Source organism: Sprattus sprattus, assembly GCF_963457725.1.
Source record: "Sprattus sprattus genome assembly, chromosome: 3".
Taxonomy (NCBI): domain Eukaryota; kingdom Metazoa; phylum Chordata; class Actinopteri; order Clupeiformes; family Clupeidae; genus Sprattus; species Sprattus sprattus.
In genome coordinates this window covers 37,279,863-37,392,099 of record NC_137922.1, presented here as the reverse complement: position 1 = coordinate 37,392,099, position 112,237 = coordinate 37,279,863, and the positions used below count along the sequence as shown (strand labels likewise).

The following is a 112,237-nucleotide window of genomic DNA, read 5'->3' as shown; positions in this document are numbered from 1 at the left end:
ACTGGCTGCGTAAAAATGCTGCGTGATGCTAGGGCATCTAAATCCCTAACTCTAAGGTCAAAAGGTTAAAAAATATTTAACATTCAGAAAACACTTTTCTTTACGGTGGTTGATTTGAATGGAAGTGGATATTCATGGGAAAGACCTAGAAAGTAATGCACTCGCCCTTAAAATCCGATTCAACCTTCTAAGCATGCTGAAGCAGTGGCATTCAGTCTAAAGTTGTTTGCACTGTTTTGCTGTGGGTTCCAGGTTGAACAACATGTTTCCCTGAAACGCTGTAAAATTGTGTGCCACAGGCGTGGTCTCTGGTTTGGTGGGTATGTCAGAGGTGTTACCCAGTCAGCAGCACCATGTACTATGTAAAGTAAACCCTTCCGCTTTGAAAAGGCAGAGCATACAATGGATCCAACTAATGCAAGATAAGAATAAAAAGTTGTATAAAAAATGTATTGGGGGCCATCATTGCTGCTACAGACTTTCATAAAGGTGGGCAAGAGTGGAATGAAGGATGTGCCTCCATGTTGTGATCATGTGGGTATATTCAGCATTTAAAACTCAAATTTGAATGAAAGTTCCTACCTCCATTAATGTCACCAGTGTATTAAAATTGATATTTTTCGATAACTGCTTTATTTGCACGTAGCTTCTCCCACATACATTTTTTTTGTCAGATTAAATTCTTAGAATTAACTTCATTCATCATTCAAGTTGATATTTCCTACAAGGGGGTTGTGTTACATTTAAAAAAAAAAAAAAAACAGAAATACAGGTTAAATTGCTAGTTACATTTTATTTAGCATGGAGCTTTGTTTGTGTGGTTTATAGTTTACAATGTTGTGCATATTGTCTTTTGTGTTCCCTCAGCCTTGTGACTTTCACTCTCTAACCACCAGAGGGAGATGGACTCTAATTGGTATGTATGACTGTTCAATAATCAAACAGGTTCTCAATCCTGCTTCTGGGGTCCCTCAGCACTGTAGCAGGGTTTCCATCCAACTTTTTCATTTAGATTTTTGCCATTCGAATAGTAATTCCTGAGTGGAAACACTTACAGTCTAATAAGAAATGTAATTGCTGGTTTGAAGTGGATTAACTCCCAATTCGCATAGGGTATAATGTGACTATGGTTGACAGAAAACAGTTTAATCTGCATTATATCACATTTGTTGGTTAAAGTTGTTCTGACAAGCCTAAGCTGTTCACAACTCCTCCTTTGATTAGCAGTGTGCATTTTTATTTGCATAGCACAGCAGATAGAAATGCGCTCTGACTTGCATTTTCTTTTACCGAATGCACTTCAAATATGCAAATGAGTTGGATGCAAACCAAGCTTGTGTATCTCTGTAGCAATGTCATCTGACTGAGATCACTGTGATTTGAAGTGTTGTTGATTCACTTCGTTAGGTGTGCTCTTCTAATCAGGAGTGCCAAGTTTGAGTTCAAACATGCAGCATGGAAGCCCAGGTGTAAAACTGAAAGCCTTTCCAGGAGTAGCGGGGTAGGTCTACAGTTGTATTTTTAGTCGTTTAAATAATACTTTACTTTAATCATAGCTCTGTTATGCATGCCAGTTTTTGTGAGCACAGCATATGGATGGGAGGTGGGCCTGAAGTTGTCCTCTGTTTGTGTACAAGGATGTGGGATTTGGAGTTTGATGTTTTAGCCAACAGAGGGAGCTCCACTCACACAACATCAACAGTTCAGTTCTGCATCGAGGAAAGGAATGTAGAGGCTGAGCCTCCTAAAAATGAAGACAAAACCAAAGGCCAATCCTGACTGATTCTGTTTTTTGCTCTCTACAATGTGCAGAACAGTCCCTAGCCAATGGCATTATCAAATATTCAGTGAGTTTTGTGTAATAAGAGTGTGTGTGTGTGTGTGTGTGTGTGTGTGTGTGTGTGTGTGTGTGTGTGTGTGTGTGTGTGAGACAGCATGTGTGTGTGAGAGTGTGTGAGTGTGTGTGTGAGAGAGTTTGTGTGTGTGTGTGTGTGTGTGTGAGAGAGAGTTTGTGTGTGTAAGAGAGAGTTTGTGTGTGTGTGTGTGTGTGTGAGAGCATGTGTGTGTGTGTGTGTGAGAGAGTGTGTGTGATTGAGTGTGTGTGTGTGTGTGTGTGTGTGTGTATGTGTGTGTGTGTGTTTGTGTGTGTGTGTGTGTGTGTGTGTGTGTGTTTGTGTGTGTGTGTGTGTGTGTGTGTGTGTGTGAGTGTTGTAACAGTGCAGCGGCTGTGCTACACCACACCAGGATAACCTTCTCCCTTCTCTCAGTGGGAGTATCTCTTTCAGCGGATCAATAAATGAGATGAAAAAGCGGAGAATCTAAAAGTAACTTGACCCTGAAGATCAGGAACAAAAGGGTCAAACCTCCATTAGTCCTTAGCCCTAAAAATGATGGAGGTAAGAGATGGGGAGGGAGAGAACGAGTAAGAGTAAGGATTTTATTTTGAAACATTGGAAGTGTGTTACCAATGTACACACCATCTACAAGTATACAAACTTGCAAAGGATGAAAAGACAAAATAAATAATATTCAAATCATGACAGCGGTCATTAGGTTCAGTATTTGTAATAATAAATAATAGAATTATTCATAATAAATATCTCTTCTCTTATTTTACACATTTCATTTTCACATGTACATGTTTTGTACATATACATTTTTACATGTTACAGTAAAGAAGAAACATTTGAATAATAAAACCTGATAATAAAACGTACAGAGAAACAAAAGAAAGCACACATAGAGTAAGTGGCTGAAGACTCTACTGCTCCCCCTCCTGGACACAATGAGGAAGGCTTACCGCATACTGTGAGCAAATCCTGGATACGTGTTACCTGACCAGTGATGGTTCTCTCTATATATTCAGAATTGAAATGGTGCTCAGCTTTGGCCCTGGTGTTGTAGCAACACCAAGAGTTAAGTGTGGTTAGTGCTGGTAGGTGCAGAATCCAGGAGGGCATTTATTGCTAATTTTTATTTGATAAGATACATGGGTTTGTGTGGTTTGGTGCGTATTCTCTCAGTAAATTCAAACAAGTTGCACACCCACAGACAAACACTCACACACACACCCACACACACACACACACACACTCTTTTAAAAGACCCAAAGCACCAGACACCTACTCAGGAGAGAGATTCAAATGTTCTGAGCTGAACAGATTGTTGACGAACCAAATAAAAGAGGGAGGGAGTCATGTGACAGGAAGAGGGGGTAATGAAGAGAGAGATGAAAGGAAAGAATGGGCTCTCTGGATAAGAGGTATTAAGTTTCACTAACAGACCACCCCCTGAAGTCTTTGCGGATATACATGGTGTCAGTCATTAAATTAAGACTCTTGATTGGATCAGACAGAATCAGCTAATAACCTGTTCTATGTGTGATAGAGTCGGTGATGGGACAGTAATAACTAGCCATAGCTAAAATGAACGTTGACCCACACTCTTCCTTTCATTGCTCTCTCCATCAGTAGGCCCTGCTGTTATTCTCTTGATAGGCCGATGGATACATATATGTGACAAAATAATGCAAATGAATTTCAAATAAACAAACAAGACATTCAAGCTCTGATCTAAGCTGGTGTTCGAGATGCTATTGCACTGCAAAACATAAAAACGTAATATACAGAATCAATACAATAATCTATCAAATTAGAAATTCTTCACTAGGCACTGTATGTCTAGCTAAAAATGTCTAATTTAATTTCAGTACAGGAAATAAATCTATGTGCTGATATAGTATAGTGTAGCATGCATTGTATATTAAGAAGGGTGAGTTTTAGTTATTCTACACTTTAGGAGGGCCCGATGCCACATTCAAGCCACACTGAGTATTGTATTGGCACAAGAGAAATACACGTCTTTCTTCCTAGTCAGGAATATTCCTAATCCTCTTTCTGACCAATTCATTTCTCCTATCAATTGAGGCTTGCAACAGTGGTTAGGGTACATAATAAAAGGACTCCAACTAAATGTGAGCTGGCCAGAGTTACTTAACAAGGTGACACATGGTGACATCAGAATGAAATTGGGTTACTGGGTGGGCTAGCTGTCTGGAGCATCGCAGTGAGATGCTCCGTCACACTTTAAATCACAAGACACCCTCATAAACACGGAAACACACACAGAGACACTTCCAAACACACAATCCTTTTTCTTCTATGGTATCTTCTCTATCTTTTGTTTTATGTAATCTTTGGCTTCACTCATTCTCATATTCCTCCTTCTTTAATCTGTTCAGCCCCACTCTTCCCTTCTTTCTTCCATTTCAGTCCTTTCATATACTTCAATTCTGAACCCCACCCCTTATCCCTCCGTTTCCCCCCTCTCTTTGCTTCTATCGTTCTCTCTACGTCAGTTCTCTGTCATCCTCTCCTCCGTAGAGGTAGCTGTTGGTTCCTGCTGGCTGGACGTACTCTTCCTTCTTGTCCCAGTCGGAAACCCAGCCCCCGCCACCCCCGCCGCCCCCGCCCCCATCACCATTCGTGTTGTCTGGTTGGTTCATGGCCCCGTAGCCTCCTCCTCCTGATGTCCTGTACAGTTCTTCCGTCTCGTCAGCTAACTCGTCTTCTGCCAGGATTCCCACCTTCTCGTCACACATGTCCTCAGGTTCTGCCCACGCTTGCTTCTCTCCAGAGGCAAATATTCCTGAGAATCAGACAAAGGTTAAGTAGGTAACACCTCTGTCTGATTACATTCCTGATAAGACTTCATCTTTGGCAGAAACTGGGCATACAAGTGAAACGCCATAGATGAAAGATCTGACTATAGATATGACATGAGAAAAACAACAAATAAAACAGGCTTCCCCACAGGGAAAGAAAGGTCAATAGAATATAAAGACAGTGGGAGATACACACCATAGAAGATAACACCACCATAGTGCACAAGAGAAGCGATGAGGAAAACATACTGCCATTCCTCTCGCGTCTGAGAATTGAAGTTAGAGAGATAGGAAGTAGGAAGAAAGGATGAAACAAGAAGAGTGTCTACTTTAATGAACAAGAGAAGAAATTGTTGAGATACAGCAGTCTGAGGAGATTGAAGAAAGACTATATGTGACTACAAAAGGCTGAGAAAGAGAAGCTCTGGGTTCAGATGGCATCTTACAGTCCCATTATGGCTTGGCATACAAGCGTTTCATCTCATTAAGACAGCGATGTGACGGTTGATCACAGAACTTTCACTTCAGAACGATCAAAAAGGCTTCAAACGTGTTCACAGAATTGAAAAAAAAATAATTTGATGTATTGACTGTTCCGTCCCTCACCTTGTTCTTCGTCATAGCGCCCACAATGAGTGGGCAGACCATGCCTGACAACGTGCCAACACCGTTCGAGATGCCCATGAGAATACTGGCATACCGTGGAGCGATATCCAGATGGTTAACATTAAACCCTGAATACACACATACATATTATCAGCATGAAGAGGATTTTGTTGAGCTGAACAAAGTATTATGAAATGTAATGAAATATCAGGATATGTGGCTTAGTGCCAAAACAATCACCCACAATTATCCTGGTGAATATGTTGTATTTTGTACAAAAAAATGTCTAGATGCTATCATACCTGATATTGCAAATCCACTGAAGCCTACGGCCAAAACTAGGAAGGATATTGCCACCCCTCTGGTGTGAGAGAACCCCACCACTAATAGAAAGGTGGCCTCCAGCCCGAAGCCTGAAGAACAGAGAGCAAATAAAAGAGGGGTTTTAAGAGAGGGTTTTGAATTTGTCCCTTCCATGATGGCAGTTGTTGGGTCATTCAAGGCCACAATTAACCATATCTTATAGTGTGTGGCGCTGGTTGGAAGCATCTTAAATGGGAGGTATGTGCATTTCATCCATATTATCATATTCGTACATATGTACAGTAACACATTGGCAAATAAAGGTTTAAAATGCAATTCCACCATATAATATGTTTTTTGTGCCGTCAGGTACGTATACTAATGTGGTAGACCCATCCCCTTGTACCAAAATATAGGTGCAGCATGTGGCAGACTGTCTTCATTGAATTTGCAGCAACAACCAGACCAGCGTAGTAACAGTTAAGGCTTTGTGTTCGAGGACATCCAATTCGTCCGGTAAGTGTAATGTTACATATGCTAGCAACCTATAGGGAAGATTAGCTTGCACACAAACTCCCCTCCAAGCAAAACTTAAACCGGTCCTTGACTAGCTTAGTTGTATTTTTGCGGCTACACCAGTGACGCTAGATTGTTAAATTGTTAATATCACTTCAACATGATGTTAACGAGAATGGACATGGCTCACTTTTGGAGAGGACACGTGGTCCACCGCTGGACCACTCCAATGACTGTTTAAACTCATCCAGAACCTTACATGCAAGCAGGTTCTGAATGAGTTTAAACAGGAGGTTAAATTAGCTAAATCAAACGGTCAGTGGAATTACTCACCGGAGATCCTAATGAAAGATCAAGCGAACGGTTCACGACAGTCAAGTTAAACGAGTCATTTACTAAGTTACTAAGTAAACTAAAGTAATGGTTACAAGGCGGATGCTGGGTGGCTTACCTCCCCCAGCCCCAACCTGTGAGTGTGAGTCTCATTTGAATTTGCTGATCAAGACTCATCATTCACACGGGTTTATGCCCCTTGCCCACTCTTTAGCATTTATTTGTATTTGACCGTGAGTGGGTGTGAATTTACACTTTAGTTTGCATCCAAACCCTGACAGCTGACTATAAATAGCTTGGCTTCCTGAAAAAGGAAAAAAACAGATGAGAGACAGAGCTATTCTCTGTCATCCGGCCCTTTGCTTTTATGAATTGTGTTTTCTAAGAGCACTCTCTCTCTTGCTCACGTACACAGACAAACCGGTTTGATAGATCTCTCCATTATCAGTCTCACTTTCAAGTTATGCTGAGACACCTTCACATAAGTGCCAGCTGCAAACTTACTTCTGCTAAAACAGCTTTTTTTTTCTCTAATGACTCATTCTCCTCTTCTTTTTTGTTCTAAATGTTTGTTGTCAATGTTCTATCTATGTCTTTCTCTCACCTCCACAGTTCATGAGTTTGCGGACGTTGGTGGTGGTCATGATGTTGTTGGTCCGTAGGTAGTCGGCCAGCTGGCCTCCTATGGGGACGATGATGGTCATGACCAGGTGAGGGAGGGCTGAGATCATTCCAACCTATCGGTACAGGTGACTGAGTTACAATACCACAAAGCAGCACTATTACTTCTCACAATCTGCTCTTTATTTCAGACATGATTTTTCCACCACTGGCGTTCGTACGAGCATATGAGAAAAAGAGGTGGCCATATATTATATTGCATTGCTTAGCATGATTTTGTGTGGTTTAGTGTGTCTCACCTTGCTGATCTCGAAGCCAAACACTTCTTCAAAGTATGCAGGCTGACTGATGAGCAGTAGGTAGAAGGTCCAACTCCTGCAGAAGTTGGCCACAATGATGGCATACACTGGCATGGACGTGAAGAAGTGTTTCCAGGGGGTCTTAAACTTCTGCAAGGGGGAGAGGACAAGAGGTAAACACACTCAGCTCAGGCGCACAGTGCTTAGTATCACAGATATTAGTACAAACCTACTCACACAATTTTACAAAAGTATGTGGCAAATAAATGAAAGATTATTCTTAATTCGAGATACAGCATTCTCCCAAAACAAGCTAAATCAATATTACACTCAGTGATACAAATAATTATAGGCTAAACAACTTATCAAATTACATAACTTAATTCTACCCAAAAAACTTTCACCCACCCTCTCAAATTACATAATTTAATTATAGATGTATAGAATCCATACGTAATTTATTGCCAGGAGAGGGTTTTGTAAATGTTTAAATTCATCAAAACTGCCACCACAGGTCTACAATGCTATAGATGCAGGCCACAGATAGTCGGCACTTGACATTACAGCTTTTTATGTAAAAACTGTAGTGTCTGAACAGAAAGAAAGACAGAAAAATGAAGAAAAGTATGGAATATTTATGTTTTTCATATATCTGAATTCAAGTTATTGTATGTGGATTTGGAGTTTGTGCTAATAGGAGACTTTTTCAATATAGAAATAATAGAGTGCTTAAATTTGCCAAAAAAGAATGTCAATGCTGTAAATGGTGGACATGTGGTGTAGGGTTTGCAGAATGACTTACCGATATGGAAAGACCAGAGTTTCCAATGGCCTCTTCAATGTACACCCTCTCCTCAGTGGTAATGGTGGGATGAGCAGCAGGACTCTCATAGGACACCATGATCCAGAAGATGTACCACATGATCCCAAAGGTCCCTGAAAAGCACAGGTAGAGTAGGCAGGTGTACAAGAGGTTTGAGAGGACGAATAGGGGGAGGGGTGTTGTGAAGGTACCAGGTAAAAAGGATAAAGATAGGATTAGGACTAAAAGGAGGAAAACAATGAATGGACAATGGGGATGTGTTGACAGGCTTAAGCCTACCTAAGTCGAGTAAGTTGGTAGGCCATCACTCATGAAATGGTGTAAATTTAAGGTGTTCTCTCTTAATAAGCCGCCCTGTATGCTAAATAATGCTTATTTTGTGTGTAGTATTTAAAAATCAGTTAACTTTTGTCAAGCACATATCAGGAAATACTCTAGCCACAGCACTTTTTGGAGATACAAAGAATCAAATAAAGTGGTTGTTAACTAGCTGCCCATTCCTAGAATGCTACGTGGAGTGGTATCGCTTTGGCTATGGATATTAACCTCTCAATTCTGAATGAGAGTGTTAACAGAACGTTTCTTCATATGACTCATTAATCCTCTCAGAGAGAGTGGATTTGACTCACCATACACATAGAACACTGAGGGCCAGCCAGCGTACTGCACCAGGATACCAGCCAACGGCATCGCCACCACCGCACCAGCGTAGGAACCTGAGGCACACACACACACACACACACACACACACACACACACATTTGCATCAGACACACAAACCATTTAAGCTTAGAAATAAAAGTATAAAGTTAACAAAACTGGTCACAAGGTTCAGAACTAGAAATGTAGTTTCAAGAGCCATAGCATCCTGGCTTTACAAATTATGTCAGCAGGTCTATTTTAAGATGTGAGGTAGCAGTTATCAAAACAGGACATTCATAGAGGTAATGGCATCAGTGAACAGACATCTACATCAAACAGCAGAATTACCGCAAAATGCTGTTGTTGCCAGTCTGCTTCTCTCGAGGGGAGGAGCCCATTTAGCCCAGATACCATGACACGCTGGGTAAGACACTCCCTGGAATGATAGAGCAGGAAACTTCTATCAATGCACACAAGGTAAAGTACGAGGAGCGCCCAAACACTTAGCACACGATATTGGCATGCAGTTAATAGATACTATGTCCTACTGAGCAGATATACCACACATAGTTCATTTTAAGGGATCATAGTCCACAATCTGCCCTTGTTTAATACAGGCTACCACATCATCAGTAATTCAGCATTGCACTGCACACAGGCACACGCAAAGACCTAGGTATGAAGCAGGAGGGTGACCATATGGCCGATAAAAAAACAACAGCTCTGCTGTACACCTAAGCCTGCCCTCGCGTCTCTTTTTCTCTGTGTCACTCGCACACACTTCCCCCTTTGCATCCAGCCGATCATCTCTCATATCATATTTCCTCCCCATGTCAGGTGAGCGCAGTTGGGTTTGTACCTCAACAAGGCCCTGGAATATCCTAACTATGATGACACAGCCAAAGTGGACGCGCGCTGCCGAGGGAATCAGCATGTTCAGAATGGAGGTGGAAACTACGGCAAAGCCGAACACCCTACAGAGAGGGAGAAGGTGCGGACCAAGAAATAAATATATTAGTCAGAGAAACATACAAGTAGAGGGAAGTAGAGATAGAGTAAAAATAAGTGCAAATAGATGGATAGGAAAGGTGGAACATGACAGAGCAATTTGAAGAGTGGATGAAATAAGAAAGAACGAATCCTCACCTGTTGGCAGCAAATTTCTGACAAATAAATCCGCCTGGGATTTGTGTGACGATATAACCCCAGAAGAATGAGCCGTGGATCATGCCCACAGTCTCTGGGTCCCAGTTAAACTGGGCTTTCTGAGGGGAGAGAGAATGAGAGTGTGAGGAAGGCCATAAGGAGAATGAGCCATGTATGACCGCTATCTGTATCTGTCTATTACTTGGGATTCGGTTTCACAAATCTCTGTTTTGACGACTTTGGCATAACAAAAACAGCGCTACCACATTGCCGACAGCACTACACATTAAACACGGAGTAGATAATGGTGCTATAGTGCTTGCACAAAAGAACCGTCCTCTCTCCCTCACCACGTTATATGGCTTGTCCCCCTTGTAGATGGTGTGGTTGTTGACCATGCTGACGATGGCCACCCCGAGGTTGCAGCGGATGCCGAAAGAGATGCAGAAGCCCAGGCCGCACAGGATGGCGATGATGTAGCGCCGCGGCAGGCCGAAGCACGTGCAGTCCACCACCGGTAGCTCCTTCTCCTCCACCAGCTCCGCCCGCCCCTCTGCCGACAGCTCGATGGTCTCGCCATTCTCCTGCCTCTTCTCAAGGATCCTGATGAGAGAGGGCACGAGAGGAGAGGGTTGGGGGAGAGGGGTTAGTATAGTTCACTGTTGCGAGCATGTGTTGTATGCTTAAATCTGAACGTTCTTTGAACAGTCACTGGGGAAGACATCAGACAGGAATACAATTGCCTTTCTAAAGAGCAGTGAAGTCGTTTTTACGTGAATCATCACTGGTGCAGTTAAGAAGTGTAGGAAGGGTTACAGTTTTAGAGGAGCCTTGACCCGGACAACCCACAGTTGACGTATTGAAAAATGATAAAGGTGAGTAAACCAAGGGAGTGATACAATGAACTACTATAGTAAAACAGCAACGATAACGATTAAAAAAAACTTTGACGCCAGGAATCCATTCAAACCTGAGGCCAAGTATGATTCGTGACTCATAGAAAAGACTTGACAACAACAGTTTTCACATTTTTCACTTACACAAAGAATTGCATTTTATTAAATGTCAAACAACCTCAGAAAAACCAACCATCCACTTTTGTTTTTTTTGGGGGGGGGGGGGGGGGGGGGTACTATTGGGCTGTATCTTGGCGGGTGGATGAAGCTCTTTGATGTGTACGGTGAGTGAGTGGTTGAGCATCAGTAATGGCGGTTAGCCGGCGTGTGTATAGGGGGTATTTTTAGAGTATGGGAGTGGATGCCGTGCTGTGTTTTCGAGAGCTGCACTGCGGGGGGATGAACCCTGCAGCTGATGAGTGCTCTGCATGCCTGATCAGATTGTTAAGGTTTACCTCAGGACCCCTTCCCAACTTCTGCTGGCTTATCAGACTCACATTCTCCATCTTCTCTTCCCCCCATTGTCTCTGTCAATATCTGCTATCCTTGACTCTTCTCGCCTTCTCTGTCAATTTTTTTTGCATCTGTCTAGCAGACTTTCTAGAGTCTCTCTTCCTGTCGACATCCAACCTCAAACCTTTTATTTCTTCTTTCTTTTCTTCTCTCCATTTTTCCTTGGCCCCTCTGACTCCTGCTCCGTGGCTCACTGAATATCCAGACAAACTCTCCCTGCCAGAAGCCCGTCTGGGAGCCATCAAATATGTATCGGCCTGTCAGCCAGCCAGAGCCATGCATTAGACATGAGGCCAGCGGGCCTCAACACACTCCAAGACTCAGAGCCTCACAAATATACCTTAACCCTCAACAACCGTGTCGCAGACATTCAGACTCACAGATACTTCTTATCCAAACAATACAAACAAGAAAAACTCAGACATAACTAGAAAAACAGACCCACAACAACACCCACACAATCACACCAAACCACCCACCTCATCACCACAATCCTCACAAACACATCAGAACCCTCACACCTACTACACAGGAAAACCTCAACACCAACAACCTCAAACATATGCATCATTAATCTCAACCACTGACCAAACAACTAATTTAAGCCCCACACAACCCTCAGTATTTAATATCTCACGCACCCCCTTCCCCCGAGAACAATCACACAGAGGCACTGTATAACTTAATGCTTGCCCCTGACCACTCCACAACTCATGCAGAAACACCAACCAGGTGTCTGTTTAACTGGTTTATGTTTTGGCCTTGAAATTATATTGCTTCATCCTGCTGTATTTCATTTTAACAATGTGCCATCAATTTCACCATAAATGCCTGGAAAAACCTTCTTCACTGGGAAAACACTATTTCATTTGAAAGATGATACAGTGGATTTATCTAAAGAGCTCTTTATTATAGTCGAGTTCTCTGTAGTATACGTGACTTAAATGCTAGGCATTGATTTAAACAGATGGTGAACATAAGCAATAAACTACATACCAGCTCTCTGATAACGCAGTGGTTCTTAATAAACAGTTACAAACACTGAAAGCCAGTTAAAACCTAATCGTTATGATTTTAAATTATTTGATCAAGTAAAGAGGGAAGTATAGAACAAAATAAGCTTGCATTACTATACACCTCCCCACTCCATGCTGGGGTGTTACTCTGGCTCCCTCCATGAAACTGATAAATATATCCACATGTAAATGTGATTACAATTGAGAGAGGTATTCCGAGAGACATTGGTCAACTCTTTGTCTCTATCACTATTCGATCCAGATGTTGAAAAGACTGTTCTAACATGTCATTATCAACACAGCATGTTTTAAAAGCTATATGGACATACAGTATCATGCTGAATATGTCCTAACAGACAGGCACAAATCATCACTGTTGTACATAAACACATATTTCAATAAAAGAGAAAAACTATATATTCCCTATTTAACAAAATCCTAATGTAAACATGTGAAGGGTATGGACAATCCTGCAGTAACTTCTTCATATACACGTGATGCTACCCCCACATCAGCACAATGATTCTGCAAATTCTACCACTTATTTTTTCTGTTGAAAGCCTCAAATTAAAGCCTTTGCCAAACTGGTGCAATCAAGCCATTTTAGAACTGAAGGTGAAGGTTTAATGCTGAAGGATTTCTGTTTCATAGTCTGCGTTATAGTGCTACAACTGCTGTGATCATTTCAAAGATGAATTATAACCCAAAACTGTAGTCTATGGCCAAATACAGACTACGCAACACCACACATGATGATTATGGGTCCACATACACATAATGTTGAAGAAAAAGATGGAATTCTGCATTACATGCACTAAACACACACACACACACACACACACACATTCAGATATTCACACACACGCGTACGCACACGCACGCACACACACACACACACATACACACACACACACATACACACACACACTCACAGAGGGACATGGGCACACATACACTCAGTTAATACAGTGATGTACAAAAGCAGTTAATGTGGGGGTTGCTGCTGGCTTTTTTTAAATTGATTAAATAATAATGTTCCCCTGTATATGAATTATTAATCGGCTCAACTCCTATTTCTGTTACTTGTCCCCTCCCACAGCCTTCTTTCTCACAAATCCATCACCTTCTAGAGTTGATTTGTCTCTTCATCAGCAACCTTTTGGCACTGTTACCATATGCCAACAATGTCTTTCCCAATAGACCTGTTTCTCACAAACCACAAAGCTCGCCAATGTAGTACGCTCTTATCTTAACACATCCCAACCTCCAAAGGGTCTTTTAAATGCCAGGAACCGCTGCAAACTGGGGAATATTGACAGAACTGAAGGAACTGAAAGAGGAGAGAGCCACAGAACAGACTTAACTTAAAGAGGAGAGAGATGCAGAACAGAAGAGAGAGGGAAAAGGAGAGAAGGGAAGGGAAGAGAGAGGTGGGGAATGGAGTGCTCTATGACGCTGAAGTGTTTGCTGAAACTCTGAAAGGGTTTGTTTTTTTAAAGTGTATAAATAGATAATAACTTCAGAGTATACACTGAAATGGCATCACAAATCCGCCCCCACACGGGCGCGCTCCTCCGTGCACAACCACTTCACAGGCCCAGGGCCAATTGCATGTAAAGCCTAAATCCAATGGGGCGCACACATTTTAAACCAAGGGACCACCCCTAAAGATATTGACGTAAATGTGTTCGTATACTGCGCCAATCTAGCCGTAACTCCCCACTGTTCATGCCAAAACAATGCCTTTATTGGCTTTATAGGAGTGCCAATGTTGAAGAGAACGTCTTTGTGAATAAGTAAGCAGCTGTGACTGACAGGCTATATGAAACATATTATGAACCATCTTACAATTAAACGACGATTCGACTGATCTCTCACGGAAACTACCTTTGACACGTGCACACGGAGAGGAAATAACGGTTAAGCAGGAGCCACACCCTCAAAGTTACGGTAATCCCGCGCGAGTAGGGAGGTGTCGTGCAGGGACGAGGAAGCGACCAACAACGCAGAGAGGGAGAGATTGGTGGAAGGGTTTGGATTTGCGATGACCAACAGCAGGGAGGTGGCGAGAGCTATTTCTGGAGAGGATTTATGTGTTTAGACACTCCGTCAAATCTCGAGGGTGGGGGGAATCGTGAAGTCCACATGCATAGTAGCCAACTGAAAGTCAGAAAGTCTGCATGGGGTGAGAGAAAGGAAGAAAAGAGGGAGGGAGGAAAGAAGAGGTGCGAAGGACCGAGTTTGACATTTATATACCGTCCATTCTGGCGGAGGGAGCCTAGACAAAAAAGGACCTTTGTTACAGTATAGTAATTAAAATGGTTATTGTCAGTCCATAGCTAATTAAATTGTCCTTTCCCCTCCAAGTTGGTATGGTAGACAAAATGTTTTAGAACAGTAGGCTATAGAGTTCCTCTTTAGTCATATTGTCCAACCATTAGTTTTGTTGTATTATCTTAAACATTGATTGACACACAAGCAGAGATTATATGGACGTGCAATACATATTGTGTGATATACTTTTGATCAAAGAAAATTTGATTACAGAATGAGACCTTAGCATCATTAATGCCTTGTTTCAGGGCAAAAATCGCATCGGTAGGCTATGTTCTAATAGAATTATTGAAACCTATTCAAGAGCGTCAACTAAAAGATTTGTCTGGTAAGAACTCCGCTAGTAGACAATTACAAGTCCCTGGCAAGATGGATATGAACTTAAATGGTTGCGTACAGGGTCCCTCATTGAACTAAGCTAGTGGGTGTATATTAAAATCTGCTAGGGCTGTTGATTTAACCGGAAGAGTGTTAATAGATTAAATACTATTGATATGCATGAAAAGGCCAAACCTACAGTTTAACTTGTTCAGTTTTTCATTATTTAAATTGATAAGTATTTTGCTCAAATCGCTGAAGGTAAAAATCGAACAGCTGAACAGCGTGAAGATAAGAGACAATGTGTTGTTATTTAATTTGACATTATTTTGAATGAAAGTAACAGACTCAACAAGCCCATTTTCTTTGAAGTCATGTTTTCGTCTGTGTGTTCGTGTTTCGTGTTTGTACTTTGAAATAACTGCGCTTTTTGAACCTTGAAATTAACTTTAACAAAAGCAATAGCGTAATTGACGCTAGCATGTGTAATTTAAAATCCACAATGAGGTAAATAACTGGACGGAAACGGAGGGATATCCAAACTTGGCACGCTAAGTGACGCCATGCACGGTTCTATGCTAGACGTCGTTATTAATAGCGTTCAAGTGCGTTTAATCTAGTTAGGGCAGTTGTCAGGTTTGCCTATGAATAACTTCACACACGAAAAATAAAATATAAGAATGACTTGTAAGAATATATAATGTAAATGTATAAATGTTCAATTGTTTTAACGCACACTCTGGAGCTTAATTACCGTATCTCCTGGTAATAATTAAATGATCCACGCGCGCATCATTGGTCAATTTTTATTGTTGTATAAACAATACAAGTAAACGTTTGTTTTAATGGTATCTTTATTTTCCACTCGAAGAAAGGGGTGAAGGCTTAACCACAATGATAGCTAATAGTTGGCAGCTGTTGGTCGGGTCACCTCACTTGAGGTCCACTAATCCGGGCCCTTCGGCACCTTGATCTCCGCTAGAGGTCTTTGTCGTCCGACATTCTCCTTAAGCAAATGAGAAATCCAATAAACTGAAACTTGTTTCATCAGTATGCAAACCTGTGCATTCAAACGAGTAAAACTTGAAGCGGCGGACTTGAGACTGTACGGTAAGTATCCGTTGACAGGAGGACGCTGTGATTGAGCTAACCTGAAGTACCTTTAAAGACCTGCCGCATCCAACTTCCACGGGACAAACTGACAAGATGAGGACGATTTATAATCCGCAACAATTCAAGAAAACGAAAAATAACATATTTTCCTCACCTGTATAATGTACCGAGTGTCTTGGCCGCGACTGCCTTAGCCCGATCTGGTCGGACCTCCATCCTTGTAAGTCCAGGTTCCGACCGGTGTGCTGCTGTCCAGCGCGCACTCCTATTCCTGCTCGCGCACGCGGCTCTGCCCCCCCTCTCCCCGCCCTTCACCTCGCGAACACTTGCACACAGTTAAGCCGCGCGCTGTTCCTTTCAGTTCCGCTCCCCAACAAACAAATGTTGGTCCAGAGCTGCCTTCCACCCCCCCTCTATCTCTTTCTCTCTTTTGCTTGTCCACTCATACACACATCCGCTCACTTTCTTGTTGAATAAATTAGGCTCCTATCTGTGCGTGATAGTGAACGATATGTGAAGGGACTTGCAAATTAATAAGCAATAGGAAACCGTATAGGCGATTTAATGTTGTCCTGTTACTTTGACTATTGTGCTTACTGATAAATACACTGATAATTAGCCTGGTTCATAATTATATAGGTCAAATAAGTTATTAGGAATAATGAATTTGGTGAAATAAGTTATGAGGAATACGCGGACACGTATGGGGCATTAGGATAGATAGATTGATTGATGGATAGATAGATTATCGCGTGGTGTTGGAGGTGGGTTGTCGCTGACCGTGGTCCTGAAAGCGGCTTATAGGCGCTGATAGTAAATCTACGCTGTCCACGGGTCTGTCACTTCCGCTCGCAAAGCATTGAGTCTTAACATCTATTCCTGTACCTATCCCTCACCCCACCCCGCCTCGCAACACACACGCACGCGCGCTGAGGATACTTCAAGGGGTGCACTATAGGTCCCAAAAAACTTTGACGAGAAAAATAATGGACAAATGAATATGCTGACATGCAGGTCCTGCTAGTGCAAGTACAATAACTGCATGTCTACATTTTGACTTACCGTAGTCAGATTAGAACACACTTTAGAAAAACATTTCTTAAATTTGTTTTTAAACATAACATACAATCACAAAGACAGATTGATGGCATAGCTGTGGGTAACAAAGTCTACATTTATTTTTGAAAATAAGCATTGCCACAAACTACTGAACACCCCTTTATACATCTTACTCGTTCCGTGTTCATCTTCGAAATTCACAGCAACATCATATCGCCATCTGGTGGTCAGCTGACATGGTTGCTGACCAAATAAGAAGGAGATGTTCTGTGAAGTGGACAACACCACAACAGAATATTATGCAACACTACACAACTCCACTTAATCACTATTTGCTGTATCTAGTGATAGGCCAAATCAGCAAGGCACTGCAATTGCTAAGTCAGTATGTAACTTCTGTACAGTCAACATTAGTGGTAGCAACAGCACTTAGAGTTGTAGTAAAGCTGAGTAAGTGCTTCTCCTTAAGAGCTGGTATTTATCACCAAATCTTGCTGGTTAAAATAAGTTACTGACAGGTAGTGTATGACAGATCTACTGATGGCCACAGCTCTGATGACTCAGAGGAAGCTCTTCTCTAGGTCCTGTGCTGAGATGGTCTTTAACGGGGAAGGGGGAGGGAGGGAGAGCGAGGAGAAAGTGGAGGTTGAGGGAGGAGGAGAGAGCGCCGGTGGGAGCGTGATGATGGAGGGGGTGTCAGATAGGGCACCGTAGCCCTCCCTCCCTCTTTCCCTTCCCCTTCCCCTTTCTCTCCAGCTCCCCCCTCCTCTGCCCAGGCCTCTCTCCATGTGGCTCACGCAGCCAGGGAACACAGAGGAGGAGTAGGGCTCTCGCAGGTCCAGGGTCGCATCTGAAGGGAAGCAACAGAGCCAGAAAGTGATGAAGAGGAAGAGAGAATGATGAAGGAGAACGAATCATCAGTGGAACATATGTGAGTTCAATGAAGCACTACAATAGTAAAAACACATGTGACAACATATGCACCAAGTGACCATATTTCCAAATCCTCCACCTCTCCTTTTCCTCTTTTTCTGAAGTTTACTCATTCCCTCATTCTCTTTGTGATCAAGGTTTGTTGTCACTGACCCATCCATCTGTCAGGCAGGTTATCACAGCATCAGCAGATAGGGTTTGTACTTGGGAGAGTAAATAGCATCCACAACAGTACAAATACTAAATGGGATTACTGGAATTGCTCTCATTCTGGTATTGAAATCTCAAATTTATAGTGTAAAATGTATAGTGTAATATTTATAGTGAAAAAGTCTCAAGTAGTGCATATCCATAATCGGTGTTGTAATAATGACATGTACTGAGATTCTTTTGAATGAAGAGTGCGTTACAAATAAAATGCATTATCATCGTTATTATTATTAAGTTGTGCTTAAGTGATACCCTGACACACTGTTGGTTGTATCACATGTATTCATTCACAACGATGCAATAATTTTTTGCTAAATGTGCTCCTTTCCCAATTACCTCCACACTTTAAATGTACTCAATTTGATGATTAGGGTGCACGTAATGCACATGATGCAATAAGAGCTTGGATTATGCCAAAACACCTTTGTCTCAGGGGCGTGTCATTCTTAAAGTCGGGTGATACATACAGATGGTGATAGATGTGTCTAATTTAAATAGTTCTAAGTTGACTGAGAGAACATCAGTCCATGTTTACCAGTGTTTTCCTTTATCTAGACACGAACATTAAGTGTTTGGTGTGTGAGAGTGTGTACCTGGGTCCTCTTGAAGCTCAGTATGAAGGTAGGGATGTTTGGTGTGTGAGAGTGTGTACCTGGGTCCTCTTGAAGCTCAGTATGAAGGTAGGGATGTTTGGTGTGTGAGAGTGTGTACCTGGGTCCTCTTGAAGCTCAGTATGAAGGTAGGGATGTTTGGTGTAGAACTGACTGTAGATACAATAGACCACTCCCATCAGGGCTACTGTTCCCAGAGCAGCCGCAATGAACACGCCCAGTTTGTTGTTGTCTTTGCCTGCATTGTTGGCTGTTCACACACACACACACACACACACACACACACACTTATATAAGAATCACACTGCTCTAAAACAGGATTAACCAGTATAACTTACTATTCTAAGGAATCACAGAGATCAGATTACTCAGTATATTTCATTTTCCTTTTTGCTTGTGTGTTTGCGTGTGGCTTCACACTGCTGCTATAGAGCTCCGGTTGTCTCACCCTGTCCATAACCTGGGTGGAAAGAGACTGGAGGAGGTGGTTTGGCTTCTGGTTTCACTGACAGGTCTTGGTTATGGTCATGAAGCTGACCCAGTGTCCCAGTCATACACACAGCAGCCAGCACCAACAGGCTCACAGGAAGCATACTGGGCAGGCAGAAAACACACCAGTCAACAGACTTCACCACAACACAAACACACACACCAAAATGAAATGCCTGTCTAGAGAAATACCATATATGTGTTAAAAGTAATGCAAAAAACAATCTTACTAAGAAGCACAAAGCAAATAGTAACTCCTAGTGCAAAAACACTGCAAATGGTATCCTCTAGTGGGCAAGAAACTATCAGCATTCATGCATGCCTTATGGCCATAATGTACCCCAGCCTAGATCTGAATTTCCAAACACACTAAAAGAAATATTGTTATCAATTCACACAATTTATTAGGGGTGGGAATCTGTTGGCACCTCACGATTCGATTCGATTCCGATTCCGATTCCGATTCAAAGGTCAACGATTCGATTCTTAACCGATTATCGATTCTAAATTCTATTATGAACTTTTCTGAATCGAGACAGAATCGTTTAGGAGAGAATCGATAAAAATCGAAGAATCGATTCCCCCCCCCCCCCCCCCACCCCTATTATTTATGGAAAGCGGATTAGACACACATCAAAGGGAATCGCACCGTTAATAAATCAAGGGGTTTAAAGATAATGTAAGATAATGTGCCATCATACGAAGTGTATTACACTTAAACACACTCATTGAACACCTTTAAGGTGTGACTGATTGACCCAGGAAAGCTTTACGGAAGTGTATAGTCCTTCTACTGTTCCCAATGCATATCAAATTATCTACATATCAGACAAAAGTAAACCACATTAGATATCAGAAATGAAGATTTCTAATAGTCACTTGTGACTTGTTTTCATATTTCCATTGTAAGTGTAGTCGTCTTGATTAGGCACAACCTCAATACATTGTCAAGTGCATATGCACACACAATTGAACTATAGCAAGACGGTATAACTAAAATAGTCTTGGTATGCATAAACATACATACACATGGCCATGTAAAGGCAACATAAATGTTATTTCTGTAAAGGTTAAATGTCCCTCAAAGTGCCCTTACCTTCACCTGAGCTTGCCCTGCTGTTGTTCAGGTGTGTAGGAGAGCGTTAACCCTCCGTCCTTTCTGTCTCTGTTTGAATCTCATGCACCCCTTATTCCCAGTGTGGGGACCGCAACCAAGACGACAGCAGTCCCCAGACACTCAACTCCCACAGAGCATGTTCCAAGCCAACCTCCAACTCACGCACATTCACTTTCCAGAGAGTCCTCTTAGCTAATTCACTTTCCAGCCAGTCCTCTTCGCCAATTTATTGTAAGTAAAAATCATATACAGATCAGATATAGGCACAAGGGTTTCAGGACTAGGGAGTTTATTATACATTAGCTCCAAACAAACCTGTTTCGTACATAAATAGACACATGGATTAAGCAGGGGCCCTAATGCTGGGTTCAAAGGGGTGAGATGAGCTGATCTGCATACTGAGGAGAGGACAGAAATGTATGGCTGCACAACTCAAACTGTACTGGGAGAGTGTAAAGAGTAACATGCTGGTGAAATGATGTCTTCACATTACAGTACTGACAGTGACATAGAATGTTTTTAGAGGGTCATAACCTAGAGTAACCTCTGGCAGGCTACGTTAACAGTATCTATGGTGTCTAGTTCCAAAAGACACCATAGGAAACCATTTCAACAACACACAGTCCACAGTACAATGTTTAGCAACCCCTGAACAACCAAGATATTCCTTTCACACCAGCGGGGAGTTGAGGTCATAGGTACCTCTCCTGTCTCAAGTTGGAAAAGCAAAGAAATGACCAAGACAAGACACAAAGAACAGAATAAACCAGCTAAAATTTGTGATGAAAAATCAAAGTATTTTATATTTTCTTTTAGTTATACAAAGGAAAATATGTTAAATTCCTCTTGTTTTGTTTGGGGACTCCTCTCAGTGGCCAAACCTTTTCTGGTCACATTCAAGTACTCATACCCAAAAACCTAGCCAAAGTATTAGAACAACAGGGTGCACTACAAAAACATACCGATACTTAACAACAAAAATTATGCCTTTGTGCGCATTTCACTGGGGGTGTTAAGTGGTCACCTTCCTTTGTCAATGTTCGGTTTAATTAGGCCCACAACACCTCCAGAAGATCTCATTATACTATGACTTGGCACAGGTTATCCGGAGTAAAGGCTGATTTATGCTCAGAGACGTAAGCGCAAGCGCAAGCGCAAGAGGCCGCGCAAGCCCCTTGCGCGACTTTTCACGTCTTGCGTGCGTCGGCCCCTTTTTCTAGATTTGCGTAATTTTTTACGTAAGGTCTTACGCGAGCCTCGCAGCCTGCATTCTATCAACGAATGTTACGAGATGAGGTTACTAAAATATTCTGCATGTCTACTCAGTTTTACAGTGCTTCCCAAGTAAAGGTTTGAAAAGAACTTCAAGCTTCAGACTTTCTGTTAGGGAACCTGTTATATACCTGCAGAGCAAATGTCAGGCTCATACAAAAACATTAACGTGAATTAATTGATGCTAATACCAAGCGCGGTCTCTATAGGATTTCCCATGTAATGCTAACGTATTTTCTACCACAGTAAAACATGCAATACTATGTGATTGTTTTTAAAAAACGAATCTTACGTGATGAGATTACTAAAATGTAGTCTGCATGTCTGCTGAGTTTAACAGTGCTACCAAAGCAAAGGTTTGAAAAGAACTTCAAGCTTCAGACTTTCTGTTAGGGAAACAGCTTTCTATCTGCCAAGCAGGCTCATGACAAGACGCGCAACCTTTGGTAGCATGAACTGCACTGAGTAAATTTTGCGCAACAATTAACCCCAGCGCTGAAGCAAGCAGCCACCTCTAGAGTACCAACCCAGGGTAAGGGTTGGGGGTGGGAGCATCCCCCAGGATTACGAACCTGGATTAAGGCAAGGGAATAAAATGGGGTACGAACCCCGGTCACCTTAGGCATCCAAACATATGCGACGATAGGCTTCATGTCATACAGATGAATTCACAATGCCCCCCTGTAGTATGTGAGTGCCTCAGCCATAACCACTGGCACCCTTCTTTCAGCAGCCTCAGACAACTCCTCTGAAGCTCTTCTGAGTGACGGCCTTAAAAACCAAAATCCAACAAAAGCATTGTGGTTGATTTAGCTACAAAGCCTCAAATACCCATCTCAACTGGTCTTGTGTGTGCTTGCCAACCTTGTTCCCTCGCTTCCACTGCCAGTTCCACACACTAGCTTCTTCCTTTCAATGGTTTCCTCGATCGCAGCTTAAAAGGGAATTGTAAACTCAATAAAGTAACCAATGCGCAACAGTATTAAAAAGTAGGATAAGAATCAAATGACCCGAGTGTCACAAATGACTCATCTGACACTTGGATGAGAGGAATTATGGCAGAAAGCCTAAAATGTCCCAATTTCTCACTTGGAGATCTTATGTACAATCCCACTACATATACAGTACATGACATGCATCACATCAGAATGACTGACCTCCTTGGTTGGGACAACGCAAATAAAGAGCTCAAAGTTGTGATAAAAACTGCTGATTATGTTCCCTCAACTGTGAAACAATGCAGAGGTAAAAGGACCAATGCATGGTTTGGCACATAGGACCAATGCATGGCTTGGCACATAGGACCAATGCATGGCTTGGCACATAGGACCAATGCATGGCTTGGCACATAGGACCAATGCATGGCTTGACACATAGGACCAATGCATGGCTTGACACATAGGACCAATGCATGGCTTGGCACATAGGACCAATGTATGGATTGGCACATAGGACCAATGTATGGATTGGCACCTAGGATCAATGCATGGTATGGCACAGCATGTCTTGCACGATTGAAATGCTTAAAATAAAAAAATACATATGAATTATCAAAATGTGAAGACTTACATATGTACATGATGTCCTCAATGCATGATCCCATGAATAGCATTTGAAAACAACAAATGTTACAACTTAAGCCTCTTTTTTACTTAGTTTTTAAAATAATTAAAAAAAAGACTTACTGAATAAAGTCCAGAAAACAAGTATAATGTGCATTCTTAAAGATTCAATTCAGCCACATTACAGCAACACTTTTCAGCACTTTCAGTCCAGTAGGGTTCAGTACACTTCTATCTGTTTGTTCTTTCAGCACTTGGTATTTTGACACAGTTGGCTTTTAAACCTTTGATCTCCACTAGAGATATGCAATCAAATACATTTAGAAACAATTACAACATGTAAAAAAGGTCTATAAAATCATCTGAGTTGTGAACAATGTGTCACACGTACACCAAAAGGCAGTTTAAATAAATGTTAGTTGTGTTCTACTCAACCAGGACAAATGGCTGAGATGACTTAGAGGATGACAGTAATGGCTCACAGTACTGCTTGTTCTGCATAGGACCACGTTAAAAAGGTTTTTCTTTTTTTTCTTCTACACTCGTGTTAGACAAATTTGTTCTCAATGATTTAACAATATTTTAAACCTAAAAATATTCTAGGAATAAAGCATTTTTTTTGTAAATGTGGAAGACACTGACTGATTTTGGCCATCAAATAGAGAGAAAAACAGAACCAGATCTCTCTTCTTTCATTTAATTTCTGTCCCACTGAGAGAGTCCTGCAGTGCCACCATGGAGGAGGGTGGGGATGGCCAGAGCTCAACGCTCAGATGCTGCACTGAAGCAACAGCAAAACCATCCGGGGAAAAAAAACTGTATCCAGTTTCCAGCTCTGAAAATGTTTTTGGGGTCACATATAAAACCAAGAAATGGGTTGTGAGATTCAAGTGTCTGGGCCCTTAACAGAGCAACAGTGAGACGCTCAGAGACATGCCAATGTGGGTGTAAAGGCACAATCTCGGTTCTGTTTTAGATGACGGAGTGTTTCCACTTGCAGCAAAAAGTCCCAAAGAACTGCAGCACATGAAACATAACCATCCAGTTTTTGCACCAAGAGTATGCCACCTTTTAGAGACTGTATAATTAATTGCTCAATGATTCAAAACACGGACACAGTCCTTTAAGGGTCCTCTAAATCATTTAGTATGTACTCTTTTTATCATTCTTTTATGCTCACGCAGAAGAGTTTTTTTCATGGACCTTTTTGTGGATTCACTTCTCTCACAGAAAATAAGTCTTTGCTGTCAATCACAGACCCGTTGACTCTACAACCCCTTCTGACTCTGAGAGGAGCCCTAGGTTCTCCTCAGCCAATGGTAAGCGGGATCCAACTGAGTTCATCAATTGTGTGTCCGTTGCCATGGTATTCGGGTCTGTTGTGCAGCACTGCCTGTAATGGCCATTCTCCAGGCCGTGGGACGCCCCGTCTCCTACAGATGATTGGCTGAGGTATTGGCGGAGGGTGTGGTAGAGGAAGCAAATGGGAACAGGTAGACTGGCAATCACAATGAGAATGGAGAGAACTCCCAGAGCCCAGTCAGGATATTCCAGGCTAATCTCAGATGCCTGAGGGAGAGAGAGAGAGAGAATCATTGACAGGTACCATTAAAAGTATATTTGCCAATTAAAATGACTTTCCTTGAAACTGGTTAAAGTTTGCTTACAGTGTCCTGTTGGTAGGCTTTGTAGGTGGGCCGCGTTAAGATCATTCGTATGATGCTGGCACTGAGCAGCCCAACCATGGCAAAGAGACACACATACTTCCACAGGTACTTGTACACCACCGGGGGGCGCCAGTGAAGCATCTTCTCAATGTCGTCCAGAAACCTGCCCAGGGTGAAACAGTCAACAGTAATTAACATTGGTATGGTTGTCAAGGCAGCTCTATACATTCTAATTCAATAAGCTTTCAATAAGCAGAGAGAGTGACGTCAAATGTCATGCAAATATCCTAACATAGCTTATGAACGTGTAAGATAAAGAAACCCCAACTTGCACAATAATGCTATAATGCAAGGGTTTTCAACCGGGGGTCTGCATCGGCATTGCAGGGGGTCTGAGCCTATGTTGATCAGCTCACCATTGACTATTTTTATAAATTTGCTTTGATATTTCAACACATTTCAAGATAACTCTTGGATATCGTGAAAAATATTTAAAATATTGCTGTCAAACGATGAAATTAAAATATTGAATCGCGATTAATCGCATTTATGTCATAGTTAACTCAAATGTATCGCAATTATTAGCAAATTTGTATCTATTCTAGTGCTGTCAGTTTAACGCGTTATAAACGGCGTTAACGCAAACCCATTTTAACGCCGTTAATTTTTTTATCACGGGATTAACGCGAGAAGGGAGCCAGGTTTTTTTTTTTTTTTTTTTTTAAGATTAACGTTCTTTTTGGCCTCGCAAACTGTGAAGTAGGCTAACGTTACGGTTTGAGGGATGGTGAGCGCGTTACGGCGAAATGGTTGATAAAAAGCTTCTGAATAGAAAGTTTACCTTTAAAAGTTGTGTTGTGCTAAAGAAGCGAGCTTCACTGTTGTCTGAAAATGTCAACAGACAGCTGTCTGAAAGCACAGAAGTAGTAGGCTTACCTTTTATTGGTAACCTAACTGTTACGGTTCATTGTTTTTGAAATAAGAGGCCTGACTTCTATGTTCACAGCAAACTTGAAAAAAAGAAAATATTAAGCCATGGTTTAACTGCACTAAACAGACAAGCCTGTTGACATTTTCAGACAACAGTGAAGCTAAAGTAAACTTTCCATTCAGAAGCTTTTTATCATCCATTTCGCCGTATCGCGCTCACCATTCACTCAAACCGTACCGTTAGCCTACTACTATCAAGCCCAAACGGCGTGTCTTTTGTTTTGCTTCCAGTCTAGCTATATCCGGCATGGTGCAGTAGTTTTTTTAAGGTTACTAGTTGTTGCAGCAGCATTTGAAAAAACTACAGTTTCCGAGGCCAAAAAGAACGTTAATCTAAAAAAAATAAAATATGTAATCTCGCGATAAAACAATTGACACCGTTAAAATGGGTTTGTGTTAACGCCGTTAATAACGCGTTTAACTGACAGCACTCATTTAAAATTAGTAAAATATGTCAATCTTAATAGACTGAATAGCCAAGTCGCATTGCCTGAACTATACTGATGTAGACCCACATTCAGCTAATTCATTTCACCAACAAGTGCTTCAGGCGGAATATGTGCGCGAGTGGAGGGGGTGTGGCGGCGGCGGTTAGTGATCCAACCTGATAATTTCACATATTTAAGTGTTATAGGCAAAATATGTGTGTGGGGAAGGGGGCGTGGTGGCGGCGATTACAAACAAACAAGCACGAGCGTGCAGGCACATCAGTGGGCTGCAAATTTCCTTCTAGTCAGAATGGTGGTCCATGGGACAAAACCAGTTGACAACCCCTGCTATAGTGTATTGTGTAACATATTTTGCAATTATCTTTCCTTTTAACTCTACGCAGCTATGCAGTATATCTAGAGCATCTCATTCTACATGTTTTAACTTGAGTAATTTGATATCTGTGATTCCTTAGAATAGTTATATGTGCCAAGTTATACTTGTTAATCCTGTTTTAGAGCAGTGTGATTCATAAATAATTTGTGTGTGTGTGTGTGTGTGTGTGTGTGTGTGTGTGTGTGTGTGTGCTCTCTCACCGGTCCGCCCCGTACACCCAGGCCACACTTATGGTCTCGAACACCACAACGATGATGAGCGGCAGGGTGGCGGAGTAGTCGTCAAACATCGCCACAAAGTAGTTCCCACACCGCTGCGTGAACAACAGGCCAATGAGGAAGCCCAATATGCAGGCGAACACTGGCGAAGACAAAACACAAAAACTTCATAACATGTTTACTGGTGTGTGTGTGTGTGTGGGTTTGAATGTTTTCCGTGTTCTTTTTTAAAATTCTGCTTCCGCAGCAAGACTATAAAGTGGTGGTGTGCGTGTGTGTGTGTGTGTGTGTGGGTGGGTGGGTCTGTACCTGTGAAGGCTGTCTTGCGTTTACGCAAGGAGGCAAAATTGTCATACAGTGGGGTGAGGATCCCCTCCATGGTGCCGAACATGGTGCTGAGGCCCAGATTGAGGAGCATGAGGAAGAAGAGCGCGGACCAGAAGGGGCTGGCTGGAAACAAACTCATGGCCTCCGTGAACGCAATGAAGGCCAGCCCAGTGCCCTCAAGCCCCTAGGGAACACAGAGACAGAGTAAGCTGAATCAACACCTAAAGAGTGGCAGAGATCACTACTAACAATATGTTTTACCCCAGATGTAAAAGTATTTTTTTTTTCTATTGTGTATTGTTTTTCTATTGTTGATTAGTGATGTGACAAGTGTGTGTGTATGTATGTAAGTGTGTGTGTGTGTGTGTGTGTGTGTGTGTATGTGTAACAGTTGAGTAGCTGGCCAGAGAGAGAAAGAAAGGATAGTCCTCCAATAGAGAAGGTGAGGTTAAACTAGGGCTGAACGATTAATTGCATTTGCGGTTTAATCGCGATATGATGAGACGCGATTTTCAAACCGCAACATAAATAAAAACCGCGATTAAAGATGGAACATTTTGCACACAGTGATAAAAGCAGCTTAACGGATCACTTGCTAATCACTAACGAGATGCTAGTGGCTCAAACTAGCGAAATCTCTTGAAATGTGCTTACTTTGACACTATGACCAACTAGTTAGTCAACAACTGTCCTAACACAGTCAAACATCAAGCAAGTGCAACACAAGACGGCAAATAAGCTACTTACTAGTTCGGCAGACAGTAAAAACCAGGCGGCTTCAGGTACACCTACATAACGCAGGCATTTGCCTACGGACCCTGGTATGGCAATGGCACAGAGGCGATTCTCCATATTAAAAGTCATTGTAGTGCCCCAATTTTCAAAGCTGTTATTTTAAGGTAAAACTGCTTATCCTAACCCTAACCCTGAAGTACAATTACTGCATACGGCCAATTTAAAAAGTGCATGGCTTGTGTTTATACTTGACTTTGTTTAAATAACTTTTAAATGTATCTAATATTGTGTCATATTTAAATCATTCAGTACGTTTTGTTGGAGAAAAAAAGAGGATAACATATTAAAAAATCGCATATCGAATCGCAATCGCAATATTTTGGGGAAAAATCGCAATTACATTATTTTCCCAAATCGTTCAGCCCTAGGTTAAACTCAAATAAAAGGGCAAGCTTAAGGGAATCTTCACCTTGCCCATCTCCTTCTCCATGGTGCAGTTAGTCAGATTGATTGGCAGGTGGCGGCCATTCAACTGGAGCCACTCATTGTAGACCTCAGGCTCAGTCACATTAAATATCTCACGACCCGAAACCAGTTCCACACCAGCCAGAAGCTGCAGATTCCTTTAAAACAAGAGAACCCCAATATAACATTGCAAAGTTATCACTCTCCAAGAGCAAATGTAAACACCAGCTGGTGCACGCACACACATGCACACACATGCACACACACGCACACACACAACAACACGCACACACACGCACACACTCACTGTTTGACACAGCTTATTGCGATTTTCTTGGCCCTGAAGCCAAGTACGGTGAAGACGACCAGTGAAGCCAGCACAGAGGTCATGAAGTTGACGGAGGCCACCATGATGGCGTCGCGGTGGCAGTTGTTGTGTCGGGGGTTGTAGGAGGAGTAGGCGATGACCGAGCCGAAGCCCAGGCCCAGCGCAAAGAACACCTGGGTGGCTGCCTGCCGCCACACCTGCACATCCTTCCAGATCGAGAGCTGAGAGAGAACGATAAAGGACGAGGGAGATGACTTTGAAACTAATTACCAAAACCAACACCTGATATAGGGAGATGAAGGGAGAGTGACATAAAGGAAACACTGACATAAGACTACAGAATATAAACAATGGACTAGAGACCATTATAATATACATTCTCATCAGACTTTATTGTAGGATATTCAAAGAAACCGATATTTCTCCCAAAGGGTCGTGTTGAAGTTATCTCTTAGTAAAACCCCCTATACTCACAAAGTGTGGTGAGGCTGCTTTTAGTTATTATGCGGCCCGGCTATGGAACCTCTTACCTGATAGCATCAAGAGCGCCCCCTCAATCAATATTTTTAAAACCAGGCTAAAAACTAAACTTTTCTCTGATGCTTTCAGTTAACTCTACCTGCCTCTCCATATTGCCCTTTTATTCGTTTATTTCTATTTATCTCTGGTCGTTGCAGTGTCTTTTACTTCTATTCGCATATCCTCACCTTCAACGAACTTGTGTATGTGTTGAAAGTGTAATTTCTGCGCTATGTTAGACTGGGTTTGTAACCCACGGCTCATGTATAGCGTGTATGTATTGCTTGTATGTATAGCGTGAATTGCTGTTTTTATTTGTTACTATGATGTGAAGCACATTGAATTGCTTGTGTATGAAATGGGCTATAGAAATAAAATGACTTGACTTGACTTGAAGTTAGTGAACTTTGTACTTAACCCATGAAAAATGCCAATATGCATACATTGGCCTCATGATCATGGATATATACAGTCTTTTACGTTCTACTTTACATAGATGGACAAGCCATGTATATGAAGAGTAAAATAAATAGTAAAACATTCATATAACAATATTTATGAATGAGAAAATGCATTACTGTAAAGATATTTACCATTTAACTTAAAAATGTGTCAGTGCAATTGACTATATCAAAAAGAACGGTTCACCTCACCAACTGATATGGCTGAGTTGTACACTAATATTGCTGAGATCAAGTGAAGACAACAAAAGTTTTGTGCAACTATTCCCACCTTGTGGGTGAATTGTATCTTCATATGAAATGTACCATCACATGACGTTGAATTATGGCAAACCAAAAGCTAAAGCTACATTAGTATAGAAATCTCGAGGGGTCAGTTCTGTTTTCTTAGATCATATGTCCCCCCCCCCCCTGTAATGTGATAAAGGAAAATAATCATGGCCTGCACGTGCACAGGAATTTTGAAGGGCAGTTGCTCTGCCCTGGAAAAAAAGGAGCAACATGTTAATTTTTGTCACCGCCGCTGCCACGCCCCCATCCCCAAATGTTGCCAATATCATTTAAAACTCTCACTAACCGCTGCTGCCACTCCCCCGTCCCCTGATGGCAAATTTTGCCAATATAATTTTAAACCGTCACTAACCGCCGCTGCCAGGCCCCGTCCCCTGATCGCAAATATAGTTACTAGACTTAACTTTTTTTATATCTGTTTTTTTTTAAGGTAGCTAGTTTAAAAAAAAAAAATGTTGTTTTCAATTTGATGGTATATGGTTGTGCAGGAGAGATAACATTTTTTTTATTTAAATGCAACCAGGGCCCTGGATATTCACCATGTAGTTTGGTGCCCCAGGCCGGAAACTTGCTTTTAAATCTCAATGGCACCAAATGTATTGTCATATATCATCAGTTTTAAACAGTGGTGGGTAGAGTCCTGAAAATTGGTACTCAAGTAAAAGTACAATTACCTCCTTCAAAATCGACTTGAGTAAAAGTAAATATTCCAATTGGAAAACTTACTCGAGTATGAGTAAAAAAGTACTCAGTTTAAATCAAAATTACTCAAATTACAAGTTACATTTTTGTGTTGGAGTGTTTGGATCAATGAAAAACGGCGGCGATTCAAGTTCCAGTCGTAACGGTCGACCTGAAGTTGTCTCCTGCGCGGCTATGAAATGACAACAATGTTGCAACCTGTAGAGGGCGCGTCGATAACGCATAGCTAACTGACCTCTCCATTTTTTACCTCTCTGGTTGCCGTGTATGCTTGTTTTCCAGTAAACAAAGATATGTGTACTTTTATCACAATACTCATTTTAATGAAAGCACAATGGAAATGTAACTGAGTAAAGAGTAGAATTCTAGTTCAAATATTTACTTGAGTAAAAGTAAAAGTGCAGACTTTATAAAGGAACGCAAAAAGTACTCGTTACCCGAACAATTGACTTTTTTACTCATTTGCGTTCCTTGTAACGCGTTACTACCCACCACTGGTTATAAAGCTACCTAGCTTTTATCAATGTCAGCAGTTATCTGAATACTTTATCTCGATCACAAACATCTGCACCAACCACAGACATTTTTAACTGCAGAGAGGCAATTGGTATTCACTTTATGAGACCTGTCAGGATTTTTTGTCTTTGCGCGGTTAACCGAAAATAACCATTCATTAATGCTTGTGGACATTTAAGTATGGAAATTAGCTAGGATGCATGTCTAAGTGAGAGATTTGCCAATAGAGGGAAGGCAGGGAAGGCAGAATAAAGCCTTGGTATGTCAAAAATGAACATGTTTTCCTTGTGTTAGGGAGAGATAATTCTCTAAAGTAAGTTGACAAAATCCATCCCTACAAGTTCCCTGCCTGTGTGTGTGTGTGTGTGTGTGTGTGTGTGTATGTGTGTATGTGTGTGTGTGTGTATGTGTGTATGTATGTAGCAGTGGCGGCTGGTGGTTTTTAAAGTGAGGGAGGAAGGACTGTGCGCCTGGTTGCCATTGGCCTGCTTATTCCGTTGGTGGCATAAGTATGTGAGATACAAGTTGTTTCAGGGTGTTTTTGTGGACTACAGTACTACAAAATAGCAGGCAGGGATACAGTGTGGCACCATTGTACTTAAAAAGCTGGTGGGCAGCATGTCTTTGGATTAGACAAGGCCAGAAGGAAAGGATGCAAAGCCAATTAGTCAAATCAGGCCTACTCTTGATTTGTAAAACTGAATTCAAAATTTTGGGCCTACCATTTGCCCTATTTTCCCCCTCAATTACTAAAGCTATTGGTTATTATTTGACTAATTTTATTTTCAGCTGCAATTGTTTTAAGAAAAATTAAGACACAAGACCAAAAGTGATGCCATTTAAAATGCATCATGCTCTGAATCATTCACTAACATCCTTTCCACAATATTAAACAACAAGTAACAAAGGCAACACGTAAGAGAACATTATTTCAGGACTATTAACATGGGCTGTTAGCCTAACATTGTTTGTGGCAAACAAATGTGAATGTTAATGGATGTTTTTCAGAATGTTGGTCAATATTCATTGATGGGGGTGGACTGACTGACTAAATTTAGTATTAAACAGAAATATATGTTAATGTTTAGGCTATGTGTCTGTCTGAGCAGATGCTTGTAGCTTATATGTAACAAATAGGCCTATTGAAAAAGTACAAACCCTGAGTAAATTACATTGTTCTCTAAAATTGCAAAAACAAAAACTTCCTATAATTGCTGCTCAGATTATGCCAGATTATTACAACTATCACTCAAAGTAGCCTAGCATGAGGCCAAAGCCCAAGTGACAAGAAAATTAGAATAGATACGAAACATATCGCGTTCTGAAACATTCATTAACAATTTCCATTCAGAATGTCAGCTGATGGTGAACAGTCAGACTAACAATAGGCGTATGAACGATTTAAACAAAATAGTACAGCCGATTGTTTTTTTTATGGTACCAGGGAGCTATAAGTATTTTGCATACTAGTTAGCATTTTTACCATTGGGTTTAGTGACTTGGATTTTTGGAACAGGTTTCCCTGTTGTTTTGATACTTACCTTCTCTCTGTAGCTCAAGGAATAAAACGGTTTGTTCAATAAAACATGAACAATATCTTTGTTCTCCATTGCACATCCTCTTTATTTGCAATCTTTCTACAACAATCTTTAAGGGTGACGTGTTATCGATATCCTTCTGCAGAATGGTTGAAGAGGGAAACTTCTTACGGTATTAATGTCTAATCCCCTCCCTCCAACGCCAAATCCGTTGTTTATTGGTTAAGCAATGTTGGCGCAGACTCAGACGCTAGGGAGGTCTTTCCTCCCCTGGGCAATGTAAGTGAACGAGCCCCACGAGCCGCCAGTATCAGAGACAGATTCCATTGATCTCAATGGGAGCCAAAGGGAGGACGTCCTCCGTGCAGTAATTTCTTGTTTTGATAGGGTGCTAATGTTATTTTAACTCAGGGAAACAAATTATAATATGCATAGTATTAAATACTGATATAAAACTGCATTTTTAAAGGAGTTTAGTCAGTTCAATTACAAAAATACATTTCTCAAAAAGTTTGGGGAGGTTCTTCCTCCGTTTCCTCAATGGAAGAACCTCGATGGATGGATGGATGGATGGATGGATGGATGGATGGATGGATGGATGGATGTCTGTGTTTGAGAGTGTGAGTGGACACACAGGTAGTACCTCTGGGTATAGCAAAACCTTGAGGCCATCCATGGCTCCATCCAGCAGCAAGCCACGGATGAGGAAACACAGCAACACAACATATGGGAACACTGAGGAGAAGTACATCACCTGAGAGGGAGGGGAGGGGGGAGAGAGAGAGCGAGATAGAGAGAGGAAGAGTGTGAATAAAATGTGTCCCACAATGGAATATTCCAGTGAACTCTAACTTGGTTCATCGGTTCATCTACAAGACATGAAGAACCACTGCCAATAGCACATACTTTCTCATCATTTATTTCAATGGCTGTTTAAAATAATGAACTTGGAACGCTCTTTGCGGTGCACATCCGTGCAGTATTTCTTCCACTCAGCTGACTTGTGGTCAGTGGAATGCCAAGCCACTCAAATACAGTAACTGAAGAAAGCCTCCTCTTTGCAAGGACAGCACTTAGGAAAATTAGTTGCTGGGTAGAAATATTCCATGGTTGATGGGGGACCCTGACAGAAGTCTGTTAGTGCTAAAATAGGGATCTGCAGAACAAAGAGGGTAGATCACCTTTCCAGAGGACTTGATGCCCTTGAACATGCCAAGGCAGACAATTGCCCAGGCGCCAAACAGGCAGCCGGTCATGGTGAGGTTTAACTCGCCCGTCTCATCAATGGAGTCTGTTATGTCCAAGGCATTCCTGAACCAAAAATACGTAGTGGGCGTGCCAGCAGCACACTCTTTCACCACTGACAGGGAGGAAGAGCAGAAGAGTGGAAGATGGAGGAGGAGGAGGAGGAGGGAAGACAAAAGTGCAAAAGAGATTAATGCATTATAAGTATAACAAGCATTACAAGTATTTCTCCCATGGCAGTGTGCAGGCCTGTACTTGTAGGTGTGTGCATGTTGGGCCTGTGTTGCTACTGCAGTAACATTTCCCTCTTAGCAGGGCGACATGCAGAGAGGAGAAACCATAGACATCATATAGGTAGACGCCGCCTCCACTGCTTCAGCCCGTTGCCTCGGCGAAACGCGTCGCCGCCATATTGTTAGGGGAGCTCTCTGACGCCAGAGGTCTGTCAAACGTGTCAAACAAGCGCAAGTTGCTAGGAGCTGCGGTTTATCTGGATAAAAATCACGATAACCTTTTACATTTCGCAACCAATTTCATGGAGTATTCAAGGGTTTATGCTCTACGTGAAGTGTGTGAAAAAGATTTGCCTCTACGTTACTTTGAATCTCTCTAGTTAAATCGCCAGTCATACATGTGCATGGGTCTATGATAAACGCTTTTCTTGCACAGCTCGTGCACTTTGAAAAAACTGAGAAGATCTATAAACTATCGAAATAGTGCTTCTTTAGTTGTTATTTCTATAGCAGTAAAAATATACACATCTCAATATATACATACACATCTCAATAGTTGAACTGTAATATAAATAACATAGCATATATATATATAATACAATATAATATAATGACTCAGTATAATGTGCAATGGAATAACATATATATGATATATATAATATGTGATACAATATAATATAATATATTTTAAGTATAGGTATTCATATTCCACAAAATCAGGCTGCACCACATTGCAAAACTGAGCACGCTGCAAAAAAAGCTCAGCAAGACGATACTTTTTAAAGGGTTCTAGCCTAGATTAAATTATTATATTATATCATATATTGTGTGAAATTATATATTGTGTCAATTGCACTGCATAGATCTGAAAATGTTATGAGCATGATTGTATATTATGTCAAATTGTACAAATGTACAAATATATATATATATATATATATATATATATATATATATATATATATATATATATTATATAATATGAATATATACCTATACTTAAAATATATTATATTATATTGTATCACATATTATATATATCATATGTATGTTATTCCATTGCACATTATACTGAGTCATTATATTATATTGTATTATACTAGTGCAGTGCCCGTAGGAATTATGCATTCTGTAGTGTTAGCAGACGTAGGTGTAGGCTAGCTGTTGTTCACTGCAGAACTGGGAGGATAACATGACGACGTGGCCTGACATAACTTACAGCGAGAATTGCGCGTATTTCGTGGACTCCATAGGAACAGATGGGAAAGCAATGTACAATCTGAAAGCCTCCGAGGCTTATCAATATAAGCTACCATTTGTAGCTGCCACTCTTGCGTTGTGATTTTGATTGGCACCCAGCCGTTTATTCATACACTCTCACAGGTTTAATGAACACAGAGCAAAGGTGATCACACACATGTGAGTGAATGAGACACCATAGACTCCATTACCCACAATTCCCTTATCACATTTCAATTCTTATCAACACCGGTGACATCGCAATTGGTCACATCAAAGTCATAAAAAGGGTGACGCATTTTGCCCCTTAAAAACAGTGAAAACCCCCAAAGTCTTTCTCTCTGGCGGTGGTCTCACACACGTGAACATCATTCAATTAAGAGATACCCTCTCTCTCTGCAGAACAAAGGACAACGCACGACAGTCGTATTGAACTTTTGGCCGAAGTTAAGAAAATACTTTGACGCGTCTAGTTGCAACCAAGTTATACCGGTAGTATATTACTGCAGCCCAGCAGTGTTCTGAGTAGGATAAGGCGACCGGCTTCCCTTATTCGTTTCTCCAAGTCGACAGAACTTTACATCCTTCTAAATCATCGGACCTCCATCAAGGCCTCCGCGAATTCGCCTGACGAGGCGCAGAAAGGACAGACGGACATCCAGTGAACCTACGTGACGCGTTGTTCCAAGGATTCCGCGAAAACACCGTTGAATGCTTAGCAAGAGCGTTCTTCACGTAAGGCTGACATCTGGGCAGAGATTAGTCTTACATGTGTGTTAATATATGTGAGAAAGTATTGTTGTTTTATTTCATTTATGATTTAAATGCTTACTTTGTAATTCACAGTGCACGGTCTGTAACCGTGCTATATCTTGCGTTTGTTTTTACTTTCGCTAACTTGTTAGAAACGTGCATGCACGTTCTCTCTCTCTCTCTCTCTCTAACTACCTCAATCACCGTCTAAACATATACACGTCATATCGTGAGTTAAGTGTTGTTGAATATCTTGTTTTGAATTAAGGCAGCTTGGATTTAGTCCTTAAGACAAGAATCCCTTTGTTCAGGCATTCTTTACCCAGAAAGGTGCCCTGCCCCCAACTAAGAAAACAAATGAGTTTAGGTCTCGGACCCGCAGCCTTATCTCCTGAATTTAGGGCTAGCGCACTCTTCACTTCACTCAAACAGATTTTATTATCTGTGCGCTCGCATAGCCTCTCTCACTCCCCCTCTCTCCACTTAGCGCGTAACTGCGCATACCTGCGCGCGCACGCACGCACGCACACACACACACACACACACACACACACACACACACACGGACGAGCAGGCTCTCATGCCCCCTCATCTGAAATCCCAACTCCATCCTTTGTGCCTTGTTTCATTGTTATACTCAGTTGTTTATGTGATTAGTATTAGCCATTAATTACTGTCTGTTACCTTTAATAAATTGTTTATTTAGACTTAAACAATTGTCTTGTCTGTTGTTGTTCCAATATTCCACTGAAAGCCATTTTCCGCCAACCAAGTACTCCAATTGCCTTCACTTCTCTGGTTGTTCCATGAAGTGTTATAGACTTTGTAGTGATATTGTAGTACGATAGTATTGTGATACCATACTTAGACTGTAGCATAGTGGTACAACTAGAGCTTTCCATTATTTTAGTAATTTAATTATAAAATATTAAATACTAAATTTAATGATTATTAAATTTTATGAGACTGATTTAATTAAACTAATGTAACAACCACAGTTTCACCTACACACAGTATCTTCTGAATGACAGCCTCTCCCAGCCAGGGTAAATGCAGACTGAGGTTTATAATATTGCAATAATGAGAAAACAAAGTCTACACACGAATTACAACAGATACATCGGGACACATCTGAAAACCTCTCTCATTGCGTCAGTAGATGCATGAACGCATGGTCACTGGTCTAGGCTAACCATCAACATTGAATAGAAAGCTAACTCTTATACAAATACATCAAACTACAATATACTACTTAACATGGTAATGAGAGTTGGTTACATGCCAGGCCCATACGCATCACCAAGAAGAATTTGAATGCGGACCTTATCGTATCCAACGCTATTCTGAACTTTGAGTGAAGGCAGGATAGTTTATTGTTTGATACTGCTAGGCGTATGATTGTGACGTCACTACCCATAGTGCCGACGGGACGGGAAACGATAACCCATTGTTTCCTACGGGAAACGGTAAAATACAAATATCTCGCGAACTATGAATTCAAAAATCTTCAAAATCAAGGATGCACAGGTTCATGACATGCGTAAGCTACATGCGAAATCTCATAACTAACGTAACTACCGTCAGGGAGATACGCCCTAGACAGACTGACACACACACACACACACAGAGATTCCTGGATTTATAGATAGATATATGCTATGTTATTTATATTGTAGTTCAACTATTGAGATGTGTACGTATATATTGAGATGTGTATATTTTTACTGCTATAGAAATATCTAGCTTTTTTTTGTAATGTTGATTTGTGAAATAACTGTGTATTGCCAATTGCACTGTTCAAGGTTTCTTAATGCACATACTTGAAAAGGAACTATTAAACTATGAAAAACACACTGACTGCCAGTTTCTCACTATTTGATGTATGCTCTTTCTCTTAATGATGGTCAATACGTAGTAACTAAAGAAGCACTATTTCGATAGTTTATAGATCTTCTCAGTATTTTCAAAGTGCACGAGCTGTGCAAGGAAAGTGAGCGTTTATCATAGACCCATGCACATGTATGACTGGCGATTTAACTAGCGAGATTCAAAGTAACGTAGAGGCAAATCTTTTTCACACACTTCACGTAGAGCATAAACCCTTGAATACTCCATGAAATTGGTTGCGAAATGTAAAAGGTTATCGTGATTTTTATCCAGATAAACCGCAGCTCCTGGCAACTTGCGCTTGTTTGACACGTTTGACAGACCTCTGGCGTTAGAGAGCTCCCCTAACAATATGGTGGCGACGCGTTTCGCCGAGAAGCAGTGGAGGCGGCGTCTACCTATATGATGTCTATGGGAGAAACAGCCCTGCTGTAAAGAGTAGCTGTGTCTGATGTGTTTTACAGCACTGCTGTAAAGGGTAGCTGTGTCTGATGTGTTTTACAGCACTGCAGTAAAGGGTAGCTGTGTCTGATGTGTTTAACAGCACTGCAGTAAAGGGTAGCTGTGCCCATAGACATGTATAGGTAGACGCCGCCTCCACTGCTTCAGCCCGTTGCCTCGGCGAAACGCGTCGCCGCCATATTGTTAGGGGAGCTCTCTAACGCCAGAGGTCTGTCAAACGTGTCAAACAACCGCAAGTTGCCAGGAGCTGCGGTTTATCTGGATACAAATCACGATAACCTTTTACATTTCGCAACCAATTTCATGGAGTATTCAAGGGTTTATGCTCTACGTGAAGTGTGTGAAAAAGATTTGCCTCTACATTACTTTGAATCTCGCTAGTTAAATCGCCAGTCATTCATGTGCATGGGTCTATGATAAACGCGCACCTTTCTTGCACAGCTCGTGCACTTTGAAAATACTGAGAAGCTCTATAAACTATCGAAATAGTGCTTCTTTAGTTACTACGTATTGACCATCATTAAGAGAAAGAGCATACATCAAATAGTGAAATACTGGCAGTCATGTGTTTTTCATAGTTTAATAGTTCCTTTTCAAGTATGTGCATTAAGAAATGAATGACTGTGCATTAAGAAATTAATGACTCAGTATAATGTGCAATGGAATAACATATATATGATATATATAATATGTGACACAATATAATATAATATATTTTAAGTATAGGTATATATTCATATTCCACAAAATCAGGCTGCACCACATTGCAAAACTGAGCACGCTGCAATTACAGACTGGCAACAGTCGAAAAAAGCTCAGCAAGACGATACTTTTTAAAGGGTTCTAGCCTAGATTAAATTATTATATTATATCATATATTGTGTGAAATTCTATATTGTGTCAATTGCACTGCATAGATCTGATAATGTTATGAGCATGATTGTATATGTCAAATTGTACAAATGTACAAATATATATATATATATATATATATATATATCAGAGGAGGTTCTTCCATTGAGGAAACGGAGGAAGAACCTCCCCAAACTTTTTGAGAATGTATTTTTGAAATTGAACTGACTAAACTCCTTTAAAAATGCAGTTTGATATCAGTATTTAATACTATGCATATTATAATTTGTTTCCCTGAGTTAAAATAACATTAGCACCCCCTATCGTAACAAGAAATTACTGCACGGAGGACGTCCTCCCTTTGGCTCCCATTGAAATCAATGGAATCTGTCTCTGATACTGGCGGTTCTTGGGGCTCATTGACTTACATTGCCCAGGGGAGGAAAGACCTCCCTAGCGTCTGAGTCTGCGCCAACATCGCTTAACCAATAAACAACGGATTTGGCGTTGGAGGGAGGGGATTCGACATTAATACCGAAAGAAGTTTCCCTCTTCAACCATTCTGCAGAAGGATATCGATAACATGTCACCCTTAAAGATTGTTGTAGAAAGATTGCAAATAAAGAGGACGTGCAATGGAGAACGAAGATATTGTTCATGTTTTATTGAACAAACCGTTTCATTCATTGAGCTACAGAGAGAAGGTTAGTATCAAAACAACGGGGAAACCTGTTCCAAAAATCCAAGTCACTAAACCCAATGGTAAAACCGCTGCCGTATAATGCTAACTGGTAGGCGAAATACTTATAGCTCACTGGTACCATAAAAAAAACAATCGGCTGTACTGTTTTGTTTAAATCGTTCATACGCCTATTGTTAGTCTGACTGTTCAAGTTCAGCTGAAATTCTGAATGGAAATTGTTAATAATGTTTCAGAACGCGATGTGTTTCGTATCTATTCTAATTAGCATAGGCTACTTGTAATTTGGGCATTGGCCTCATACTAGGCTACTTTGAGTGATAGCTGTAATAATCTAGCATAATCTGATGTTCATGTTAATAGTTCTGAAAATAATGTTCTCTTACTTGTTGCCTTTGTTACTTGTTGTTTAATATTGTGGAAAGGATGTTAGTGAATGATTCAGAGCATGATGCATTTTAAATGGCATCACTTTTGGTCTTGTGTCTTAATTTTTTTTAAACAATTTCAGCTGAAAATAAAATTAGTCAAATAATAACCTTAATAGCTTTAGTAATTAAGGGGGAAAATAGGCCAAATGGTAGGCCCAAAATTTAGAATTTAGTTTTTCAAATCAAGAGTAGGCCTGATTTGACTTTTTGGCTTTGCATCCTTTCATCTGGCCTTGTCTAGTCCAAAGACATGCTGCCCACCAGCTTTTTAAGTACAATGGTGCCACACTGGTGGCTTTGTATCAATTGTATCCCTGCCTTCTATTTTGTAGTACTGTAGGCCACAAAAACACCCTGAAACAACTTGTAGGCCTATCTCACATACTTATGCCACCAACGGAATAAGCAGGCCAATGGAATCCGTGTATCATTCGTTCATTTGTTTTTCCGATTTAGACGAGAATTGAAAAAATGAAAACAACGTTTGATTTCTCGTTTTTCCCTTTTCAAAACCAAAACCAGAAATCGGATTACGGTTCGTTTTCTCGTTTTTTCCATTCTGCACCCCCAAACGGAAAATGGAAAATGAAACATTCGAATAACAAATCCACGCTGCTTTTTTGTGGGATCCCCGCGCCCCGGTGAATCGGTCGTCCAACCTGGGAGGGCCTAGAAGCTCGTAGAGAGTCCGTTGATGGTGCATCTTTCTCGGACACATATTTTTGACATCCCGGTGCCTGTGGAGGTTGAAAACAAGGGCCTAGAAGCTCGTAGAGAGTCCGTTGATGGTGCACTGTCCTCTGACACATTATGTTCACATCCTGGTGCCTCTGGATGATGATAACAAGGGCCACACACCTCGTAGCGAGTCCGTTGATGGTGCACTGTCCTCGGACACATTATGTTCACATCCTGGTGCCTCTGGATGATGGAACCAGGGGTGTAGCTGCTCAGGGCCAGTCCGCTGATGGTGTACTATTCTCGGACACCTGTTCCCAGGGTTAACCAGTTTGGACTTAGAAATATTTTGAAATATGACAACCAATACGGCCAGGATTTGTTATTCGAATGTTTCATTTTCCATTTTCCGTTTGGGGGTGCAGAATGGAAAAAACGAGAAAACGAACCGTAATCCGATTTCTGGTTTTGGTTTTAAAAAGGGAAAAACGAGAAATCAAACGTTGTTTTCATTTTTTCAATTCTCGTCTAAATCGGAAAAACAAATGAACGAATGATACACGGATTCAATGGCAACCAGGGCCCAGTTTCCCGAACGCGCACTTAGCCTAAAAAGCACTTGAAATCGTTCGTAAGAGGAATGCTACGTTGCAGACGGGTTTCCCGACGCGGCACTTAGCTTAAGTGTATCTTTCGTTGAGAGGAATTCTACGTGTGGTCAGGACCAGTAGTAACTTCACACTTAGCGATTTAATCCACCAGGGGCGTCGTTCGACCGTCGTTCGGAAGAAAGGGGAATTAAAAAAAAAAAACATGGCTACTTGAAGCGAGGAATATTTTACATTAATAAAGCTATCTACACAACTTTGTATATGTTTATAATGACTCGGTTTGATCGGAAATGTGCTACGCGACCAATGCAGAGTATGCAGGTCTTTACTGAAGCTTTCAAACAGTAGTTTGATGGCACATTTAGCGCTTATGCCACCACTCCATTGGCTTATATGGTAGCTTTATAGCTAGGTGGTTGTTTCGTGCCCTACACAGTTGTATACATATATATTTGCACGATGTATATTTTGCAACGATGTTTCTGTGTATAGCACATCATGAGAATGTCATTGTTTCACCTGCCTATTCCCATCAAAATAGAAAAAAAGAATATTGAGTATTTGAAAATAAAGATTAGGCTATACAAAACTAGTGCAGTGCCCGTAGGAATTATGCATTCTGTAGTGTAAGCAGACGTAAAGCTGTTGGGTAGTGTAATGGCAAGACATATTTGCACTCCACATAGGTACAGGTTACACTGAAGTATTATTGTGATGCATGTTTCCTTTTCATTAAGAAATGTGTTAATGGTAGCCTTTTTGAATTTGTTACCAACAAATAAAGTTTGAGATTATGTAGTGGATGCAGTTGAATATAGATGTCAACGTTGCTGTCTAAACTATAAACTAAATGTCATGAAGAAAGAAAGAAATAATTAAAAATGAAGTTATGGTTGAAATAGGATCACTTCTTTATTGTAAGGGTAAGTGTAGGGTAAGAATGGGCATGCAGTTGGACTCAAATGTAGGTTAATTTTATTGAATGTATGTAGCCTACTGTACTGTATGACTTCGATGATGGTAGCTTTGACAGCCCACTCTCAGACAGATGTAATAAATGTCCTTACAATGGGAACACAGTTTAACTCTGCTGGAAATGGCGTTACTATCCCCGCCCCGAATTCAGTGCGCAGTGTACGTTCGATGCACGCATAGGCTAGCTAATTTCACAGCAATTAACGTAAACAGGTTAACGTGGCGTAAACAGCTCCTAAGAGCTACTTAAGAACTCGTGCACGTCGCGCTCGTGCACCTGACTTTAAGTTGATGGTTGGGAAACCCTCGTAAGTAGAAAGAGTTCGGCCGTCAACGATGTCGCGAAAATCCACGTAGAACGTTAAGATACATCGTTATCGGGAAACGAGGCCCAGGTGCACAGTTCTTCCTCCCTCACTTTAAAAACCACCAGCCGCCACTGATATATATATATATATTATATAATATGAATATATACCTATACTTAAAATATATTACATTATATTATATTGTATCACATATTATATATATATCATATGTTATTCCATTGCACATTATACTGAGTCATTATATTATATTGTATTATATATATGCTATGTTATTTATATTACAGTTCAACTATTGAGATGTGTATGTATATATTGAGATGTGTATATTTTTACTGCTATAGAAATATATAGCTTTTTTGTAATGTTGATTTGTGAAATAACTGTGTATTGCCAATTGCACTGTTCAAGGTTTCTTAATGCACATACTTGAAAAGGAACTATTAAACTATGAAAAACACACTGACTGCCAGTTTCTCAGTATTTGATGTATGCTCTTTCTCTTAATGATGGTCAATACGTAGTAACTAAAGAAGCACTATTTCGATAGTTTATAGATCTTCTCAGTATTTTCAAAGTGCACGAGCTGTGCAAGAAAGGTGCGCGTTTATCATAGACCCATGCACATGAATGACTGGCGATTTAACTAGCGAGATTCAAAGTAATGTAGAGGCAAATCTTTTTCACACACTTCACGTAGAGCATAAACCCTTGAATACTCCATGAAATTGGTTGCGAAATGTAAAAGGTTATCGTGATTTGTATCCAGATAAACCGCAGATCCTGGCAACTTGCGGTTGTTTGACACGTTTGACAGACCTCTGACGTCAGAGAGCTCCTGTAACAATATGGCGGCGACGCGTTTCGCCGAGAAGCAGTGGAGGCGGCGTCTACCTATACATGTCTATGGCTGTGCCTGGTGTGTTTTACAGCACTGCTGTAAAGAGCAGCTTTGTCTGATGTGTTTTACAGCACTGCAGTAAAGGGTAGCTGTGTCTGATGTGTTTTACAGCACTGCTGTAAAGGGTAGCTGTGTCTGATGTGTATAACAGCACTGCTGTAAAGGGAAGCTGTGACTGATGTGCTTTACAGCACTGCTGTAAAGGGAAGCCGTGTCTGATGTGTTTTACAGCACTGCTGTAAAGGGTAGCTGTGTCTGCTGTAAAGGGTAGCTGTGTCTGCTGTGTTTACCTGTGCCATTGGCGCTGACCGGACACTGCTCCCACGGCAGAGGGCTCTGGAAGGAGTTCCCCAGGTAGAACAGACTCCAGCCGATGATGACATTATAGTACAAAGCCACAAAGAAGCATACCTAACGACAAGACATGAGGAAGTAAGTCCTCTGTGTATTATTTATGACTGACTTTATAACGTTTTACCATATCAGAAGTGCAATTAGTGACCAAGCAACGCCTTGTTGACAAATACACACAAGCCCTAACTCGACATCCTCCTACTAACGCTCAAATAAAGCCCTTAAACTAGTAAGAGAGCCCTCATATCCACCAAGCAAAAATCTTTGAGCAAATCATAAATGGAGCAACAGGAAGATACGTTGGTATAAGCATAAGTGATTACTGCTCCTACTGGACAATCAGAGGATGACAGGGGTGTTTGCGCCTACCAGGCAACTTGAGTAGCCAATCCCAGCGAGTTTTGGGGAGATGTGCTTCCACACACCAATGCTGCCCTGCCGGATGCTCTGCCCAGCTGCAAGCTCCAGGAAGAACAGGGGCACCCCGACCACCACCATCAGCAGTATGTACAGCAGCAGGAAGGCCCCTGAGTGAAGGATGGAGGACACAATACACTGTGTTACAAAGCATCAACCCCCTGAGTGAAGTATGGAGAGCACAAGACATCGTGTTACAGAGCATCAACCCCCTGAGTGAAGGAGGGAGAGCACAAGACATCGCGTTACAGAGCATCAAGCCCCTGAGTGAAGGAGGGAGAGCACAAGAAATTGTGTTACAGAGCATCAACCCCCTGAGTGAAGGAGGGTGAGCACAAGACATCGCGTTACAGAGCATCAACCCCCTGAGTGAAGGAGGGAGAGCACAAGACATTGTGTTACAGAGCATCAACCCCCTGAGTGAAGGAGGGAGAGCACAAGACATCGTGTTACAACACATCATACTGCAGGTGATCAGTCTCTATCGCCATGGGAGCACAGGTGGTAGTAAACTGCCGCTAACGTTGACACCAACTTTCTTCTCGTTCCCATGCCATTTATCTCAGGTTTCTTTGAGTGTTAGCTCATCATAAAATGTAATATGAATGTTTACACTTAAGTTCATGCTTTAACCTATTTTCCTTTTTCAAAGGAAACTTCTCATTTCTGTTGATGAAAGCCTGTAGCAGCCTACATGAAGTGCACGAGGCAGCGTGAGGTCACATTTAAACACACACACACAACACAAAGGCTAAAACCTCAGTCCAGCCTTCTGTTCTTAAACACAAACATACATCCCCAACATATACACACAGAGAGAAGCCCGTTAAAAGTGAGTACTGCATACTGCATTCTGCATGTTCCTCAAGATTTTATGTTAGACAGCCCACCTCAGTCATGCTTGGATTTTCATATCCAGTAGAGAAATCATCCATCAACCACAAAATTAAGAAGCCATTAAGGTTCTACAACTGAGCAGAAATAAAGCAGACACACACACACAAAGATAAAGCAGACACACACACACACACAAACACACACACACACACATGCAAAGATAAAGCAGACACACACACACACACACTCACCTCCTCCATTTTGGTGGCAGAGGTATGGGAACCTCCACACATTGCCCAGCCCGACACTGAAACCCACCTGGGCCAGCACATACTCCAGCTTACTGTCCCACCCGTCACGAGCCGTCACTGTGTCTGTACCGTCCGGATTAACGCCATCCACCACGGCTGCCTGTTGGCCCTCACTTGCGCCTCGCTCATCTCCAGGCAATGGCGCTTTCTCCATCACACCCTGCAAGCTGCAAGGGGGAGGCAATCAAGAACTCCATCAAGTCAAAGTCACAAGACAAAACACAACGATATAATGAGACTGTACACAGCTATAGTCACTGTACAGTTTAACTCACATCGCGCTAACGATAAATATTGTACAATTACTGTCTAGTAGATCTATAATATACAGTCTTAATGGTACTGACAGTGGATTAATAAGACAATACAAACATGCTAAATCACTCCACAGGCAGGACGATTACAAAAATGTAACCTAGCAACTAGCCTAGGTGAGGTGTTGAATGAGTAGTGTAGTTTGTCCTCCAGCTAAAATCAACAAAAAAAGGAGTACAGCTTAAACGAAAGAACGTGCAATATTTATGTCAGGCAAGAAAAGCCAGTGACCGAGAGACAGAGAGAGAGGCGGCAAAAGACCAATTAATGATTAGTCCTGTGAGGGTCAAAACTGTCCCCAGCCCCTCATGAAAGAGCCTCTGTTCTGTTCTGAAACAAGTGACCCGCCAGTCTCCAAACTATTCAGCGGAGCTGGATAAAGAATAAAGAATGCAGAGCTAGATAAAGAACGCACAAATGCTTGAAAAGACTAATAAACAAAGTTGCGCATGGCATAACTTTTTCAAAAGAGGAAATATTTTTACAACCTGCTGCCGAAATTAAGCCTAATACAAGCAACGGATGAGGGAAAACACCGTTGGTTCCACAGTTACATTAGCTCGTATCAGAGAACAGGTTTATGTGATCACATCTTAAACTTGATTATTATTCAATTTTTTTGGCACCTCAACTCCACCCACACTTGACATGATGTCGACACCATTCTAGAATTCACAGGTGAGTCATAATGTCTTGTTCTTGGCTTGTACACAGCTCTTTTTTCATTGCGGTTCTTAATGCTTCATTTTCCCATTGAAAATTAATAAATAAAAAAACATTATTTCTGTCACATATCATATAGCAGCCAGCTGTATAGCTGCACAGCAACTTATTTTTTTTTTAATCTTTCTCTCTTAATGTTCATCCCCTTGTATGGCAAAAAAAAACTTCATTATGAAAATGTGGGCTTTGCCTATTAAACCCAGAGACATTCAGAATTCAGTCTTTGGCTTTACCAATATTTCAGTCAGTGCAGTAAATATCAGCAGGCTATCAGTATGATAAAGTAAAAACTGCATCATTAACATCAGTAGTATTTAGCAGTAAGATAAACATACATGCAAAACCATTGAGGATGATTTTTGCAACACGTATTAATTAGAAATGCTCTATGGCCTAGCTTTTATAGTGAAAGATGAGTATGGTGTATTAACCCATAAATAGGTTTACGTGGATTGATAGCTCATCAGCTCTGCAACTCAAAGATGAAGTTAGACAAACTTGTGATGCACAGACTGCCATTCATAGTAGTGTGCTTTTAGCTCTGCTCTGTTGGCGCAGCATATCATAAAATTGTATGCAATGCTACTCAAGCCTACACATAGCCAGCAATATCAGACCAAAGCGACTAATTTTGTAACGTGAGCCAACTTCTTTGTTTACCTTTCCCCTCTATATTATCATTATAATAAATCCAATTATATGGAATGACAATGTTTGTTGTTCTTATTTCTTGCTAATCTAAATTAATTTTGTGAATTGATTCAATCTTTGGACACGATATAGAAATCCATCACTTATTGATCTAACTCCTGGACTACACTACCCACAAACCCCAGCGACAATGAACATAGGTAAGCTTACTGGGACAACAGATATACTGGTATATAGAACAGATATACTGTAATGTAAGTGTAAAGAGGTAAAATTGAACATCAATAAAGCAAAGGGAGATGATTTAAAGCCTAAATCAGTTTTGAATGTGCTATGCTGTTCATTCAAGTAATGTTAGTCAGCTCACATGAGAACTCTATTCAACTGGCAAACTGTTTCCCTGTAATATATTTGTTGTCATTTTTATTTATGTACAGAATACACACGTGAACACCTAGTTTGTGTTTAACAATATCCATAAGAATAAACCTACAGATAGCCCTGAAGTATTTATGCATTTAGTATTTATTTTAAAATAATATCAGCTATACTCGAGATACAAAATATAAAAACTGGTTATGGTATTAAGCAGATATTTTTGTCCATGGCTGTCAATTGATCGAAAAGCAATAGGTAGGTCAATCAACCCACCAAGGAAGGCAGCACTAATGAAAAGAGTCTTGATTGCAATATCGTGCTGTGTAGAGAAGGCAAAGACAATAGGCATATACTGCGATCGACTTCTTCCTATACCTCACTAAGTACTTGCACAAAATGAATGGAGACCATGAAATCGTTTTGAACATTGGCCGATCAATATATAAACAGCAGCATATGTGTCGTCTGTCTATGTGTGTTAGCATGTCAGTGGGCCACGGGTGTTACAGAATCGCTACCTTGTGCTTTGTTAAATGATATGCTCATCCAAAGGGTAGGAGTGTCAAACACTTTTATCGCTGTTATCACACTTCACACTGTATCTCTGGTTTCAAGCTGCTTTCCGTTCCTCTTTTTGTTGTTTTCACTACATTTCAATATTCAACAAAAAGATATAGCAGAAAACGACCAGGGAGAAAACATACCTTGGTCAGTGATGCTTTTCGACACCCCTAGCCTACTGCAGCAGCTGTGAAATACCGCTGGAATTGTCACTGATTCAAATTACTAAGCAAGCCTATTATCATGTTACAGATCACCTTCCACACTTACACTTTTAATACTCACTCCGCAGGTGAATTTACCGCTCTTCCTCTTCTTCCTCTTCTGAAATACACACGTGGGCTTAAACAACTGATGCCAGATAACGAACAATTGGCTTCTATTGTTCGGTCAAAATATGTTCAATCGTTAGCAAATGGACAATCATAACCAACCTACGATTTCGTCACGTTAAGGCAAGGCTATAAGTTTTTGTTGATATAACACACATGACTCTCTTCAATTCATGCTGATGTAGTTTGTTTCCCGGTAGACGGGTACAGACACGCGGTAAAATACTATGTAAAGGCGGCGCTCTGACTCAGGCTTCCGCTTGGGTCGTGCCACGCCTTCTCTGTCAAATCCCCCACGCCTTTTCTGTCGAATCCCCCACCCCAACTCTGTCTGCAGCGCGCAGAACGCCGTTTCAGCCCTACAGGCCAGGCCAGTGCCAATCAACTGTGTTGGCAACAGGTTATTTAGTTACAAGCAAACGGTTATCCACGCTATTAGATATTCATTTTCAGCATAGCCTATACATTTTGTCTGGGTACCTTTAAAAACTAGCTTACTAACAATCAGCTAATGGGTAAAAGACCACCACCAACAATAAACACTTGGAGTTGACTTGACTAATTGCTCATCGCCGTCCTCTCGTTGTCTCAAATATCTACAACCTTTCGCCAGAATAGCGGATTCTATCATAAACACAACGTTATATTGCACAGGCGTCCAATAGGCCACTAGCCTGAAACTGTTGGTCTAAAACTACTGATCTAAAACTGCAGATCAGTAAGACACTAAACACACATCTTCCTCTGCTAGGGTTTGTCTTATTGGATAGTTTGTGCAGAGAAATCGTAATGAAGCGGACGAGCATGCGACAAGAGAACGTCTGTGGAGCATCAACCTGAACCAAGTTCAATGACATGACAAAGAACATTGGGATGCTTCAGTTGTGGTGTCATATCGTTCCTCTGCACATAGAGGGTCACTGATCAGGCCATGATTCAGTGTGGGCTACTTCATAGGCTACACACTTCAATGCAGAGGTTCCTTTGTGAAATGAATAGGCATAGCCTACATTAAGGAAATGTTTTCTGAACGTTTTTTTTCATGTGCTTTTAATTTTGCTATATATATATATATATAGGCTATATATATACTTCAAATTCCAGAGCCAACAAAACTAAAGTCAGGCAAACAAATGCCTAAACAGATGCATTACCCTCTGTAGCTACATCTTGATCACCAGTTTTGTGTGGTTAGGCTTAAATGCGATATGCTACTTCGATAAAGCAAAACCAAGAGCCTCTAGATAGGCTACAGTATGTAACCGATAGAGTGAATGTGGCAGTGTGACAGAAACAGGTAGTGACTGAAAAATTACCAGCTATAAATCCGCTTCCAAAACACAATGCTGATGCAACAACTGTATGACGCGCGCATGAGATAGCTTTGCCATGCGCACATAATTGCTTTCTGACACGTTGTTGAATACAACAATCACACATGTTTCAATAAATACGACAAGCCTACTATCCTGATTTGGCTGTTCTTCTCTTTTGTTAAGTGACTGTTGATGATCTCTTTAAGTGTAAGTTAAAAAGTCTCCAATTTGCCATCACTGATATAAATGAACGAGTTTAAAATGACAACGTGACGTTTATTTACGATACATTCGACTCAGCAGAGCATTACGCTAACGTGACCTGTGACAGATTTGTGGGTTGACAAAAGACATCCCGAAAACGTATAGTCTATTATAATATGAGTTACCTTTACTGACCTTTGCGATGGAATGCAGGACCTCTCAAGGCACAAAGTTTTTCAGCGATTAGCTGAATTGCTGACAGCAGGGCAAGCCAAAAAAAAAGAACTGTCTGGCTCGCCACGATTTCTTAAACCTGTTTGTTTTAGCCTCTAAGCATAAAATTTTACAAGTTGTGTCTTCTCTCCAATGCCACGTTGAAGCATGAGAATATCCAATATGTCAATCAAAGATATCTCTCCCAGTATATTGGCCGAACTGCCCCTTTCCCGCCCCCAAGTTTACATATCCAATCAGGGTATGTTTATTATCGTTCAATTGGACGAAATGTATAGGCGCCTGCAAACAAGTAGGCAGGGTTTAGTCGAGGGAACATGAGGGATGAGGTGAATCGTACTAGCAAACTGTCCAGGAAGAATGTGTCACTCCTCCGTTATTTTGAAGAAAAGAACGGAAGGGTATCGGTTTAGGCTTCTTGAGCCATTGGTAGGCTAACCTACAGTCATCTGCAATAGCTTGATTCTCGGAAAAACGTGTCTGTTCACTGGAACATTACTTCTGTTAATCATGTGGTAGTGGACGTTGCAAAAGAAAACATCAAAGAAGGGGGACTGTTGCTTAAAAAAAAGAATGAAACAAGTAGAAATAAAAGCACTTATTCAGCTGTAATTACTAGGCTACTATTTAACTATAACTATTTACTATTTATATAAGTTATCGTGCAGATATTCAGAATTCAGGCAGTTGGGAATTATTGGGGAAGTTGAGAAAGTTCCCCTTTCGATAGGCGTCGCACTTCCGACTTGAGAGCGTTCACAGAATGACAACAACAAACAGACAACGGTGTGTTAACTAGCTAGCCAGAAGGTTAGCATTACTTTAGTTACACAAAAGTAAACTGCTTAGTATCGTTTAACATCACGATCACCTGCGCAAATGAGTAGCCTACTCCTAAATAAACAATGAAATTACTTAAATGTGCGCAAAGCAAGTACATGCTTTTATCTTTCAGCACAAACGTTTCCATGGAGAGCGACGTCAAAACTACTTCACGGAGCAATGTCCGAGGTTGAAAGACGTTCAGCTGTATTCTCCCACTTGGAGATCGGAGCTTTCCCACTTCCCAGTTGGGCATGAACGCACTATGATGTTCAAAGTGAAATTTGTTGTTCTTTAATCTCTGAATTTTTTATAAAGACAAGCCAGCTTGCTAATGGCAGCTCAGTGCGGTCCAATACCAATATTTTAAAAGTTGCCCCAAAGACACATGTGTCCAAAATTACATCTGGGCCTTACTGCCCAGGGTTACGTTCCCTCTGCCCTGTCTACACAGAAGGACTCATTCTCATTCTCATTACTCATTCTCTGAATCGCTGCAATTCGCATTCTAGTTTTTACCTGAGGTCCCAGGATCAGGGACGTAGTTGTCATGCATTGTGTATGACTATAAGGACTAGGTTTAACATATCTAAATCATCTTTTGTAAAATGTAACACTATTTTTAAAAAGAGAATATGAAGCACCTATGGTTATATATTCATCTGTTACAATAGTTACTACCGTCCTCTGCTAACAGCATTATTGTGTGTATTGTATTGTGTGTTATTGGGGAAATGTAATGAAATATTAAATTTAACACAATAGATAATACAAATTTAATAGATGACAGGTTATGTATAACATTACTTAGGCTATATAGTTTCAATTAAGTTTCCTTCTGCTGTAAGCAATCAGGATAGGTTTCCAACAAGATGATTTCATTAGTACAAATCACAACGGACTGTTTCTGCAGTAAGTGGCCATTCTCTAGTGTTGTGACCACACATCTGCTTCATATTTTCATTTAAAATGTAATTGCTTAGAAGAATCCACCCCACAATATTTGGTCTGTGAAAGCGATGCTATTGGTTCAATGTCAAATGACGCCATACTATTAGAAAAGAAGCCGTGACCCTGTTACAGCTCTCTGTGTTTGCATAATTTGCATACATCTTAAGTGGTTTAAAACATACTTTTATATTTCTAATACTGAGGTTCAGAATGTCAGCTTGAAACTCTTTGCGGGTCAGGTCTATACAGCTTCAATGCCGCTTATACAAGTTCTGTTTCATGTTTGTTCCCGCGTCACTCCAAACGTCACAGCTTATCACCAGTGCCCTCTAATGGCGATATGTTGTAAGCGTATTTTCCTAAATGTGCAGGTGCATGTGTATGTAGTTTAAATCTACATATTACTTTGCATGTGGAATCAATTTGTGATATGAACGATATTTATTGAATAACAAAGTTCTTAAAATAATGTTCTTTTTAATTAATGTTATTGGACAGTAACTGAAAGGAAAGTGAGAAGTTACAATTCTCACATGACATTATCTTGCTGTATTTACATTTCAGAAACTTTCAAAACAACCAGCCCTGGAATGCTGTTTTGTTTTAGAATGTCTGAAGGGTGTGCTGTGGCCAACATGCAGATATAGACAGAAATACAGACATAATGTTATTATTTTATGAGTTTTCATGTTGTTAGGTGTTTTTGTGCATGTATGTGTGTGTGTGTGTGTGTGTGTGTGTGTGTGTGTGTGTGTGTGTGTGTTTGTGTGTGTGTGTGTGTGTGTGTGTGTACATACCTGTGTGTGCGTACAGTATCTTTAATCTCTGAGGTGGGGTTTGTGAAATTGGGCAGGGCAGCTGACGCATGTCTGAAAAAGCTCACCTTGCCTGATAGAGCTGTATAACAGAGAACAAGAAAAGAAAGGAAAAGAAAAAAGCTCTTCCTCTCTCTTACACTCCCTCGCTGTGTTACATCACGGCGGGACAAGGCCAGAGTTCTGAAGCAGAGGTCCAGAGCACACACATCGACTACAACATCCAGGGATTACATCTCTCTCTCTCTCTCTCAATCTCTGTCTCACACACACTGTTATTCAGAAACCAAAGAGCAGGCTATTTAAGGTAAGTTAGTGTGTGTATTTCTGTATTGAGGGGGGGAGGGATAGTGTATGTATGGACTGGTCTGTATGGCTATGTGAAAGAAGTGTGAAGTGGCAGCTGTTAATATCTGAGAGCAAAGAGGGAGAGATAGTCAGTGTCTGATTGTCCTGTGGAAGTCTGAGTTCCTACATCCTTTCCACGGTCACAGGGCAGAGGCAGTCAAACGGGTTGGTTGAGTGAACACAGGCAAAGTGATCAAAGAAATGGAAGAATTAAGATGTTAGGGAATGCATGTGAAAGTTGAAGACGTGTCTTTACTATCTTTCAAATCATCTCTTGGTGTTTGCAGCGAAGCCCCCCAGAATGGGAGATGGATCACGCTACCTCATCAATGTAAGAGATTATTGTGTCTGCTTTTTTATAGGCTATTCTTTCCTCATAAAATAAAGACGTTTAACTCGTTTCCATTTCCACAACTTTATTTATGTCCCACCATCTCACTTTTTCTTACTTTTCTGCATCTGTTCCTGTATGCCTATATTACTCCCTATACTTTGTCTGTATCCCTCCACTCACCTCTTTCTCTTCCCCTAATTTCTATCTTACTTTCTCTCTCTCCCTCTTCTCTTTCTCTCTTTCTCTGGCACTGATACCTGTTCTGTCCCATCTCACATCCTATGTTTGTCTCTGTTTCTCCCTCTGTCTCTCGGTTCCTGTGTGTCCTGCAGCACCTGGTGACGTTCTGTCTGCAGGAGGGGGAGGTAGTGAGTGTGGAGGAGGCGCGCTCCCGCTTCTCTCTGCTAGCCCGCTCCAACCGCCTCTGGAGCCAGGAGATGCTCCTGGAGATCCATCCTCAGGCCCTTCTGCTCAGAGACAAGGAGAACCAGGTACAAAACACACAAGCACCATGCCACAAACACACACACACACACACACACACACACACACACACTCACACACACACACACACACACACACACACACACACACACACACACACACACACACACACACACACACACACACACACACACACACACATAGTGAGAAACACACACTTGCTATTATTAACTATTTGAACTATAAGTAACTTTTATTTTCTCAAATAGACACAAACACACACATGTATAACGCACAAGACCGTTTCTGGTGAGGTATTAACAGACATTTCTCCTCTTGTTTTCTCTCTTGCTCTCTCTCTCTCTCTCTCTCTCTCTCTGTATGTGTATGTGTATGTGTATGGATATAGGAACTGCTGGAGCAGTACTCCCTGTCCTCTCTACACCGCTGTGAGTGTGTGTCGTCAGAGAAGCAGTACCCCTCTCTACTGCTGCTGGTGTGCCAGGCCTCCCCACACAAACAGCCAGAGGTCCAGTTCTTCAACTGCAACACAGTCAAGGTGAGCCCCACCACCCTCTATCCAACACAGCTAGACAGACAGACAGACAGACAGACAGACAGACAGACAGACAGACACACAGACATACAGACAGACACACACACAGACACACAGACACACAGACACAGACACACACACACACACACACACACACACACACACACACTACTACTACTACTGCCACCACCACCCCCAAAACCACATGTGCTTGCATTCTTGCGAATTCTGGCAACAATGATTCTAAGAACAAAAGAGTTCTTGCCTTTAAGCTTTTTCTCCAGAGCAGTTCACTGGTATTGTTGATTGCAAGTATTAAAGTTTTAAAGCCATAACCTAGCGTTACGGTTGTGTTTTGTGCTAGTATGCTAGCAAATGTGAATACCTTTCTTCCAGCATCATGATTTGTACCCTGTGGAATGACAAAACACATGGGAGGAATCTATATTATGAATACATAGACGATGCTACACAGACAACAAGATTTTAAAACATGTTAAAAGCTTCAGCTGATGCAGTTGATCACTCTCTGGATTTGATCACCATTACCACCATGGCTTAGTATTGTATAAAAACAACTCAGAAATGAGCGATGGTCATTATTCAATGATCTCACATGATCAGGTGATGTGGCAGTCTTTGTCCTTTGTCCCTACATTGGTAATGGTTGTCACACCCTTGGACAAATAAACAGGAAAGAAACAAGAATTTCATACAGTGAGGAAGAAGGAGCCATATCAATTCACATACAATGCACCGAATCCATTACACATATTTGGGACGTGATCTCATATTCACAGATAACGTTCGTACTGACGTGCTGATGTCCATCCATGGAAAAAAAAGCATGTCATGACATTCCTCCCTTCAGGTGACCCATCTGATGTCACTGCTCTGTGTCCTCAGGCGGAGCGCGTGCGCGATGACATCATCGGAGCGGCGTCACAGTATGCCGCCCGGATCAAGAAGGCTCGCCCTGAGGACATTAGGTGCAGTCCTGAGTGAATGATGATGAATGTTTACCATGGTTGCCATGAGTGCTTCACTGTGCGCATACACTATAAATAGAAAAAACATTAATATTAACTAAATGAAATTAACTAAACAAAAATGTCACACCCCAGAGTAGAAATGAGCACTTGTAGATGTCATTAGAGAGAGAGACAGAGAGAGAGAGAGAGAGAGAGAGAGAGAGAGAAAGAGAGAGAGAAAAGGGCAAGCAGCTCCTAGTGGACAGACTTGTTATTCCAGTTTCTACATAACTTAAGAAGGTGTGACAGAGAGAGCCAAGCCATTGTGGAAAAAAAGACAGAGGGAGGGTGGGAGGGAGAGAGGGAAGGTGACGGTGAGACCAATAGAGACAGAGAGCGAAAGAGAGAGACAGAGGGAGAGAGAGATAGCGTAACACATCAGCACTCCAAGGACTATTCAATCTGAGGATCTGCTCAAGGTATGATCTGCATTATCGCACATGCGATGTGATGTTTTTACATACGTGTGTGTTGGTGTGTGTGTGGTTTTATAGACCTTTTTCTTGTAGAACAGTTGTGTTTTGGAGATAACAACCAGGCCAATGTCAAAGAAAATGTCAAGTGGTCTGGTTTCAAGGATACAGGTTCTCTGTGTGTGTGTGCTCAAGTAGTTCAGTGAGTGCCTGCCGTACTCAGCAGATTTGGAAGGAGACTTTAAAAGCATTACTGGAAGGAAAGATTTAGATTTTGATAGTTTACTTTTGGGTACTTCTGTCCTGTTTGTGTTCATAAGTAGTAAATATATTTATTAGACATGAATGAATACTCTTAACACCTAGGGTGGGAAGTTCTATTCTAACTCTATGTACAAGGTTTCTATGATCCCTGAGAATAGTGGAGATGACTTTATTTTGAGATAAGCAAATTTTAGAAATTTAAGAGTTCCTGGAAAGTGGTGAAACGTTTCAGCGAATCATTGCATTCAATTGTTATGGCAATGGCACTGAATTTTTCTCTGTTTTGTGGCTTACATTTGACTAAACGTAAGGTTTGTGATCGTATCCAGCCAAGGCTTTTTTCTTCATTTTAAGTACTATATAATGAGACACAAGGGTTTGAAATTATGCTTTAGAGTATTCATGTCATGTCTCCTAAAGGTTAGAACCCTGTATATGACTATAGAAACCCGAAAAGTAGCAGCAGTTGCATAGAGCATTTACTTTATAAGCATTACAGCATTTATCTGACTTTATCTAACCCTTGTTTTTTGTGTCTGTAGTTTATGATTTAAATAATGCTTTCTCTGAATAATGGTCATACTGTCAAATGTCCTATTCTTAGAGAGAGAGAAAGAAAAAAAAGAAAGAGATTGATATCTCAAAAGACAGACTGAGAATGAGAAAGAATCCAATTCATATTTTGTGTTTGATTTTCAGGACTGATATGGATATCCCAAGCCCCCCATACATCTTCGCTCCCAACCCCCCACCCCCGAACCCCCCTCCTTACCCCGGCATCCGAAGTAAGCCCCCACCCCCATACACACACAGCACTCAGTATCTGTGCCTCGTTACACCTGCTATATCTCAGGTCATTTGCTTGAACATCTCTCTGTCTACCCCTCCATCTTTGATCAGCTAATGGCCTTGTGAATGGACAGCCAGACAAATCGTTCTTACGAGCTCAGAGGGAAGTGGTAAGTGGACTGGTCCAAGTTTACACGGAGGGGTGTTTGTGTGCATCTTACATTCATCACGGATCTGCCTTCAGGGGAGTCTTGGGTCTGTCTCTTTCCTCACCACCCACCTGCTCCTCCTGTTGTAGGAAATCCTGAACCACTGCTTTGACGACATGGAGGCCTTCATGGGGAAACTACAGCAGTCTGCTGAAGCCCAGAGCATCCTGGACCAGAGGAGCAAGAAGAAGAAGAAGAGCCGCAAGAAGAGTACAGAGGGTGAGAGAGACAGTGAGAGCATATGAAGAGAACACCATACACACAGAAAGACACACACACAGATAGATACACACACACACACACACACACACATACACACACACACACACACACACACACACACACACACACACACACACACACACACACACACACACACACACACACACACACACACACACACACACACACACACACGGACACACACGGACACACAGATACACATATTGTGAAAATATGGAGACAATAGCATACCTGATGTATTGCCACAATACTGAGACATATTGTTTGATTGTCATTATGACTGTATTATTTATAATGTGTATTATGTATAATAGTAATAATATGGTTGAATATTATTTTCATTGTAACATTTTTGGGGATTTTGCTGTTAGATGATCTGCTGACTGCAAAGGCCAAACCCCCACCTGAGGAAGAGTTTATAGACATCTTCCAGAAATTCAAGTACTGCTTCAGTCTGCTGGTATGTAACCCAACACAAACACCCAGACACTCACACACATACATACACTCACACATAGAACCTCTCTCTCTCTCAGACACAGTCACACACACATACCTGCATTTCTTCACATCACAGTCCTCTAAGCTCTCTCCTTCTGCAAAGCTCATTGACCAACCCACAGTCTTTGACTGGTGACCTCTCACCCCTGTCTGTTGGTCTGTTGTTTTCACTTTCCAGGGCCGGCTAAAGGCAGCCATAGCCAACCCTACCTCAGAGGAGCTAATACACCACATCTTCAAACCTCTAGACATGGTGAGTATACCTGTGTGTGTGTGTGTGTGTGTGTGTGTGTGTGTGTGTGTGTGTGTGTGTGTGTGTGTGTGTGTCTACTAGCGTGTTTGTCTCTTAACTTGTCTGGGTTAGGTGTGATTAGACCCCTAGATCACACACATTTACCTGAAACAAACCATGACCTTTAAAGAATTTGATATCGGCAATCGTGAGGAATTGGTTCCTAAAGTCAGGTGCTTCTCGCATGCTTGGCATAGATGGCATTGCTGTTGGAGGTATCAGAGTAACCGGAGGCAGGCAGGGCGGAGAGGCCCCGGCCGAGCTGTGTGAGCTGAGCCGTTCGCTAATGAACTGAGTACTTTTTAAAAGGCTTGAGTGTTTGCAGAGGGCAGGAACACACAGATTAGCCTTGCGCAAATACTCGGCTTTCATGCGGGAGTATCAGTGTAGTCAAAAAGAATACACACAAACTCTTTATGTCTCAAATATACAAACACCCACACGCACACGGACAATAGCATACGGAGAGCTTGCACACACAAAAGAAAATGTTTACGTGCGTCCGTGTTCGTGTTAGTGTGATAGAATGTGTGTGTGTGTGTGTGTGCGTGTGTTTAAATATGAGTTTGTGCCATGTAGATAGTGAAGACCACAGGTGGCCCAGAACTAGCTGCCAGCGTGGCGAGTCCAGCTCTGACCACAGGGGCCGTCACTCTGCTGCAGCACAATGTCACCGAGGAGGAGAGACAGCTGTGGTCCGCACTGGGACCCAACTGGACACAGCCACGGTGAGACACACACACACAGATACACACACACATATTCCTGATGGGGAATTGTCATGTGCATTATCATTGGTCTTTGTCCTGCAGTAATACTAACGCTCGCTCTCTCTCTCTCTCTCTCTCTCTCTCTCTCTCTCTATATATATATATATCTCTATCTCTATCTCTATATCTCTCTATCTCTCTCTCTCTCTCTCCCTCTCTCTCTATCTCTCTACCTCTGTCTCAGTTCTCAGTTGCGGGGTCCCATCCCTTCGTACTCTCCTGTGTTCCTGGGCGGCTGGAAGTCGGAGAGCTCTGATGACCCAGTGGAGACGCAGCACCGACAGGACACAGAGCAGGAGCAACAGCAGGTAACCATGGCAACCAGACCGCACAGCATGATGGAAAACAATGGTGTTGTTGCTGTTGTTATCAGTGCTGATTACACATTACTCAGTCAATTCCTTTCTTCTCTTTATCTCTAGCAACAAGCTGTGCCTACTGTGGTAACTCCAGGTCCACCCAGTGATGAAACGTAAGAATGTTTTTTTTACAATTAAAGTTTTACAAACCTATTTTTTAAGTCAATTCCGTTTACTTTAGCTAAGACTAACCTATTTTAGCTAAGATCACTTTTGTATTTTCAAAGCTACACTACTATCATAAATATCATATGTGGACACTTTTGCTCTTTTAAAATGAAGTGAAATTAAATGAATCCCTTCTTCCCCCATAGGGACAGTGCTTTTCCATCAGCAGAAAGGCAATATCGTGTCAGCTACGACTTTAGGGCCAGAAACAGCAGTGAGCTTTCTGTCCAACAAGGGGACACCCTGGAGGTAAACACACAGAATACAAACACACAGACTACACACTCACAGGCTACACACACACAGAGAGACTACACAAGCAGACTACACACACACAGAACATTAATGAATGTCAGTGTACCTTGAACTACCAGCAGCCATCTCCCATGGGCTTTTGTTTCTGGTTCGAGATAACGCCTGTCTCTCCCATGCCACACCCAGACTACTCAACACCTTCCTCTTAGCCTCTGGCCTAAAGAGGCCATAATGACACTAAAGCTCTTGCTTATTAGCCTTCAAGGCCCAAAGAAACATTCCTTACATGCTGTTTATATTTTACAAATGTCTCTGTGTGTGTGAGAGAGTGAGAGAGTGTGAGAAACAGACAGAGAAAGGGACAGAGAGAGTCTCTTACAGTAAACAATATCTGTGAGATCAAATGGCTTGGCAGTCAGTTGGGCCTCGTCCACACTAAACATGCTGAGTCCGCAATATAAGACACCTCTCTGTTTATGTCTGATTTAACCAGGCAATAACTTCTCAAGAAGGATAAACCAAGTGGTTATTAGTTTTCAGTGTGGGTACAAAAAATGACATAAAAGCAATCCAAAAATATAATAATAAAATATGTTTTCTACATTTGTATTCATTTAAATGTAATTCAAGTCATTTTTTTAGTTATTGTTTCTTAGTAAGACTTGATATATTCTCTCTCTCTCTCTCTCTCGCTCTCTCTCTCTCTCATTCTTCCCTCTTTCCCTCCGCTTGCTCATGCCCTATTTCCCTCTTAGGTGGTCGAGGCGTCAAAGCGTTGGTGGAAGTGTCGTAACCGATTTGATGAGATTGGTTTTGTGCCCTTCAACATCCTGGAGCCAATCTCCCACATTGAGAGTCCCATCAACAAAGCGCCTAAGGTAATAAAATTCACACACACACAGACACTGACAGACAGGAACACTCACACAAACACACACACATAAGGACTTGTTCACTGCTCAGCCATGTATTGAAGACATTGCAGCATATTTCATCATGGCTTCCCTCTATCCATCTTTTTCTCCCTCCAAGGAACGACACACAAATGGGAAGTTATGATCAGTTGGGGAAAAAAACATGATGTTGCTGATGAAATATTTCACCAAATGTAGTGAAATGATAAGATTCTCTCTCCATCTTTATCTCTCTCTCTTTCTCTCTCTTCCGATCTACTTCCTCCTCTTATTTCCCTCTTCCTATCTTTAGGCTCCTGCGCCTCCTCCGATGATGAAGAACTTCTCCTACGCTCCTCCTACCCCTCCCCTCCTCCACTCCGACTCCAGCGCGCCCAGGCCTCGCAGCATCGCGCTCTCCCATCACATTCCCTCAGACACAGACTCAGACAAGGGTAGGCACCAACACCAGTGTGGATGCTCACACACACACGGCCTTGCTCACACACTTTGGATTTGGCTGAAAGTATATTGTAACGTGTTAATTATCGGATGCCGTGTGTTATCGGCAAAGGTTCGCGTTGTCATGTCCATCCATTATTTAACTGAAGTGATGGATTTTTAATCCATTATTGAATTTAGCATTTTGATTGTTTAACAGAAGGGCCGATGTTTGACACTGTCCGATAACTGACATAGGTACTCTAGTCTCCTTACATACATCTAACTCTCTCTCTCTCTCTCTCTCTATCTATCTATCCCTCCATCCATCCATTCATTCTTTTTCAGTCATGCTGGTAAACGATGAGCTTCTTCAGAGGCTAACCAATGGGAAGTCGGCTTTGTCTCGCCCCCTGGTTATCCCTCGCTCAGCAGAGACGTCACGCCCCCTCGACTACCATTCACCACCCACAGAGGTGGAGGCGTGGCTCCGGGGGAAAGGCTTCAGTGACCCGTAAGCCTTACACACACACACACACACAGAACATTTAAGAGAAAAATAGAGAGAAGTAAGCCTTTCACACACACACACACACACACACACACACATATGAGAAAAAAATAAAGATAATTATTTTTCTTGTAGAATAGACTTTATTTGTCATTATGCATTAGATACACAACGAAATGTGCTTGTTCAACCACTTAAAAAACACAATGCTTCCATCCACATACACCCTATAACCACACTAAAGCACATTAAAGCATGCTTGCAACCCCTTACAGTTTATAGTAAACATTTTTTAATATTGAATGTTTTGTCTGACATGAAAAATGTGGACAATCAACATGTAAAACCATGCATGTATTTCACAGAGAGCAGTGTTCCTTTTATGGGTTAGACTAACTCATGCCTTGTGTGTGTGTGTGTGTGTGTGTAGGACGGTGCAGTGTTTAGGTGTGTTGACAGGGGCACAGCTCTTCTCGCTTAACAAGGAGGAGCTCCGAGCGGTCCTTCCTGATGAGGGGGCACGAGTCTACAGCCAGATCACAGTGCAGAAAGCTCTGTTGGAGGTAACACACACACACACACACACACATTTCACTTTTCTCATATACTGTTTCTTTCTACCATTATTGAATCATATTAACAAACACATGCACACATACATTTCAAAATGGAGTCATGTGTTTCCACTTTGTCATAGGATGAAAGAAGGACTACAGAGCTGGAGGCTGTGATGGAGAAACAGAAGATGAAGGTGGACCTTGAACTTGAGAGTGGAACCCTTATCTTATAACTACATACACTTTCTTAGTCTACACACACACAGAGACACACACCAACTGCAATGCTCATTTATAATGGTGATATCTACGGAGATATCCATTTTCACACAAAGGTCCTTTTCAGAAATCCACTGTATAAAAGTAAACAGTAATTATTTAAGATAAACAGGGAATGAAAGAGTGAATGAAAGCGAGACTGATCATGTATTTGGGCCGCTCGGTATTCAAACATTGTATATTCTGTTGCCTATTTGCTTTCCTTCTAATCAAACAAACAAATGATTCTTTCCTCCTTCTTGGCAAAAATAAATAAATTAATATCTAATAAAACCAAATGTGCACTAAACTGTTTTTAATGTTTTATATGCTGACACTAAGCTGTTGCTAGCAGTTCACTTTGATAAAGATAAGATATGTCTATCTATGGGTTACACTGCCCATTCTGGAGGTAAACCAGGCTTTAAGTGTGGTTCAGATTTTAGTGTGGGTACAACAATATGACATAAAAATAATCCCAAGTTTTTCTTCTGTGTGTTTTGTTACCTCCGCCACGAGGTTATGTTTTCGCCCCCGTTTGTTTGTCAGCAGGATTACGTAGAAACGCATGTACCGATTTCCATCAAACTTTGGGGGGAGATTGGGTCATATAATGGCAATAATTGATTAGATTTTCAGATGTCAAGCTCAAAGGTCAAGGTCACAAGGCGGAGGTTTGCATTCTCTGAATGCTCCCATTCTTGTTTACAATTGTATTAATTTGAATTGTATTCAAGTAAGTCTTTTAAGTTATTGCATCTCGGTTATACTTGATATACAGTAGATAGACCTTGTATGGTTTCTGAAGAGACCATTTTACATTTTCCTGGATTATTTACTTATTTTACTGGTTTCTGAAGAGACCATGTATGAACACATCTTTAAGATGATCTCTACGCATTGGTAGAGATGTTGAGATTGGCACAGGTTCACCAAAGATGGCACTGCCCATTACAGCAGTGCCGTGTTTTATTGTGCAGTCTGAGGGGTGGGGGGGTGTTGGGGGAGAGGAGACCCAGCCGGGGTATTTAGAGAGTCTGGGCCAACAGAAGCTGCTCTAAAGGAGCTGCAAAATACCAAACAAGATGTTGTGCTGTATTATATGACTCAATATACTCTTCTGTGGTCAGATGTCATGTTGGCCATGACTCATGGCACAGGGTAGACTTGAATTGTTTCTGAAAAACAATTGGGTGTAACTGTTGCACCTGTTAAGTGGCTGATACCAAAAGTGCCCTGAGGAGCAGACTGTCAGAACACATGACCTAAGCCTCCAGTACATTGTTCCTGTTTTCATTTTGCATCTACAAAAAAAACATTTGTAAACAAACAAGTGGCACTCTGACTTGTTTAACTGTCTGCCTAGTTTGCCATGGCTGTGATGGCACTAAGCCCCATGTAGGAACTGCACAATACAACACCAGCATTCTACTAATGGCCACTGGACAGCTCCACTGAGGCAATGAGAAGTTGAGTTGAGAGAGAAGGGAAGAACTTTGTCATTCCCCCCTCTCTAATTCCCATCTGACCTGGAATTCAAATGGGAGACTTTCAGTTTGTTCTAGGTTCTACTAGCCTCTAGATTACTGCAGCCCTGAGTTTGTCGCTCGGGTGGTTTAGGTGGTTTTCAAAGAAATTAGTGCTTCATCATCATTCGAAAAATGAGCCAAAATGAAAGTGCTGCCCAACACGGCGTGGGGAAGTCCATAATACTACCCTGGGTTTCCTGGGTGCAACGGTTACCACATCTATCCGTTTAGATTGTTACTTTGTATCATGTTGGATTCTCATGAGCTGCTAACATCACGCTACTGTGGCCATACATTACATTTACATATACATTAAGTAATTTAGCAGACGCTTTTGTCCAAAGCGATGTACAAGGGAGAGAACAATCAAGCTACGAGAAATAGAGACCTAGTGTAACAAAAAATTATATTTTACATAAGAAATAGTAAAAAAAAATGCAAGAATGTAACTGCTATAAGTGCAAGTTAAGCACCAGTAGAAGTGCAAGTTAGGAAGGGAGATGCCCTCAGTTGGGTCTTCAAGGTAAACAGGGACGCTCCTGCTCTGGTAGTGTTAGGCAGCTCGTTCCACCAACGTGGATTAGAATAGTCTAGATTGCCATAGACGGCAGTGCTAAACGACCAAAATTAGACGAGCGCAGCATCCTGGGGGTAACATTTGCCCTTTCATGGGTATTTAAGTAGGTGGGAGCAGAACCAGCAATCACTCTGTAAGCAAGCATAAGTGACTTGAACTTAATGTGGGCAGCCACAGGCAGACAGTGGCGCTCAATGAGTAGCAGGGTGACTGTTCGCCTCTTCAGTTAGTAAAACCCCAGACGCGCAGACGCGTTCTGGATCATCTGTAGGGGTTTCACCACGTATGCCAGCAGGCCTGTTAGGAGTGTGTTGCAGTAGTCAATGCGGGAACTTACCAAGGTTTGCACCCGCAGCTGGGTGGCATACTGGGTTAGGTACGGCCTGATTTTTGAGGATGTTGAATAGCGCGAAGCGGCACGACAGAGGCAATGTGGTCAGTGGATGACAGTTGGTCATCGATAATGACACCTAGATTTCTTGCTGTTTTGGAAGGAACAAGAGATAAGGAGTCAATTTTTATATCGATGTTGCGGTGTTTGGCCAATTGGGTATCATCTGCATAGAAGTGATATAAAAAAACATGCAAGCGGATGATAGGGCCCAATGAGGTGGTGTACATGGCAAAGAGAAGTGGTCCCATCACTGAACCTTGGGGCACACCTGTTGTGAGACGGTGAGGTAAAGACAGCTGACACTTTGCACAAGCGCCCAGTGAGGTAAGATTCAAACCAGGAGTGTGCCCTCCCTGCCATAAATGCCCATACTTGACAGAATAGATAGAAGGATGCGGTGGTTGACTGTGTCAAAAGCGGCTGATAAGTCAAACAGGATGAGAACCGAAGATTGAGCAGCTGCTTTAGCTGTTTTTTTAGGCCTCTGTCACAGACAACAGGGCTGTTTCGGTGGAGTGACTGTTTTTGAATCCAGACTGGCTTGGATCGAGGAGATTGGTCCTTGACAGGAACTCTGTGGCCTTTGGAAGCTGCCCTCTCAATGGTTTTGGATAGTGTAAGTGTTAGAGCCATAATGAGAATAGGAAAATAATAAGACAATTATAATTTAATATTTTGTAATGTGTAAGGTTTGCTTTAATATTTCCTAGAACTGACAGTTGTTTGTTTAGTAATGTTAATTGTTAGGTTTAATATTGCTTAATTATATGTATGCATGACATCATCATGCTGAAGAAGTAAGCTGCGTGAGTAACGTGCTTGAGAGTCAGAGCGCAACAGTCTTTGACCGTGACCACACGGAATTAACCGATCTCCTGTTTAAATTAGAAAGAACTTTTATTTTTGCCATTTTAGTCTTGTACTGTGAACCTTTTGATTTAGTAAACAGAAGAAACTTTAAAGAAGTCTCGCGTCATTTACTTAAGCTCAAGGAACTTAAAAGAAACTGCATCTACATTAGTCAAAGACTGAGCTCTTGGATGAGTTCATGGACGCCTCACGGTGGAATATATGATTCTGGAGGAAAACAAAGCCTTCATCTATCCTGTTGCATTCTGAAAGGAAGGTAAACTAAACTACATTGAACTAGACTCTTCTACTGAATGTTGAAGACGACAATGAGTTCGGAAAATGTCTTTGATGTCTGAATGCTAAAATGAACATGCTAGCGTCTACATGCTAATTCCTGCTGCTATTGGAGAAGGACTAGTGGAAGCCTGTTTGAGTAAGAAACCAACTTTATTTGAATGCTTGCTGCACTCTGTATGTGTCTTTTCACAAGAGGATTTGTGAACATTTAGAAGACAGAGAAACTGTCGAAGTTCTAGTTAACTGTGATAGTTAATGTGCACGAGCATAAAGGTTGCTAAAATGTCTGATGACTCAGCAAACGAAGACGGGGATTTTGCTGACCAGAAGAGGGCGCCAAAGCCCACAGCAATAGCAATAGAGGAGAAAATGAATAGGCTACGCAATAGGAGACAAGGGAAATTAGCACTGCTCACTCGCAAGATGCATGATATTCAGCAAATGAAGGAAGTTGAAGATAATGTGGAAATAGTTGGAGTTGAATTGTCACATGGCTTTCATCGCATATTTAGTGAATTCAAAGAAGCCAACGAAGAAATGGTTCAGAACATATCAGCAGCAGAAAGGGAAGATGACCAGTCAAATTGGTATAAGCCTAAATTTGATGTGTTTGAAAGGTTTATTTTTGAAACTGAAAAATGGGTCTCAGAAGCACGTAAAGGGCATAGTGAAGATGATGTCTATGAAGGCATTATGTCAAAGGACAGTGTATCAGCGACTTTCACACTGGGTGCTAGGAGTAGACACAGCTCTTCATCGCATTCTTCATCCAGCTCTGCACGCATAAAGGCCAAGGCAGAGCATGCAGCATTACTTGCACGGGCAGCTGCATTAGAGGAGAAGCAAGAATTAGATGCTGAAGAATTAAAGTTAAAGGCCAAACGAGAACATGTTGAGATGAATGCAGAGATTGCAGCTTCTACTGCCAGATTGGAAATACTTAGTGAACATGCGGATGCTCGTGATGACATGAGCAATTATTATCAGTCATACAAGAATATTAAAGAGGAGCGCAAAACTGATTTTTCCAATTCTCGTTTGAAAGATGAAAGGAAGCCTGTACCACCTCTTCCAAGGTCAACGTTACAGGCACCTGGTGCGCGCAGCAAGGCAGATGCATCAACTAGACGAATTCCTGACTCTGGTTATTCACAACAGTTAAGTGCCCCTGAGAAAGAACTTCATAAGATAATGCAACGCCAGAATGAAGTAACAGAGCTACTAGTCCTGCAGCAAGGTCTATCCCAGCTTCCTCAGAGACAGGTTCCAGTGTTCTCTGGAGATCCACTGGCCTATAGATCATTTATGAGGGCATTTGAAAGTGCAATTGAGAAAAAGACGAACAGTGATCAGGACAAGTTGTTCTACTTAGAACAGTACACAAGTGGTGAACCAAGAGACCTTGTGCGCAGTTGTGAACATATGAGGTCAGATAAAGGGCTTAGAGAAGCTAAGGGACCGCTTCAGTACCATTATGGCAATGAACTGAAGATAGCCACGGCTTATTTAGAGAAAGCACTCAAATGGCCACAGATCAAAACTGAGGATGCCAAAGGTTTGAAGACATATGAGTTGTTTCTCATTGGATGTAAGAATACCATGACTGATGTTGAGTTTATGGAAGAGATGGACAATCCGACCAATATGAGGACAGTGGTCTCAAAACTTCCATACAAAGTCAGAGAGCGATGGCGGAACACTGCATTTGACCTTCAGGCACGCCAAGGAAGACGAGCGAGGTTTGAAGACCTGGTCAACTTCATCGACCGGTGTGCGCAAGTTGTGAATGATCCTCTCTTCGGAGACATTCAGGATGTGAACCCAGATACAAAGGCCAAGACGAAGCCAGTTGCTTGGAAGAGTGCTAAGAAGAATGACGTTAAAGGAGCTAACTTTGCCATAGGTGTTTCCCCCATTGTGAAGGACAACACACAACGTCTTAAGGAAAAGGAACAGCAGAATACAGTCAAGTCTGACACTTCAGAAAAGGCTTGCTTGTACTGTGAAAAGGCACACGCACTCAGCTCATGTGAAAAGATTAAAGAACAGAAGCATCCAGGAAGGATACAGTTCCTGAAAAGCAAAGGACTTTGCTATGGATGTCTCACCAAAGGACACCTAAGTAAAGATTGTAAGAGAAGACTGACTTGTGCAGATTGTACTTTGAAGCATCCAACGATACTTCATAGGACGAAGGAAAATAGTGGTTCTGATGGGAATACCAATGTCAGCAGTCCTACAGTGTCGAATGCTCTTCTGTCGCTGGATCAAGAAACTTGTGGATCTACTGGGGCCGGCGACAGTGAGTGCATTTTGTCAGTAGTACCTGTAAAGGTGAAATCAAAGAGAAGTGACAAGACTGTAGAGACTTATGCATTTTTAGACCCAGGTAGTACCACTACTTTTTGCACAGAAGATTTGATGCACAGACTTAATGTCCGAGGCAAGAAGACAGACTTCTTACTGTGTACCATGGGACAGCAGAAGAAGACTCAAGGACATGTCTTAACAGATTTAGAAGTGTGTGCACTAGAAGGAACCACGTACATTGATCTGCCAAGGGTGTTGACACAGCAACATATTCCTGTGAAGAAAGGCAATATTCCTAAGCAACAAGATCTAAGTGAGTGGCCTTACCTGCGTGAAGTTCGTAGACCACACATTGAAGCAGATGTTGGACTGTTGATTGGTGTGAATGCCTACAAAGCAATGGAACCATGGCAAGTGGTGAACAGTAGAGATGACGGACCATATGCTGTGCAGACAGTACTAGGCTGGATTGTGAATGGCCCTAAACAAGAAAGCACAAATGTAAATCCTGACGCTCTGCAAAGCTGCATAGCGAATCGCATATCAGTGGAGACAATTGAAGACTTGCTGGTTCAGCAGTTCAATACAGACTTTCCTGAAAGGCGTTATGAGGATAAGACAGAAATGTCTCAGGAAGATCATCAATTCGTGCAATCAGTGACGAAGTCATTACAATTCAAAGATGGTCATTACCACATTGGATTGCCTCTGAAAGATGAAAAGATTCAGGTGCCAAACAACAAATGCATAGCAATGCAGAGGCTGTTAGGTCTGAAAAGGAAACTCACAAGAAATCCTCAGTTTCACAGGGATTACTTAGGATTTATGGACAGCGTGCTTGGCAAGGGATATGCTGAAAGAGTACCAGTGGATGAGTTGCGGACAGACAGAAGGGTGTGGTATATGCCTCACCACGGGGTTTACCACCCCAAGAAGAATAAGATACGTGTGGTGTTTGAATGCAACGCATCCTACCAAGGATTTTCCCTGAATAGTCAGTTACTACAGGGACCCAACCTCACTAACACTCTTGTTGGAGTGCTGAACAGGTTCCGCAGACAGCCAGTAGCCATCATGGCTGACATTGAATCAATGTTTTATCAGGTCCGAGTTCAAGAGAAGGACGCAGACCTTCTTAGATTTTTGTGGTGGCCTGAAGGCAGTCTGGAAGATGAGGCAGTTGATTACCGGATGTGTGTCCACATATTTGGTGCTACCTCTTCGTCAAGCTGCTCATGCTTTGCTCTTCGAAGAATAGTGGAGGATCGAAAGGATGAGACAACAGACAAGGCAGCTCAGGCACTCCTGACTAGTTTTTATGTGGATGATTGTTTGACTTCGGTGGAAACAGATCAAGAAGCAATCGTGCTGGCCAGGGATCTGACATCTCTCTGTAGCAAGGGTGGATTTCACTTGATGAAGTGGATGAGTAATTCAAGAGCCTTCCTGTCATCCGTTCCTGACCAAGAGCGAGCCACAGAAGTCAAGAATCTAGACATGGACAGCGGGTTGTTGCCTGTAGAACGAGCTTTAGGGGTGACTTGGTGTACTGAAACTGACACATTCTCCTTCAACATCAATGTGCAGAACAAACCCCCTACAAGAAGAGGAATCTTGTCAGTTGTTGGCTCTGTATATGATCCCCTTGGATTTTTGTCACCGTTTGTTTTGCCAGCAAAACTGCTCCTGAGAGACCTCTGTAAAGACAGGACAGGTTGGGATGAGGAGATCACAGAGAACCAACTAAGACGGTGGACAAGATGGACTGTTGATCTGCAAAAGCTTTCCAGTTTTAGTGTGAAGAGATGTTTCAAGCCTGCAAGCTTTGGACCAGTCAAGACTGCACAGTTGCATAATTTTTCGGACGCCAGCGAGGATGGTTATGGGACAGTGACCTACCTTGTGTTGACCAATGAGCATGATCAGAAGTCCTGTTCATTTGTAATGGCCAAGTCCAGAGTGGCACCACTCAAACAAATAACCATACCCAGAATGGAACTTACAGCTGCATCTGTGGCAGTCAAGATGGACCGAATGTTAATGCAGGAACTAAACATGCAGCTGGGGGAGTCATTGTTTTGGACGGACAGCATGACCGTCTTGAAATATATCGAAAATGATGCAGCTCGATACAAGACGTTTGTAGCAAATCGAGTGTCATTGATAAGAGAAGCCTCCAAGCCATCACAGTGGAGGTTCGTGAATTCTGCAGAAAATCCAGCAGACCATGTCTCAAGAGGTTTGACGGCAGAGAGCCTAATGAGATGTGAGAACTGGATTAAAGGACCTTCATTCCTGCTGAGACCATGCAGCAAGTGGCCTGTCAGGGCAGACCAATCAAGTTCTTTGTCAGAAGAAGATCCAGAGATTAAGGGAAATGTTTTGTCTTGTGTCATCAGTGCTCAAGAAGACGAAGATGCTTTGGGCAAGCTCATTGCATATTATTCTGATTGGCATCGCTTAAAGAAGGCAGTAGTGCGGTTCACCCATCTCAAGCGGATTCTGCTGAACTTGAGCCACAAAAGAGAAGAATTGCAAAAGACCCTCAGTGCATCAGATGGCAAACAGGATGGACAGTATAGTGCCTTGGCTCGGGAAATGAGGAAATACAAGGAGAGCCTGAAGAGCTTCTCAATCGGTGTGGAAGATTTGACAAATGCCGAACATGATCTGATTCGCTACAGTCAACAGCTGAAATATGGAGAAGAGATCAAGACTCTGCGACAGAGGAAGAACCAAGTTAGAAAGAACAGCCATATATACAAGCTGGATCCGTACCTTGATGAAGGAGTGTTGAGAGTTGGAGGAAGGCTGTGCAGGGCAGCGATGCCAGAGGAGGCTAAGCATCCAGCTATCCTACACAAAGACCTCAAGATTTCGACCCTTATTCTTCAACATACGCACCATCAGGTTGGACACTGTGGACGGAATCATGTGCTGGCACGGCTTAGGCAAAAGTATTGGATCCCGCAAGCAAATTCTGCCATAAGAAGAATGTTATCAGATTGCTACACCTGTCGCAGAATGTATGCAAGGACTGGCGAGCAAAAGATGGCGGATTTGCCGGTGGAGAGACTGACACCAGACAACCCACCTTTTACGTTCACTGGTGTTGACTACTTCGGGCCGTTTCAAGTAAAAAGAGGACGAGTCATGGTCAAGAGATTTGGCGTTTTGTTTACTTGTTTGACCACGAGAGCAGTTCATATAGAAGTTGCACACTCGCTGGACACCGATGCGTGCATTAATGCATTACGCCGCTTCATCAGTCGAAGAGGACAGGTGTCTGTCATCAGATCGGACAATGGAACGAATTTCATTGGTGCTGAAAGAGAGTTGCGTGAATCAATACAGAACATGAATGACTCCAAGATCAAAGAAGAAATGCTGAAAGGAGGAATTGAGTGGAACTTTAATCCTCCTGGTGCATCCCATCAAGGAGGTGTCTGGGAACGCCAGATTAGGACAGTAAGGAAGGTGCTTGGGGCTCTGCTAAAACAACAAGTTCTGGATGATGACGGCTTGCACACACTGTTGTGTGAAGTAGAGTCCATAATCAACAGCAGACCGTTAACTAAGATGTCAGACAAGCCAAATGATCTCGAAGCGCTCACTCCAAATCATCTACTACTGATGAAAACGAAGCCTACGATACCACCAGGGGTCTTTGAGAAGAGTGATGTGTACGGGAGGAGACGTTGGAGACAAATACAGTACCTGTCTGACCTGTTCTGGCGCAGATGGACCTCAGAATACTTACCCCTGCTGCAAGAACGTCAGCGCTGGTCCAAGCTGAAAAGAAACTTTGCAGTGAACGACATTGTTTTGATTGTGGATCCTTCAGGTCCACGAAATTCATGGATGATAGGCCACGTCATCAAGACCATGCCAGATTACAGAGGCAGTGTTCGGAGTGTGCAAGTGCAGACAAAGAGCAGCGTCCTGATAAGACCTATAACCAAGTTATGCTTGCTGCAGGAAGCAGTGTGAATGGACATACAAGACTGTTAGAATAGTAATTCACAGTTTAAATTGAAAATTGAGAATATTTGTTTATTGTTTGATTAAGAAAGTGAATGGCTCTGTATGGTGGAAGTAATTGATGCAGTCGCCATGCCTACACAATTAGGGGCCGGGCATGTTAGAGCCATAATGAGAATAGGAAAATAATAAGACAATTATAATTTAATATTTTGTAATGTGTAAGGTTTGCTTTAATATTTCCTAGAACTGACTGTTGTTTGTTTAGTAATGTTAATTGTTAGGTTTAATATTGCTTAATTATATGTATGCATGACATCATCATGCTGAAGAAGTAAGCTGCGTGAGTAGCGTGCTTGAGAGTCAGAGCGCAACAGTCTTTGACCGTGACTACACGGAATTAACCGATCTCCTGTTTAAATTAGAAAGAACTTTTATTTTTGCCATTTTAGTCTTGTACTGTGAACCTTTTGATTTAGTAAACAGAAGAAGCTTTAAAGAAGTCTCGCGTCATTTACTTAAGCTCAAGGGACTTAAAAGAAACTGCATCTACAGTAAGATAATTTCATAGGTAGTTCAGTTCAGTATAGGTTTATTAAGAATAGGTACAATCTGTGAGCAGCAGTCAGAAAACCAGAGAGGGAAAGCAGGCCTTTGTGTGTCATGTCTCTGTAGGCCTAGGCATAGGCCTCATCTGTATTTGTGTTTAGGAAAGGTCAGGTCACTGCAACAGTAGCTCCTAGCTGTCCAAGACAGGAGAGAGCTGTCCCTGATACATTGTAGGCCACTAGAGAGATAACATGGTCAGCTACTCCCTGAGAGGCGGAGGTGCAGGGTTTTCACACAACGCAGTGACACATTTATGGCTATTCCTACGAATGACAGACTCACCAGAATAGGGATCCCATGACACCCACCTGGTAACCACATGAAGCCCACAGATGACATCAGTAAAAGATAGACTATAAGAACTTGACTTTCTCTGTAGCAGATGAGATGCTCGAGCTCTCCGGTTGTGTTCACTTGGTGAAATTGATCATGTAAACTCAACTGTATTTGTGCTGCAACTTATCAAGTAAAGCTCTACCTTGTTACAACAAAACCTTCGTACTGGCGTACTTTACCAAGTCCTAAACCAATACGCAAAGGAACAAAGATTTTTCCTTACAATAGGAGCGTGAGAAGTAAGACTGGCAGATAGTTTTCCACATAAGTGGGAGAGACCAGTACTTGAGCAGTGGTGTTACCTGAGCCACTTTGAATGAAGAAGGAAATGTTCCTAGAAGTAAATGAAGCATAAATCACATGTGTGATTGCTGGTAAGACGGTAGGTGAGCTTGAAGGACGATCCAACGGGCATGAAGTAGGACGGCTACATGTTAGGATTCCGAGACCTCACTCTCAATGAGTGTGTTCATGTTCACTACATTTTCCTTCTCTGGTGTTGTCTGGGAAGTCCCGCCCCTCTACTTCCGGCCAATTTGATTTTGCCTCTCACTGGCAAATTGTATATGGCAGGTTTGTGGGGAACTGCAAGGATCCTTGGAGCCAATCACAAACTGGCTATTGACTACCTGGCTATGACCTGGCGCGCCATTGGCGGATTTAAACTAGCCACGACGTAACAAAAGCGACGGCAAACAGAGTTTGTAAACATTCGACATGGAGGCCTCCGAAGCACAGCAAAACTTCGATACTGTTCTCGCAGCAGTCTTGGATGATTTCAAAGGCAAGTTTTCTTTGAAAACAGAACAGAAACTTGCTCTGGAACAATTCATACAGAAAAAAGATGTGATTGCTATATTACCGACCCGCTTTGGTAAAAAGTACGTCACCTGTATCGTTGGTCTGATTGGTTAAAGGAGTGTCCAATTACGTGACTGAAGTGGACCGCCATTGCGTAGTTCGCCAGACTAACTGAGCAAATGAAATGCAGTAAAGGGGGCGGGGAATTCACAGACAATCTCTGGTGAACACTGATTATGAAAATGATCCATGAAGAGACCAAACTGCTGTCAGAATAAACTCTCCCAGGTTTCAATAACAATAGAATTGAAAGACAACGTTTCATATCCAGTGCTACATTATTTCAAACAGAATAAACAAAATCCGACCATGAAGGTTTCTTCTTTATATTTAGTAACATGCTGAAGTGACAGATCAAAGGAGAAAGAGAGGATGCACTCTCTTCTCAGAAACTGGTTTCATTTCTTGGTTAGATCTCTTATGCCCATCCCACCTGCACCCAAATAAAAGCATCACACTTAATGACGATGGGCTTATGCTCCCCTAGTTCTCCACAGACAAGGATCTGAACTTTCTGAGAGCAGACTGCAATTCTTGCAACTCCATCTGGTGAGCACTGTTTATCTAACAATTCATAATCTGAAACTAGCTTTTGTACAAGAAAAATCTCTATGTACCTTCTTTTTTGTTGTGTTTTCATTAATATAGAACATAAGTTGATATGTCAGTCGACATGCTTTGAAAGCTGATGTATTCATGTGATGTAGACTATATTATGTATTCATGTGATGTAGACTATATTACAGATCTTTGAATAGTATTAAAGATCAAGGCTGTGCTTCCTGATACCTTATCAAAGTTGCTTACTTCTCTATGTTTCCCCAAACCATCTCTTATGTGTTCCCCTAAGAGAACCCTTCCAACATTTACTGCCAGAGATTGAATTCATTTTTCTGGCATCGATTATTGTCATTCGCGTAGGTTTGAGCTAGGACGACTCAAGCATAAACTACTTTACCCTCCACACTTTATAGAACACTTCACCCGCACTGCCTCTTCTTTTGAGATACCCCACCCTGGATCCTAGACTCATGTCACCGGAGGCTTGGTATAAATATTTGTAGACTTGAATAAAAGCCCGCTCCTGGATGAAGGCTGGGTATTCATATACTCATATATCTAACACATAAATTGTGTGAAACAGACCAGGTGGACAAACTAACCCTACAGCCATCGTGCGTAAGATGAGAAAGATGAGCATGACTCAGTACGGCTGTAGGCTAAACATTACTACGATTTGTTTTTGCAAGGGATTGAAATGCCGTTTCAACTTATTTCGACCAATGCTTTTTAATATAGCACAAAATATAATACATCTAATATTTTGGTATTGGTATATCGCAGTACGTGCATACGTCAGACACTAATACAACGTTTGTTTTATATCAAAACTGTATAAAGGTAGGCTAGGGCTAACAGTAGTCCAGACCGACCTTAAGAAAGTATCTCTTACAGAAGGTATACTTGGCCATGGAAGTTCTGGGAAACACCTTGCAGCGTCAAGGTACAGCTTATAACTAACGGGACGCAGATGTTTCTTCTTCATGTTTAGTAACATGAACACGATTTCAGGAAAAAGAGAGGATGCACACTCTTCTCAGTTTTTTTTCCTGCTTAAGTTTCATTTCTTGGTTAGATCTCTTTTGCACATCCCACCTGCCCCAAAATAAAAGCATCACACTTAAATGACGATGGGTTCATTCTCCCCCGGTTTGCCACAGACAAGGATCTGAATGATCTGAGAGCAGACTGCAAATCTTGCAACTCCATCTGGTGAGCACTGTTTATTTATCTATTAATAATCTGAAACTTGATTTAGTACAAGATTTTGTAAATTAAAAATCTCTATGTACCATCTTTTTTTATACCTAAAAAATGTCTCAACCAGGCTTAAAACAAGATGGTATGTTGCTTCTATAGGTTACAAAGCTGATTTTGAGCACCAAAGATGGCTACTACTGGTGAGTAGTAATTTGTGTTGTCTTCCGCAATTTAAGGGGTCTTGAATAATATAACTATGAATATGAACACACCATGAATCTACTATATAAGTATCATACAGATTCCCTAGAGTTTAATACTTCTCTTGTATCTTTTATCCCCTAAATTCCTTATCCATTGATGGTGCTTTTGAATTGTGTTTGCTGCAGGATCTGATCTAAGGATACTGCTGCTTGGAAAGACAGGAGTGGGGAAGAGTGCATCAGCAAACACCATCCTGGGGTGCGACGCCTTTGTGGAGGACACCTCCCCTGAATCTGTGACCATGCAGAGTGAGAAACATGAGAGAAAGGTGGCAGGCAGAAACATCTCGGTGGTGGACACCCCGGGACTCTTTGACACATCACTGACCCATGAGCAGTTAATGGAGGAGATGGTGAAGTGTGTTTACATGTCTGTGCCTGGCCCCCATGCTTTCCTGCTGGTGATCAGGCTAGGTGTTAGATTCACTGAGGAAGAGAAGAACACCATGAAGTGGATTCAGCAGAACTTCTCCGCAGAGGCTATGAAATACGCTCTGGTTCTGTTTACTGGAGAGGACCAGATCAAAATATCAGTGCAGGATTATCTGCAGAAAAGCGCAGCACTCAAACAGCTAGTTGGCGAGTGTGGGGCGGGATATCACGTATTTGACAACAGCAGGAGAGATCGAGCTCAAGTGACCAGCCTGCTGGCAAAGATCGATGACATAGTGGAAAGGCATGGTGGAGCACACTACACCAATCAGATGTATCTGGAGACCCAGAAAAAAATCAATGATGAGGAAGAGAGAAAGAGAGAAGAGGGAAAAAGAAGAGAAATAGAGAGGAAGAGCAGAGGAAGAGAGAGGAGGCACTGAGGATGGAATGGAAAAGGCAGGAGACAGTAAGACGACAGGAATACATGAAGAGTATTGAGTCCCTAGACTATAGGAGATGTGAGGATGACAGAAAGAGAAGGGAGGAGGAACGTGAAGAGTGGGAAAGGAGAGAAAGGAAGAAAAAAAATCAAATGGAGGAGACGTTGAGAGAGGAACGAGACATTTTGGAAAGGAGGATGAAATATAATGATGAAATGAGAATGTACGAGATAAATAAGTTGCAGAAGGAGGCAGCTGAGAGTAGGAAGATGCAACAAGACATGGTCAACCAGTTACTTCAGAAGCTAGACATTGGTGGAAGTAGGAGGGAGTGATGAAGGAAGTGGAGGTGGCATCCTGGGTGCAGTCCAAAGGCAATGAAGGTGACCCTGGTGGAGAAGCTGCACTTAAAGGGTTCAACTTGATAAGGTAGTGAAACCAAGAGGGGAGAGGTCATAAGGGTATGTTAACTAGGCGGGTATACCTATAGGCTGAGGTGGGAGATGATGTAATACCAACTATATAGACACAGCTATTTGCATGAAAAAAACGCTTTGATTTGGTCTGAGGTACCCCACAGTATAATCTGCATTAGGATTCTTTACAACCCATTGCTCTAGTTTTCTCATGTGATGAATAAACTACTGTTGATCAATTCTATTGATTCTATTAAAAATGAAACGGCACTAAATGTCCCTTTGCGAAATGAAAACTATGTAACCAAAGGACAACGCAACATCACAGCATGATATACACAACATCACAGCATGATAATGTAGACCTACTAACCATAAATAATACAGGCAGCACAGATTAGATCAGGTAATGGTGATACCTGCTCGATACTCATAAGAAGTGTAAGTGTAAATTAAGTCCTTTCTTTACAGTGGTATTTGCAGCTATATTACTTTAATAAGCAAAAACAACATTGTGAACTTGTGCTCCTGTGGCAGAGTAAATTACATTATGTTTGCATAGTTCAGGTTTTGAGTGAGTTCTTGAGTTGCATCATTTAATTAATTGTTTTGATTTGACTGGCACAAGCCAATTTCTTGTTCATTAGACACATCTGTTTAAAAAGAATAACCGGTGAGATTTAAAGAGATACAAAAATCAAAAGAGGCAGTTTGAACAGACCTGCCTGTCTGGAAGAACACAGAGCACAGTCAGTGATGAAAAACAGATGTATTTAGCCTCTGATACCACTGGGTGGCGTGCCTCCATCGCAACAATATTGTACCATTGAAATAGTAACTCTGAATTGGGCATAGCTGTACACCAATTTAAATCCTCACCTCGTATTGTATTGTTTGACAGAATGTTGAAACAATGTTTCAGCTTAAATGCCGACATGTAGCACTGATTTCCGTCTCAAGAATTCGTTTTGTCTGCGCAACGTAGCCTACGGTATTTCTAGACTAATTCTAAAAGTTCAAAATTTGTCCTAGTCGTGTCTCGAAGCTAGCTGTTTTTATCAGGGTCAGGCTAACTTTTGGATAATATATCCTCGGGAAAACAGCTTGGCTGGCAAGCCCAAGCCGGACGGAAACATGGCTCTCTGTAGAGTTCATGACTCTGTTGTCGATTAGTCTGTGCTGCAATTTCACGATTTATGTTTCTTAATCTTATAGGCCTATTGACCGAGTTACTACTGTCACACATGCTGAGATTTCACTCGCAACCATATATCCCCTCCGGTGCGGCTCAAGCTCCACTGAGCTTGACAGCCACCTCCGGATATCCTTGTTATAGAGTTAAACCGCTGCATTGTGGGAAATGACGTTCCAAAATCCATATTCTCCAACACTGAATGCGAAGACAGACCACAAGCGGAGAGGCTTCTGGCTCCGATTTACGCAAAGCACGTTGAGCGCTTTCTCTTTCGCTCCCTAGCGATCGCCTTCCTAGGGTGACTGAGGTAACGTACAAGATTACTAACTCTATTCAAAAACGTAACTGAATTCGACGGTCTGGAAAAAACAAACCTGACATTGACCTCAGAACATCGAAAGACGGCAACATGCATCGACGGAAAAAAGGCAAAGTTATGTGATGACTCCCAGTTAGCTAGACGGGAGAGAATGAAAGAATAACTTGAGCTTGTCGATAATTGGAGGAGCAGGAAAAGTTGCTATAACCCTGTTGTCGACAATCAAAGAAAGGGAGCTCCGTTTCGCCTTGGAACTTCAGATCCCCTTTCAACACCTTCTCTCCAGGTAAGATAATCTGGGCAATAGGCTAAACGGATTGTATCCAAGGCGGCGAAGCTTACTACGCGAAAGGCATCGGTATCGTTTCGCCGCCTTTGTTTACAGATGTCTCTTTCCAGTGGACCCATGCTCCCGGTTTTCACGGAAACCGACGTTGGGTTTCGGTTCCAGGGCAACTTCCCCAGACGTATCCGTAGGGAATTCCCGCCACGAATTGAAGGGCCGCTTCTTCTGCCAATAAGTCTAAAATCAGCAGGGGGAATGTGAATGACGTGAGACACCACAAACAATCTCCTAGTCATTAAACTAAGGTTAGCCATAGGCTACAGCTAATGTACCTATGTTCGAAGAAAGCATGTCGTTTTGACGAGTCATTTCCTTTTTTCTTGGAGGTATGGGCAGTTGTACAGTTTCAGTATTTGTTTAGTATTTGAGATATAATTTAATGTTAATTACCCATTGTTTATGCCCTTGTGATAAGTAGTAGGGCTAAAATGACAGTTACAGATGCCCTTTACAAACAGCGGTGTGCCATTGATTGAAATGTCCTCTTAAGTTTGTGTCGACTTCCGTAGCCTGTATGACATTATTTATAAGGCAAGAACGTTGTGTGCAGCCACCCTTGATACAAGGATTAGTTTGTGATTGATATAAATCACAATTTGGACCTGTCTCTCACAAACACTTTCTCTCTGCATTTCTGTTTGCCTCTCTGTCGGTCTCTCACTCACCCACACAAGAATGGCAGGTGGCCCTTAGAAATGTAACAGGTGCCACAGTAACAAAGACACTCAGTGCTGTGCTGTGGGAATGTATGGATATTTTCCCAGGGTTTGAGTGTCTTGTGTCATCTGTTTATGTCAATCACAGGGAACATAATTGTATTGAGACACACTCACTTGTAGACACACAATCACTTTTGCACAGTCTCTCTCTCTCTCACACACACACACACACACACACACACACACTTGTAGACACACAATCACATTTGCACAGTCACTCTCTCTCTCTCTCTCACACACAAACACACACACACACTTGTAGACAGACAATCACACTTGCACAGTCAGTCTCTCCCACTCACACACACACAAATACAGAGAGGTTGACTTATAATACAGAGAGTTTTTAGAAAGTTAATATTTGATGGTGTATGAGATTGTTTACATGTTTAGAATATAGCCAAGCCTTTAGCCACGTTTCAAACCATTTACAAAGTAACTCTGTTAATCTACTTGTGGCACCATTTTACTGTAGGTGACTTTGCATTTAAATGCAGGCAACCATAAGAAATATGTAGTTTTACCGGAAACCATTATCCAGGCTCCTTTGAAGGTGTTCTGCATTGTATGGACTTCTCCGTTCAGATTATTAAGACAGAGTTCAGGGCCTGGTTTCCCGAAGCCTTCTTAACTCGATGTCATTCGTACCTTAAGATGTACCTGATTGTTTTGAGGTGTTTACCAAAACGTCCTTAGTTAAGTATACCTTCTGTCAGAGATACTTTCGTAAGGTTGGTCTGGACCACTCTTAGCTATACCTTAACACAGTTTTCAGAAAAAGACAAACGTTTTAGAGCATACCAGTGTTGTGTTAGTGCCTTGACGTATGCACCGACTAACGTAACACTACATGCATTGCCTTTTGTGCTTCATTATAAAAAGAAAAAAACATAGGTATAAATGTACCGGCTGTGAATTTTTAATACTGAATACCAATCTATGACTAACATCTAGCCTACAGCCGTCATTGTTTCACTTTTTAAGATGTTGGTTTGTTTGGTATTTCTTCATGATGTTCTTTTTAATAATGATTACCTGCGCTTCAATCCGAATCATGCCCATCATACTCATCACACGCATGCTCAAACGTGTATGACAATAATCGAAGCCAGGAACATGGATTTAGCCTGTTACGGCATAGGTTTATCTTGGGGGAATTCTTCTCTGTTAAGTTGCAGCTGGTGAACGTAGTAGCCTACTTTGTTACACAAACTAGTCTGCCACAAAGTAGCTTAACTGGCATTCCAGAGAGCTTGTGTGTAAGTGCTTACGTGAGATGCTTTATACAAGCTTTAGCCTTAAGAGACGTGCCCCCATGATTTTGGACTGTGAGCCAGACTCCGAGTTCAGTTTTGACCATTATTGTGTGTGTGTGTGTGTGTGTGTGTGTGTGCATGTGTGTGCTTGTGTGTGCTTGCATGCGCAGAGAGTGGGACAGAAAATGAGGGTATCTAGGTTAGCTCAGTGGCCTGATCAAACAGTGCCTTTAACTGTCAGTGAATCTGAACCCTACATTCCTTCATGTAGCATAACAAGTGAGAGATGGATGGTTAAGTGGAGGAAGGAGAGTAGCGTAGTGAATTAGGACTGTAAGTGTATGTGTGACAGTTACTCAGTACCAATTCCTCCAAATTATTACTGCACCCAGAACTGTCATCCTTCGGATATTTGCTCTGTATTTGCCTTCAGGCGAGACTCGTCCTTTTAGTTTTTTTTTTCAGTTTCTCTTTACGTCACTGTACTTGTAATTGGTTGCCTTTAGATGCTTTACCTCCCTGTGTGTTGAACCGTCCCTGTGCAGTTCGAGCTCTTGAACAGACGCCCTGTCGCCCGCTTTGATGGCAATGCGCATGTGCGCTGCTGACTGGCAGTAATCCGCTGGACAGCTAGAGATCGCATCTGTGCGCGCTGCCCTTATCTTCGAGCGAGCCTAAACCCAAGAGAAGAGAGAAAACATGAATATATTGCAATGAAAACAACCTCCCGAGCAAATACCAACGTCGAGGCCGCACACACACACATACACTGTCGCGCACACAGGACTGTGTTGGAGTGATGCACTGTGGGTAGTGGTGTGTGTGTGTGCGTGCGTGTTGTGTGTGTGTGTGTGTGTGTGTGTGTGTGTGTGTGTGCGCGCGTGTGTGTGTGCGTGCGTGTTGTGTGTGTGGACGTCTTTTAACCGGAGCCTTCGGGCTGCAGCATCTTGGACAGGGGCATAATGGAAAGAAAAGGCCAGTTCGGGACCGGTGGAAAACATTAGATCCGCGAGCTCACCAAATCCTGACGGACTCGTTCACATCTGGACGTTTTTGAACGCATCGTAGGTTCTCATGCGGGACGACTTTGCCCTCCAAAAAATATCCTGAACGGTGAGCTCAAGTCAGAAATCAAAGAGACAGCTGAACTGGGAGACGCTTTTTTATTTAAATGAATCCGTTTCGAAAAGGCTTCCCACCAACCAAGCCTTTTATCCGTGAAACCCAGTGCTATGGCTTCATTTTTAAACACTGAGATTAAAGTAGACCACCAAAGGCCTTACACTGTTCTAAAACTACAACGAGATTTTTGTGTCGGCTGGGACGAAGAATATTTTGTTGCTTCTGCCTGCACGCTGCACTGTTTTCTATTTGGATGGTACTGTCACCCGAAATGATCAGTTGTCCTGTTCGCCTTTATGTAGCCCATATCCGCTTCAATGGAATACAAAAAAACAACCGAAGAATTTAAAATTCATGTAGATGTACTGTCGCGATCAGAAACCTGTATCGTTTGTCTAGTTTGCACTACAGACCATTAACCGGCGCGATATCTCGCTCATGCGTATTTCAGTTTAGCGGTTGGCTAATAAAAGTCGAATTGAAGCGGAACCTCCGGTTGGTTCCGTGGAGGCAGCTCTTCCTTAAACTAGACAGGGAGTGCGGGGGGAAAGGAAGGGGCTATCCGTGGGTCTGAGGTAGCAAACTGATGTAAAATAACTTGCTTTTTGGAGGAGAATCCGCAGTTTATCCTACGCATCCTCAATTGACCTAGTCTGGATTTGACAAGCGAGACGGGACGGCGATTTCTTCTCGCTTTGAACTGCCCTCTCCGTTTGGAGAAAGTGTCTTCAAGCGAGAGCCCTTCTTATTCGAATCCCCTCAACTTCAGCTACATTTTGTGTGTTTACCATCGCAGCCAGATTGCTGTTTGAAAGGAACAAATAGCCGGAGTTTTTTCGGCATGTATTGACGTGTTTTAACTTGCGACACATGCAAGCGGTGGAACAGACATTCCATTAAAAGGCTGAAACCATATCCGCCAAGGAGTGGGCTTTGGACGGTCAGCGCGTGATAGTCAGTAATCCCCGCAGCAGCTGGAGAAAGATGAGCCTGGGTCATACTGACAGCGCCAGAGAGTTTTCGTTGAAGTGGTAAGACGGAGCTCTCTCTCTGAGTAGCGCTGGCATTTTTTACCCAGTGCTTGTGTCTTAATGGATTGTGCTTCTCATGTCATAAAAGGTGTATGGCCAGAGAAACATGCCCGATAATGTGTTGAACCAAAGAGCCTCTGTCGACATCCTTAGGCTCACCTGGATGACCCCGTCCTTTACAAATTCTGTACTTACAACTCTATAGTCATGACCTGAAACAGTTTTGTTTTTCTCACGGAGTTTACAACTGTGATGCTTGTCATTGGTCCTGGACTTTTGGTTACCACTATTAAACAGTACTGGTATTGGAAAGCCCTTATTAAAGACTTACCACTTTTCTCTGTAACATTCTCAATGTTCTCAATCAACTGATTCTGGACTTCGCTGACAAAATACACATTTGGGAGACTGAAGGATTTTGGACTCTGTCAGCCTGATGCTGCTTGGCCTCATGACCTCCACTGTCACTGAGATTCTTTGAGTGACTCAGATACGTCCACTAGGTCATGGAGTGGAGCTTTGGGATGATCGAGAACACGTGACTTTCTGCGGCTCCTGTACTGGTGTATGACCGTGAGAGTAACTGGGGTAAAGAGAGAGAGAGAGAGAGAGTGGGTGTGCACTTGGGAGTGAGCATCCCCTCACCCCCAGGGGAGGAAGAGTGAAGAAGTCGGCTAACATTTGCCCAGTGACAGGGGAAAACACGCCGTACAGAGCTGCTCACAGTTGTGCGATGGGGAGTTCAGCCTCTTCGCTGACAGCAGAGACTGAGTCGGAACATGGGTTCCGTCCGGCGTCGTATCCTGTCACACCAACTGTAGGCTGGCTGAGGAACAGCCATAGTAGTCCAGTGTGGGGGACCACCTTTATCACGCGGCAGCAACAGAACCCGCCTATACCGCACAGAGAGCGCAGGTAACCTTACTCACATAAACACACATGCTTTCATTTACACCGATTCTCACCAACTTACGATTTACCCAGACCTCTGAACACAACAAACCTGAAGTGTGTGTGTGTGTGTGTGAGTGAGTGAGTGAGTGAGTGAGTGAGTGAGTGAGTGAGTGAGTGAGTGAGTGAGTGAGTGAGTGAGTGAGTGAGTGAGTGAGTGAGTGAGTGAGTGAGTGTGTGTCTCTCACTTGGATGTTTTCACCAAAAAAGATCATTTGTTTGTTAGTGTGTTTTGAGACTGTCAAGTGACTAAATCCTGTTTCACGGCGCTACTGCATGAGAAGGTACACTCCACTTTGGAGGACTGGACCTGCTTTTACTGTTTCCTATTTGGTGTCAGATCTGAGTCATCTCAAATTGGCATGCAAAGCCGCAGGTACAGACAGCAACGCTTGAAAAGCCGGAGAGGAGCGAAGAGGAACTCCGTTCCTCCCCCAGCTGCCCGTATAGCAGCGAGGCAACACCTGTTTGATCAAAGATGTCCTCAGAGGCCCCTGTAAACAACACTCATACTCCTCTATCAGGCACCTTTTGAGGAAAATAAGTAAGAATATATCACAAGAGTAGATTGTTCCTCCAGCCTTATGGATGTTTAAAGTTTTTGCTCATTTCATGCAAGAAGCAGGTGACTCAATATTGAAGCGCTGAAGGTGACAGGGGAAGTGATTTATGACAGTGTAAGTACACCTCATCCTTAAAGAGCACAGATATGAATCTCTTGCAGCAAGTCTTGGGTTATTGAATTGTCTGAGGGTGTTGCAAGAGCTAAAATTCCCACATTATTGCTCTTGGAAGGGTCTCATAGTGAACTCCTTTAAGGGGCGGTTGGGAGTATCCGTCATGAAAAACTGGAGTGTGTGTCTGTGTGTGTATGTCTGGTATTTTGACAGATGGCCAGCCCGGACAGATGGCTGAATATTACATGCACACTGACCACTGTAATCACCAAGTCAGAGGATCCCTATCTTTACCCCAACCAGCTAGCGCTAGCTTTAGCCTTTAGCCTAGGTGCCCTGTCATGGTCATGGTCACGGCAATCATTGCAATAATTGATTGATTTGACCGTAACAGTGAAAATCTATCAGAATTACACTCATTTCCCAGAAAGGGTCCTTGATGTTTTGAGGATGTTCTGACCAGCTCAGAGATTTACCCTGAGCCACAGCTGTGGAAATACTAATGCTGTCTGACAGCAGCCCTGCTGAAAACATGAACCAGTTCCACTGTGAAACACACTCGTCATTTTCCCCCCAGCATTTTTTGCGTCATGAGTCAGCTAGTCTGTACAGAACAAGCTCGGTGGGTTTTCATTGGCTCGTGTCATTGCTCACCTCTGAGAGTGCTTCTGAGGAAACTGGGCATGAACTGGATTTTTTTTCCCTCCATTTCCTGTCCTCTTACATAGCAGTTCGACTTGAAGGGCACTTCCTAGGCTTCTTTCCCTGCTATGCTTGTCTGCTTATTAGAATGTCATAGAACATCAGTGTGTCCAGTTGTTATTCTGAGATCCAAGGGTATGATCATGCTCCACACCTTGGCAGTGTACATCGAACCCACACACGCACACACAGACACACACACACGCACACGCACACAAACACACACACATGTTTGCTGTTTCAAACAGGCAAATATAAAGGTCCCTCCTGTCTCACTGATAGATTGAGGGGCACTGGAGTAAAAAAAAAACTGTTGTTGCTGAGTCATTTGAGTGCACTTGGCCGTGTTGTGTGTGTGTGTGTGTGTGTGTGTGTGTGTGTGTGTGTGTGTGTGTGTGTGTGTGTGTGTGTGTGTGTGTGTGTGTGTGTCTGTGTATGTGCTCTGCCTTCCCGTGTGCAATGGGCTGTTATTGATTTTGGTGGAAGTGTATCAGATGGCCATACGCTCCAGTTTATCATTTATTTAGCAGTCGCTTCCTGGAACTACACACACACACACACACACACACGCATGAACCCCAGACACGCACACACGACCAGTGGGATATGTATGTTATTGCTCCAGATATTCAATGTTTCTTATTATTTATAATCCCTGTGTTTATAATCCTGCCTGGTCTTTAATCGCTACCAGTTCATGTAGCCACTAGTCAAACACCCTCTGCTTGTTATTCAGTTTTCTTGGGTCCAAAGTTGAAATTACTCAAGCAGTTTATGTACCCTGGGACTGTGTGTGTGAGAGTGTGTGAGTGAGAGGGGTTATCTTGGCTCAGTGTGTATGTTTCCACAGCAATGTTGTCGGCTCTGCAGTGTTTATGTGGTGTCTTATGCTGTGTGCATCCCCATAGCAACAAGCTTCTGTCTCTGTCACCAATCAAATACCAGTACAGTCAGCTGAGTTTTCTCTTTCTCAGTCTCGCGCATACACAAACAGATTCTCTCTCACACACACACACACACGCTCTCTGACTTAAAGCATTTGCCTTTGGGAGCGAATAGTCTACGCAGATGTACACTTACTTAAACATAGAGGCAGACAGACACTCAAACACACACACTCAAACACACTTGGTCAAACACAGACCTATACTGAAACACTGCTTTCCTGTGAGCGTAATACGTTTAGGCAGGCTTAAGCAGGTTGTGACTTAGCATGAATTATGAAAGCGTTGTTTCTGTGTGTGTGTGTGTGTGTGTGTGTGTGTGTGTGTGTGTGTGTGTGTGTGTGTGCGTTTGTGTGTGTGCATGCCTGTATGTCCAAAAGGGACTCAGTGAAGCAGAGGTATAGAAAGAAAAAATTAACAGAGAAATACTTAGAGAACGACATATTGCCTCAAACGCTCCTCTCTCACCATTTTCACTCAATGCTGAAGAGCTGCAAAATGTTCCGTATGTGTGTGTTTGTGTGAGAGAGGGAGAAACTGTGTGTTAGTGCTGAATCAGGGCTTTCTGCTCCTGTGCCGGGATGTGAGTGCTGCTGGTCCCATGGACGGGGAGTTTGAGGAACTGCTGAGGGCGAGCAGTTGGGTTGGGGGGTGGGGGTAGGGGGTGGTTGAGTAAGCTCCACTTTTCCCAGGAACACAGACGACGATGAGACTACTCTGGGGGGGCCATGTTTCTTTCCAGTGAAGTCTCTCACCAACCGATGAATAATGCTGGTGTGTTTGAACAGCGTTTGAACACTTGGTGCTCCAGTGAAAGTGTAGTTTGGTCCACATTGGCTGACTATGGAGCGGTAGACATTGGCTGTGGAGGAGGGGGGTTGATTTGAGTCCCCCTGTACATCGCAGAGGCTCTTGATGCTTGATGTCTGTATTGAGCTTGTGTTTCGCTCTTGTTGGGAGCACAAAGCACTCCAAGGTCATTCTGTGAAAGCAATATGTGTTCGTGTGTTCAAGCAAACAGACCCTGTGACGAGCGTGTGACCAGATGAGGAGGGCCAATGAATATGAGCCATCTGTTAGGCCAGAGCAAATAGCTTTTTTTTATCAATGAACCCAGTAGCTAGATAAATATAGAGAATTTGAGTGAGCTTCAGATATAAATAGTTGATTTGAAGTTATTATTAAACTGAACCAACCGCCTAACAAATCACAGTTGTTGAGGCATTAGTGAGGTAATTGCATGCAACTTAAATTAGGTAATGGATTGGGCTGTTTCCAAGACAAAGAATGTCAGTTAAAAAACCTGCTTCTGCTTGTAAGAATAAGAATGGTTCCTGGTTTAAATGTTTTATTTCATGAGAAGTAAACAGCCACTGCCCTTTAAAAAGGGAACTGACCACCTTTAGTTCCTGTTTAAGGCCGTGAGGTTCTGGTCTTGTGCAGAAAGATCAGTTAGCATTGACTATATGCGAAGTACTGAAGGGACTACAGGATGGTAGTTTCATTTTAGTTAGCAGCAAGTTCATAGATCATCTCTTTCTGTCTTTCGGCAATCATCTTTTCGCTGTCATTTCAGGTTTCTATGTACTTCGATTAGGGTTTGCAGTTCCATTTTAGAAATGTGTAATCAATCAGTCTACCTACGGAAGCTCTAGAGGCCAGTTTGGTTCTCCCAGGATCAGGAGAATTCTCACGATCAAAAATATGAGCGAGAAACAAACATGTCTGGAGCCCTCCAGCCTCTATGGGTTGGGTAAAGAAGATTGTTATTGTTTTTGTGATCTCATGTCAGAGTCATGTGATGACAGAGATCAAGAGGTCTATTACCCAACCCCGTGGGTGTCCCCTTTTTGCCTTACTTATCATCTGCTTTCTGTAAAGATCATTTATAGTTCTCCTTTCAGGACACACACACATATATATACACAAACACACTCCCACACACACACATTACTGTGATTCTGCCTCAGCCGATGACCAGGATATGTACATCTGTTCTAGTTGACCTGTAGATGTGTGCAGATGATTGAATGGAACAGACCGCAGTGTGACTGACTTATAAGGAACTTCTAAGCAATGTGAACCTTACTTTTCTCTCTCTCTCTCTGTGTCTCTCTCTCCCTTTCTCTGGAATATGAGTTGTGCAGACCGGATGAGTCACTGTGGTGTCAGAGTGCATTACCCTCATCTGATTCCAAACACCCATAGACCCTCCCGTTGTCTGGCACGAATATGTGCGCCAACGCACACTCATGGGGGAACACACATCTGCTCCTTTGCATGCATGCATGCATAGACACACACACACACACACACACACACACACACACACATACACATGCTCATCCTTGCCTCATTTGAGCATGACTATGCCGCCCACACTGCAGCTGAGGCCAGGTATGTGAAGTGATTGACTCCGATTAGCAGAGAAGGCGAAAGAGAATTTTCCGGGTGGGGTGCATGCACTTTTCCCCTGTCGTGTCTCGAGCTTCACACACATGTGCCCCACAAACTAGGCACACACACACACACACACACACATACAAGCACAAACACATACACACCACCCACATGCAGGCAATTTCATCAAAGGCATATCTTGCCAGAACTTCTCCGTTTGTTTATCTCTTTTCCCCCTCACATAAACACGTGTGTACACACAGTCGCACACACACACACTCTTTCATGTATGCTCACATGTCTCATATTCACATCTGACGCACACAAACCCAAGCAGAGATTCACTCTTGAAATATGCAGCATAGCCTCGATAGAGCTGGCGTATTTAAGCAGGAAGCATTTGTTTTATCCTCCAGTGAAGGCCTCCACAGTGACCCTGGTGGTGGACGGAAGTATTGCAGTGGGCTTATGGCCAGACCTGAGGAGTCTGTGCTAATGACTGTTGCTCTAAGGCCAAGTGTGTGTTTGTGTGTGAGCGAGCGACAGAATGTGTGTGTTTTCTCAGTTTTCAGCTGAGTAACTTTGGCCAAATGACTTGCTGGGTGTATCTTGCTGTGCCTACTACAGCACAGAGACATGTGCATGTGGACACACACACACACACACACACACACTCACTCACAGTACTTTGTCTGTAAATAGCCAAGCAGGAAATTATTGAAGAGGTTTTGATGTGTCCCGATTATGCATGGTCCTTGTGTGTGCTGTGTATGCTTGTTAAATATGTGTGTGTGTGCGTGCGTGCGGCTTTTCTTTCTTGCTCTGTGTGTGTGCATGTCTGTGTCTGTGCCGGCTCGGGCTGTGTGTGTGTGGGTGTGTCGTACTTGCCAGCTGATGCAGTGCAGGGACTTGAGAGCTGAGGGAGAGAGCGCTCTCTCAGACTGTACAAAAGGCCAAGGACAGAGTAGTGTGTGTGTTTGTGTGTGTGTGTCACACTGGCCCTAATATCCCCCAGAGGCATCCTTTTCTTCTTGTGCAGAGGACAACATCTCTCCTGTTTTCTCTCTCTCGCTCTGAAACACTCTTGTTGTCTCTCACTCCGTCTCTCTCACTCTGTCTCTCTCACTCTGTCTCTCTTTCCCTCTCCTTCTCACCACTTTCCTTCCCCACATTGCTGTGATGATGCATTGGTATAGGTATGCAGTAGCAGAGCACAGTAATCATGACTGATGCCCCTCATCACTCGCTCACTCTCAATCCAACCTGTTTGGAAATGCTTCACTGGAAAAGGCTGTTATGCGTCATAAGGTGCAGAAAGACAAAGCCTTGTAATAGCAGTCCAAGAATTTTAATAATATATTTTTCTTTCTTTCTCTCTCTCTCTCACTCTCCCCCCTTACTCCTTTCCCCCCCTCTACGTCTATCTCTCTCGCTCTCTCTCTCTCTTTCTCTGCAGTCACTCTCACTCGCAGGGCTCGATGGCGGCGGTGGTGCGTGGCAGCGGTGAGTGGTCGTGCGGCCGCTGCACCTTCCTGAACGCCGGCGGCTCGCCACGCTGCTCCATCTGCGAGGCGCCCCGGCAGAAGCCCGACCTCAACCACATCCTGCGGCTGAGCGCCGAGGAGCCGCGCTGGGCCTGCGCCCGCTGCACGCTCACCAACCCGCACGCCGCCGGCGCCTGCTCCGTGTGCGGGGCCGCCCCCAACGGGCCCCAGCTGGCCCTGCCCCAGGCCCCGCCCAAAGCCGTCACCACCATCGCGCCGCCCCTGGACTCGCCGGCCACACCCAGCCCCGGGGAGCCCCCAGCAGGGCCAGTGGAGGAGCCGGTCAGGAGGATGGAGGTGATCGCCAACGGGGACGTGGGGGAGGTGATAGGGGGCTGGGCGTGCCCACGGTGCACGCTGCACAACACGCCGGTGGCCATGTCGTGCTCGGCCTGCGGCGGCCCCCGTAAGCTGTCGCTGCCCAAGATCCCGCCGGAGGCGCTGGTGGTGCCAGAGGTACGCACGCCGGTGCTGGGCTTCCCTGGACACGTGGCTGCTTCTGGCCAGACCCCGCCCCTCATCGACCTCACGGAAGACACGCCCCTCCCGGCCACGCCTGAGCCGGTGGTGACGCCCCTCTCCGCCTCGGCCCCGCCCACGTCTCTCCAGAACAACCCCGTGCCGCGCAGCAGGAGGGAGGTGCCGCCCCCCAGCAGACAGTCCAACGCAGATGCCAAACACACACACGCACACACCACGCCTGCTGCTACCGTCGAGCCCTTACTAGGCAAACGTCTGAGCGTGCTGGAGGAGGAGGACGCCCACCCGCACTCGCACCCTCACGCGTACACACACACCCCCGGCCCAGTCACCTCACCGCCCTCCTGGAAGTGCCCCGGCTGCTCGGGATTGGCCGGCGGCCGCTGCGAGGCCTGTCGCTCAACCATACGCTCCACCTCTTCCTGTGCGACAACCTCATCGACGTCCTCTTCCTCCTCCTCTTCCTCCTCGTCGTCGGCACCCGGGGACGTGATCGACCTGGTGGGGGAGTCTGTGCGCTTCACGCCGGCCTCCCCCTCCAGCCCTGACTTCAGCTCGTGGGCCTGCTCCAAGTGCACGCTGCGTAACCCCACCTCTGCTCCTCACTGCTCGGCCTGTGGCTCCTCCAAGCTGCACGGCTTCTCCGACCCCGCCGCCACCCCGCGCTTCCAGCCCTCGGCCCGCTGCTGCCCCCACTGTGGCCTCCCTGGCGCCTGTGGATGCAAGCCGTCCTCGGTCCTGCCCACCGCTGCCCCGCGCAAGACCGCCCGCGTATACCCTTCCCTCGCCGTGACTTCCTCGTCGTCCTCGTCCGCTCCTGCCGCCGGCCCCTCGTTGGCGATAGTGGCGGTGGTGGGGGGCCAGTGGGCGTGCCCGGCATGTACGCTCCTGAACGAGGGCCGTGCCAAGCACTGCGCCGCATGCCACACGCCGCAGCAGTACCTGACGCTGCGCAAGCTGGGCAAGCCCCTGAAGCGCAGGGAGAGTGTGCACGTGGAGGCCCGCCGCCGGACCGACGAGGGAGAGGCCAAAGAGCTGTGGGAGAACATCGTCAGCTTCTGCAGAGAGGTATGAGCGCAGAGAGTTAGTGTGTGTGTGTGTGTGTGTGTGTGTGTGTGTGTGTGTGTGTGTGTGTGTGCGAGTGTGTGTGAGAAAGAAAGAGAGAGAGAGATCGAATGTGAGTCCTCTCATGGACTGTTTGATCTGCTCAGAGGAAACTGTTAAAGAAGACCTATTATGCTCATAATACATTTTTTGAGGTCTACTATAATATATTAACATATATTTCATAATACTGTACATCTATTGCCTCTATGTCTAAAGCGCTCCTGTGTCAACAAGCCCGCCCCACTCTCCATGAGCCCAGTGTCTTCTGACTGGTCAGAGCGGCACAGCAAAGTACCGCTTGAAAACCAGGTACAATTATTTGTTAGATTTATCAATGATAATAAATGATCCGAAGTTTATGATTGAAGAAGGTTTTGATTGATTAGACTGCTTTTCTGTAGGAAACTCTATTTTGCTTTTTAGGCACAATTTTCAAGCTGTACTTTGCCTTAGAAAATTAATTCCAGTGTCTGGTGGTTTCCAAGCTGTTTGTTGTCCCAGGAACGGACATGCAGTCCTCAGCAGGCAGACAGAACTCTGCATAAAACCAGGGAATTAGAAACTGACCTAGCCGGTTGGTCATAACATTACAGCTTGTAATCATAAATCCATCTCTACACTTTTACACTGTAGAAAAAAAACAGTGGGCCTGCATATGGTTAGCAATTATCAACCATAAGATAATTTGGCAAGTTAGCCTGCTTAGCTACAGCCAACTCCGCACTTGAACACTCATAGTGGCTACCTTGTTGTTTGTTTTATCACAAATCCACAAATAGTAATGCCTGCTTACAGGTTGTGAACCTGAGTTTCCACACAAAGCTGTTACTGCTCTGTCCTTCAGGAGTAAGAGCTGCGGAAACCCAGCATCAAACTGAAGACGTTTTTGAAGCAGTCTTCTGTGAAGCGCCCGGCACACAGTAAAACACAATATCAAACAAAAACTTCTTTGTTGTTCTGCCTTTGGCAGAGCATACAAAGAAGATTTCCCCTCACCACACAGAACAAAGCATCTTCTCGCCATGGTTACAAGACTGAACCAACTCTTCCCGGCCTCCAGTAGTTGCTGTTCCTTGTGTGAGGGCGTGCCAAGCTTGCCACTAGGTGGGCAATAGATTCTGTTACGAGATTGCATCATCTTGTAAGGAAAAGGGCTGGAATTCCAACGAGGCATTACAGGCAGCTGAGAACTGGTTTCTATGGGAGAGAGTTACTCCCTCTGGCTTGCATTTTGGGCTTTGATACTTTGCAGACCGTTTATGTGCGGGAAGAGCTACATAACACACTACAGGAAAAGGGAAAAGCATTATAGGTTCTCTTTAACTTATCTAAGGAGGTATGGAGAGAGAGTGAGTGAGTGTGTCTAAATGTATTCTATCAGGGATTAAAGTTCTCAATAGCTACGGCAGATTTCCGTTAATTGGATTCCAGAGAGGCCGTGTATGAGATCAGTGAAGATCTGAAAGGGGGGGGGGGGACACGAGGTGAGGGGTGTGTTACTGGACCAGGTGAAAGGCAGCTGATTTGTACAGGCATGGGCACTGTGAGATGGGGATATTCCCAAGGACCATTCCCTGGCAGGGGGCCCTCATTAGATCATAATTACCTATGTTATTATCATATATCAGTAAGTGTCATTAATGTTACAATTTGATCAACTTTTAAATTAAACATACAAAAAAAATAATTAAACTATAATACAACTATTACATTTACATTTACACAGCAAAAGATGGTCTTTAACACATTTGTTGTAGTGCATCATATTATCTTATATCTATTGAATAGTTAGCCTATTCATCAAACAGAAACTGCATTCAAATGCATATAGCGAATCAACATATGAGGAAGAGAGGTGGATGAACCTTTTTTACATGTTAACTTATGAGCACAGCGGGTTAAAAAAAAAAGCTCTAAAAAGGCGGATCTAATGTGGAGTCTCTAACTTTTTTTAACAAATTTCCGTCAGAGGATGTTTTGTGCTTTTATCCCTGTTGTACACATTGATTGTGTAGCCTGAGGAAATACATGCTTAGCTAAGCTGATGCAGAGATGCAATAATTGTGTGAGTGTGTTTAGGTGTGTGTACCTTCGTTTGTATTTTAATCATGTTCAAATGTTTAATGTGTTACGGTGTGTATGCGTGAGAGTTAATGTTTTGTGTTAGAGAGCAAGTGTGTATTTGAGTGCTTTTAGGGCGCGCTCGATTCACATTGTGCTATGGTTGATTGAACTGTGTGCTCTGATGTAGCTAATGTGAGGTGTGAATGTTAGCCTAGCATTTCATTGTGTGTGTTTGTGTGCAGTGATTTTGTAAATCATAACTTCAGGGTTTCGCACACCTTTTAAAACATTCTAATAGAAACAATCAGAAGTTGTCACAGTCACTGAGAAGCAGCCGACTGGGCCTGGAGAGGATGATGGGAGTGCGGAATCAACCTGCTCTTTAAAACGAGCCCCTGAGTCAAGCCCCCTGTGACCCCTCATTTCCAACCTTAGCTACGTCTTAAAAATAGCCCAAATTGGCAAGAAAACTGCAGACAGGGCAACCCAGATATGCGTGCATTTCTACTGAGGTCAGTGAGTGTGTGTGTGTGTGTGTGTGTGTGTGTGTGTGTGTGTGTGTGTGTGTGTGTGTGTGTGTGTGTGTGTTTCAGCCATATGCGCACAAATCAGGTTTGTTAAGTGTGAGTGTGAACACTGACACATGCAAGGTGTCAATGCCATATTTCTACAAACCAAGTTTGTGTAAGGTGTGAGCCTTCGCACATGCAAGAAAGAGAGAGTGTGTGTGTGTGTGTGTGTTTTGGCCCTTCTGCACACGGCTTGCTGATCCTGTGCATTCACTGATGCTGAGTACCTGCCTGACGGTGGCTCTAGTTGTTTTGCCCTGGTGAGAAATCGATGACTGCAGCGCGGATGAGCGAATCATTTATCATCCTGTTGAAACAACTGTCTGAAGCGCTAGCACATGCTAGCATTAAACACACTAGCCTCTGAGCCAGACCCCGCCAGAGTACCCCTACTGATCAGAGCTCCTGATTGAAGTGGCATTTACCCCCCAAAACAACAACAGGCCCAATTAGTGGAGCATCAGACTAACATGTAGATGATTTGCTGATTTGTTTAGCATTTTACACTCTAAGTGTACAAGACAAGGGGAGAGTGTTCTTTTGTGTCTAGACCTGTGGGAGTAGTGACTTCAAAAGGCACTGATAAAATGCCGACATTGCGGAAGGCTCGTTTCAAAACACCGGCCTCCCTAACCATACTGTTTGAGTTTCTTTTCCCCAGGTATTATGAAACTGATTTAATTGTCTGCCTCGAATGAGACAAAGCGTGCAAAATGGGGAGGTTTGTTGAGAGGGTTTATGATAAAGCAGTCTTTCTCTGGTCCTGCTTGGCGTCTGAAGTACAGACTGAATACATTCAGTGTGATTTTTAAGGCCCTTGATTAGCCCAAGCAGACACTCCGCTAATGAAGAGTGCTTCTGGTGATTCAGTCAGGTAAACATGGCAGGGAAATTAGGGGACTAAATTAGGCTGCATCCTGTCTATTATGACGACCACTAGTTTCATCCAACTAAATGGCTGGGTAACTCTGCAGAGAACTTTGGTGCGTAGGGAAAAGCCCTGTTTGTGTCTTGAAAGATGAACATGGGAAGGCCTTCAAACAGCTGCTGGGTCATTGAGCAGGGCCCTCAGCCTCCTTAAGTGGAGCAAGGTTTTTGATTAATATCACTACAATCACTTGCTGAAGCTTGTGGATTGCTCTGTGGAGAAATCTACTTGTAAACTCTTCACAGTGAGAGTTTCTGGATGAAGTGCCAGTCGAAGACTACATAGGCACATAGTATCTTTGGTTAAATCATGAAGTCTGAAGTGAAAGCCATGAATGTCTACATAGTGTTGTATGGTGTATAACAGTAGGTGGTTCAGCCGAGGCTCACGGTGTAAGTGACAGAATCCCCCATACAAAGCTGAAACGGATCCACAGTATTAAAGTTTGAACATTTTGCTGTGTGTGTGGGCCACCGTAGGGAAGTATGTGTTATTCCTACGTAGTGTTCGTTTTACCTGTAGCTCTTAATGTGAATGGAGAAATCTTCCCCTCTTTTCCGTTGACTTGTATGTGTCCATTAAATAGCTAGTTAGATAAGGCTGAGTAGCATGTGTATAAAACGACAGTGAATGGTCCAGGATAATGTTGTCAATTTCTCCTGCATCAACCAAAGAACGGTCATTCTACTGCAGCTGATGCTTTATGTACGGCAGTGACTGATAATGATGACAATGGTCTTCCAGGGTGCTAAGGTGCAAGGGCCAATAGGTTTTAGGAGACTCCCAAATCTCAAAGTCAAAGTCACAGGCGAACATCCTTTCCCCATTAACCACGTCTCTGACCTTTCTGGCTGTCCAGTTTATTGTGTTCTGATCCACCATTGACTGAAACAAATTCCAAAGTCAACCATACCAATCTACCCATCCTTAAGTGGTCACATATTAGCCAACACATGAACACACACACACACACACACACACACACAGACACTCACTCACAATCCCACTCAAATGGAGTCATCTATGTAGAAGAGTAGAGTGATGTGATGTCCATGTTGTCAGGCCTGGCTCAATCTCTAGTTGAGTGGCAGTCCGAGCGATTACGGCCTCATCCTCCAATTGGAGATTCATTAAACAGAAGGGATATGAGCCTGGGCAAATTAATAAATGACATTTAATCAAGAAAATCCTATTACTCTCCAATGATGGTGGACAACCAGAGTTGTGTGGTTATAGAGGTGCAGGCGTATATGCACTCACACACACACACATCTGCCCACATACATAGTATAAAAATGAACATTTGGGGCGTGAAAGGGTATCTGTTCATTAGATTGAGGAACCTTTGGTCTGTAAATTGAGATGAATGTTCATTTATATAAGCAAGTGTGTGTGTGTACATGCATACATACAGCTAACAGAAAAGGCTTTTGTCAACTCCTATTTTTCTTTTCTTTTCTATCTCCCTCTTTTTCTCCCTCTCCCCCTCTCTCTCTCTCCCCCTCACTCTCTCTCCCATCTATCGCTCTCTCTCTGTTCTCCTCTCCATCTCCCTCTCCTCTCATCCATGACTCTGTGCGTTCACACTAAGGTGAACTCAGTAGTGTATTTTTAGAAACAGTCATAGCAGCAATTATACAGCTCCCCAAAGCGGACATAATCACACACACACACACACACACACACTCCTGCAGGCATATAACTCAATGCACTTCATCCGTAGATTGTGTGCGCAAATATATATCTTTGTGTGTATGTGTGTGTGTGTATGTGTGTGAGATAGTTTGAATAATGCATGGAGTTGGATTGTGTGTAGGAAAGAGAGAATGAGGAAGTCAGATATAATAAAAATAATGAAGTGTGTGTGTACGCACACACATTTCCTAGAAATTGAGGTTTTATCATAATGCTGTATAGCGAATGAAGGGAAATGATGGGCACTAGCTGAATAAGTGACCTCTCTACTCTCTTCTCTCGCACACACACACACACACACACATACAAAAACAAGGTCTATTCTGCTTGAGTGGGATGCTTGTAACCAGTGATTTGGCCACTGTCCCCAAGTTGTCCCCAACTTATCCGTGTGTGGGTGCCTCTCTCTCTCTCTCTCTCTCTTCTGTTTGTTTTGTGATTTTTGACCTTTATGAAAGTGTGCTCGATGAAGTGCAAAGCAAGCCTCATTAAATACCATTTTAAAAACATGAAGAAAGGATTCAGTTTAGTGGCTGTAGTTGGAGAAGAGAGTTGTTCAGAGGCGCTTGACGTGGTACACATAGGATTAGATGGATTGATGAGGCTCACAGTATGCTAGATTTGTGTGTGTGTGTGTGTGTGTGTGTGTGTGTGTGTGTGTGTGTGTGTGTGTGTGTGTGTGTGTGTGTGTGTGTGTGTGTGTGTGTGTGTGTGTGTGTGTGTGTGTGTGTGTGTGTGTGCTTTTCAGTGCCAAGGCAGTATTCTGTTGTAGTTATACCAGTGAAGCTCTCATTTAATTGAACGTACGACATGGACATGGCATGTTTGTTTGTGTCTGACTGTTCAGGAAATGTAACATGAAGAATGCAGTTAGTAATGGGTTTGTGTGTTTGTCTGTGTCAGAATGCGGTTAACTTTGTGGATGACAGTTTCCCACCGGGTCCTCGCTCAGTGGGCTTTCCTGAGAGTGACAGCGTCCAGCAGCGAATCAAGAAGTGGCTCCGCCCACACGAGATCAACTGCAACAACTTCAAAGAGCGTGGTGTCAAGTGGAGTGTGTTCCGGACGCCCCGCCCCTCGGACATACTGCAAGGACTCCTGGGAAACTGCTGGTGGGTGATGGTGTGTTTTCTAGTGTGTGTCCAATGAAGAGATATTTAAAATGAGAATGTATTGCATCAGCACCATTCAAATGCTTATCATTTGGCAATATTATCTTTACTGTCTGTGTGTGTGTGTCCATTTTTACCTGTGTGTGTTTGCATGTGTTTGTGGTCTTTCTTGTGTCTGCTGTTCTTTAGGAATGTCAGTCCTCTGGTAAACATAAAGAGTCCCTCTCTGCTGTCACACCCAGGCACTCATAATCCTCTTGCATGAATTCTGTGTGTGTGTGTGTGTGTGTGTGTGTGTGTGTGTGTGTGTGTGTGTGTGTGTGTGTGTGTGTGTGTGTGGTGTGTGTGTGTGTGTGTGTGTGTGTGTGTGTGTGTGTGTGTGTGTGTGTGTGTGTGTGTGTGTGTGTGGTGTGTGTGGTGTGTGTGGTGTGTGTGTGTGTGTGTGTGTGTGTGTGTGTGTGTGTGTGTGTGTGTGTGTGTGTGTGTGTGTGCGTGCGCGCGCGCGTGATCAGTGGTCAGCCCTGAGTTTTTGACCATTGGGCACTCTGAGATACATTCCCCCCCCCCCCCCCCCCCCCATCATCAGCTGCAGGTCTACTTTGTCCTCTGTTCAAGGACTTTCTCAGATTGGACTCTGGGCCCCAATCACGGAGCCCCCACCTTCCCCAAACACACTAACACCCTCTCCCACGCTCACTCGCTCACCCACTCACTCCCCACTAACCTCCTCCCCTCTGCGGACTCACTCGCATCTAGTCTCTGAAACACAGAGGCTAAAGGTGGATCCTACATGTTATTTCAAATGTGCTCACTTTCAATGTTCATCTCTGTGATCTCCTCTCTCTTCTTCTCTTTTCTTTCCTAGTCTCTCTCCCTCCCTCCCCCCCTCCCTCCCAGATCTGTGCTTGTTTCTCTGTCAGCTCTATACAGTTTCTTCTACCACTGGACTTTTCTCACACACACACACGCACGCACACACACACGCACGCACGCACGCACGCACGCACGCACGCACGCACGCACGCACGCACGCACGCACGCACGCACGCACGCACGCACGCACGCACGCACGCACGCACGCACGCACGCACGCACGCACGCACGCACGCACGCACGCACGCACGCACGCACGCACGCACACACACACACACACACACACACACACACACACACACACACACACACACACACACACACACACTCGCACACACTCGCACTCTTTCTCTCTGTCTATTTTTCTATTGTTCTGCTGTTTCAGACCTCTTCCCTAGGGACAACCAAGCACTACTTGTTTTTTGTTTGTTTGTTGTTTTTGGCCTGCGGTAACATTCCTCTTCCTCCCCTCCTCCCCTTCAGGTTCCTGAGTGCGTTGGCGGTGCTAGCGGAGCGGCCCGAGCTGGTGGAGAGGGTGATGATCACGAGGACCATCTGCACTGAGGGGGCCTATCAGGTGCGCCTGTGTAAGGACGGCACCTGGACCACCGTGCTGGTAGATGACATGCTGCCCTGTGACGAGTATGGCTATCTGCTCTTCTCACAGGTACCCTGTGTGTGTGTGTGTGTGTGTGTGTGTGTGTGTGTGTGTGTGTGTGTGTGTGTGTGTGTGTCTGTCATGAGTGCAGCTACTTGCTGTGTGTGTGTGTCTGTCTGTCCGACCTGAAATGAGTACAGCTACTTGCTGTGTGTGTGTGTGTGTGTGGGGGGGTGTGTCTCTCTGTCTGTCCTGTAATGAGTTCTGCTACTTGCTGTCTGTCTGTGTGTGTGTGTGTGTCTGTCTGTCCTGTAATGAGTGCAGCTACTTGCTGTGTGTGTGTGTGTGTGTGTGTGTGTGTGTGTGTGTGTGTGTTTAGGCAGTTCTGGCACAGAAATGCTATCCCTGGACGTTCTGTTTCTATTAAAGAGGACACAGAAGGTGCGTCTTTAGCAGAAGGCTGATTGGATGCATCAGGCCATATGTGTGCATGTAACATTGGGGACGCACATTTAGAAAGAGGCTATTTTTACAAGCTAGCTCCACTTTGTTCAGAGTTGCCATTTTTGGCCACATCACAAATACATCAGTGCTGTATACTGGCCAGGTTTAAACAGTCATATAGAAGGACTTGGCAGAATGCTTGTGTTTTTCTGAATTCTCTTTCTCCCCCTCTTTCTCTCTCTCTCTCGCTCTCGCTCTCTTTCACTTTATATATGTATATATATATATATTTACTCAGCATGAGGTGTCATCTTTTTTGGACCATATAGAATATGTAGACCTGAATGGCTATATACTCATCATCTCTGTCCCAGTCCCAGAACTCAGGAGCTTCAAAGGAGTTGTCTGAGGCTGCTGAAAAAGTGAGCCAGTGGTTGTGGCAGAGACGCTCACACACTACAGGGGGTTGTGAAATAATCTAACCTAGAACTGAGATGCATGAAGTCTTGTCTGAGTCTTGTCTATCTTGTTGTATCTGTCGTTGTTTCTGGTAGTGACATGTACCATAACCGAGCAGGGTTAGAGTCTTCAGGAGGTGTCATGGGCCTAATTCAACTAAACATTGATAAAGGAAGATGCTTGCTTGGAAACCTAGTGAAATGCACACAAAGGCAGCTTTGTTGTTGTTGTATCCTGCTGCTCAGGTTCTGTGGTTGGGCAGTCATGTTGTTGTGTTTAGCAGTGGTGGGCTACAGACAGTGCATGTTGTACTGTGAAGGAAGGCCTTTATGGGTCGTGGGTACAACATGCCTTTCTCCAGTCGATTGTGCATTGTTGTTAAATTGGTTGCTGGCTATAAGTACTTGCATGTGACAGCGGGAGGATTGGCCGCTGTGGGAAGTACCCAAGCAGTACCCTTTTCCTTTCTAACTAAAAAAATGTAATTTGCCTGTGTGTGTGTGTTCATCCATCAACTGTGCCCTAAAGCTAAACCCCTCCATGGTAGAATACCTCTCTTTAATCTCTGTTATTCTATTATATTGTGGCGCTGGGGTGTGTGTTTGTTTTTAAACCCTGATCTCTAATGTGCCTGTCAATGTAAGCTCACTGTAATAGCACTAGAGCAACAACATGATAACATCTCTATTGTAAATCAATAGAATCTGGATAGGCAACCCAGCTGTGTGAGTGTGTCTGTGTGTGTGTCTCTGTGTGTGTCTCTGTGTGTGTCTCTGTGTGTGTGTGTGTGTGTGTGTGTGAAAGAAGAAGCTGGTGAAATGTCTCTTTGCATGTGTGTCTGTGTTGTTTTTACTCTTTTACTCTTTACTCTCACTCTCTTTACTCTTGTCACTCTTCCAATCTCCCTTCTTTGGTTAATTTCGCTCAACATATCTCTCTCTCTCTCTCTCTCTCTCTCTCTCTCTCTCTCTCTCTCTCTCTCTCTCTCTCTCTCTCCCTGGTTCCATCTACCTATTAACCCTCCTCCCCCCTGTGTCTCTGCAGGCCCAGCGCAGGCAGTTGTGGGTGGCTCTGATCGAGAAGGCTCTGGCCAAGCTGCACGGCTCCTACTTTGCGCTGCAGGCCGGCCGGGCCATCGAGGGGCTGGCCACCCTCACCGGTGCCCCCTGTGAGTCCCTCATGCTGCAGGTCAGCTCCACCAACCCCCGCGAGGAGCCCATCGACACAGACCTCATCTGGGCCAAGATGCTCAGCTCCAAAGAGGCTGGGTGAGTAACAACTGGAGGGAGGGAGGCAGGGAGGGAGGGAGGCAGGGAGGCAGGGAGGGAGGGAGGGAGGGAGGCAGGGAGGGAGAGAGGGAGAGGGAGAGAGAGGGTGGGTGGGTGGGTGGGAGAGATGGAGGGTTGGTTGGTGAAGAGGTCGAGAAAGAGATGTTTCAGAGATGTGACCCACTTTCCTCTGCAGACTGTTTGTCTGTGTGTATTCTTTATTTTTTGTCTGTTGCATTGGAAACACAGTTGCTGACAGGGTCATGACGTGTCTTACAGTTTAATTAAATTTGCTTGGCTGCACAATATAGTCCCTTGAATAGAAATGCAAAGCAAGGAGGTCATACTGCTTTGACTCAAGACTTAGTAAGTGAAAGTGATTGAATCGATGATGAGTGGGAGGGGAGGGAGACTGCAGGGATGAAAAGAAAGCAGCAAGATTAAGAGAAATTCCGAGACGGACGGATGAGCATGAAAAGAAATTACATGCACACAAAAAGGGAGGAAGACGTAGGGTGAGGTTACAGACACACACACAGAGATAGACAGAATGAAATGGAAGTCACATAGGCTTTTTAAATGTTTAGTTTGATAAGACTTGAAGGGCTTGCCTTCAAAGCAGCGGCAGTCCTGCAGGTGTTTGCCCCCCGCTGCTCTGAGCCCCAGCTGGTGCCTCATCACACACACACACACACACACACACACACACACACACACACACACGCTGCAGCTGCAGACACAGACACAGGCCTCCGCTGGGGGAGGCAGGACTATACACTATCACTGGTACTTGGACATGTGACTCTGTGTCTGTTATGTAGTGGTAGATGGCGGGGGGGGGGTTGTCATTGGTTTGCAGTGTTGCTGAACTTTTACCTCGGATGTTTTGTTTCTCCTGCAGGTTCCTGATGGGGGCTTCCTGTGGGGGCGGGAACATGAAAGTGGATGATGTCGTGTACGAGTCGTTGGGGCTCCGCCCCCGTCACGCCTACTCCATCCTGGACGTCCGAGACGTGCAGGGCTACAGGTGAGGGGTCGCGGGGTCATCCATGACGAGAGCAGAGGGGGGAAGCAAAGGACTATGGGTAATGAAAGACAGCAGTGTATGTGAACAGTTTCGACTCCAGCTTCAAAACAAGCCGAGCAGTCACCTGTCGCGACATGACCTGCAGCTCACAACAGGCAGCGCCTGGTTACCGTGGACGCTTGCATAAACACATTGGCTAGACACTGGCAGACTCTTTCCTTGTTTATACCAGCAAGCTCGTCAGGCTAATGTAGTTAGTCAGCTATCAAAGCCTCTGACTGTCTTGCTGTGTGCCTATTAGCGATTAGGGAGCGCAGAAGTGACATTTTTAAAACCAGTGTCAAAACAAGTGAGGTTATGTAGAACTGTTTCTAGGCGATCCCTTCTTTCCCTTGTTTTAAAATCTATTTTTTTATGGTCAGTTCATTTTTTGATTGAGACGTAAGACATTACTTTGCCCTCCCTTCTACCAATGTAGCCGTGTGATTTGACACAGTGAATCTCTGGTTAGACCATTAGCTGACTTGAGCCATGGTTTGGGTGCCATTGTGAATCTTTACTCCAAATTGGGCCTTAAATTCTATTATGTCACATGTTCAAGTCAAGCTACCGGCTGCTGCAATATGAGCAAATTCAACACGAGTCCCCCGCTGTCATTTTAAGAATTCCGTGTGTTCCTAGGCTGCTGCGACTCAGGAACCCCTGGGGCCGGTTCTCGTGGAACGGCAGCTGGTCGGACGAGTGGAGCGACTGGCCCCAGCACCTGCGTCACGAGCTGATGGCCCACGGCAGCAGCGAGGGCGTCTTCTGGATGGAATACGGAGACTTCATCAAGTATGTTTGTCTGACAGCTGTCAATCAACTCACCCCCTCGGGCCTACTGACCAACACACACACACACACACACACACACACACACACACACACACAGCGTTGGGTGGGGGTTGGCTGTAAATAAGGGACAACTCTAACCAAGACACTACTCCCTTATTTAGTACCGCACCGCTACACAATATTAAGCCTATCCGATTGATTTCAGCTGATCACATTTTCTCCATTCATGAAAGCTTGGTGGTACCCTCCATGCCCTTTGCCCTGAGTCTGTGAAAGGTACATTGTGCTAAAAGCACAGCCTCTCCAAACAGGGCAAGACAAATGTGATTCTGTACGTGCATGACCCTCAACAAAAACTGAGAATGCCCCTAAGAGCACTTGGCCAATTGTGCGGGTGAGGGGGTGGGCTGTTTGTCAATATACAGACGCTTTGTCTTCGAGAACAGCCTTGGGGAAAAAAACAGACAGAACCCCCTGTTGTTTTCCCAGGCAATGAAAAAACAGTTGGTCCTTGCCCAGGACTGAAAAGATATTGGATAGCATCTAGCAGTAGCCCTGTTGCTGGCTGAGCTGTTCTGTTCTGTTGAAGTGGCACCACTGGTGCTCAGCTCAGGAGATGAAAGGGAGAGAGGGTGACAGAAAGCTCCCAAAAGGAGGTGAACAGGACTCGCAGTTCCCCCCGGAGACTGAAACATCACTGCACAGAGAATGTGGGAGTCGGTGCACTCTCCTGCAGTAAATGTTCTTCCCCATTGTAAACACTCCTTCCTGCAGAGGCTGACAGTAGACTCCCTCAGCTGTCCTGCAGTGAGATGGGAGACAGCACGGAGATGTCTGTGAGCACTGAGCCGCAGGATGTGTGTGTGTGTGTGTGTGTGTGTGTGTGTGTGTGTGTGTGTGTGTGTGTGTGTGCGTGTGGCAAGACAGAGGTATTTTCAGGATTACCTTTCCATTAGTGAGTCATTAAGGCCTTGAACAGGTGACAGCACTCCCAAGCCAAACAGTTGACGCAGTCAATTAAGCAGGGCTGCAGAGAATCCACACTCACAGACGCACTCACACACCCATACACACACACAGACAGACACACACAAACACTGCACATTTATACTTTGATTAGGCACACCAGGAATCAGTCTCTGAATATGTGTACTGTATTGTGTGATATTTCGAAACACACACACACACAGTGTGAGCAATGCCAGTCTGGTCAGCTGTAATATAGACAGCCACTCCTTTGTGTGGTCATGTTTTATTCAGATGTTTAAGAGTTGCACACAAGAGGCAAATGGTACACTGTGTGTGTGTGTGTGTGTGTGTGTGTGTGTGTGTGTGGCTGTATCTGTGTGCTCTGGGTGTACAGAAGAGGCAGTATCCTTTTGTTTTGTCATATTGGCATAATCTCCTTTTCTATGCTTGGGTATGTATGTTTTTTGTAAAACTGCAAGTTCAGTCTATATTAATATTAGGTCTTGAGTCAGAGAGAGAGAGAGTGAGAGAGAAAGAGAAAGAGTGAACCAGAGGGGGAAAAAGATGAGTGCTGGAAATGGTTCTGAAGAAATCCTGACTCGCTGCTTTGACATAAAGTCTCACTCCAGGGGTGTCTCTGAAAGAGCCGACCCACAGAAAACCTGCTGCCCTCAGAACCCAGTGTGGCTTTCAGGGGGAGGGAGATCTGAAGCAGCCGGCCATTTCCTCACACCCACAGCCCCAGAGTTCATAGAACTCCCGAGTCTGCACACACACACACAAGCACACACATGCACACACATGCACACATACATTCACAAACACATGCACAGATACATTCACACACACATGAACACACACATGAACACACACACACACACTTACAAACACACACACACACAGGGACTCCAACATGACCTGGGCAGGCCTTACATCACATAGGAGTCTTTACAAAGAAGGGGTCATGTTCATGTTAATATTTATGGTAATGAGAAACAACAGCAGCAGCAACAAAAGCAACAATGATGGTAAACAAATTCATTTCCCCCTGTGCTTTTTTGGTTGAAATACGAGGAATCAAACTGGGATAAATGAGCTGGCTGAGTAACTTCGTTAACGTATGACAAATTGTTAAAGCGGTTAAATTGTTAAAGAGGTGTTTTAGAGGGTTTAGAGGTAACTTAAGTCGCTGCGCCGGGCTCGACTTGTTTACCCTGAGAAAGTCTGTCCGCCGCTGCCTGATAAGAGAAGGGGTGTTGGGTTGACCGCGCGAGTGGGTATCACTAAAACCCGTGCCGACTGGCTGCAGTATGGGGGATATTTGAACCTGATGGATATCTTTAGCTTGTGGGTGTGTTGTTTGTGTTTGTGTGGGTGTGTTTTGTGTGTGTGTGCTTGTCTGTTGGGTTTGTTGTGTGTGTGTTTGTGTGCGTGTGGTTTGTGTGTGTGTGGGTGGTGTGTTTTGTGTGCGTGCTTGGGTGCGGTGTTGTGTGTTTTTTGTGTTTTGTGTGTGTGTGTGCGTGTGCGTGTGTGTGTTGTGTGTGCGTGCATGCGAGTGTCACGCGCCTGAGATCTGCCTAGGGAACAAACGTATGCAAACATATGCAGCCAAGCATTTGAAACCCTCGCCCAGTGCCGATGGTATCAGTGGCTGCGGCAGCCGTTTGGTAATTGTGCTTAGCCTTGGCAGCCGTGTGTGTGTGTGTGTGTGTGTGTGTGTGTGTGTGTGTGTGTGTGTGTGTGTGTGTGTGTGTGTGTGTGTGTGTGTGTGAGGGTTGTGGAGCCACAGTAGGACTGAGGAGGAAGCCTTGCCCACTATCAAACAGCACAGGAGGCTGATGTCAAGCTAGGATTGTGTGTTTGTTGGTATGGGTGACCGGGTCCACAGTTCTGAGTCCAAATAATCCCAATGAATGTGGGGCTTTTGTCAGGTAGAATTCACCCGTTTCCAATGGACCCTGTATGAATTTTACATTCAACCACCCTGAAGCACAGTGGGTGCATTCAACTTTAATTTCAGGAAATGTGAGATTGTAATGCTAATGTGGATGCTGACCTGTGTGTGTGTCTGTCTCTCTGTGTGTGTTTCTGTGTGTGTGTGTTTGTGTGTGTGTGTCTGTATGTGTCTGTGTGTGTTTGTGTGTTTGTGTCTTTGTGTGTGTGTCTGTGTGTGTTTGTGTGTGTGTGTCTTTGTGTCTTTGTGTGTGTGTCTGTGTGTGTGTTTGTGTGTGTGTCTGTGTCTCTGTGTGTGTGTGTGCCGTAGGTACTTTGACTCGGTGGACATCTGTAAGATCCACTCTGACTGGCACGAGGTGCGTCTGCAGGGCTGCTTCCCCAGCAGGGCCAGTGGGCCTATCACCGTCACCTCCCTCACCGTGCTGGAGAGGACCGCCCTGGAGTTCGCCCTGTTCCAGGAGGGCAGCAGGTAGACCAAGCACACACACACACACACATACACACTCACACTCGTCACACTGGCCCATTTCCCCGTGCTCTGGCTACACTCAAATAGGCCATTACACAATGTTTGAACCAGCCTGTACAAAAATTAAGCCTAATTCTGTAAAAACAACTAGTTCATCAGTGCTCTTCTCTTTTTTGCTCACTATTTACGGTTCCTTATTTGTGTGTGTGTGTGTGTGTGTGTTTGTGTGTGTGTCGGTGTACGTGTGCGTGTCGGTGTGTGCTTGTGCGTGTGTGTGTGTGTCCCAGACGGTCAGACACAGCGGACAGCCACCTGCTGGATCTGTGCATCATGGTGTTCCGGGCGTCGTTTGGCACAGGGAACAAGCTGACTCTGGGCCGGCTGCTGGCCCACAGCAAGCGCGCGGTGAAGAAGTTTGTGGGGTGCGACGTCATGCTGGAGCCTGGCGAGTACGCGGTGGTCTGCTGTGCCTTCAACCACTGGCAGATGAACCTGGACAGCCCCTCCACGCCAGGTACATTGAAGCACCTCTGGACACACTTGCGTAGTTCCATTCACTCATTATACACGCACGCATACACACACACACACACACACACACACACACACACACACACACACACACACACACACACGCTCACTGACACACACAATGGTTTGTTCCTCCGCAAAAGATGGGTTTTCGGGCTCTGGACTTTCTAAAGCACCTAAAGACTATTTATTTTCACCTATTGCTTAGTCCCGCCTCTCAAGTCATATGAGCCAATCCTGAGCTTACAACTCCGTAGAGTGGCATCAGAAATAGTTTTTTTTTTTTTTTTTTTTTTTTGGTTTAATGCAGATGGAAGTTAAAAAGAAGGTCAAACAATGTGCATGGGGTAAATGCACCTATCGAGATCGCCTCTGTAACACACTTAGACAAACATATACACAGTATCAATGTAAACACTTTGATCTGCTGTGCAAACATACACCAGCCCTTTGCATCGTGTGTGTGTGTGTGTGTGTGTGTGTGTGTGTGTGTGTGTGTGTGTGTGTGTGTTTAGTGTCCAGTCCCACCAGCGCTCGGCGACCCAGTCAGGACTTCCCGGGCTTCATCCTGGCCATCTACAGCTCCCGGCAGGTGATGGTGGAGCAGGTGGAGGCCATCTCAACCACGCTCGCCGACGCCATCATCCTGCTCACCGAGAACAAGGGGGAGCGTCACGAGGTCAGACACACTCCTCTTCTGTGTGTGTGTGTGTGTGTGTGTAGAAGGAGAGAGAAGGCCTCTTTGGTTCGGTTCTGTTTTTGCTCTGCAGTGCAGTGTGCAGCAGAAGTAAACACTGAGTCAGATTCCGAAGAGCAGCTCAAGACCCAGGGTTCCCTCAGTCATGGAATATGGAAGGTTTTTGGCCTCTATTAAAGGGGCAATTCAATGTGCAATTTGCAAATGCATTGAAATATTTAATTTGAATTGCGTTGAAATATTACATTTTAATGAAGTGCATATCATTGCGCCCCCAGTAATTGCATTGTGTGCATCACCACGCTTTTTCAGTGAAGACGTAATTTTCCTCATTCAGTGACTTGGTTCACTTGATTTTCTGGTGAAAGGTTGTTGATGCTTCACTTCAATTGCAATCGGATTACACCAGTGCGGCTGGTGGTTAGAACAAAGTATGAAGTATAAAATGGTGAACACAAGAAAGCTAGGGGTCTGGGGGCGTGCTCCCCAATATGATTTTTTTTATTTGTTTAAATAAGCTGTGAAATGGTGACTTCTGGTGAATTTTGTGGAAACAAATTGGACAAACCTTCACCTTATTCAAGGTATCACATATTACTGCACTCAAACAGTATATGATTATGCTCCCTAGAAAGTACTGGACTTTTCACCTAGTACCAATGTCTGTAGTGCGAGCAGTTTCTCTATCTCTAATAGACATTTACATTTAGTCACTTAGCAGACGCTTTTGTCCAAAGCGACGTACAAGGGAGAGAACAGTCAATCTAAGAGCAATAGAACCTGGTGTAACAATAAATACTGCTTTTTTTTTTTTTAGACATAGCCTAACCAGCCCATTAGAAAAGGAATGGAAAAGGTTGCCTCATTTTCATGCAATAAATTCAAACAATAGCACAATTTTGTGTGCTTTTATGTCGTGAAAGATCATAGAAATGTCATGAGGGGTTCTTGAAAAGTCACGTCAAAGTTGTGAATGAGTGGAAGCCCTGGAGCCTCCACTCACACAGGCCCATCACCCCAAGTGCAGCACCGCCCAGCAGCGGTGCATCAATGAGCTGTCATGGTTGAGAGGTCCATCAGTCTGGCCGTTTGGAAGCAGAGAGTGCAACTGTGGGAGAGATGGACAGAGCAGGACGGTGGGTAGGGAGGGAGGGAGGGATGGGTGGAGTGTGTGATGGGCTGTTTTTTTATATGTTTGTTTACTTGTCTCCGTGGATTTGTTTGGCAGCGTGAGACCAGAATGTCAAGTCAACAAAGCCGTTTGAGTTGATGCAGGGAGAGATGATGATTGTGGTAGTGTGGAGGTGGGAGAGGGTCAAATCCACCGGCTAGAATGGCCAAGAGGAATCAGTACCCACACATACGTTTTTTTCATGACGCTAAGGAAGGAAACATAATGACTTGTGTGTAGGTTGTAATCTTAGTCTCTGAAATAGAAACAGTATTGGAAAGTTACAGCCATTGTTGTTAGAATGTGAATGATGCGTGTTCATGAAGTCCGTTTAGCTGTGTGGTTTACACTGTAGACGGCGGTATCTAATGTGGAGACTGTATAGAGGCTGGTGATTCTAGTGTGGGGAGTGTAGGGTGTTGGGCAGATAAGGTGTGGATGGTGCTAATGGATGAACTTGAGAGAACAGCCTCATGACTCAGTAATGAGCTCTATGGAGAGCCAATAGCTAGGCCTGCACTGGACTGCCACTTTAACTTTAGACGTCCACACCCATTTACACTTTAACTTTAGACTTCCAACGCACATTTACTCTCCCCACTCACACTTTAACTTTAGACTTCCACACCCATTTACACTTTAACTTTAGACGTCCACACCCATTTACACTTTAACTTTAGACTTCCCTCACCTATTTACTCTCCCTACTCACACTTTAACTTTAGACTTCCCGCACCCATTCACTCTCACAGGATTTACAGGTTTACAATAAAAAAGTGAGTCATTCTCTGTCGGGTATCTGGTCAATGAGTTGCTTAAGCTGTCTGGGTAAACTTCAATCTTAGTGAAGGCATGTTTCATTGTAGCAACTCCTCCATCGCCCCCTTGAGGACAAACTGGTACATGACATCAGATTAGATTGAAGCGCAGAAGTCCACAGATATGAACTCTGAAGCGTAAGCCTCTAAGATTTCTACTTCGGTTTCTGATAAATTAAACTGACACCTTCAGCGTGAATTGCAAAGTGTGTGAAATGAAGAAGGCTTTAGCCCGCACCCTTCCTCTCACTGTGTTGATTTGTAGCCGCGAGGCTGTGATTTCCAATGTTTTTTAAATTTTCTCTCAAAATTCACATAGTGCCAGGCTAGTGAGAATATACATTTTTTTTTTTTTTACTGCAGGACAGCTGCTTTCTGTATGCTTAAACTTTAGCAGCATTTGATTAATTGAGTTCTGCACGTCATATACGGCTGGAGCTCATTAAGCAGACTGGCGCAGCTATTGCCCTTATTCTAAGGATGACAACAGTGTCAATTTAAATTCATGGTGTCCTTAAAATATGACCTACTGAAAGCAAGCAAGCGAGTCATTTTCAGCTGATTTAACACACTGTTAAATCTGTTCATAGAAGAGTGCTAATGTTATCCATCATACCCCAGTCAGCATGATAGATGGAGAGAGATAAACGCACAAATTTGAAACTAGAAAAAAGGCCCGTAATTGAATAAAAAGTGTACGTTTAATGAAGACTGAAGTCTAGTGTAATGAATTTGCTTGTTACTTGTTATTGTATTACCAGAGTCTTTTATGCTTCCTGTGTGAAGGCTTGTTCATTCGCACTAGAACTGTTGGGAATAATGTTTTGAATAGAA

General features: G+C 43.3%; 5 protein-coding genes across 7 annotated transcripts in view; 3 read left to right on the top strand and 2 right to left on the bottom strand.

Moving 5' to 3' along the window:
• Positions 1-4,348: 4,348 nt before the first annotated feature.
• On the bottom strand, positions 4,349-16,358 carry slc17a7b (solute carrier family 17 member 7b; the record flags this gene model as incomplete). Its single annotated transcript, XM_080835218.1, has 13 exons — positions 4,349-4,647; positions 4,860-4,929; positions 5,270-5,397; positions 5,572-5,682; positions 7,026-7,158; positions 7,342-7,491; positions 8,144-8,277; positions 8,794-8,880; positions 9,155-9,242; positions 9,666-9,780; positions 9,953-10,071; positions 10,303-10,555; positions 16,297-16,358. 13 exons carry the CDS (start codon positions 16,356-16,358, stop codon positions 4,349-4,351), a joined length of 1,749 nt encoding a protein of 582 aa, XP_080691344.1.
• Positions 16,359-24,204: 7,846 nt separating this feature from the next.
• LOC308362155 (sodium-dependent neutral amino acid transporter B(0)AT2-like) lies at positions 24,205-50,967 on the bottom strand. The gene is made up of 12 exons (XM_080834694.1): positions 50,865-50,967; positions 46,130-46,356; positions 44,994-45,151; positions 44,561-44,681; positions 34,159-34,337; positions 33,621-33,731; positions 28,930-29,171; positions 28,627-28,780; positions 27,405-27,606; positions 27,078-27,237; positions 25,063-25,225; positions 24,205-24,964 (listed from the first exon to the last, which is right to left on the bottom strand). Exons 2-12 carry the CDS (start codon positions 46,341-46,343, stop codon positions 24,647-24,649), a joined length of 2,022 nt encoding a protein of 673 aa, XP_080690820.1. The 5' UTR covers positions 46,344-46,356; positions 50,865-50,967; the 3' UTR covers positions 24,205-24,646.
• A 3,173-nt stretch (positions 50,968-54,140) lies between these two features.
• Positions 54,141-63,121, top strand: eps8l1b (EPS8 signaling adaptor L1b; the record flags this gene model as incomplete). The annotated part of the gene is made up of 18 exons (XM_080835982.1): positions 54,141-54,170; positions 54,506-54,664; positions 55,027-55,176; positions 56,080-56,162; positions 57,581-57,666; positions 57,782-57,840; positions 57,969-58,098; positions 58,494-58,582; positions 58,802-58,876; positions 59,495-59,643; positions 59,870-59,993; positions 60,108-60,157; positions 60,359-60,461; positions 61,223-61,345; positions 61,674-61,815; positions 62,150-62,315; positions 62,743-62,875; positions 63,010-63,121. The coding sequence occupies 18 exons, from the start codon at positions 54,141-54,143 to the stop codon at positions 63,100-63,102; spliced, it is 1,944 nt and encodes a 647-aa protein (XP_080692108.1). The 3' UTR covers positions 63,103-63,121.
• A 13,222-nt stretch (positions 63,122-76,343) lies between these two features.
• Positions 76,344-77,712, top strand: LOC308362743 (GTPase IMAP family member 7-like; the record flags this gene model as incomplete). Its single annotated transcript, XM_080835470.1, has 2 exons — positions 76,344-76,377; positions 77,024-77,712. 2 exons carry the CDS (start codon positions 76,344-76,346, stop codon positions 77,710-77,712), a joined length of 723 nt encoding a protein of 240 aa, XP_080691596.1.
• A 2,093-nt stretch (positions 77,713-79,805) lies between these two features.
• Positions 79,806-112,237, top strand: part of capn15 (calpain 15) — a 34,954-nt gene continuing 2,522 nt past the window's right edge. The window contains exons 1-11 of one of the 3 annotated variants that reach the window (XM_080835979.1): positions 79,806-79,928; positions 91,247-92,882; positions 93,138-93,230; positions 99,081-99,289; positions 100,646-100,829; positions 102,708-102,931; positions 103,833-103,958; positions 104,640-104,792; positions 108,025-108,186; positions 108,474-108,700; positions 109,233-109,396. In XM_080835979.1, coding sequence (XP_080692105.1) covers positions 91,269-92,882; positions 93,138-93,230; positions 99,081-99,289; positions 100,646-100,829; positions 102,708-102,931; positions 103,833-103,958; positions 104,640-104,792; positions 108,025-108,186; positions 108,474-108,700; positions 109,233-109,396 — 3,156 coding nt within the window. In that variant the 5' untranslated portion in view covers positions 79,806-79,928; positions 91,247-91,268. Of the gene's footprint in view, positions 79,929-84,223; positions 85,032-91,246; positions 92,883-93,137; positions 93,231-99,080; positions 99,290-100,645; positions 100,830-102,707; positions 102,932-103,832; positions 103,959-104,639; positions 104,793-108,024; positions 108,187-108,473; positions 108,701-109,232; positions 109,397-112,237 lie in introns of those variants that run through there. The other 2 variants (XM_080835977.1, XM_080835978.1) reach the window with 2 other exon arrangements.

Excerpts from the sequence above, each read along its gene's own strand:
- LOC308362155 (XM_080834694.1), bottom strand. The coding sequence starts at position 46,343 with ATGGAGAAAGCGCCATTGCCTGGAGATGAGCGAGGCGCAAGTGAGGGC. Across the intron at positions 44,682-44,993 it reads TTGGCTACTCAAGTTGCCTG|GTATGCTTCTTTGTGGCTTT; the intron begins GTAGGCGCAAAC and ends TCTTGTCGTTAG. Across the intron at positions 29,172-33,620 it reads AGGTTTTGCTATACCCAGAG|CTCTCGATCTGGAAGGATGT; the intron begins GTACTACCTGTG and ends GTTCTCTCTCAG.